Source organism: Anthonomus grandis, chromosome 2 (assembly GCF_022605725.1).
Source record: "Anthonomus grandis grandis chromosome 2, icAntGran1.3, whole genome shotgun sequence".
NCBI classification, from domain to species: Eukaryota; Metazoa; Arthropoda; class Insecta; order Coleoptera; family Curculionidae; genus Anthonomus; species Anthonomus grandis.
The window spans coordinates 17,606,419-17,714,826 of record NC_065547.1 but is presented as its reverse complement, the minus strand read 5'-3'; the positions used below and the strand labels follow the sequence as shown (position 1 = coordinate 17,714,826).

Genomic DNA, 108,408 nt, shown 5'->3' with positions numbered 1-108,408 from the left:
TTTATTTTATATGTTTATAAAATGATTACTAAAAATTATAGATTTTTACCTCAAATAAATTTTAAATTTTCGTACAGTGCGTTTTGATACATAATTTTTTCGTCAGGTTTATCCGCTATTTAGCTAGCTATACTAGCTATACGTCAATAGAGTAATATCGCTAACGGAAACAAAAACTCATTGGAATAGTAAAATCAGTAAAATACCAAAGGATGAACGTGGAAAACGAGGACCTTCCCTTCTAGTCAACAAAAAATTCAAGAGGAATATTACTGATTGCGGGAACCGAGAACATACAAATAAAGGTGAACGTTGACATTTATGGAAATAGAATCACATTACTTGGAGTATACGCACTATAGGAGAATGAATCTGTAGCAGCAAAAAATGCGGTTTTTTTTTTGAAAATCTTGATGATGCGTTGTCCATGATAGGAAGCACGAAGAAATCAGAAAAAGCTGTAAATGATAAAGGGGAACGATTAATCGACATAAGGAATTGAGAATAATAAATGTTTTCTTCAAACAGAAAATTATACATGAATATACAGGGTGTCTCACGACGAATAGACGCGATCGATATTTCGGAAACTAATTTTTCAAAAATTTTGAAAATTTGGCAACATGGCACTGTCAAGGGGGGCTACACAACTAAAATATTTTGACAGTTGTGACGTTTCCGGTTATACCGGAAGTAGGTGTCAACTTCGTTATTTTAAATGGAACACCCTGTATATTTTTACTTTTTTGGCTTTTACGTGAAATTCTAAGTATATTTTGTGTATAATGTCCTATACCTAAGTGTAACCGTTTTTGACATATTTTTAATTTCATGTGAAAAACTATGTTTATAAGCCCTAACATAATTACCGATTACTCCCTTTTAGTAGCCTTTATTTATTGGTTAGTTTTGGTTTTATTTTAGAGGAAGGACCACTTTAAAAGACTATTTTAAAATTTGGCTAAAAAAAAGATACAGGGTGGTCAAAAACTAGCATTAAAAATTAAAATGAAAAAATCATTAAAAGTCAATTTTTTTAAATGGAAACCCCCTATTTTTATAATTTTTTCATAAAGATAATTAAAAATAAGGTTAACTTTGTATAAGGTTATCTAGTCCAAAAATTGATAGTTTCCGAAATATTGGCAGTTTAAATTTGGCCTAATATTAAAAGCCGTATAATAACACGGCTCAAGGATTGTTGATTAGTTGGGCATGACGGTTGTCATAGTAACCGCTAGAAGCGGCAGTAAGATAATGGATTATAACAGAAATGTACACTTTTTAATTAAATTACACTTTTAGGAAGAAAACTTAAATAGCAAGTAACTTATAAATTTAATGCATATAATCCATTGTCTTACTGCCGCTTCTAGCGGTTACTATGACAACCGTCATGCCCAACTAATCAACAATCCTTGAGCCGTGTTATTATACGGCTTTTAATATTAGGCCAAATTTAAACTGCCAATATTTCGGAAACTATCAATTTTTGGACTAGATAACCTTATACAAAGTTAACCTTATTTTTAATTATCTTTATGAAAAAATTATAAAAATAGGGGGTTTCCATTTAAAAAAATTGACTTTTAATGATTTTTTCATTTTAATTTTTAATGCTAGTTTTTGACCACCCTGTATCTTTTTTTTAGCCAAATTTTAAAATAGTCTTTTAAAGTGGTCCTTCCTCTAAAATAAAACCAAAACTAACCAATAAATAAAGGCTACTAAAAGGGAGTAATCGGTAATTATGTTAGGGCTTATAAACATAGTTTTTCACATGAAATTAAAAATATGTCAAAAACGGTTACACTTAGGTATAGGACATTATACACAAAATATACTTAGAATTTCACGTAAAAGCCAAAAAAGTAAAAATATACAGGGTGTTCCATTTAAAATAACGAAGTTGACACCTACTTCCGGTATAACCGGAAACGTCACAACTGTCAAAATATTTTAGTTGTGTAGCCCCCATCGACTGTGCCATGTTGCCAAATTTTCAAAATTTTTGAAAAATTAGTTTCCGAAATATCGATCGCGTCTATTCGTCGTGAGACACCCTGTATATATGAATATATATAGATTATGTAATTATGAGGCAGTCAGCACACCTACAATTAAACATTAGAGTTCAAGAAAAGCCATATGTGGGACGGACCATTATTTGGTATGTACTAACATGTATTCCATGATGGACGACTACTACTATAAAAAAACACCCAGTGTGAAATCGAAAATAAATCTATGAATTACCCGAAATTGGACAGTCTCCCAGATGACAGCAGCGAGTAGTTTATACATAAAACGCCTAGATGACTACTTGAACTTCTCTAAGAATACGTCTTTTAAAGAAATATACAATAGCATAATACAAAGCAATTTTAAATCTGTGTAGGAAGCATTAGGCATTAAAGAACAACAGCAAAAAAGCACTAAATTATGATGGTTCGATGTGCGATTAAGTCGAAGAACTAATAAACGCAAAAGCTATACGTAAAGTGGTTAAATACAAAATCTACAGAAGACAAAGAAGCATATAACAGGCTAAACAAAAAATACGAAAAAAATGAATCACCTAAAACATAAGGAGAACAAGTGCAAATAGATAAGTAAAAATGGTGGTATTAACAAACTAAGAAATACAAAATCGTGCGAACCAACACGAGTGCACCCGAAATTATTAAAAAATGCCGGAAAGAAAATGAAAACATCTACTAGCACAAATCTTCTAACAAATGTCTGAATGGACAGGAAGTTCCTAGCCAATGGAAAGTTGTATACATATCCTCCGTCTACAAAAAAATGCAACCAATCCTACTACTGTCATAATTATAGGGGGATATCAGTCACAAGTACAATAAACAGATTGAGAAATCCAATGGAAGCAGAATTTATAGAAGAAGAATGATAATGGATGTAGAGCTAAAAGACCGTGTATACGGACAATGTGTTGTAATTCTAAAGTATATAGCAAATGATAAGGAATCAGCAGTTAACTTAGAAATACATATTTTATGCATTGATCTCTCAAAAGCCTATATAATATACCTACTAAAAATCACTTCCAATAATAATATTCTCATAAATGCTATAATGCATAAACCTACGAAGATACGATATATACGATATATATATCGTATTATTCTATTAATATATATATATATATATATATATATTAATAGAATAAATAGAATAAAACATTTTAATAGAAGAAATAATATATAATTTTTTTTGTAGGTTTGCTTGTACAATGGAAATTCGTTATAAGTATACTTACTAGTACATTTAATTATGACAGTCTACCATGAGGCCACATCTTACTACATTACATTTTATTTGATTTTTATAGTTTTTAAAAATGTTTAATTTAAACCGAAGCAGAGCTAAACGGATAGGTCTATTGTTGGCGAAATGAGACATGGAACGCTATAAAAAGTTTAAAAATTATCATGGCATACCAGAAGTTATATATCCCCTTATAACTACCTACATTGTTATTACCAGACGCTTAGCTAGGTTTAAATTAAACTCAGTAAAAAAAACCCAGTTTTGGTTTATAAAAATAGTTTTCTGTATGAAACAATCACTTAATTAGAATATAAAAGTGTCAGCTAATCGGTCTGCAAACATTAGAAAGCTGAAGAAATAATGCATCAATTTATTTTCTGTTTAAATTGTCTAATGGTGAAATTCACATCTCGTAGTCTTAAAAATAAGATTTTTTATTGGTACAGCAGTGTGAAGTTAACGAAAGGTTTGGGATCCATCCCCAAAGTATAAATTAGCACGGCCAATAAAAATTGAGAAATTTATAGGCACTTAGCGCCTATATTTCAATATTAGCAAATTTTAATTTAGTTCGAAAAAAAAGGGTTAATTACCATAGAATATTATTTTAAACTCAAGACATAAATCTGAAACTTTTGACATACGAAATTGAAAAAAATTCAAATAGAAAATTTGTAGAGGCGCTTGGTCTCTTATCAAAAATGAGAGCCTAGTTTTCGGTGAATCCACTTTTATAATTGTCAATATTTTAATCAAACAATCGTAGACCACGGCAAATACAAGGAGCATACACAAAAAAAATACTAATATAAATACGGAAAGATATTTAAAAAATTACATAAGAAAATCATTTATCATATACACTGAAAAATCATCCAAAAAGAAAAAGTCTGTTTCAACTAATTTAATTCAATACGTAGTAATGGCCACTATAGGTCAGGCTGTAATGTAAGTGAAGATATTGCTACATGTATGTACAGGAACAAGTCTTAATGAAATATAACAATTCTGGATGGTTATTTTCGCATGCTTAACAGTATTGTCAATCATATGAAAACACGATTTTCTGAAATGAGTCAAAAACTCGCTATCGCAATAGATAAATTTTTGGAATGGATCCATTAAGGAATGAAACTTTTATAGAACAATTCGAAAATTTTTAAATATTGACAAATATACCCCACTCGCGGAGATGCGGATAATTAAAAACTGCATGGAGGGTAATGTCAGTGAACTGATAAGTTTTTAAACTTAAAATCTATTGTGACGAAAGGCATTTCTTAGCACATCCAGATTTCTTCAAATAGCACTGATACTTCCCATTAGATCGAATACTTACGAAAGATCTTTTTTGAAATCATCGATTTCAATAATGCGAAGGATTAAAACGTAGTTAGGAAATCGAATAATCCAAGATATAGGTTTAGTAACCTTTTACTTCTTAATATTAATAGTGATCTTGCCAAAAATATTGAATATGAAAAATAAAAAAAATTTAAAGCAAAGGAACAGAAAATTAGCACTATTTTAATATACCTGTGTTTAATTACGTGAGGTGCTTGTCTCGTGTATTTTCATTTTTGTAATCCATTTTCATTTCGGTTGCACAATGCATCATTTTATATTTTCTATGTCTTTCGGGCAAAAATTTAAATTGATATTTAAAAGAAGGCATGTTCTATATGCTGTTATTTCCACTTTTCTACAAAATGTACTGCTGCTGCAGCAACCTCAAATTTCCAGAGCCAATGGGGAACAGGAGTACCTACCTATATATATCCCATATTAATGATTATGAATTACTACTGTAGGTACTACTCTGTTTCTTGGTGTGGGCGTTTTTTTTGTTAGTATCTTCACATGTTAATGTTTATAAGCTGCAAATAAATAAATAAATGTATTATTGCTATAGAAATTAGCAAAAAATATGGCTCAAGCAAAATCTTTGAATTAGATTGAACTTTATAATAAAATGCTGGGTCAAGACTTAATGGCTTTCATGGTTATATAGGATGACTTGTCACATAACTCGTCCCTTCTAAAATTGAACTTCATAGGCTAAAGTGAAAGTTGAACATCTTCAACATTGGCAAGTTCTGGATTGGTCTACCTTCTTCAACATCTAGTATAAAGAAACTTCTTGTAGCAGAAATGACTAGTTACAATTATTAATAATAAATATATAAATATTGACCATAAAGTAGGGCTTCCAATTATTGATTGTTGTTCGATTAAATGAAGGGGCGGATTTACAAAATTTGATGCTTTACTTTTAAAAATTTCTTTGTCCATACCTCTTGTTCGCTCAGCACGTTTAGCCATACGATCACGATCTTTCAAAACATTGAACAAAAGTGAACTCCTCTTGGGAAAGATCCTGGTAAGAATTCAGTTCTCTTTCTAAATGTTCATAACTCTGTTCAAAACATCTTCTGAAGTTGAAGAACATCTCTTTTAGCAGTTGCTTACTTACTACGATATATTTTTTTTTTAATTCATTAGTTTGAGATTGACATCAATTCTTAGACTTTTAATCTATTTTCCAAATTCCAAACGTTGCCTTTGACGTTTCTCATTTTCTGGTTTTTGTCTAGTTTTTGATTCTTATTTTCTATCAGAGATAATTCTTCTTTCTTATAAAATTATTTATTAATTAAAACCTCCTTTTGAATAATAACCCTTTCTTGTTAAAATGCTTGGACCGAACTACACAATTTTAAATTTTGTTATTAGACTTCGTGATACTGGGCTATTAAATGAACAACGAGGAGTCCACGCTGTATGAGCTGCTCAACCTGAAATGTTACAAATTGAGGAAGACATTTAAATATTCGAAGAAGACCTAACTAGTACATACTAGAGCAGGTCTAGTACTAGTTGGGCAGAGTATGGGTACTATAGCACGTCAAGTTGAAGGTTTTCATAGTAAAGTGTGGGCGATAATACGACACGAACAGGTATTATCCTTATATATAGGTAACAACGGGTATAAGCGTTACAACCTGAAGATCATCCTAGAAGAGTAGAGTTTTACCAGTGGTTTTTGGGACAAACAGTTCTGCGGAAATGAAAATTTTACGAAAATATTTTTTTTTGTACAGACGAGGCCTGGGTTTTGGGCAGTATAAAACCCGCATGCTGTAAAAAGATCTAATTTTCACCATAGATTTTCATTAAATGTTTAGACTCTCATGGTAAATGGCATGCTTATTGAACCACCTCGACTACCCGGTGAAATTTATTTAGATTTTCTTTGACACAATCCGCCACAATTATTAGAAGATGTGCCTCTAAACAAGAGACAATATTGTTCCTACATGATGGGGCTTCACTAAATTTTAAACGAAAATTTCATGAATATCTAAAGTTTTTGAATAGATGGATAGGGCGCAATGGACCCATTTTTTGGCGTCCTCGCTCCCCAGATTTAATGCCTCGCGATTTTTTTCTATGGGGTTCCTTTAAAGATTTGATGTGTCATTTTATTTCCGAAGTTTCGAAAACGGTAACCATTTATTTTAATGAAGATTTTAAAAAAATAATTTTCAGTAATGGGAAGTAACTTTTTGTCGAGTTCTATGAGATGTTAAGACGATTAGTGAATCAACTTTGAAAACTCTCTGTATATCTAGAAATATATGCATTTTCCATACCAAAACATAAATGTCTCTGCGCACAATTTCGAAATGAATACAACTGCGTTTGTAGGCAATATTCACAGGATTATTAGAACAAGTTTGTATTTGACAGTAACGATTCGCTGTGGAAGAATCATCCAGCCGGTTTATCGAACAAGTAGAAGTAGTAACATTATACAGGGTGTTTCAGAACTATGGGATCAAACTTCTGGGGGTTGTTCAGTGCAACAGAAGAATCCATTTGAGTATAGGAACCTATGTCCGGAAATGCGTCACTACGCCACTACGGCCCTAAGACGCGTTAAAATGAATAAAAAAACATTAATTACCTAAATAGGATCTGCTGCATTTATTTTTACCTTTTGTACATGATACCATAACAACAATTGTTTAAAATCAACGCTTATCAATGTCAATTCTCAATGTCAAGTTTAAAAATTTTATAGCTTACAATTTTTAAATATTTATTGCTAATGGAAAACTTGACCAATCAAGAATTGGCGGATATGCATTTGGCATTCGGAGCAACAAACCGCAATGCACGAGCAGCACCGCGGTTGTATCATGAACGTTATCCTGAACGACAGTATCCTGGATACAAAAAGTTTATTGCGGTTCACAGGCGGCTCGCTGAGACAGGCATGTTTAAGGCCAAGATGCATGATACTGGTGTTGCTCGAACCGTAAGAACGGTCGAATTTGAAGAAGAGGTGCTTCAGCGAGTTGCCTATGAAACATCAAATAGCACACGTGACGTCTCTAAGAATATGAATACGAGTAACGCTTCTGTCTGGCGGGTACTACACGAGCAACAACTCCATCCTTACCACTTCCAGAAAGTTCAAGGTATGACTGCAGCCGATTATCATCGTAGAGTTCAATTTTGTCGATGGCTTCTGGATCACATCATTGCACAACCAAATTTTTTACGATATGTTTTGTGGACCGATGAAACCTCTTTCACAAGAGACGGTATTTTTAATAGTATGAATAGCCATGTTTGGGATGAAGAAAATCCGTATGCAATTTTTCCAAGAAAACATCAGAATCGTTGGTCTGTCAACGTATGGGCAGGCATTGTTGATGATTATTTAATTGGGTCATACCTTCTACTGGAACGGTTAACAAGTCCTATTTATCTGCGTTTCTTGGAGGAGAACTCCTTGAAAATGTTCCACTAAACGTTAGACAGCAAATGTGGTTTCAGCATGATGGAACGCCGGCTCAGTTTGCTGTACAAGTACGCGAGTATTTGGCTCAGCGGTTTGGGCACCGTTGGATTGCCCGAGGTGGAGCAGTTTCTTGGCCTCCTAGGTCACCCGATTTAACATCGCTCGATTTTTTCTTGTGGGGACATGTAAAGTCTTTAGTCTACGAAACTCCAGTAGAATCAGAGCTAGATTAATTGGACGAATAACAGCAGCATTTGAAATCATTCAAAACGAGGATCAAATTTTTAGTGTAGTCCGCCGAAATCATGTGCGGCGTTTAAATCTGTGTATTGAGGTTGGAGGAAGACATTTTGAACAATTGTTGTGATGGTATCATATACAAAAGGTAAAAATATATGCATCAGATCTTATTTAGGTAATTAATATTTTTTCTAAATTTAAACGCGTCTTAGGGCTGTAGTGGCGTTTGACACATTTCCGGACATGGGTTCCTATACTCAAATGGATTCTACTGTTGCACTGAACAACCCCTAGAAGTTTGATCCCATAGTTCTGAAACACCCTGTATATAACAAGTATAAGAAGAAACACCGCCCATTTTCTTCACTATTCAATTTGGATGTGCATTTTTGGTGAAATGTAGATGAAAAATAGACTTATTACTTACACTTTTCATTGTGGATGAATCATCAGCAGTGTAGTGTACATTTAAAGGGAATTGTTCTAATTCGCCTTAAGGTGGTACATTCCCTGAACGATCTGTGCTTTCAAGACATTTTGAATTTTAACCTACTTTGGATTTCTGGTATCTTTTTTAACACGTTGACTGCCATGTGTATATATATTATACACAGCGTGTGTGTCACTGGCGCCATGTGTATAAAATATATACATAGTTCTATTGATGACGGCAGGCCGCGTGTATACGATTTACGCACACATTACGTGTATTTCTTATGGGTTCTCTATTTGTCCGGCGTAGGACTAACATATAATGTGATTGGCGTGACAATATTTTTCTATTTTTTGAAAATATAGCTGTTTTAAATTTTGCATTGCAAAAAAGTGCCCAATAATGCGGGTCTAAGTTGGATAGGATTTTCTTTGTTTTTTAGTAAGAAAATACCGCATTTTAGGTTGGGAAATGAAACATAAAGTAAATTGGAAAATGTTTTATTAAAAAAAAATAGAAGGTGATGACTAAAAATTACTTCTAAACTAATGGAAAAATACACCAAATATTTAAAACATTATGGAAAAAATGGCATAATTGATAAAAATATGGAAAACCCCTTTATTACTTTAATTTGGCTTTATGAATTACAAAAAAACATTCAACACATATTGGTGGTTTACATGGACAGGCATATGTATACATTTTAGCGGTTGTGTATAGTATTTACACACACGGGGCAGATTGATAAAAATAATACTGCGCCGCGTGTATACATATTATACATTCTTCTAAACAAGGTCAAATACAAAAAAAAGTGTCTCTTGCTACTATATTTGGATCTAAAATCTACTTATTAGAAAACAAAATTAATAAAACACTCCCGGCGCACCTGACCCTGACCGTAAAGTTCTGATATACGTCCGGCAGTCAACGTGTTAAGTTTTTAATTCGTGACATGTGCGGTAAATATCGATACTAAACCACATGCCTAGTAAGGCCCTATTAAGGAATTATTAAGATTCTAAATACGATTATTTAACTTTGTGATTTGAAAGTAAAAAGGAAATCTTTTATCACTAGTTAATAAAATGAAATTAACAAAAATAAACTTTGACCAATCTATTAATAAAATCACATTTTAGCTCCTCCTATGAATAAAAAGCAAAAAATTAAAAAAAAAATCTATTTAAAAAATAATTATGTATTGTGGTTAACTCTCCAGGGATTCCTGATTAAGAAATAAATTCAATCAAGATTTTGTAAAAAAACGAAATTCAAATATTAGCGGTTCTTTGTTAGACAGAGACGGAAATGTTGTTTACGTGAAAACGACGCACCGCGATTGGCCGACGGCTTTTGGCGCGCTACGACAGCGACTCGGTGGAACGCTTCGGAAGCTACCGGTCAAAGCCAACTAGTGTGTTCGTAAGGTGAGTCGATTTTATTTATCTGAAATTATTTTTTATAAATTCACTCGATTTTTTCACGAATCGCTCTAAAATACCATAAAATATTAGTTTTTCCGTTTGAATTTATTGAATAAGCGGCACGCTCCTACACAAACCCGTTCGGGAGTAATTAATTTCCGAAAAGAATTTTATTCGATTAAATACTGGCATGGCTGCCTCCGTGTTCGAAGCAAGAAGCCAAGCTGTTACGGTTCGGAATTTCGAAAATTAATTTCTCTGATATTACGTGTGGGATTTAGGTAATTTCCTTACGAAATTTTAGTTAATTTTTAGTTTTATTTGATTTTTCAATGTTTTCCCGGCGAAGGGCTTCAATTTACTTGGAAAAAATTTGGGTGTTGCCAGGCATTTTAATATTGTATTATTTTTGAGTATGGCGCGCGCGGTATTTTCGAATGACGCCAATGTGACTTATAAACAAATTGATATACATATATATTTTTTTAATGCTCGTCTTGATATTGCACATTTAATTGCCTGTTTACTGTATAAGTCTATATTGACCTTTATTATTTGACAAACTGTTAAATGCATTATTAATAAATAATTATATTATTTAATTAAATTTTTTCTAAATAATACATATCGCTTAATATTCAAGCAAAATTTCAGGCGAAAATGTCTTTGTCTGGCATAGGGTCCGTTATTATTATCAAGCCGCCAAGCGTCATGTCATGTGCCGTATTGATTTTCTATTTTGAGAAAATGATACAGAGAGAGATGAAAACTTTGGAAAATGGGCGTCGCGATTGCAAAATGGCCGTCATCCGTTTCTTCTCGTTTAACTTTCATTATTATAGGTACTTTATGAGGCTTTTTATAGTTATAATTTATTGATTAATTTTTTTATTTTACTGTTTTAGTTTATTACCCCACATAGTACCTAGTGGATATGTTATCTCATAAAAGCCATTATAGGTTAGATTACAATATGGTTATTGATTTGCTTGTTTATGTTTGTGTGCATAACAGGTTTTATCGTGCAATTGTTGGCGAGTTCTTTTTATGTTATTAATGTGATTTTTGCTGATTCCATGAATTCTTTTACTGACTCTCAATGCGAAGACGATTATTTGTCGTAAAATTTAGAAAGCGGATCGCGAAAACTCTTTTTTATAAAATCTGAGACCGGGATTGTATCCTTGACTCTACTCATTTCTTCAATTTTATTTTATCTTTTGTTATAAGATGTTTAATAAAAATATAATTTCTATTATGTACATGTTACATAGTTACTAATTTAAATGACTATAGGCTATAGGTACATATACCCAAACTGTGCATGGTCCATCAGGTATGGCAAAAATAGATTTTTATGTTTGTATATTTGATTGCACCTTCGCGTATATTTACCTTAAGTAAACTCATATTGTGATATGTAAATATTTTCATATTTTATATATGTTTTCTAAGAACTTTCAACAATACTTTACTTTGCAACAAAAAATTTTCAAAGTGCCATTTTTAAGGGTTTCATGAATAATAAGTGTTACAAAACAAGGCTTCACGCGAATAACACCATTTGTGTATATCTTTGAATTTTATCATGGTCTTCATGATATTAAATGTTTGTATTTACTAGGTAGATAACGGTTAATGAAAATTAATGTGTTTGCAGTCCATTTATTATATTAGCCTTAGTGGTCACCCTATTTTAAGAATACTCATTTGCATTCATTGTCTGTATCAGGTTCATCTTGTTGGATTACTAAATAAATAAAAAAATTACATTGTCATTTACATGTTCAAACCATCACTATTGAGTGCCAACCTGAAACCAAGTTTTTTGGAATAATCATTGACTCTGATCTGAACTTTACATCCCACCTATTACTTCTTTAAAAAAAATATTCATCCTATTGCTTTGCAGTTTGAATGGTGGCCATTGTACTTGGATGTTCCTTATTAGATTATTTTATTTTGCCCTGATCAAGCCTCAATAAAGATATGGGATCTGCTTTTGGGGAATGTCCGTACTATATACCTTATTGGAATTTACTATTGAAAAATTTAAACTCTAATTGGTTCTCATAATACTAACTACAATACTAGATGTTTCAGATTTAATGCTTCCAATTTGTCTCACAGCATTTGTCAAATATATAATTAACAAAAGCATTAAGATCTATAATCATTTGCAGTTATATTTGACAAGATTTACCTGTTTAGAAGAAAGATAAACCGGTTTTTAGTTGATAAGGCCTATTATAGCATAAATGAATACAATGATATTCTAGTTCCCTATTTTATTTTCTCTTATTTCTTTTAGTATTTTTATTATCCTATCTTAAATTTTCACAATAAATCTGACAACAAACTTTATTGTGTTTAAATTATATATTTGTTAAAACTTTTTGATTGTCTTACTTTTAAATTAATTTATTTGCAATACTCCTCAATGGATCCATTGATTCTATTTTTATCTTAATATTTGTTTCTAGGTACATACCATATGCTACTTACAGGCTGCTACAAAATTCGGTGCAAATATTTTAAGAGTGTATTGTTGGAGTTAAAATAAGACTTTTTTCCTATAAACATGTGTCTTAAAATGCATCTTCTCAAAGCTACAGCTCACGCAAATTGCTTGAGGAAAATCGATTATTTGTAACATTGACTACAGTTGAAATTTTCTGTTCCAAAAATGGTGTAAACCCAATTTTAGGAAAGCAATCAGGGAGGCTTACCCTTATGATGGCCCATATCTTATGTTTGCAATAAGAAATTTGAAAATGTAGAACAGCATCTAATTAGCCATGAAAAAATCTAAAATTATTGTTTTTTGCATTTTTGGATAAAATTAACTTGATTTGACAAAAAAATAAGTCACAGTGCACTTCGTATTTTCTAATTTAATAGATTAAGCGGGTATAATGATGCTTTTGTATATCAGCGATATCTCAAAAACGCTTAATTATATGGAAAAAAAGGCAAGAGACAAGAAATTTATATTTTTTCATGGCTAACTAGATGGTGTTGTTAGATTTTTAAATTTCTTATAGGCAACATAAGATACGGCCATAAGCTCTTCTAAATCCTGTCCTAAAACTGGATTTACACCATTTTTGGGACTGCACATAAAAAGAGCACCCAAAAAACCGGAACATGCAAATTTTCAGAAGAATTGATGCATAATTTCTAGTTACAATTCCAAATAATCGATTTTTTTCAAGCAATTTGTATGAGCTGTAGCTCTGAGGGTCTGCATTTTAGGACACATGTTTATAGGAAAGAAACGTCTTATTTTAACTCCAAAAATATTTGCGCCGAATTTTGTAACACCCTGTATAAGTAACGTAAAATATTTTATAATATACTATGCTTTATCCACAAGGTGTAATATCTCTTGAAAATAAAGCTTATTTTAACTTTGACATTAAGTTTTTCATTTTCAGCTTTAAAGAGAAATAAATACATAACATGTCTGACGACGGAGCCGCTGTACCAGCCAAGAGAGGACGCAAGGCCGCAGCAGAAAAAGTCGAGAAGGCAGAACCAAAAAAGAGAACTAAGAAGGTATTATAATATAATTGAAAATATTGATCAACAAGATAATTTCATTTTCTTTCAGGAGGTAGCCAAGGAAGAGGATGAAGGTGCGTCTCCGGCGAAAAGAGGACGTGGAAGGCCAAAGGGAACGATAAAGAAGAAGGCAGCACCTGCCAAGAAACCAGCGGGAAAGACCACAGGTAAACTTAATAAGTATGTGCTGTGCTTGGCATGATTTTTTAAAATTTCGTTAATTATAGGACGACGAGGTAGACCAAAGGCTGAAAAGGAAGAACCCAAATCGTCGGAAGAAGACGGCGAAGAGAATGATGACGACGGTGAAGGTGAAGACGATTAAACTAATAATGTCAACAAATCCAATATTTTTTTTATTAAGAAAAAAACTATGAGCGTTAGTTAATAAGTTTGTTTTCCTTACGTAATTGACTGAAATCGTGTGGAAATGTCTACACATTTTTCAGCACCTTTTGAAGTGTAGAAAATGTTTTAATTTCAGTTTTAAAATAGATGGGTCATCGTAAAAGGAGCAAAACCCTCACAATAAATACGGTTCAAAACTGTTTTATTATGATCTACATCTTTTAAAACGTCACATAATTTAGAATTAAGTTTGTTATAATAATAGAAAGACTTACGTAAAGTTTCATATTATATAAAAAAAAAAGATAATTTCCTGTGTTCTGTGGTTAGTCTCGAAACTTTAGGTTCATTTGGTAATAAATAAGTTCTTATCTAAATCACGTGTTTCTCTGACTAACCCTCGAATAGGCACTTGACGCCTCGGATTCAGAGGTGGTTTAAACTAATCTCGAACGAATGGCGCTATCTGGTACGTACTGGCAATCTACCCACTGCAAAAACTCACCATCCTACAAGAGCTGTAAAAAACAAACCTTTGGTGGTTGGTAATACATGGTGCCACAGTCGCATTCTGACAGTCTGAGAGTGAAGACATAAGACGATTTAAAAGTTTTTTCAAATCGAACAAACGGAGTAATGGAGGCAGACTTCCAAACAGTGAAGAAAATAAAAAGAAAAGACATAAATAGAGACGCAGACATGGATACATCGGAGAACACAGACCACTATCTCAGCGAAGATGAAGAAAAAATTAGAAGAAAAACAAGAGCAGGGTAAGCCCGAGAGAAAATTTCAAATAACTACCAATTCAGAACCTAAACATACATCCAAAACTCATCATTCAAATGACAAAACCCCCCAAGTAGTGCGCGAGAGTGCTCAAAAAATATCAATAATAGAGATTACAAAGAAAAATATTTAAAACAAAAACAAATCACCACAGAACTTGAAAAAGAAATCATTAGTTTAAAAAAAGTAAATATTGTATTAAACAATAAAATTGAAATCCTCGATAAAACTATCAATGAAAAAATCAAAATTATGGAATCTTTTAATGAAAAAGTAGACAGTATAATAAAAATTAAAGAAGATCTTGAAAAAAAAACACTAAAATTGAAAAAGAAAATAAATACGTTATCCAAAAACTTAATAAACCAACAAAAAATAATAATGAAGATCTTAATATAAAAAAAAGAAGACTCTCAGTGGATGTGTCCTTGCGTTCCTCAGGCTCAAAAGAGAGTGAGGCAATGCAGGTAAACGACACTGAGGAATCTCTCGAAAAAGAAAACATAGAAATAAGTAACCTCATAAACAAAAAACAAACAATTACAAGCCAAATGGCAAGGCCTTCCACTCCCTTAAATAAAGAACAATTTCCCAGTCTTGCAAATATAAATAAAAATCCATTAGAATCATCTCGTAAAAACCTATCTCTTATGCATAATATAGGAAATAAAGAAAACCCCAATAATAAAGACAAAATACCTAAAGTAGTACTCAGAGACTCAACAAACTGGGTCGCAAAATACCAATTGATTTGTGAAAACAAAATAAACCTCTCAGAGGTGAAAAAAGATAAATTGAGGTTAGCTTTATTTCCCCAAACAATCACAGACCATAAAAACCTGACTAAGCTCTTTAAACAAAAAAATATTGAATACCATTCCTTCTTCCTGGAAGAAGAAAGAAAACTTAATTTAATAATCAGAGGTTTTAATAAGAACTTCAAACTTGAAGATACCAACAAGATTTGGAAGAAAGGGGCTTCTTCCCGGAAGAAATGTTCTGGTTTAAAGCAGGTCCATTTAGAAGACCAACAGACTTGATCAGGTTTTTACTCCCTAAATCACAAAGTCACATATACGAAATAAATGAAATTCTAAACATAAAAATTAAAATAGAAAACTTAGACAATAATAAATATAAAATAAACAAAGATGAAATCAACATTGGACAATGCTACCGGTGCCAAGAATTTGGTCATTCTATGACAAATTGTAACGCGCAACCGAGATGCCACAAATGCCTTGACAATGCCCAGCTGAGTGTTGCAACTGTAAAGGTAATCACCCAGCAAACTGGTCAAAATGCCCCAAAAACCCGAACTTCATAATTAAAAATAAAAACACAAACAACAAAACATTTGCTCAAGCTACAAACACAAATAAAAACAACACGAATCTCCAATCTTTAAACCAAAACAAAAATATAAATCTTCTTCAAGTCTATGGACGAAAATGAAATAAACAAAAAACTTGACACTATCTCAAAGATAATTACTGAAAAAACAAACCAAAACCCCATACTAAAAGCTTTCCTAACAACAAGCTTATAAACAACAAAAAACCAAAAAAAAAAAAAAACATGAATGAATCCGTAACAATCCTATCCTGGAATGCAAACTCGCTGTACCCAAAAAGACAAAAGTTTGCAGAATTTATTAACGAAAAAAATATAGACATAATATTAGTACAAGAAACCTTTCTAAGAACTCACACAATCCTCAAAGTAGCAAACTATATAATATATAGAAATGACTGACCTAACAATATAGGAGGGGGAACTGCAATCCTCATAAAAAAATCAATTAAACACCAACTTCACTCTCAAGCAAATACTAAACCAATAATTGAAAACACTGCAATAAAAGTAAACGTAGGAGATAAAGAAATCTTGATTTACTCAATTTATAAACCCCCAAAAGAAAATCTAAACAACAAAACACTCAGATCCCTATTTAAATCAGATATCCCCACCCTAGCAGCAGGGGACTGGAACTCTAAAAGCCAAACCTGGGGATGCAAAGCAAATAATAAAGCTGGAGGAATCCTGGAAGACTATGCACTAAACAACAACTTACAAATAATAGCCCCAAAAGAACCTATCCACTATCACTACAAACTTTCAGATATCCTATATATAGCAGTAACTAAAAACTTTAAAGAAAACATAGCCATAGAAAACTGCGAATCCCTATCATCCTCAGACCACTCCCCTGTCCTTATCACAATCTCATCCCTGTTCTCAGAAAAAAATGAATTTTCCAAACCAAATGAATGAAATGAAAAACCAAAACAGTCACAAACTGGAATCTATTTAAAAACATACTAAAAAACCAAATCCCCATCCCAAAACCCAAATCAACCACAGAAATTGAAGAAAAAGTCAAACTATTAACAGAAAATATAAACAATGCTTTCGACAAATGCACAATAAAAATCCTAATCCAAAAATCCCACTACATGAAATTCCAACCCAATATAAAAGAACTCATAAAAAAAAAGAAATAAATACATGAAAAAAGCAAAACAAACCCTAGGCCCAGATTTTAAAGAATTGGCAAAAAATCTATCCAAAACAATACAAAACGAAATTTACGAATTCAGAAATGAATACTGGAACGAATTCCTCCAAAATCTCAACGAAGACGATGAATACAAAAAAAAATTCTGGAAAACATCCAAAGTGCTAAGAGGAAACATTAAAACAACGATCCCACCCATACTAAAAGAAGATAATACCCTCAGCTTTTCAAACACAGAAAAAATAGACACTTTCAATAAATCGCTAAATAAAATGCTCGAAAACAATCAATTTATTAAAGAGGTCCAAAATGCATACAATATAATAGACACAATCCCACTAAACACACTAAAAAAAACGGAAAAAATAACACTAAACGAAATCAAAGACATAATAAACCCACAAACAGAAAAGCTCCCGGATATGATAAAATAACAAATAAAATGCTTAAAGAACTCCCAGACAATACACTTTTAGATATAAAAATCATATTAAATAAATGCCTCGAAACGTGCTATTTCCCAGACATATGGAAAAAAGCAATAGTGACAGTTCTCCCCAAACCAAATAAAAACAAAAAATTCCCGGAAAACTGGAGACCTATAAGCTTACTACCAACCCTAGGAAAGCTATATGAAAAAACAATCCTCAGTAGACTTCTGACAGAGATTTCAGAAAGAGATATAATACCCGAAGAACAGTGCGGATTCATGAAAGGCCTATCAACTGAACACCAATTAGCCAGAGTACATCAATACACCATAGATGCCATGAATCGCGCCAGAACCACAGCCATGATTACACTAGATATAGAAAAAGCCTTTGACAGAGTATGGCACATGGAACTAATATATAAAATGATAAACCTTAGAATGTCTGCTGGATGGATAAAACTGATAAAAAGCTTTCTGGCAAATAGGTATTTTACTACCAAAATAGACAACAAAATAGGAGAATTCACCCAAATAAAAGCAGGAGTACCCCAAGGCGCCCCATTATCACCAATCATTTTCAATATCTATCAAGCAGACATCCCTAAAAACAATCCTCACTCCGAAATAGCTCTCTACGCAGATGACACATACATCTTCTCTTCTGGAAATAATTATAAAATAATCACAAAAAACCTACAATCCCACCTTGACAAAATAGTAAACTGGGCACAAAAATGGAAAATAAAAATAAACCCTAACAAGACAGAGGCCATCCTAATATCACGAAAAAGAAATAAAGACATCACAAATATAAAAATAAACAACATCCCAATCCCATGGAAAACAGAAATAAAATATCTAGGTCTATATTTTGACAGGCTTGGACGCTTTAACAACCACATTAAAAAAAATTAATGAATGCCAAGGCATTGTCCAAATGTTAAAACTTTTCCTTAATTATAAAAGCAAACTAAACTTAAAAAATAAAGTTCTATTATATAAACAAATAATAAGACCTAAACTACTGTATGGGTCTGCAGTATACAAAAATGCTACAGAAACCTCATTAAAAAGACTACAAATATTCTAAAATAAAATATTAAGACTTATGACTGGAGCTAAAAAATATATCAGAGTGGAAGACCTACATGCAGATCTAAAAATTGAAACAATCAAAGATTTCATAAATAAAAAACACATTAAATTCAAAGAAAAATTAGAAAACATCGAAAACAATAACATTAAAACTATGTTAACAAAAATAAGGAAAACTGGTCCTTATAAAAACATACTTGATTAGAGCACATCGCGCACTCTTGGGGGATAGAGTCTAGTCCAAACTCTATCAACACCCCACACCCACCATTCTCTCCCCATCCTAAAAATTAAAAAAAAAATCCTCCCCATTCAACCCTACTCTCGGCATCAAGATGCCAACAATATTGAAATAAAAAACATTGGCCTAAATCTCCCCGCATTTAAAAAAAAATGCCGCATTAAAGCAGCTAGGGCAAACCAGCTATGCTGCAAAATTGAAGTTAGAACAAAATACATGGTGCCACATCTACACCCTTTTCTTAATTACAAACGAAATAAAACAAAATACAAATAAATGTGTATTTTAATTTAAAAATCAACTTTAAGATATTTACATAAAATTTGAAACACTTCGAAATTTTTTATGTTTGCAGTACTGCCACTAATAGTGCTCTAAATTTGGAAACACTAAACAAAAACGGCGTAAAATTCCTTGGATCACAAAAACAATAAATAATGAATTGTTATAGTAAAGAATTATTAATTTATTTAAGAATATTTAGACCCTAATCCAGTACATAGCAGAGCGGATCCTGTTGTAGTCCGGTAAGTTTTCCACTGGACCCACAGCTGCTACAGCTGGACACCTGCAGATACATAATTAATTAGCAACATTTATACAAATTATGTAAAAAACATTACCTGTCGTACAAATATTTGTACATAACATCCCTGACATTTCTGGCAGTAATGCTGTTTATTCTGTGTGTAAGTTCATGAGGAGGCAACCTCCTTCCATAGCACAATAGTTGACGACCTAAAAAAGAAGTTTGGGCATTGAAAATTAGAAATTTCAAACCTTTGTTAATAATCAAATTTTCTTAGCCAATCTTGACAAGTGAAACAATCAATTAAATTAAATACAGCCAAAAAGTTTTAATTATAAGAACAAATTAGTTTATGTGAGGAAACATACCAATGTCTTCACACACAGCAGTAGATGTGTCTAATTGCAAAAGTGTGTTGGCAGTCAAGAGAGACTTGGCCCTTTCAACTTCCCCCTCGGTAACGCTGATACAAAGTCTCATAAATTCTTCCTGAATATTAAAGACCATATCATCGATTTTCAGGGGGTCAGAGACAAAGTAGATACCCCACAGTCCAGTGTCCTAAAAATATATGGATATGCAAAAAATATTATGTAGGTAATACTAAAAAAAAAAAAAAAAAAAATTACAGAATCATATTATCCAAAGATAAAAACAATTGATTAAAATTAAAGTGGCGACGTTAAAGTGCCAAATATGCAAAATGCATGTTTGCCAACCAAAATAATCTATGGGCCAATGCCGTGCTACGTGAACTAAATCCAATTTCATCTCCTTATGCTTTAAAGGGCTGTTCAAAGGTGGCGATCCCTGTATTTCCACTTGCTGAGTCCGCATCTAGCTGATCCAAGACCCATATCGCCATTTTCTATACTTAAATTGCCGTAGCGATTTAAGTATTTAATATACCAGTGCGTTGTTTAAGTTGTCTGTGTTCGCCCATATTATTTAGATATAGAATTATGAATTCAAGTGGTTCTACGGGTGAAATCATGAAACCTAAATCTTCAAGAATTATACAACGTGAGGCTAGACTTAGTGGAAAGTCTTTTAACTACTGAAAAGAGCAAACAGGCTAAACTATCCAAACAGATACCTAGCAGTCAGGTAAATAATAACTTAATTTTGATGAATATTATTCTCTATCCAGATGTTAGATTACATTTACAATATTGTCTTTGTTTTCAGGTGAAATGTCATTACAAACAGCCAATGTTTACATATAATACATTGGCTGTAAGGAAATTACTGGCATGAAGGTTAAACTTTTTGAATCATATCACAAGCTGGGACTTAATAAACAAGGGAGTTAACCTGATGGCCCTTGGTTCCTATAATATCAGTCATCTAAAAGCAGGAAGCAACGCACTATTGGTTTTACAGTACCGTGGACAAGGAAAATGAAAGAAAGTATGTAAAAAAACGTTTATGGAGATATTTGCGATTAAAAGAAGGTAATACGACTTTTAAAGATAAACGTGGTGGTTTAAAAACATTTAAGTATACGTTTTTGAGAGAAACCTGATAAAAACCATATAAATGAAAAATCTAAGGTGAGGTATTTAAGCAGTGATTTAAACCTGAACAGGCTATTCCAAGCTTATAAAGAAAAGTATCCTGAGAGCAACGTTACATATACCGTTTATTGCAGTGCAGTGTTTTCTTAAAAGATTTCCCAAAGTTGACCTTTAAGAGGCCCAGCGTAGACACATGTAAAACTTGCCATTCAATTTACCTTAGAACTAAAAGCAGAAAAACCACTAAAGAAAAGAAAGCAAAAATCGACTTAGAATTGCATTACAAAAAGGTTGAAAAGGGGTTTTAGGCCATTCAGAATCATACTATACATAGCACAACCAGAAAGTGAAACGTACACCTCTACCATAGACTTGCAGAAAGTGTTCTCACTCCCTAAACTAATCCATAGCAGTATGTACTACAGTCATAAACTATCATGTTACAACCTGGGAATTCATATCACTGATACTTTTTTTTGTTCATTTGGAGTGAACTGTGCTGGACAGCTAAAAAACAGGAAGTTCTTGTTTTCATACATTTACCTGGTCTCTTTGGGAATCCTTGACATTATTCATCACAAGTTTCTAATCTCTGGTCACAATTTCAAAAATGCAGTGGAAGAAAAAAACAGTGGAAGATTTAAAACAGTGATAGTAGCAGCAAGACCTTCTAGACCCTACAAGGTTTTGGATATGGGTGACCTGAAGTTTTTTGATCTCGACACAGCATCAGCAAAATATATTGTACCTTCAAAGCTTCGTATTACCCATGCTACATGGCTGCGAATGACAAGATCCTGGTGTAGTGTTATATCAACAAAATTTTAACGAACTAATGGGCTGGGAAAAATGCCATGTGCTTAAGAAGGGAATCACTGTCGAAAATATCAAGTCTACTGAACTCACTTGCTTAACGAGTGTACATCCTAAGGGATGTATTAATGAAAATAAGAAAAAAGATATACCCGCCATGATGGATTTTATTGATAAAAATAACAGGAACTTTTTCGAAGGTATTCTATATGCCTATTGAAATTACTCTATGGACTTCTTGACTTACTCTATGGATCTTTTCCAAAATTATTTGAGTTTAGAGTCTTTTACTGTTCAATTTGTTTATTGAAATTCACGAATTTAACCAATTGCATGTTTCCTGACATTTGTAATGTTGAACAAATAAATGTTTGCTTTACTATCTAAAGTTGTAGAGTTTTTAACACTTTTCCATAAAAAATATTTTTGGCACTTAGATCATTTAGCTTTTCCACTCTACAATTGTAAGGTTCATCTCCAATTAATTTCCTTTCAAAACTTTCAGGCTTAGCGGAGTAGGAATGAAACATTATTAGTTTAATGCGACGTTTTGTCGGTTTAATTAGGCACTGAAAAAAAGATGTGAAGTTACATAACAAAATAGGGAGTCCTTTTTTTAAATAAACAAAAATTACAGCTTTTGTTCAAATATAGATATAAAAAAGCCACAACACAGTTAAAAGAATTAATAACTTAACAATAAAAAATATCGAATTGTTAAAATAAAATTAAGCTTTTTTGTCACAGATATTATATCTGTTAACAAAGCAACCAAAATTTAAAAAGTCATTTGTTGAAGAAAATAAAAAATCAAATATTAACAGTTGTAATAAAATGGATCAAACATTCCCATTTATATGTTTGTCACACAGTCTGAAATTGAAAGAAATATCCAAATAAAAACATGCACTATAGACTTTACAAGATGCTACGCATAAAACTCGCCAAGGTTATGTAGGCCTTCTCTATCAAATACATTTTGAGACTATGTCTAAAGCCATTAAGTGATGCAATCTTTTGGTTATTGCATGGCAGTTAATTGAATACCTCAATACCTGTATAAAATACAGGTAAGTGCAGATATAAATGATAGCCATCTTTTGCAATATAAAGAGCGACTGGATAAGATAATTGCTGGGATTCCTCTAAAAACAAACACCGTAGCGGAGATTCGACGAGGGCAAAATACACAGTCCTACCTATATGTGAACCAAGAACCAAACTCCCTCCTCCTTACAGCGTTACAATCCTCCTCAATTGTAACGCTAACGGCAAGGCAGCCACCTGATATTTTACTGGAAATAGCAAATACAAGATTGTTAAACTTAAGGCTGTCATCAATGATAACCCCAAGAAATTTACTGCTAGTGCTCAGAAATGTTGTTTCTACCAATGGGCACTTCCCCAACCCTACTTCCAAACGTCAGGGGTTTAATATTGAAGTTTACTGACAGACGATGTCATGAAGTCAAACCAGTTCCGTATTCTCTCTAGGTCGATCAATAGGGTCAGACGCAAGGATTTACAATTTGGGTCATGCCAAAGAACGGTGCTGTCATCGTCAAATAATTTAATTTTCCCCTGAATTCCCAGATTTGTAAGATCATTAACATACAGGAAAAAAAGAATAGGACCCAAGATTATCTCATCACTTTCTGACGACTCAGGGCCAACGAAAATAAAGATCGAAAGTTAGAGGGATCATTAAGATCACCATCTTCAAGAATAAGAACCAATTTGGCAGTTGATGTGCCCATTGTCCATGAGACACTGATCGAATCAGCAATAGAACAGAGAGCAAGTAAAATCTTGACCGGAATCTCATTCTCACATTGTAACATGTCAATGTTACGTTAGAATAATTTAATATATCTCAATATTCCATTTTACTCATAAAATGCCGAAACTTAAAAATCGTCAGTAGCATTCACTTCCTTAGAGTATGCATAGATGGCATTGGGTACAGGCTATTTAACAAACTATTTAACAATATCTACGCTTAGTGTTTAAAGTCTTTCCTTCTATTGTTAAGATAATTATGTATTTTGTTATTTAGGTAAGATTTGATTTATCATTTATATTAATTTTATATTATGTATTGGCCGAATTATATGACCCTACGATCATGTAATTTTGTAGATATTTTATTCTCCTCTATTTACAGGAACTTTGGAATCCTATGCCATTGGCGTTACTTTATGTTAATTTTTGTTAACAATATAATTTGTAATTTTGTAGGAACTAAATTCAGCTTTTGTCTCTTTAACTTCGCAGAATACGGGTTGCCTATGCTTCAGAATGGCTGTCTGAACATTTCACTATACGTTTATATTTCATGTCAGTGATGCTCATTGCCTGTAACCCTATCGGTCGGCATGACATTGACGGATTGCGGCCAGGTAGTCAGATCAGATGGAATTACTATATTTTTAAAAAACTGTTTTCACAACAATGTAGATTCGCTCTTTAATTTCAAGAATCACAGTGACAATTATGACAGGTATTTGACTCTCTGGAAGCGTCACGCTTAGGTAGGAGGCTTCCGGACAAACCTTCATACTATTTATATTAATTTTTTTTTAATTTACTTATACTGTCACTTTTTCAGTTCCGGTGTATCTACATGTGGGTTCCTTTGTTAAAAAAACTACGTCTAGCTTTCTTTCTGATCTGAACAGTCGACCGTTAAGTTCTCTGAAGCCATATTTTGTGCCGGCCTATATTTTTCAGCTTCTCTCTTAAAATAAAAAAAAGGTCATCCACAGGCCACGTGAGTACCACGGATATCACTAAAAATTAAATCCTTTAGTTGTTTTTTAAATTTGATTTAATCTTTCTTAAAATTTCGATATGTGTAATGTCAGACATTTATTGGTTCTGAAGAATGAGGTAATTTGCATTTTGTTTCGGCTTATCTGCTGCGGTATTTAATCTTCTTTATTCGTGCTCTATTCAATCAGCCATTTGTTTGTATGCTGCTTATTAATATGTACTGAACTACTGAAGCTGACTTTGAGTTACCTAGAGGTGCAAAGGACGCAATCGAGTGATACCAAGTAGATTCCAAACCACCTGAAAAAGGTACCAAAAAATTGTAATATCTTTTATGTTGAGCAAGCTTATTTATCCCACTGTCTCTACACACGCGGGTATGTTGGGAAGTTAGAGTTAGTTAAGAGAGCCACACACAGTTCACCTTGTGAATCGTGAGGCGCACTTTTACATGGTGTTAAATGCAAACTAATAAAAAAGAAAGAGACTTCTCCCTATTTTGTTATGCAAGTTCATATCTTTATTTCGCCGCTTCGTATAAAAATCACTAATGAAACGAATGAAAACTAATAGTGTTTCATTCCCATTCCTAAGTTCCGACGAACTCTAACGCTTTACAAATATAAAAACGATCCCTTGATAGTTTTTTTACCTTATAGCAAGTATTGAAGCTTTGGTATGAGTGACACAAATCTTCTTCGGCACTTACTCTTGCCAAGTTGGTAGCATTCTGTTTTGCAGAAGCCTGGGACCTAAAATATTAAATAAAAAAGCTAGTAAAATAATTTTTGCTAAATTATATTTTACCTGTCCCAAGCCCCTAAAAGCGTAGAGGCAACCATTAAAGTCAAAGTGTCTGGATCAGCCCATCCGGCACCTTCAACAGCAAGAGCTACATGAGCCAAAGGTAAAGTGTCATCACGGACACGAATTTCTGAGCCGGTGAAACGGCATGGAGTGAGTTTTGGGACTTCCCCTGTGTAGGTATTGTCTGCAAATAAATAATACATTTGCAATAAATCTGCTTATTAAAGTCTTCACAACTAATTTTTTTACTAGTTTAACTATAATAGTGTAGTCTTTTTATTCTTACTTGAAAGAGCTAAATATTAAGCGACCGCAGAAAATATATTTAACTCTGCCGCCGTCAGAGGCGTGCCGTGCTGTTGTTATAAAGCGGCTGGATAATATAATAAGAACATTTTAAAATTTTCAATTCAGTTTTTTTGTTACAAGTGTTACTAGTAAAAATTAACTTTAAATGCTCTAATCTGATTAAATTTTTATCAGTTATAGGTCTGTTTTTGGTTTAACAGATTTAGAATTGATACTATTAAAATGTATTGTTGTTAACCTTACAAGGGTTATGGTTTTAACGCTATACAATATTTTAGATTAAGAATCCAAATAATCAGGTATTTTTAAAATAGAGATCATTTTCCAGATATGAGGTTTAATTTAAAATACAATGTGGTTTAAAAATTCACCTATTATATTATATAAAAACACTTACATAGTATTAACTACAACACACGTATTTTGTCCAATTTTCCCATAGATCACTTTCGAATTATGTAATAGCTTGATGTATGTTGCCAGTAGCTACCGCACTCAATGTTGTTGAAGTGTTGAACTATTGAAGCTGTTTGCCTCAAACTAATTCAATCGGATTAAAGAGACAATAATATGGAGGCAATATTAAAACCGTATGTCAATTTTTTCAGTTATAACCTTTAATTATTTTTTAAAACTTCTTTTTTAATGGGATTTTGCAGGAACAGGAATATTCTTAATTTTTATAAAAGTTATGAGATCTTGTCTTTTGAGTATTTGGTATTTGATTTTAACTTCTTGAATGGCAAGATGCATTATACATAACACTTTATTGAGTTTGCAGGAAAGCTGATTAGAGAACCATTTTTCAAATTATGCCGCAGTTACAGTGAAATGCAGGAAATAGATAATGAAATTGAATGAGTGAATATAAAGTAAGAAAAATTGGATTTAATAATGGATAAGGCTTCTAAATTGGACTGGGGGACTGGAATGGCAATTACTCAATTCATCACACACGATTAATCAAGTATTTGGGTTGAATCCAGAAAGTCACTTCTCACACCGGAGTCCGTTCTCGTTCCTTTTCCCCACTCAAAATGGGCTTCCCAAATCTATCACTTATGGGCATGCTCGATGCGAAAAAAGACGATCTGTGCGTATATTTAAAAGAAATTATACTTATATATTATTTTGAATATAGATATGTGCTGAAATGAATATTTATGATAAGGTTGAAATGCATTTATTTTCAATGTTCTACCTATTCAATAGTCTCCAATCATTTACCAAGAAAAAATAAAATAAAATAAAGATTTCTAAACATACAGTATTGACAAAAAGTAAAGCAACTTAAAAAAATATATTTTTCTCTTCTCACTACCTTATATTTAACTTTAATAACTATTAAAAAATATTTTATTTTTATTTATTTAATCAATTAATCAATCAATTACATATTAATTTATAATTATTATGAGATGTAATATGCTTATAATATGCATACAATGGCCATAATGTGTCTGTATGTATGCACATTCAGCTCATCAATAATTACATCATAATGAACTTCAACCTAACACTAATAATAGTAACATATACCTACTTAAATAATATTATCAAATTCAGAAATATTAAATTGACTAAATACTAGTTAGTTATAATTTAATGGAAGTTAATGGCACGCTTGATGGAATTTATGTTATCTTTAATCCATGACTACAATTTTTTCTTTACAGTATATTATTTTTTGTTTTTAAATTGTTCCGGCAACATATTTAATAATTTGGGAATTAGTATACAGTGCATTTTTTTCATCTCGGGTCATAGGGTTTTACGTGTAATATTTTCAACCCCAAGTTAGTACCTGTTCTATTTAATCGATAGGATTGAAACTTGGAACAAGTAAGGTTTAAGTTAACAGACTTTAGAAAATCCCATTATTTTGCAAAAAAATTTGCGAGAGACCTATTTATAATACGTTTTTCTGATGAAAAAGTTTGCTTTTTCTGCACCTCGTAACCTTCATTACCTTTACACTTCAAAGCAGGTAGACAAATATCTGACAGTGACACAAAATAATTTTTAAATTGCTCCATTGAAATTGTTCAAAAACTCTTGTCTTAAAAATGTCGATTTACACTACGGAGGAACGTATTGAGATGGTTTCAAACTACATTAGAGGAATGTCGGCGCAAGAAGTGGTAGATAATTTTGCCGTGTCTTATCCTAACCGTCCCGTCCGGTCTAGATCAACTGTACAACGGTTTCATGAAAAATTTATTACGATTGGATGCATCGCCAGTTCTCACTTAAAACGAAAAAGAACCGAAACTGTAGTAGACGAAGAATTTAAAATGGAGGTATGCTTGGCCGTTGAAGAAAATCCAACAAATAGTCTTACTCAGTTTGCTGAAGTTACCGGAAAAAGTAGGAGTAGTTGCTATAAGGCAATCAGAAAAGAAAAATACAAATGTTTTAAAGTTAGAAATGTTCAAGAACTCTTGACCTAATGATTATTTTCTTAGAATGCAGTTTGGGAACAGTGGATGGAACGAATTAACAACGACCCCACAATTAAAAACAAAATACTATTTTCAGACGAAAGTACTTTCTGTACAAATGGATAATTGTACAAATGGAAATGAATAATTGGACCATTTTTCATAGAGGGTAGCCTGAATACTGCAAAATATTTAGAATTACTTCAGGTGCAGGTCATTCCCGCATTAGGAAACGCTGTTCAAAATGGCAGGATAATTTTTCAACATGATGGAGCCCCCGCCCATAGTGCAGCGACTGTTACCGAGTTTTTGAATGCCACGTTCCCAGGACGCTGGATTGGACGTTTTGGGTCATCTAAATGGCCGGCGCGAAGCCCCGATCTTTCGCCTTTAGATAACTTTTATTGGGGCTATCTATCATCAAAAGTGTTTGATATTGTTAGAGGCAGACCCAACAATATCGAAGAACTTCGTAATAGAATTATCGAGGCTTCGCGTACCATTACTCCCCGGCAGCTCCTAAATGTTAAAAGACATTTCTACAACTGTCTGGGCTTTTGTTTGGCTCAAATTGGAGGTCACTTTGAACAATTTATTTGAAAGGTTTTATTTGTTTATTGTTGATTTTTGAAAATATATTTTTGAGGAAATAGATAGAGAAAGAATAGATTTTGAGGAAAATATTTTGTGTCACTATATATTTAAGGGGGTGATTCCTGGGCCCATTTTAAGAAAAAAAGTTCCTATGAACATATGTACCTCAACGTCTTAACGTTTGACATACACGGTGTTTCAATTAAAATCAGTTTTTTAATAATAACTTACAATATTGTAGGTTTTCGCTTAAAATAATAAAAACAATTTTACTTCCCTAAAAATCTGATGCGGTGTGAAAATGTTTGTTCGTCGATTGCAAGCAAATTAAGGGATCAGATTTATTACAAGAAGTATGAAAAGTTCAAAAAATTGAATAATTTAAGAAATAGTCATGTTTTTAACACGTTTAAAAAGTAAATGGGAGTAAAAAAGTGCCGTAACGCGTCTTTATTTAACGCAAATAAAGTCGCAGAGTCGCCTATGCATGTTTCTTATTGCTCGTTGCTATGGCCAACGGTGAACTATGATTTTAAATTTCAAATTGTTAAAAACCATCACAGTGCGTCATTCATTTGATTTTTAACTATTTATTGAAGTTATTTCGTTTCCACGCTATTTTTCTGAATAGCCAGTTATGGCAAATTAGATAATTTGCCATTATACCCTTGAGGCAGCAATGCATTTCGTACATTTCGTAACTGTCAGAACCCCGTGACATTGAGAACGCGGTGCTGCAAATAATCGAAGAATACCTTGAAACAAGTACGAGGAAGATCGCTAGAACTCTGCATATCTGACATCAAATTGTTTGGCGCATTTTGGTTGAGTTTTTTTTATACCCATACCATATTTTAAAAGTACAGGCAATTCTTTCCGGAGATTTTCCGCAGCGAATGACTTCAGTGGTATCCCCAGAATATTATACTAAATCCGCAGTTTGAGTCACAGATTTTGCTCACAGACGAAGCAAATTTTTCTCGGAACGCTATTCAAAATTATGACAACAATCATTTTTGGGAAGAAGAAAACCCCCATGCCATAACGGAAACCCATTATCAACACCAATTTCCGGTTAATGTTTGGGCAGGAATTATTGGTGATTACCTAATAGGCCTTTTTATGGGGGCACCTTAAAACTGTAGTTTATAAAACTCCCGTAAATACTCTAGAAGATTTAAGAGACCGAATAGTTGCCTCGTGTGAAACTATACGAAATACGCCGGGTATATTTGAACGTGTGCGTAATTTAATGCGTAGATGAGCGGAAGGATGCCTACTTAGTGAATGTGGCCATTTTCAACAATTTTTGTAATCAGTGTAATTAAGATAAAATACATTTGAGCCGTTTATTTAAGCTTAGTTTCATAAAATTAGGTAGGTATTTCTAAACTAATTGCCAATTGATATTAATCATACTCAATAGCTGAAAAAAGAAAAAAAACATTTAATGGTATTCAACACCAACAACTTTTTAAGACAACAGCTATTGCCATCATCGATGTTTATGTGTAAAAACGTAATTTATTCATGCATAACTAGATAAAGAAAATTTTGACATTTAAAATCACAGCTCGGTGCCCATAGCAGCGAGCAATAAGAAACATGCATGGGCGACTTTATTTGCGTTAAATAAAGACGCGTTACTTTTTTACGCGGCATTTTTTACTCCTATTTACTTTTTAAACGCGTTAAAAACATGAGTATTCCCTAAATAATTTAAACGATTTAAACTTTTCATACTTCTTGTAATAAATCTGATCCCTTACTTTGCTTGCAATCGACGAACATTTTCACATCACATCAAATTTTTAGGAAAGTAAAATTGTTTTTATTTTTTTAAGCGGAAACCGGACGAAAAAAAAACAAGAGATCAAATTTGCTAAAAAGTGATTGAGGATTTTAAAAATAATTTCTATTTTAAGAAAAAACAGTGGCGTAGTATATTTTTCACTAAAAATATTCAATAGAAGACCTGTAGGGACGCCAATGGCAGGGAAAATATTTTTTCTACGACTATTACGAAATAATTGTAAACTCAGGATATTGAAAATAGAGCCGAAGAAAGAGAGAACAGAGATATTAATATTCTACTGATTGTAGAGGAAAACAAGATGGTTAGTACGAGGGTTCTTGGCAACAGGTAAATAAACATCATACAACGGTATTTCGCACTTTAAAAAAACACAAATACTATTCGTATAAATTCGAAAAACATCAAGAGCTGCAGGAAGAGGATGAAGAGCGAAAAATGGCATTTGGTTTTAAAATGATGAAAAGAGCAAATAATGATAAGAATTTTTTAAGAAATATTTGTTTTACCGATCAATGTACATTTACCCTCAACAATAAACCAAACGTTCAGAAACAGCCGGTATTGGAGCCAAGTAAATGAACATCGCTTTGTTCACACTAGGACACAATATCCCCAAAAAACAAATGTATTCGTGGGAATTAACGCACACCCTATCATTGGACCCTTTTTTATGGACTATAACCTAACAGCTGAAACCTTAATGAAATTGGACTTATTTCAAAATTAAATTGGACCTGCCTTGGAAGAAGTTGTTCAGGAAGATCAAATGATCTGGTACCAAATGGATGGTTGCCCAGCCCATAATGCCCGTATGGTTAGAGAGTGCTTGGAAAATGCTTTTAACGGCAATATTATTGGTCCACGGTACCGGATACTTTGGCCAGCCAGGTCACCTGATCTTCAACCGAATGACTTCCTTTTGTGGGGTCATTTAAAAAGTGTCATTTATAAAAGTGTAAAATTTGAGAATCTAAACCAGTTACAAAACGCTATTTCGTTAGAATGTAATAAAAATTTCCCAATATCAACTTAGCAACGTTAGAAATGAATTTTATGATCTGTTAGGATATTGTCTAGCTGTTAATGGGGGGTTGTTTGAACATTTGATTAATTGATGTTTTTATGTAATTCTCTATAATTTTTAAAAGTTATTGTATTTTATTTTATTTTTCTACACTTAGTAAAATATTAAGAGTTCTGTTCTCTCTTTTTTCGGATCAATTTTCGATCTTCTGAGTTAAACATTTACAATTATTTATTGCAATGTCTTTGGACTCGAATTTTCTAACAATAGGTTTAATGGTTGAAATGGACCAGATAGGCTTGACGGGAAAATAAATTAAAAATATTTCAGATACTGCTATTGATTTAATTAAATTCTAAGTATGATAAAATTATTTTTTTAATAATCGATAATAATAATTGTTATTGGGTTAACTTCATAGTTATATTAAACAAAAGTTTTGATAAAAAAGTAATGTTAACGTGTCTTACTTTGAACGTATAGTTGTGAGATTTATAAAACGAAAAAAAAAATTTCTTGTATTCGGCCTTACGTCAAATTTGACAAAGCCTTATAACAAATTGTTTGCTGGTGGCTGGTGTATAATAAAATAAAATTTTCTAATAAAATCAAAAAACTAATACTTTGTTAACTTTCCGTTATTTTTATTAAATTCCAAACAACGGTTCCGCATTGAAGATACCAGCCTCTGGATAATGTGGGGATCCATAGTTTTCCATGCCAATTATAAAGCTTCATAAACTTCTTCTACATTTGAATAGGGTTTTGCTCTTATCAATATTTCCCATAAATTTTCTATAGGATTTACTACTTTTACTATGATTACTATTTTTTTTTTGCCTAAACCAAGCCTTCAGTATTTGGAGGAATCTTTGGGATCGTTATCTTGCTGAAAATAACAGATCGACGACGCGACTTTTAATTTCTTTCGGTATTGCTTTTCCTGTAGGCATTGCGAATAAACTATTTACTGCCGGGTTTTAAAATAATTATTCTGGTTGTTATAGTAAGAAAAAAAACTTTTTTTTTATTAAATTTTATTTTATTTTTTGTTACTTATATTTTTATTTAGGTACAAGGTGGATTTAGACAATTCAGTGAGAGATTTAAAGTGGACTGTATTTTTGTGATTAAAATTAAATGTGGAAATGTCGAAAAAACAGCCTTTAAACATTTTTACCTTACCTTAAGGTGTCTGTATTCGGCTTCAGCAGGCCTGCTCTGAACTTCTTGAGTCTTCTAATTCGGGTTTAATCACTAAAAGTGGTTGCGGGTTTGATAAGTAGATCACGATATGTGATGCGGTAAGATTAAGACAACAGTTGCGGAAATAAACGTAAAGATCACGACACTGGAATCAATGCGCGATGCGTAAAAGTGCTAACAAGGAAGTCAAGTTCTCTCTGGTCTCCGTTCAGCCCAAACCAAAGGAATTTAGAAATGTAAAGGCTATCGTACACGGGCAGATTTGTTGTTAAGACTTTGTTAATTTGGTTCGGTAGATTGAATTTGGAGAGAAAAACAAATAAATATTATAAAAAGAAAAAAAAACAAATTATTTGGACGTTCACAAACTAAATGTGGACCATATTCGATTTTATTCTAATCTGCCAGCATATTTGTAATACATATAACATAAAAGTTGCTTTACTTTTTGCCAGGTCAAAAAATGTTTTTTTATCTGTTGAAATATGTCCGCATTTTATCTGCATTGTTTGCATTCCTGGGAAGGTACAGTGGTCATTTATATTTAATTATAGTCAAATTTAAATATAAGATAATAGTAAGAGAGCAAATGATTTTTTTGAAAGTTGCTTTACTTTTGGCCAATACTGTTATCTTAATGGTAATCAGCCGAAGATTGAGAAATATTTTTAGAAGCCAAAAGTAACGCATTTTTAACAAATCCTTCTGTACTGCTGGCATGAAGTATAATGACTTGTTTGCCTCTTGATCATGGCACCTTCAATTCATGGAATTATTAACTCAACAGTATTTATCTACGTCATCAAACAAAGTTTCTTCTAAATATATTATATAAGCCACGTCCATATAAGCCACGATATAAGTTAATCCTAGCCACTGTTTTAAGATAATCTAAATATTAAAATATTAGGTTTCTCTTTGCAAATCCGCCGCGGCATAGTATGCTGCCGGTGTACCGCGATCTGAAGATAATTCTAAGCAAAAAAGTAGGTTTAAAAATAGCCTGGTCTATATTTTCGTCGGCACGCTTTCATCGTTTTTATTGTTTTTCAAGTGAGAATAAAACGACTATAACACTCATATCAAACAATAAATTGCACACAATTAAATTACTTACTTAGTCCTCCCAAGTTGCACTCAGCTAATTTAACCAGATCCTCATGTGCTACACCGCCAGCTCCGGCAACAACAATCCTGCTTGCCTTGTAGTGATTGTCCAAATAGTTTCTCAAGTCAAGGTTGTTAATTGAACGAATATTGGCAGTAGGTCCTAAATAAATTTGGTAAGAAAAACTATTAACTTTATAACTTGAATTTACCAAGAATTGTGTTGGCCAAAGGCGTTCCTTGGTAAGCAATAGCATGTAAATGGTCAAATACGACCTCTTGTAAATTGGATTCAACTTCTTGCATTTCTCTTAAGATAACTCCCCTTTCTCTTTCAATTTCTGCCTCACCCAGTTTGGCATTTTGGACAATGTCAGCCAAGATTTCAATGGCCTGGAAGAAATAATGGGTATAGGGTGTTGCACAGTAAATTAAGAGTTATTATTTACCTTTGGTACATCCTTGGATAAGCATTTGGAATAGTAAACAGTTTGCTCTCTGCTAGTGTAAGCATTAAGCTGTGCCCCAAGGTCTTCAATTTCAAGTTCAAGTTGGCTTTGAGTCCTTTTGTTTGTTCCCTAATTTTATAAAAATATTTCAGTTTTTGAAGATAATGATTTATTCTGTTCAGCTTCTAAAATAACTACCATTTTAATATAAAATAAGCATAGATATATTAAGAAAGACATGTGTCCCGATCATCAACAGAGTTAAAATTGGCTCTAATCCTTAAGGAGGCATTGCTCACCTGTTCTGTTCGTTTCATTTATATTTTTGATTGCTTTAAAAGTAGTAAATATTTAGGTTTCGCAGATGATTACAAATTTTTTAGAATAGACAGCATAGAGGCCCTAATATTTTACCAGGAAGATCTTGATAGATTAAATGAGTAATAGGAAAACACACTTAAATTAAATATATCTAAATATGTCAATCAGTTTGACGAACATATTAATACAGTTACAGTAAAATCATCTAAAGATACTAGGCTGAGAGTAAAGGATGAGTTAAGAGCTGCATGAGTTTTTCTGTATACAGGGTGTTCAGTTGATCATGTTACAAACTTCTAGAGTAAATAGAAAATGTAAAAAAAGAAAAGTTCATATGAACATGGGTCTGGAAATGCTTCCTCAGGGAGCTAGAGCTGTTTGAAGATAACCTTTAAAAAGTAGTTTTCATTTATAGCTTTGAAACTACTTTAGCTACTGCAGACAATTTTACAACATAAATTATTGTTAGTACATTTATTCTTTTGGACCTACTAAACAAAAATAATTTTAACCAGGGGCGTTGTATATTTGGTAAATTTAAAGTTTTGACACATAAAGTGAATAGGACTCTGGTACAGAATGTTGGACCTGGCTGTGTCCAAGTTAAAAGCTGGACACTGTCTAGATCCTGGACGTGGTATATCAAAGCAAATCCTTTGCAAAGGGATGGGCAGTCAATTTTATGGTTAAGTAAATTAAACAAGAATTTCACCGAATGCATTTCTCTCCTCCTCGCAAGTGACCGTTCAGTATATCTAGAGGGCAGGAAGTTATGGTCAAAACCACTTGGAGGATAGACTCCATCATCCTTAAATGCCAAATATTTAAGGAATCGCCGTTGGACTGATTCTAATAGGTCAATGTGCTGGTTGTAAATGGGAGACGAAATGAAGGAGCTGTAGTCCAGCCTGGATCTAATAAATGCATACTCTAATAATAAATCCCAGCATGCGAGTAGCTCTAGAAACAGTATCTTCGATGTGAGGAATAAAAGAACATTTTTGGTCAAAGGTGACTCCAAGAACCTTAAAACAGGTAGACCTTGCAAAGACTCTCCATTAACTGAGTAATTAAAGACAACTGGACTTTTGATTCGAAAGTAGCTTTTAAGGTTAAGCCTGTTCAAAGTGCACCAATGGTGTACAGTATTAATGTTCTCTTGCAGTTGACCACAATCTGCTATAGAGTTAATCCTATGCAAAAACTTTAGGTCATCAGCATATGCTAACTGAGAGCAATTGAGGGTGGAGATGAAGTCATTAGCGAAAACGTTAAAGAGAAGGGGGCCCAAGTTAAAGCCCTGAGGAACTCCAGAGGTGGGTGAAAACCAAGCAGAACTAAAGCCGTCGACCACTACAAACTGAGAGCGGTCAACTAAGGTGTTAAGGAGCTTTATCAAGCGATCGGAGAATCCAAACGGTCCAAGTGGTCAATCTGGTCAAAAGCCTTTTGAAAGGCTGTGTAGATAACATCGATTTGACCTCTATCATTAAGTGCTTCACACACAAACTGAGAAAAGAATGCTAGGTTTGTAGACAAGAAGCTCAGGAGCCACAATGCACTTTTGCTCTTTTGCGTGCGCATACGTAGTACGTACACGAACCTAACCTCAGTTTGTCTTTTGTGTATTGCGGTTGTCTAATGTTAATTGTTTACGTTTCGTTTATGTATATTAATTATTCGTTTTTGCAAGTGATACAAAGATTAAAGTATTAAAGTGGAATAACGTGTTTAGAATGGAGACTAAAACATTTTGCAATGTTTGCAATAAACATTATTCCAAAAGTTCTAATTTGCGAGCTCATGTAAAAAAAATTCATCCTAGTAAGTAGAAATGTTTCGTTAATTTTATTTCTATTTAATGTTACTTGGAAGTCAGTTTCAGGCGAGGCGGTTCAACGTTCAAATTTACTAAAGTTTATTTTAACCTATACATTCTGAGTTATTACTGATGTAAAGAAGAAACACAAATTAACATTACATATCATAAATCGGGACTCATTTTTTAACTTCTTCACTAGCAATGATTACTTTGTAGTTATTTGATTATTTTACATCACTAGTCTGGTATACAGGGTGTTGATATTGTGACAAAATTCAGGAAAGTGTTCTTTGGACAAAAATAAGAAAAAAAGTTCCTATACACATCGGTCCTAAACAAAAAAAATAAAATAAATTAATTTACATTAAATTATAGCGATCCGTCAAAGTAGAAAAATGTTTTTTAATTTTTTGTGCGAAAACCGTGCATCTAACGGACAAAGTCCAAGGGATCAAAAATGTTGCAAATAAAACGGGGAATTTAAAAATATTTTTTTAATACAAGAAAAACCAGTGGCGTACCATTTTTCTTTATAAAAGTATTCAGCAAAAAACCCGCACACACGCCACTGGAGTACATAAAAATGTTAAAAGTATGTTGGTAAATGGCTCTGGATACACAGACCCTGCATACCAATCTTTGGACAAATATCTACATATCTACAGGAGTATTTAAGTTATCGAAAAAAAATTATTTTTTTGTTAAAACTTTACCACCCTGTAGCTCAAAATCTAAAAGTCTAAAAATCTAATACTTTAATCTTTGTATTACTTACTTGCAAAAACGAATAATTAATATACATAAGCGAAACGTAAACAATTAACATTAAATAACCGCAATACACAAAAGACAAACTGAGGTTAGGTTCGTGTACGTACTACGTATGCGTAAAATATACAAAAGAGCAAAAGTGCATTGTGGCTCCTGAGCTTCTTGTGGTTTGTAGTACATGATCGACCAGAAACGAATGCATGTTGATCATTGGCCAGCATGGACTTATCAACAAATTAGCCCTTAATACAGTTGAATCGAAATACATAGCATTTTGTCTTACTGATGTCAACAGACCTAATTTCAACTTTTTACAGCTGATAAGAACAGGATTTAAAATAAATGAAGTTAACTACATTAATTACTTAGGTGTCATAGTTGATAAAAACTTGAAATTGACTAATGTTGATAATTTGGTTGTTAAAGTGAGAAGGCTAGTTTTCAGTTTTTATGAATTATGTAAGTTTATGAACAAAAAACTACTTATATCCATCTATAAAGCTTTAGTTGAGCCTATTTTAAAGTACACTATTATTGTGTGAGTGTAGTGTGGTCTGTACATAAACTGGCTCAAACCTCTGAATATAGAACAAAATTATATTATAAAAAGTCATATTTCAGAAGGAAAAATGATTTCCTACCGCACAGCTTTATGATGAATGTATACTTAACATATAAATGCTATACTTTTATAACATATGTCTTTTTCTGTACAATAACAAAAACTTACAAACAAAAATTGATCATATATACCAAACTAGGCAAGTATCCAACCAAAAGAATTTGATTGTTCCTTTTTATAGAAAGTATGGTAAACTAAAGATTTCTTACAATCTTAGCTCCTAAAATATACAATTCTTTGCCAATTGACATGAAAAATATCATTACAAATGATGCATTTGCCAAAAGATTTAAGCATCTCAACCACAGCAACAGCAACTATAAAACATACCTTGAACTAATGTAATTCTCAGTCTCTATGCTTTTGAATAATTTCTCATAATCTGCCATATCTGTTTATTTTTAGTAAATATATGCAGTTTGTAAATTAATGATTTTACTCTATTGTATCATAAGAAACTAATTTAACCTTCTTTGACTTTTGCACACACAGATTGTTTGTAATCTAGGTGCAATAACTTAAGTAACTTTAATTGTTAAATGTTATTTGATTTATTTGTTTGATTATTTGATTGAAAAATCAATTGTCTGGCCTTAGCTTAATTTATAATTATAGGATCATGATAAATACAAATGAAACAAAACTTTATATCTTTAATTTGACTCTTAATCTGTAAATGTATAATAAAATCTGTGTTTAAAAATGTGCCTATTGATTTCTAATAAATTATATAGGTTAAACTAGATTTAAATTATTCCTTAGTTAATATAAGTATTTGTTATTATAAGTTTAATGTACTGCATGTCTCTTTTAATGTTTTAACTTGACAATATTAATATTAGAATTGATTTAATACTTTAATGTTGAATGTGATAAATTTATAATAGTTATTAATTATTATTTTTCAATCTATTTGATATTATTTCTATGTTTATTTGTTAATGCTTACAGTGACAAAAACACTTATATAGGTCAATTTTCACTAAATTAAATTTAAGCATCCTTTAGGAAATAAAAATTAAGATAATTATTAATATGTCATATAATAAAACAATAAAATACAAGGACATTGCAGTAATAGGCATACACAGGCTGATGCTATAGCAGTTTAAATAATAAATGAAAATTAAATTTTTAAAAGAATAACACTAATTAAAATTAGATACAAAAAATATAACAACAATAAATAAAATAGTTTTCAATTGTAATGAGCCATTATAGAATGCTTTATTGGGTAAAAGAGACTTGCTGTTTCTTTTAAATAGCTCAAAAGGTAGAGCTCTTATAGCTTCAGGCAAGCGATTATAGAACTGTACTGCCTGACACCTAGGACCATCTCTGCATCTCTCCAAGTGCCATAACTCTGAACTGAATGAGTCTGGTATTGGAAAGTATGGTTATTAATTATGTATGTGAGATGGCTGTGACATAAGGAATACTAAGCCTGCTTAAGTGATGGTGGGCAAACACAGTTTGCCAGACCTCATAACAAAAATATACTGCTTCCCAATTTTGTGATGCAAGAATCAGCATGAGCATTCCATCTAACCTCTGGCTCTAAGAAGATGCCAAGAAATTTAGCATTTTCACCAATGCCCTCCAGATCCCTAACATGATAAGAAAAGGACATTTTCTGAGTTTTGGAAGAAATTAGAAAAAGCACCCAATGCCCAATTGCCTCTCCTCCAAATCAACCCCACTCACATGGACTCTGACAATTAACAAAGTAATATTACTTAATATTACTTTGATAATTGTAATCTATTAATGGGATTTTCCTATCAAAAAAATAAATTCTCCAATTCTCTTTTCCTAGATATAATAAATTAATTTTGAGACCTCCTGACCTAGCATCCCAATTCCAAGAGATTCAAAACTTTATAAAAATTGTGCTATAAGCTCATGAGGTTATGATATGCATATTAGTTTATGTTATGTAAATTTTTTTCATCAATTTATTTATTTTCATATTTAGTATATTTCTCACTACAACACACACACATACCTTAAAAGCCATATGTTCCATGAAATGGGCAACTCCATTATTTTTGGCATTTTCATATCTGCTGCCAGCATCAATCCAAATACCAACTGTGGCCGTTTGAGAGCCCCAGTCCTCTGTTGCAACCCTTATCCCTAATAAATATGAAGATTTAGTATTAACATTTCTGATTTAACTTAAGACTCAACATTGAAATAAATAATTTCTTAATGCTAAAGTTGCCCGACTTTGAGGGTCTCTTGAAAGTTAATGTAATGAAAGGTGTCACTCTGTAATTAGCTAAATAACTTACCATTGCTGAGGGTGGTAACTTTAGTTGGTGGTACATTTAAAGACACTTGTCTAGATTCCGCAGCGGCGACGCCAGAAGCTTGCCTTAATGCCTAAAAAACATTTTCCTCTTAAATTTTCATTTTTGAACTTTTGCCTGATTTGGGGGTTAGATAAAATATTACGTAATTTAGTTGTGACCGAGAATAAAGTGTGTGATTGAATTTGGCTTAATTAGATTTAACGGCACGTGAATTAACTAGCTCCCGATTAATTTGGGATAATTACCTTAGTTAAATTGCTATTTTTTGTTAATTTTGCTGCGGACTTAGACAATTTTAGGATAGACGCCATTTTTCTTTTCCGGACTGGCTAGCAATGACAAATGACAGGAATTACAATTTACATGGAAATGTCAACAGTTGTCAAGTAAAGAGATGGGATTACATATCGATTTTTCCAATAAATCGAACGTTCCCTTATTTAACTCCCTTTAAAAAAAGAGGTATCGGAACTTATAGATTTCAAAAAAGATTTATTTTTTCCTAGTCAACACTTGTTCCTTTTGCCACGTTGCCAGATTGATTATAAATCCATTTGTTGAATGTTGACAGACTTCATTCTGAAGCAGCGTTGCCGACCTGACGATTTTCCGTCAGATCTGGCGGAATGAAATATTGAGAAAACGGGAAAAAATATTTTTTCGGCTGACGAATTATTTAACGGAATTACAAATTATTTCATAGAATAGTTAAATAGTCAAAAGTGATGTGCGAGCGGATTTTTTAGATAACATCTCTTGGATCTAACAGTTTTTTGTTGTAGTTTGTCGTGTTGTAATTGTAAAAAATCCCTAAAGTACAATATAAGCAAAAATTTAAAAGTAAGTGGCTTTAAGATAAGCTGTTTAAAGACTGGCTTAATCGCAAAGAGGACAGTTCTGGAAAAATTTAGACAAGACCAAATCTTGTGAAGCAGATACACTACTTTTTATTGCTGAACACTGTAGTGTATTAACTGTAGATCACTTAAGTGGATTTCTGAACAAAGTAAATGATAGTTCTGACGCAATAAAAAATATGCATTTACATCGAACAAAATGTCCGAGTATTATAAAAAATATTTTAAGTGCGCACTTTATGCATGACTTAAGACAAGATATTGGGTCTGGAAGATTTAGTCTTCTACTTGATGAATCCACAGATATTAGCATTGAAAAATACCTTGGTATAGTCATAATATATTATAGCACAATGTTGAAAAAAATGACCACTACATTTTTAAAGTTTGCTCCATTCATTAAATGTACAGCTGTTGGTATTGTTAGTGCGGTAAAAGATAGTTTAAACGAATATGGTTTGGATTATAAAAAAATAATTGGCCTAGGAATCCATAACGTGTGCAAAACAAGTGTTATGACAGGTGTTAATAATGGGGTATATGTCATTCTCACATAAGGATATTTCCAAATTAGTTCTGGTTCGTGTGTCTGCCATTCAATTCAGCTCGCTGTCTCACATGCTTCAGAAGGTACCCTTCCTTAATTTCTGAATGCTATAATTGGTTCTCTCAATCATCAACTCGGCAGGGTGAATATAAGGAATTATATCGGACAATTAATGAAAGTCACGACCCACTTAAAATTGTAAGAGCTTTTCAAACTCGATGGCTGTCAATATATTCAGCGGTAGACAGAGTTCTTAAGCAATGGCTTCAGCTTACAACATACTTTGAGGTTAACCGACAAAACTGTAAAGATGACCTTTTATACAAAATGTTTCAAGATTTGCAAAGGGTAAATAAATTATTTGAAGCAAAAAATGCTGATCCCTGTAAATTATTTACGGATTTAACGACGCTCATTGGTTTTCCAGTATCCAAAATAGAACTGCCATGTCCCAACATTGATCGTCTTAGTATACATGTGGAGGATTATATGGATACAAAGGTATACCTGGGATTTGGATTTGAATCTAAAAGTTCGAAAATGAGAGAAGCCAAACTTAGAGAACAGGCTGAACATGGTCTTCGGGCTCGATGTATTGATTTCGTAATTAAATTGATTCATTAACTTCGCTAAGGTAAATTACTTTTGTCTTTGTTGTACTCAATATTCCATACAATGATTTTTTTAGGTTACCGGACAATATCGAAGTTTTGCAAAGAACGTCTTTACTGTTGTGCAAAAAATGTTTTAAGGATCCACAAAGAATCTTTGGCCCCATTATTGTTTCATCAAAAATATACGGGAGATGAAATCACATTAATTTAAACCCAATGGAGAGCAATTAACTTCACCAAATGAAGCGATATTAATGATACGGTAAAATTTTGGTTAGAAGTTAGGGAATATGAAGACGCGACAGGTACTAATCCCTTCAAAGAGCGATAGGATATTTAAGTCGAAAGAATATTTAGTGTAATGAATGAAGTAAAATAAAAAATTCGGAACAAAATGAAACAAGATATGGTTAATGCAGTCTTAAATACCGGGTGGTGCGTCGCCGAGCGGAACATAGGAAAACCCATGTAAATTTTAAGGGAGTCAATTATTGGCATCCCTGTACATTTTATAGAAAAAATGTAAGATAAATTTTTGAAGAGACCAATCTGGCAAAGTTTCAAAAAATTTTAATAAGCGAATCTTGAATTATTCAATTAAATGTAATTGCAAAATTAGCAAATTTTCGGTTCAGGTAAAACCAAACGGGCACCAGTAAAATGAATATTGTCACTGACGTGAGGAAAAGTGTCAATAAATCAGAGACAGTCGATATTTGAAAACAAGGATGAATTATTCAATCGACGAAAAAATAGTATTAATTGAGTGGCATTATGCGGGAAATAGTTTTAGAGCAGTATTATTTCCCCACCAAGCCTATTCGGTCCATTTCAACTATTAAACGTATTGTCAATAACTTCGAGTCCAAAGGTACCGTAATAAATAATTGTAAATGTTCAACTCAGAATATCGAAAATAGCGCCGAAGAAAGAGAGAACAGAGATCTTAATATTCTACTGAATGTGGAGGAAAACAAGATGGTTAGTACGAGGGTTCTTGGGCAGAGGTAAATAAACATCATACAACGGTATTGCGCACTTTAAAAAAACACAAATATTATTCGTATAAATTCGAAAAACATCAAGAGCTGCAGGAAGGAGATGAAGAGCTAAGAATGGCATTTTGTTTTGAAATGATGGAAAGAACAAATAATGATAGAATTTTTTTAAGCTATATTAGTTTTACCGATGTACATTTACCCTCAACAATGAACCAAATGTTCAGAATTGCCGGTATTGGAGCCAAGAAAATGAACATCGCTTTGTTCATACTCGGACACAATATCCCCAAAAAACAAATGTATTCGTGGGAATTATCGGATACCATATCATTGGACCCTTTTTTATGGACTATAACCGAAAAACTAAAACCTATTTGGACTTATTTAAAAATCAAATTGGACCCGCATTGGAAGAAGTTGTTCAGGAAGATCAAATGATCTGGTACCAAATGGATGGTTGGCCGGCCCATAATGCCCGTATGGTTAGAGAGTGCTTGGAAAATGCTTTTAACGGCAATATTATTGGTCCACGGTACCGGATACTTTGGCCAGCCAGGTCACCTGATCTTTTACCGAATGACTTCTTTTTGTGGAGTCATTTAAAAAGTGCCATTTATAAAAGTGTAAAATTTGATAATCAAAACCAGTTACAAAACGCTATTTCGTTAGAATGTAATAAAATTTCCCAATATCAACTTAGTAACGTTAGAAATGAATTTTATGATCGGTTAGGATATTGTTTAGCTGTTAATGGGGGGATGTTTGAACATTTGATTAATTGATGTTTTTATGTAATTCTCTATTATTTTTAAAAAAGTTATTGTATTTTATTTTTCGACACTTAGTAAAATATTAAGAGTTCTGTTCTCTCTTTTTTCGGATCTATTTTCGATCTTCTGAGTTAAACATTTACAATTATTTATTGCAATGTCTTTGGACTCGAATTTACTAACAATAGGTTTAATGGTTAAAATGAACCAGATAGGCTTAGTGGGAAAATAAATTGAAAATATTTCAGATACTGCTATTGGTTTAATTAAATTCTAAGTATGATAAAATTATTTTTTTAATAATCGATAATAATAATTGTTATTGGTTTAACTTCATTGTTATATTAAATAAAAGCTTAGAGAAAAAAGTAATGTTAACGTGTCTTACTTTGAATGTATGGTTGTGAGATTGATAAAACGAAAAACAAAACATTTCTTGTATTCGGCTGTACGTCAGATTTGACAAAGCCTTATAACAAATTGTTTGCTGGTGGCTGGTGTCTGGTTTTACCTGAACCGAAAATTTGGAAATTTTGCAATTACATTTAGTTGAATATGTTCCGCTCGGCGACGCACCACCCGGTATACGGTCAGGAAGAAAGCGACACGAGAAAACATGCTATTGATACAATCTCCCAGACAAAGTATTAAATATGGTATGAACAATGCAAGCGTATAACAATAAGCAAAACCATAGACTTCAGCCTCAACCTCTGCTGGGTCATCTACGATGTCCCTTAACGAGAGCAACGGAAAGCGACGACGAGTTAAATGTAGATGTTTATGAAGCTTCAATTTTGTTAAAATCAATTAAAATAAAGCGACTAATTTCTTTCTGTATACTTTTTTTCTAAACGGATGTCGGGAAAAAAATTTAGCGGATTTTTGACGGAACTTTGCAATATTTCTAGCGGAATTAAAAAATTAAACTTGGCAACACTGCTCAGAAGCTAACCACACCTCTATATTTGTGTTCTGTGACACCTCTCCTCAAACCCATTTTTGTTTACATTCAAAAATCGGTTATTTGTGAAATTTTTATTATTAAACAAAAATCCATTAGATTTTAGCCAGAAAACTAGAAATGGCAGGAAACAGATCAATTACAGGCACCCCTAGTGTTTATTCCCACGTAACTACAAGGAGCAGTGCAAATTTGAGGAGTGCCAAGAGTTTAAAATCTTTAAAAATTCCTTGGTATCGAAAACCCTTGGTACAAGATGCTATATTCCTGGATGTACAGAGAGCTTCTATGATTGTTGCTATTTTTTCATTGGTAAGATAATTAGTACTATAGAACAGCTTTGGCATCATGAATAAGTCATCAGAATCATCATCGTTTAAAATTATTTGTAATAAACTTTTACTAGAGTAGTTTTGGTTCCATATTTCATAATTCTGGTTTTGAATTAGTTAACATCTGTAGAGTTCCAAGAATCCAATCCTATTTCTAAATATTCCCTCGTTCCTTTTGATCATATGGAATCAACTTATGGAAATTCCCCTTAAACCTTAAAAAATATAATATATTTTATGTAACTAGTAGTATTATTGTGTAATAGCAATATTGGATATAGTAAAGATCTAGTTTAGCAATTTTCCTGAAAATTGCATGTAAAATCATGGAACAAATGTGTATAAATCCAACTTAACCCACCCCAACTATAAAAGCATCAGAAAATCATTTTTCAAGAATTTATTTTACTTTATAAAATTACTCATTACCATAAAATGACATTATAGGAAAGTTTCCTCACATCTTGGAAAACTAGACCCTAATTTCCCATAATTTTAAGTGAGGTTGAACAAGAGTTGTGTTTATAATTTCAGTTTCAATGTTCAATTCAATTCAGTTTAATGATGTCAATATACAAAATACTGATATAAGTCTAATTGGGTAAAATATAAAATACACAGCTCTACTTAACTTTATATTTGATATGATAATAATTAAGATGAATAGACCTAAAATATTATAGTAAAAGAAGAAATATTTATACTTAACAGTGGGAAATACATATTTTTATTTAACCTTATCTATAAAATAGCATCATTTAAAAAAAACTAAATCATAAGACACACAAAAGAAGTTCTTTGATTTTTATTTTAAACGTAGGTATAGGCAGATGTTAAATTATTAGGGATAATTTGTTAAAGAAACATATAGTAAGCCATTATGGGATATCTGCATCACTTCAGTCTATGAAAATTTGGGGAATGTTCTCTCTAAAGTATGTGTTGATATTGTAAATATCTTGTGAATATAAATATAACTCAAAAAATTGTGCATGTTGCATTTTACATAAATAAGGTGTGCATAAATATACAGACCAGGTAATGTTAATGTTTTTAAATCTACAAAGACCTGTCTGCAGTCCACTCTGTATGGCAAACCTGCTACAATACAGCCATTCTCTGCAGCCTGAAAATGTTCTTTTGCTCCTCCACTATGGCCCAAAGCAAGAATGGCATAGGAAATATAAGAATGACATAAAGAAAAATTAAAAACAGCTATGTTTTTAAATGAGTGAAAACATAGGATTAAAGTCCATAAAGAAAAAGTTTAAAGTTTGACATGATAGTAGTAGATCATTGATGTATATCGAAAATAATAAAGGGTCCATAACAGCCACTCCTATGTGCAAACACCCTCTTCCGAGTCAATATTGGCAAATCTCACCCTCTGACAGCAGTTTGAGTTAGTTTTTGCAGTTTTTTATTTATTTATTTATTAACGGAATCCATTTACATTGAAATTATATAATAAATTACATCTAAGCTTGTGAAAAATATCACTACATATCCATTTTCTCTTTTTACTATTTATAAAAGATCTTACCAAATTACTGTCTTGTCAGTGTTTTACTGTTTGCAGATGATATAAAATTGTTCACAAAAATAGATACTGAAGAGGATTGTGAATTCCTTCAGCTAAATCTTAATAAAGTTGAGAATAGGTGCAATGTCAATATTTAAATGTTAATAAATGCTCTATTCTCTCATTTTCTAGAACAAACAAAAGAACAAAATCTTGTGTACACCCATCCTAAAAACTAAAAAATTCCAAATTGACTTTGAATTTCAAATTTCAAACAAACATAACATCTAAAACATTTTACTATAAAATGTACACACATTACCAAAATTAATTATAACAAAACAGATTGAAAAAATTTAAAAAAAAAGCATCTTTTAGATAAATTTGATTAAAAAATAAGTAAAGCTGTCAATAAAACAGAATTTAGAGGAATTAAATTAAAATATTTAATAGGAAACAAAACTAAAACACTAAAATGATGTCAGAGCACAGGTCAAAAGGTATCATTAAAAAAATCTTCAAGGCTATAATATGCCCTGGATAATAAAAGTGATTTTAATTTCTTTTTGAATTTCTTAACTTCTAAAATTTGTCTGATACATAGAGGAAAATGGTTGTAAATTTTTTTGCTAAGGTATATAAGTGAGTTCTTGGTGAGGGAGGATGTAGGGATTGGTAAGGGAAAATCATTAACCTGGCGAGTCATATGACCAGTGTTAGAGGGAGGTTTAGGACATTTATGAATAAGAGTAGCTGTCTCTAAGATAAAAAGAGAAAAAAGAGTTAGGATTTTTTGAGATATAAAGAGAGGTTTACAAGAATCTCTTAACCCAGCGGAACATAGGTATCTAACTGCCTTTTTTTTAATCACAAAAATTATGTTTAATAATCCCTTGTTGCTTAAACCCCAAAAAGGCAAGCCATAACGAAGATGGGACTCAATAAGAGAAAAGTACACTGAATGTGCAACTACCCCTCCCAGCTCATGCCCCGCCATTCTTACTGCAAAGCATCCAGAGGTTAATTTTGATGCAAGATTTAGGATATGATCTTTGAAGCGAAGGCGACCATCAATGGTAATACCAAGGAACTTATAACTTTCTTTGTATTGCAAGGGGGAGTTTTCACTAAACATAAGGCTCTGAACGTCACACTTAAGTCCCATAATAAAGGTTTTGCCCACATTAAATACAAGCCTGTTTGCAGCACACCACTCCGAAAAAATCTTAAGATCCTTAAAAACCTGGGCTCTAACATTATCAGAATCTCTATGATTCCATAAAGTGGTGGTATCATCAGCAAACTGAATCACTTTGCCCTGCAGTTTTAATGAACCCAAATCATTTACATAGAGCAAAAATAATAGTGGCCCTAACACTGAACCCTGAGGTACTCCAGTTTTAAGGGATCTGAAATCTGATAAACATCCAGATACTGTAACTCTTTGAGTATGATTAGACAGATAGGATTCCAGCCATTGTAATGCCACACCTCTAAAGCCATACTTATTAAGCTTAGACAGCAGTATTCCATGAACGCCGAAAACAGCGTCATGAGTCCCTTTTCCCGTTTGAAATCCAAACTGATTTGCAGATAAAATGCAATTATGTTGCAAAAAAGACAACATTCTAATTTTTGCAAGTTTTTCAACTATCTTGGAGAGGGTAGATAATATAGAAATTGGACGGAAATTATAAGGCTCACTCAAATCTCCACCCTTATAAAGAGGGATAACCATTGCTTCTTTCAAACATGCTGGAAAGATGCCATTATGAAAGGAATTGTTTATGGCAGAAGCTAAGGCACTCAATGCTGAGTCAGGCAAAAAGAGTAGTAATTTTGATGATATTCCATCAGCTCCAGCTAATTTATGGTTTTTTAAGCTTTTAATTGCATCTACGTCAGTAAGGCTAGCAGGATAAAAGAAAAAAGAATTTTGAACTGACACTTGTTGAATATAATGCAAAGGATCAATATTAGTATTCACATCCTTGAGCAATAAATGAGGAATATTACAGTAATAATCATTTAAACTATTTGGTCTTACTTCTGGTTCTGAAACTTTCTTGTGAGAATGCCTGAAGTCATTTATAATTGACCAACATTCTCTCTGCCTATTTGAGGACACATTCAAGAGGTCACTATAATATTTAACCTTTGCTTTTTTTATCGTCTTTCTGTATAGACTACGATATTTCTGATGATAAAGAATAATATTTGCATTAGTTGTATACTTGCACAACTTAGCCAAAAAACGGACGTTTTTAGCTGAAGTTCTGAGGCCTGCTGTGACCCATGGTTTTCTATTTTTCATTTTAAGCCTCTTTTTTTTTAGGAAAACACTGATTGATTTTGTCACATAGCACATGAAATAACAAAGTAAACGGGTCAGGAGCCATTTCAACTGCATTCCAATTAACCAAAGCTGTAGTAGAAGAAAAAGCATTGAAATTTGCTATGCTGAAAAGTGAAAATTCTTCCTATATAATGAGATGAAGGAAATACAGTGTTGCATGGAATCCTAGCGAGAATGGTCAGAAATACCAGATGAGAGTACTCTACATGACACATCATTTAAATTTGTACACAAATAATCAATAGTAGTTGCAGATGAGGATGTTATATGTGTGGGTGAAAGAACATGCATCTTTAAGTCATAAGATTCCAATATACTTAAAAGGGATGGTTGATATGATAGCAAGCTTACATCAGTGAAGTTAATATTAAAGTCATCAGCCAATATAACTATGGAGTGTCGCCGACAAAAAATTGATATAGGAATATAATCAGATATTAAGAAACATTCATTAGGCTTTAACCAGTGCTCAGTTAGTAATACAATATCAGGAAAATCACATGAATCAAGTAAAAGATCAAGCTAGTCCATTTTATTTCTTAGAGACTGTATATTTAAAATAAAACTACTGAAACTTTTCGCATTCTTATTTTCAATGTTATTCATAGAGTATGAGTGAGCTTCATCTTCTGTGTATTTATCTATAAAAAAGAATCCCTATCACAGTCAGTATCTAGAAATCCAGGTTGATTACTTGGTTTTATTGTGGACCACACATTTTTTGATGAAATGCTACTTTTGAAATGTTTTAAAATATGGGTATACAGTAATGATGCCAAATCTGATCCAAAGTTGCTGGCATGATTAGACTCTAAAATTCTATTTAGATTAATATTATTTGCATGAAATATTCTATAGAGCGCCTTATTGCTATTATAAATTACATTATGGTTTGGATACATGTAAGGGCTTGTCATCACTAAACTATTGCTATGTAAATGTATAAAAATTTTTAAAATATCGAATGATGAGCAAATACCAGTTAACATTAAAATCAACGTATCATTTTCTGTAAATTCCTTAACCATAGATGATGCAGTATAAATCAGTTCATTGTTTGTACTTCCTGGCTTCAGGAAACATTGGACTTTGTAGTTAGCTTCAAACTTCAGACGCAATTTCTTCAGGAACACTCTACTAACCAAATCATCAAATAATGTTGTGTTAACCAAAGTGGATGAGGCAAAAGATCTGGGAATTACTTATGATGCAAAAAGGTGTCTTTCTGGCAAGAGGTTTGGATAGTCAATTATACTTAAATAAATTTAATATTAAACCCTTAGCAAAAAGAAGAGAAATTTTTTCCATAAGATTCTTATATAACCTATGAATATAGCAAGATTGACTGTTGTGACCACATTTTTTGCTGGATTAAATTTTCGGGTACCAAGAATAAACTCCAGGCATTTTAGATTATTTTATGTAAATCCTGCTAGGACTTATATTAATATTAATTTACATAAACGGTGCAATATTTTTGTTGACAGTTTAAGATCCATTATAGGAAGTATAAAGTAGATAGGTGATGACTCTTTTTAGTATGTATATAGATAGTCTGTTTAAGTGCATAGAATGATAAGCATTTTTATTTTCCATTTTTAGACATATTTTGTTATTTTCTTTTTTCTTTCCTGCTCTGCATATGCTGAAGTACCAACTTCAACATATTTTTATTATTTTCTTTTTTTTCTTCAAATCAAATTCTTTCCTGTAATTGGGTAACAAAGCAGTTGGAAATAAATGCCCCCTTTTTTTTCTTTATAAAAACTCCATATTAATCACTTAAACTTACAGTAAGCAATAAATGCATCCTTTTTATCAGTTAAAAAAAATGCCGAAGTAGCCAATAAAAATCCATAATTTAGAACAATTAAAACAAGTATCCAAACTAATTAAAATCAATACAAATTCAAAATTGCATAAACCATAAAAGTTGCAACACTACAAATCATTTAGACAAGTTGTAAGGTGGGTAGTACAAAATGTTCTTTAAAACTCTTTTAAAGTTTGTAAGCTTAGAGTTAAAAAAACTGTTTATTTTTACTATTCTTATCAAGGATATACTCTTAAAGACATTTAAATTACATTTACTTAATTTAGAAATGAAAATCTCATTGGTCCTCAGGCTGTTGTTACTTAATAAATAAATAATACTATTTATTATATTTTTATTTCTTTAATCACGCCTTCAGTGAGTCCATTTGGAAGAACCTATATAGGTTCTGTAAATAATGAATGTATAAATGTCAACTTCTCTTTTAAATCCACTTGAAAATTCGCTATTTCGCCATCGGAATATTGTTTCGGATAAAGTTGCACACATTTAGGTTGTTGAAAATTGTTTAGTTGTTAGAAAGTTGCTAAACTAGACCTTTACCATAAATATTCCCTAATACCTTTAAGGTATTAGGGAATATATGGATTACATTTTAAGGTGAAATCTTCCATTAAATGCCTAAAAGAACATACAGTATTGGATATATTTATAGCAATATTAATGAAATTAAAAAAAAAATTGCATTGAAGTATTTTAACCAATACCCTACAAAAGCATTAGCATTTTTTAAATATCTCCTAGTTTAGCTTTTTTTAATAAGAAAACAATTAAAACTTTAAGCACAATTAAGCCTTTTTTTACAGGTGTTATCAATCTTCACAATTATAACAGCAATTTTTGATCTATACTGTTATGCTATGGCTGCCCCTGGTAGCACACACTATGGATACTACATTATATCATATGAGTTTGTTTATGTTGGGTCAAGACATGGTAAGTAAATGAAATCACCAAAGAACAAATTACACAAATATATTTAAATTTTTAGTAAGAAATGCCTTGGTAATGTTTGCTGTGTTCTCTGCCCTCTTATCAGTTGGGGTGTTCATAACCAGTATAATGCTTATCATGTCTCTAAGGAAGGTGAGTTAAAATAGAAAGTTTTGTTGGCCCAAAATTACTAAATTAATGTTTCAGGAATATGAGAAGAAAATGCTGCCTTGGCTCTATGTGTTTGCTGTTTTCACGATATTTAGGTTTTTAGCATTCTTATTCTTTTCCATAGTAAACGATATGATATTTGCTTATAATGTGCTTATGTGTTTGATGTGGGCATTGTTTCTCATATGCTCTCTTTATGGTTGGGTGTTGGTGTATTCTTTATACATTGAACTCTCTGACTTGACTAAGTTGGAAGACTTGGCACATTTAAGGGTAAGTTAAGATCAGTTTAATTATAATTATGACTGAAGTTTTTTTTTTCAATTTATTATTAATTAAGGAATTACAAAGGTGTATGTACAACATGTTTTAGTCTATGCATGTTTTAGCCTAGTTTTATAAATAAAATGTATCGCATTTAGGCTGCAGATTTCTATCATTAAATCATCATATTTTTATCATGTCTTGCTTATTATAGCCATTTGGAGGTTTTCATTTGGGTAAGAGGATCATTTTTAGTGTGGTGTGTGAATAATTCATTTGCTTTTGAAATTACATTTATAAAATATATTTATTTCAATGAGTTTTTAGAGCATAAAGCTTTTATATTTTCACCTGTGTGACTTAGTGGCATTTTGAAATAAAATAACAAAGCATATATATACCAATGGTAATGGGTGCTTACAATGCTTAAAAATTGTATTTCTCAAGCTATGCGACATTAGTTCCAAATCAACATTATTATTAAAGCAGTTTTGATTATCTTTTTGATTCATATGACAAACTTAACCAGATGGGCACCATGCAATCTCTGAATGCGTCAACAGTCCCGTCTCTAGCGGGCTCCCGGCCTACAACGCCCCACAGCACAGTCTCGACAATGCCAGTAGGTTCAGTGTAACTACTACTAAGTCAACCGTAACACCCTCTACAGCTCCTTTAGTCACCGGAGATGACCCTGCTATTCCAAGTAGTATCAGTAAATATACCATGTCTAGTTTGAGCGAAGCTCAACATTCACTGGAGTCTCAGGCTACCACCTCTGAGGTGGAGAGCAGTTTGGGAGGTGGAGAAAGGACCAAATATTGAGACTAGAAATAGTACAATTTTGGTGTCTTTGCTCCCTTACCTTAAACTTAGACCTAATAACAGATAGATCTAAAAATTGATGTTTTTTGGGTAATACTTATTAGAATGTACATAATTGTTGTTTTATTAAGTGTTTGTACTGTCTTGTGTGCCTTTACTGTGTGTAACATTGATTCTTATGCATCAAGTGCACTTTTAGGTATTAAGGAAACTTAGGTTAGAGAACAATTACCATTACTAGTAGTAAAATAAGAGTTGAGAATCTATTTTTATTTCTCGAATATTTTAAAGAGTTTTTTTTTTAACTAGAAGTTTTATTTTATGTTTAAGTAGTTTCTAAAATTGTAATATTGTTGGATTCAGTATGATTCTCATCAAATGTTTATGCTTAGATTAAAAGAAACTTAATTCGCAACTGAGCCGTCCAAACTCGTTTATTAGTATTTAATGTTTTTATGAAATATACCACTTTATGTATTATATGTATATTTTTTTCGTCATATATGATAATACTATTTTTCTAAAGCACAGAAATATAATGTTTCTTATGCAATTATTTACATGTGTTGTTTAAAAAATGTAGCAAACAAACTTTAACAACCTGTAGAATGAAAACAAGGCATATTTTGATCAGCACGTTTTGCTGAACAACTTTTCTTACAGTTGCAGGTGTCTCCCACTGATGTATGAAAATTTAAAACAAAAATACAAATATTGAATGTATCTTCCTAACTAACTTGACTGCACTGTTTATCTTGAGAAATGCTTAAAGAATGTTTTTATTTCTAAAGCTTGCTACAGCCTTCTTACAGTTCTTTGTGGATAGATTGTGATCCTCTTTTTTTAATCAAAAATACATTTCTTGCTTTAATTATACTAATACGGTAATAATAAATGACAAAGTTGAAGCTCACTTCCTAGCTTAACCATATAACCCAAATTAAAGTAATTACAAAAGATTTTCAAAATACTGGCGGCAAAAATAAGGGGATATAGTAATTTTTTTAATTATAAACAGCTAAAAATTTTTAAAACTATTATGGTTATCTCATATCATTTTCTAAATTAAAAAAAAACAAACTTAATTAAAAATAGCAAAACGTATATTCCAGAAATTAATTATATGATTCAAAGTTAAAAAAACATGCTGAAACATGAAAACAATAATCATGTTTCTGACTTCCCTAAACCTCCAGAACTTCATTAATGCGTCTTGGCATACTAAGAACCAAATTTTCAAACTGATCTTCAGACAAGTTTTCCCACAATTGGGGCAGTATTCTTACTGAGTCCTGTCAGTAGGCTGGGGTTGATGGTTATCAAAAGCATATCCCAGGCATGCTCAATTGGGTTTAGATCTGGGGAAAGTGGTGGTATCCTAAGATGCAAAATGCCCAAATCTTAAAGCGTATTTCGAACTTCTAGAGTGCGATACGAGGATGCATTATCATCCAAAAAAACAAAATTTTCCCTGGCTGAAAACTTTCCTTGCCTTATCGCCCTTATCGATTCGACGATATCACTTATGATATAAAGCATTCCTGTCATATTGTTTTTGCATATATAGAGGGGGTATACCGGGTGTCCCATTTCGGGTACTTTTGCAGAATATCTCCTTTATTCTTAGAGATAGAGTTGCGGTTTTCGCGACACTGTTACTTTTTGGTAAAACTAAAGATGCCAAAATGTTCATAGCCCTCTTAGTTTTTAAGATAAAGGGCATTTTTGAAAACTTTGCATTTTGGGAAACTCCTCGAAAACAACATTTGTTAGTAAAAATTTGCTCAATATTGTTAATTAATTATTATAATTAATTAACAAACATTGTTAATTACTCAATTTGCTCTTTCTTGTGCCCACTCCAAACGCTGTGCTTTGTGTCTTCGTGTAAGGGATGCCACGACGAAATGCTCTTTGACCAAATAAACCATTCTCGTGCAGACGATTTCTCACTGTTTTAGATAAATTGGGATATGTGATGTTCAAAAGCTATTGGGTTTCTTCTTATGCTGGGGGTTATGTAATGATCTTGTTGATATATAGTGCACCTTCTACGACCTTGTCCTTGCCTCCTCAAGACTGTTTCTGTTTCTCTAGAACGATTCCACAACCTGCTTATAACACTTCGTGATATTCTGAACTCAAGAGCAACATCAACTTGTCGTAACCTCGCTTAAATCATTCCAACTGCTCTGTTGGCATGGTAAAAAGCAACTCTTTACGACTGCACTGACTCAAATAAGGGATTTCTGAAAATGAAGTCAAAACCAACAATCTATTTATCTATAATCAATTTATCACTACCTGGTTAAACACTAGAGAGAGTAAATTCTTTACAAAATTTAGGAGTTAAAATTATTGAAAATATTTGTAATTGGGCATTTATACTTCTTGGTTTCATAATTTGGGTTTTAAAAGTTTTTAATCATATTTTTACATTAATAGGCAGGTTAAGAATACCTGTTGAAGATATAAATTATTAAGAATTGTCATTATTATTACATATCCCCAAACTAGAAGTCTGGAGAAAAAATCTTGGCATATGTCTTGTATAAAATATTATGTGGTTTAATTAATGTTCCTGCAAGAATCACAAGAAAAGTTGCCTCATTTCATGTTTCATATCATACAAATTATGGATTTTTTAGTTCTTTACCTACTAGACAGTGCATCTCCCCCTTGCAAAACAAAGAAAGCTGTAAGTTCCTTGGTATTACCATTGATGGTCGACTTCGCTTCGAAGATCATATCCTAAATCTTGCATCAAAATTATCCTCTGGATGCTTTGCAGTAAGAATGGCGGGGCATGAGCTGGGAGGGGTAGTTGCACGTTCAGTGTACTTTTCTCTTATTGAGTCCCACCTTCGTTATGGCTTGCCTTTTTGGGGTTTAAGCAACAAGGGATTATTAAACATAATTTTTGTGATTCAAAAAAAGGCAGTTAGATACCTATGTTCCGCTGGGTTAAGAGATTCTTGTAAACCTCTCTTTATATCTCAAAAAATCCTAACTCTTTTTTCTCTTTTTATCTTAGAAACAGCTACTCTTATTCATAAATGTCCTAAACCTCCCTCTAACACTGGTCATATGACTCGCCAGGTTAACGATTTTCCCTTACCAATCCCTACATCCTCCCTCACGAAGAACTTACTTATATACCTCAGCAAAAAAATTTACAACCATGTTCCTCTATGTATCAGACAAATTTTAGAAGTTAAGAGATTCAAAAAGGAATTAAAATCACTTTTATTATCCAGGGCATATTATAGCCTTGACGATTTTTTTAATGATACCTTTTAACCTGTGCTCTGACATCATTTTAGTGTTTTAGTTTTGTTTCCTGTTAAATAATGTAATTTACTTCTTCTAAATTCTGTTTTATTGACAGCTTTACTTATTTTTTAATGAAATTTATCAAAAAGATGCTTTTTTTTCTCAATCTGTTTTGTTATGATTAATTTTGGTAATGTGTGTAAATTTTATGGTAAAGTGTTTTAGAAGTTATGTTTGTTTGAAATTTAAAGTGAATTTGGAATTTTTTAGTTTTTAGGATGCTTGTACACAAGATTTTGTTGTCTTACGTAATATAGCACATTTTCTTTCTTTCTTTCTTCTTGCCGTAAAGTAGTGGATAAACCCTCTATGAACCCTCGTCTAACTAACCAATGATTTGGAAAAATATCTAGATAATTGCGAACGGGTAAAGCATAGTGTGGCGGGGCTCCATCTTGCTGAAAAAAAAGATCACGTTGGTACATGTCGGGGTTCTTCAAAGTTATCAGAGCGGGGATAAGATCAGTTTGAAGAAAGTCCAATTACCTCTCACCAGTGAGAGTGTCATCAAAAAGTAAGGTCCTAAAACTCTTCCTTCCACTATACCGCACCACACATTGACTTTTTGAGGGTGTTGTGTATGACATTCTGTGAAGCAATGAGGGTTTTCGGTCGCCCAGTATCAATAATTCTGTCTGTTCACATGGCCGTTTAGAATAAACGTTGCTTCGTCAGAAAATATTATCTGTTCTACGAAATTATTGTTATCATTACATAATTGCTGCATTTGCTCACAAAATTAATTGCGGCGATCAAAATCATCTTCCGATAGCTCTTGACGTAAGAATATTTTATAGGGGTAGAACTTTGCTTTTCCAATAGTTTTTGCATAGTAGATTGTGATAAATTAACATTAGCAGCCGTGCCTGTAATCGTGGGTTATCTTTGGGATTATCTTGGACCATTAACAGAACATTAAGCTCATCTTCAGTTATTGAACCGCGAACATGCCCGAATTCACGAAACTTTGCTTCAACTCTGCTTACCACAGTTTGGCTAATAGGTGACTGATCAGGATGAGTTCCATTAAACAACTGAACCACCTTCTTTTGAGTATGAGAAACATCTCCAAAACCAATCATGCACAAGATTTCGATTCTTTCACTTTTGGTTCATTTTCTCATATTTCATACCACAACAGTAGGTAGTAAAGTGTAGTTACTAATAAAATGCAGGATGATATTGCTTTCGCCTCTAAAAAAGAATAAACATCACTTGCAAATGTAAAAATACTTCAAATAGTTGCACCAAAATACATTCACTTTTTGACACTGACAACAACAACTAAAAAACCAAAATACCAACATTTAATTTATATAGGTATTTCTTTAATTTTGCATTTTATCATCATTTTTTGTTCAAAATTGTCTAAAGTTTAAAAGAATAGTTCAATGAATACAGTTTAAATTAAATCTTAATAATTATAATAAATTATTGAGTACAAGGAACTTTGGTTTTTATAAAATAAAGCACTTATTGACTCAATATGTGCAATTTATTAACAATTGGAATATTATTAAATTAATATACAGAGAAAAAATACAAACAAAACTTACATACTATTAACCAGCCTCTTCATACTCCAAAATATCAAAAAACTGCCCAACTTTGACTGCAACTCCTTTGTCTGATTTGATTTCATTTGGCAATGCTTCCACTTCTAATGGTAATGTTGGATATTCAGGATCATAAATGAATTCCTGTGAACTAACCAGCTTTTCAACTTCTTCTCCTAATAATAGCTTTTTCCTGTCCAGGAGCTGCGTCACAGCTACGTCTGCTTTCTCTACCAACTCTGTTTGTTCCCTAATTCTTCCCTGGATGTTGTCCAACGTTTGATCCAGTGTCTTTAAGATTGAATAACTATTTGGGTGAGCTTTTCTAGTTAGTAAATATTCCCCTGTGTGCACTATTGTTGCTGGCATATATAAACGTTTACAAACTGGTATCAGTGCTGAATGCTCAGGTTGACTGCTAAGACTTTTTATGTTTTCATAGGTATCTTCTAAGGATTTTAATTTTTCTCGTATTTCTTGATGGAGAGACTCGTTTTTTGCAATGTCATTGTCTAATAGTGTTAAAAATTCAGTTCTTTTACTTACGATATCATAAATTTGTTGATTCATATTAAAGTTATTACTTATTACAACTTTTGAAAGAAGTTTGAATTAGTTTGTTTTTTTTTTCTAGTTGAGGTTAAGTTTGTGTTTACATGGGTCATGGATTTTCATTTTTTAGGATCAGGAAGTTAAAATTGTCCTATGTTAGGTTTGTGCTGTAGGTTCTAGATGTCGCATTATAACGACGCGCTCTAAAGTTACATTTAATATTTACTTTAAAACTGCTTTTATCACTATTTTATAAATATATGCCAATTAATAAAACATAAACTTTTTTCCTAAAGTTTTCCTTATATAATTTTTCTTTTCTTTAAAAAATTGTTAACACAGATGCTTAGTAACCCAGTGCTGTCATCTCTGTATTATTGGTAATACAAACTGATAAACGTCAACGTCATTTCCAGCAAAGCGAGGTTAGGTTGCATGTTTTGAAATTTCTAGAAGGGAATATTTAGATCTTCTTTCACCCCATTTTAAAGCTTAGATTCAGATCTTGGGCTTATTACCTTTAAAACTGTCTCTAAATCCTGTTAACAATGTCCAAACCTACGGGCTACGACTCACATAGCGAAGGACCCGGTTTTGTTGGCATCAGGTTTTGTCAAGAATGGTAAAGAGCACATTATTTTCTTTAAATATCCAATAAAACCTTTAAACTTATCTTTTAGCAACAATATGTTGTACCCCAAAGAAGATAAAGACAATAAAATTCTACTCTATGCCTGTAGAAATTGTGACTATAAGCAACATGCCGACTCCAAATGTATTTATGTAAACAAAATTATGCACGAAATTGAGTAAGTATTCATTTCCCAAATATATTTATTCATGTTTTTAAAACTTACTTATATTTATATAGTGAATTGACACACATTGTACCTGATGTCATATCTGATCCAACTCTGCCAAGAACTGAAGATCATCACTGTCCAGTGTGTCAACACAGGTTAATAAGTTAATAGAAATATTGTGAATGGTTTTTAGAGTAACTTTGATTGTAGGGAGGCAGTGTTTTTCCAAGCACAAACCAGAAGAGCTGAAGAAGAAATGAGATTGTATTATGTGTGCACAAATCCGCACTGTGCCCATAGATGGACAGAGTGAATCTAGTTTCTTTTCATTAATTTATTGATTATTGTGAATTGATGTCTTTATATTTTACCATGGATATAGGAGTGCAACATTTTTGTATTGGTATTTAAATAAATTTTTTGAGGAAGTAAATTAAACCATTGTTTTCCATACAAGTTAAAATAAAACTTAAATAAATATTCCTAATAATCTTTATTCATAAATAAATTGAGCATATCATAACATAAATCTGAGCAACAATTAAGCTTATTTACTAATTATATCATTATTGATTTTATTCTGTTTTGTTGTAATATTTTGGACAATAAGGTTCAGGCAATCCAGGCTGGAAGTTGATGTGATTCCTGAAGATAATTCAAAACCTGTAAAAAATAATCCAATGAATGAACAAGCAACAAGTATTTGTTTAATATATTACAAATATTTACAAAAAAAGAAAGACGCCATACTCTAAAAACCAAATGACCCACTTGGGGATACTGAATACCACACACCTAACTTCCAACTGTTACTTTACATTCTGACTTTATCGCTATTTAATATTACCATATCATATATAGAGGGGCAATAAAGTCTATTTTCAGACGAGAGAAGACGCTCCGTTGGAATCAATAAAAAGTATTTTATTTCCAATAAAACAACTTATGTTGTGACAGTTAAGAAACGAAATATGTATTGGCTTTATCCAGGAATAAAACCTATGGCATATTATATAACACATATTTTGTGCTCATTTTACATAAAAGTTGTCTAAAATTAATGCAACATAAAATCTTAAAAGCGGCCATCACACCTCGTTTGATCTGACTTATGCAGGCATTACAACAAGGAAGGACAAACAAATTAATACTAATTTTCCGGAGTGTTATTTTCGGTTCTGTGTAGTCGTTTTGCTGTCTCCGTACGCATTTTATTATCACATTTCGAGAGTAAGTTTACGATTTAAGGGTTGGAAACTGACGAAAATCTCGTTTCTTAACTTACTTTATGAGCCCTTGTTTCTAACTGAAAGACTTGTCATTTTTATTTTATGATTTATATGGTAAATGTTTATGGCCGGAGAACCACATTTTCGAGAAATTATCAGCAGTTACTCGAAATTGGATTTGGGCTTGCTATTAATCTCGACACAGGCCAATTTAAGCTCGAGTCTGTTGCAACGGCGGCTTTAACTACCAGCGAACTAATTAAAAGTAACTGTGATAAAACACTCGCCTCTGAGCTTTATATTTTGTGGAAACTTGTTCCAATTTGATTTTAGGTGGGCTTAGTGCGGTTGTGTACATACTTTTGTAGTTCAAAAATATTTGGCGAAGTTTTTAATTATATTCTAGGTGTTAAAGAAGAAATAATCGAGCAAATAGTTTTCGTGTATAACTCTTTTTATTTAATGACAAATATGTTTATATTATTTGTTGAGTGTGGTATTTTCTACCCATGCACAACAAAATTGCTTAACGTATTACTTTCGAGTTATACAAGGTGTTAATAAAGCGTACAGACAAACTTAGCATAAAATCCTTGGTAAAATGAAAGAAAAAATTTTCATATGAACATAGGTTCGTAATGGCCGTTTTCAAGCTAGAGCATATCATCACAAAAAGAAATTATATATTTTATTGATGTTCTATATTTTCTTTTGTCGTTTCTTTTCATAAATACAAGATATTACTATTTTTATCTAATTTCATGCGGAGCCTCAGCAACTTGTTAAATATGGAAAATCATAGGTTATACCAACTGTTCAATAAATACGTATTTCCTGGACATACTTAGAACGTTACTTACATTTCTATAGTGCTCGTGCTTGAAAATAAAGCTGTTTTGACCCATGTTCATTGAATTGTACATTTCGTCTTTAAATTGACCAGAGATTAAATGGTTAAAGTTTGCCTACATATTTTATTAACGCCGTGTATAGGTATATAGAGAGAAATTGTGTTATCAAAGCAAATTAGGGCATAATTTTAAGTTATTGCCATCCTGGTTAATTAATCAGTGTTTTCGGAATAAGCGGAAAGCTTCTGTATTTATGAATTGCGTCCATGTAGCTTTTCAAGCAAGACAAGATATTCCTTGCATACTCATAGAACATTTATAGTATATATAATGATGAATATAAAACCAATATGTCTCCTCTAGATTTAAATATTGTTAAGAAAAATTGATTGAGCTCAAAGATGTATCATCGCTACCTATGAGTATTTCAATAGTATCTACTTTAAGTCATGTCAGGTCCTTCAGACGTTGGGAATTACTTGAGCAAGCCTTTTTCAATTCTGCGCCAATAGGAATGGTTCCTCTGCGCTGCGTGTACCGGTCCATTCGTGGATGTTCCTCAGCTTCTTCCATCACGATCAGTTGTAGGATTCTGTATCGCGCTCCTCTAAAGACATGTCCAAGATATGAGATTAAACTCTCTTAAGTAGCATACATTGCGTCGGCCCCATTTCATTTTTTGGAATGTTGTTGAGTAACTGATATTCTTGTTGTACACCTTATGAAAAAATTTATATTGTGACTCCAATTTTTAAATCTAAGGACAAGGCAAGCAACAAAAAATAAGTGATTACCCCCCCCCCATTAGTGTTATACATTATATTTGAAAGATTTTTGAAAAGCGTGTTAAAGAGAGACTGATAATTTTTTTACAATAAACAATATTATGTCGAAAAAGCAATATGGACTTTTAAGGTATTCTGAGACTCCCGATGCGCTGGTTAAACCTGCTAAGCAATATTAACTAATTAATAGTTACTAATAACTTATCCGGAAACTTATTCTATATACGTATTCGAGAGCAAAGGTATTTGACACGATCTCCCATGCCCAGCTCTTGGATTCGATATACTACTGTTTCGGAATGTCATTAGAGTTATTAAGGGCTCTTTGTGTTAGATGTCTTTAAAAACTATCTAGATAAAAGAAAACAGTATACAAAAGTTGGAGACGTAATTATAGTGACTCTCTAAATTTGAGAATAGGATTACCACAGGGAACAGTATTGGGACCAATTGAACAAATGCGAGAGCAATTGAGACAAAGAAATTGTGAGAAGGAAAACAATAATAGGACTATCAAAAATAAAGGATTGGCTAAACAGTTTTAAATTGAAAATTAATATACGAAAAACAAATGATATATATAGTTTTTCTCCAAAGCTTACCTCCCACATTTTCATTACATACCTACATATACAAAAATTTAACGATACAATTAAAGAGTCTCCTTACACTAAATATCTTGGCATTATTATTGATAAGCACTTAAAGTTAAAATGATAACTTAACTGCCACTACAATTTTTTAAGTTATTTGGGGGTGGCTTACACCCCTTCATCCCCTGAAGAAACGTGTGTCTCTGAGATATATCGTGTATTTTATTATCTTTTATTTATACACCAAGTTTGAAGGTGTAACAAAATTATTACTAATTACTACAATTTTTTAAACTATTTGGGGGTGGCTTACATCCCTTCATCCCCTGAAAAAACGTGTGTCTCTGAGATATATCGTGTATTCTATTATCTTTTATTTATACACCAAGTTTGAAGGTGTAACAAAATTATTACTAATTACTACAATTTTTTAAGTTATTTGGGGGTGGCTTACACCCCTTCATCCCCTGAAGAAACGTGTGTCTCTGAGATATATCGTGTATTTTATTATCTTTTATTTATACACCAAGTTTGAAGGTGTAACAAAATTATTACTAATTACTACAATTTTTTAAGTTATTTGGGGGTGGCTTACACCCCTTCATCCCCTGAAGAAACGTGTGTCTCTGAGATATATCGTGTATTTTATTATCTTTTATTTATACACCAAGTTTGAAGGTGTAACAAAATTATTACTAATTACTACAATTTTTTAAACTATTTGGGGGTGGCTTACATCCCTTCATCCCCTGAAAAAACGTGTGTCTCTGAGATATATCGTGTATTCTATTATCTTTTATTTATACACCAAGTTTGAAGGTGTAACAAAATTATTACTAATTACTACAATTTTTTAAGTTATTTGGGGGTGGCTTACACCCCTTCATCCCCTGAAGAAACGTGTGTCTCTGAGATATATCGTGTATTTTATTATCTTTTATTTATACACCAAGTTTGAAGGTGTAACAAAATTATTACTAATTACTACAATTTTTTAAGTTATTTGGGGGTGGCTTACACCCCTTTATCCCCTGAAAAAACGTGTGTCTCTGAGATATATGGTGTATTTTATTATCTTTTATTTATACACCAAGTTTGAAGGTGTAACAAAATTATTACTAATTACTACGATTTTTTAAACTATTTGGGGGTGGCTTACACCCCTTCATCCCCTGAAAAAACGTGTGTCTCTGAGATATATCGTGTATTTTATTATCTTTTATTTATTCACCAAGTTTGAAGGTGTAACAAAATTATTACTAATTACTACAATTTTTTAAACTATTTGGGGGTGGCTTACACCCCTTCATCCCCTGAAAAAACGTGTGTCTCTGAGATATATCATGTATTTTATTATCTTTTATTTATACACCAAGTTTGAAGGTGTAACAAAATTATTACTAATTACTACAATTTTTTAAGTTATTTGGGGGTGGCTTACACCCCTTCATCCCCTGAAAAAACGTGTGTCTCTGAGATATATCGTGTATTTTATTATCTTTTATTTATACACCAAGTTTGAAGGTGTAAACAAAATTTTTAACAATTACTGTGATTTTTTTAAGTTATTTATTTTTTAACAAACATTTATCTTTTATACCAAATCTACACTTTTTTTGTCTATATGTAATTATAGTCTTTCTCTTAACTTTATTTTAAATGTTTAAAATCAGATTTAATCCTTAAATATGCAAAAAAATAGATTGCGTGCAGAACTTATCTGGGCGACTGTAAAAATTTGATTTTCGTTTCTGATTCTGTTGCTACAGTTTGACCATCGGATCTGTGTCTACGAAAAGAATGCGGGCGAAATTTTGAAGCGTTGTCACGTCTTATTGCAAAAATGAAATAGTATTGAATGAAAAGTAAATATAATGGTAAAATTAAGCTATTTAATCATAAAAAAGATAATAAATAATGTAATGCAGTTTAAACCATATTTTTTAGTTCTATTTGCTAATGTTTTGCATATTATAAAATCCAATATTGACTAACATTTATCCGAAATTCCTAATAAAACTTACAAAGCCGGCAACGTCGTGCTTTCGCGGAAGCATCTCGCTGTTTGGGGACAGGTGATTGGTTGATGACATCGCGGCCATTAATTTATTATTTTTATGCAGCTCTCTGTCTTTCTCTATCTTATTGGATCGCATCCTACCAGGTTTTGTGTAATTTTCGGAATAATATCGATTTCTTGCGGATTCAGTGGCGGCGGCGTATGTTAATACTTTTGAGCTATTAAACTGTTTTTATTGCTGTATTTTTAGGTACCTACTTAATTTCTGACCTATGACTTTTGACTAGTGTAGCATAGTTTAGTTTATTTGCTATTATTGTTGTTGCTGTTTTGTTGTTGTTTTGTGTTATTTGTTTCTTTGTTGTTAAAGTTCATAATTTTTAACAGTTTTTGTGTTATTTACGTTAAAATGAATAACTTTATTCATAGCCAGGTAAGGGAAGTGATTGCGAATGTTTATAGGTAAGTAAAATGATAATAAGAGAATTATAAAGCCTAAGCACAGTTATGAAAAAAAAAACATTAAAATAAAATCATAATTTATGCGACACTAATTTCAAAAATTATGTACCTAATGTTGTAATAAATAAAAATCATATTCAATGAAATAAAACCAAGCTCGATTGCTTTACAAACAAAAAAGATTTAAAGTTAATGTTGGTTATTTTGAATATAAAATGTCTATAAATATAAGTAATATGAATTGGAACGACGACTAAAAAAAATCGAATATCAGGATTATATACTTCTTGTACAAATTCTTAGGGTTTGCAATGAAGAAGCTACTAATAACTTCGTTAATCTACCAGTAAAGCGCAAACTTGAAAGAGTATCTCAATATACTGGCGTAAGCATTTCAATGGTGAAAAAAATTCACAAAGAAGATGAAGAAAGAATGCGGACGGACCCCAACAAAATGCTTTCTAGTCCCGGCAAAAAAAGACCGCGAATGACGAAGGTGGAACAAGACGACAACTTTCATTTTCAAATAGTTAAACAAAAAGTTAAACAAAAAGTTAAATAAATCGAATTTATATGGGTTTAAAGTTGTGCCTACTAGCAAAAAGCTGTTGCAAAAATTGCCAGAAGAAAAAAAATTTCCAAAAATAACATCTTTAAGGTATAAATACCTAAGAGAAATAAAAAAACACCGAGCCGAGGTCGCAATATTGCCTATTTAGATGAAACTTGGATAGACAATGACCTAACGTTTAAAAAATGCTGGCAGAGTGAGACTGTTACTAGAGTGGTTAGCAATATATCTTCAACAGGTACAAATTGATTATACTTATTTAAATAATAATTTAAATTATACATATTATGTAGTAAATTCAATGTTTAAACAGCATAATTGGGATTATCTGCCGTGCTCTTTCCCTCGCGATATCCAGGCATCGAGTACGGCACTCTTATTTTTAGTGAATAAACTAAGTAGGTGTATTACAAATTTTGTGTTTTCTTTACTTTACTTTTATCTCAAACTTCCCTAATCTTGTCTGTAATTTTTTTATTACATATTTACAAATAAAATATTTTAGAAGACCTTAATTTCCAAATTAATATCTTACCTACAAATACCTATTTTAAAATTAAAACCAAACCATATTTTTTAATATTTAATACATTCAAATCTGTGTAATCGGTTTATAAAATTTCGCACGTCACTGGCCATTTCATGAATGAAATGAGGCGGGTCTAGTCTACAACCACGTTCCCCGCACCGATACCGCTTAGCTACAGATTGGTTGGGCAGACTTTAACTTCCATGACGTGATTTCGTTCTGTATAATTGTGCTACAGCACAACTTGATGTAATAGATGATATTGATTATTGAGAGATTGATTTGGGCAAGGCATCAAATTTGATTTTGCTGGATTGTTCGAAGGCCTAGCTTTCATAAAGTAAACCATAAACTGCTATGCTTTAAAATACACTTGGTTTTTCTACATGAGCTATTGAACATAGTGGGGAATATTTAAAAAACCGGACTCAATATGTAACAACAAATACATATTATTGCTTTCTATCAGTTTGAATTCATGATGTTTGGTGTTATTTTTTAGTTTTTGAGGTTGACTAATGTCGGCAACAAACAGGTTATGGTAAATCCAACATCTGCTCCATGATACGTGGGAACCCTGTTTACACAGTTCCTAAATCTTTTCGTAATTAATATATAATCAATCTGGTTTCTTATAATGTGTGCTGGTTTATTGCCTGGATCTGTATACTATCTGAATAATAAACGATTACTTTTCTTATTGATATAAAGTATAAATATACTTGAATGGCCATCCTAATATTCCGAAGCCCTGTGTTATGGATATAAAAAAAGATGTCTTAAGGTCGTTCTTGTGCTGTTTGCTGCGTTCTTGTGCTGTTGCTGTGACCCCCTTTCTTATATAGAACAGATGATATTTATAATATAAATCGGAATAATATGGTTTCAATATAATAAACATACGATTATAGCCTCTAATTCCCACTTAGCGCCTCATAAAGTTGGCAACGGCTCAACATGTAAAACCTATAATAAAATCAAAAATTAAATAAATATCCAAATTGAAATTGGGTTTGACATGCGACAAGATCGCGTAACGTTCGCGGCCGCAACTTACACAAAGTCGTCCCGCTTTTATTTATAACCATTAAAACAGGGATTTCGCTGTGTTTTGATATCGTTTATTTTCGGAGATGCGACATTTATTTCGCCTTTTGCACCAGACGAAAGAAATAAGAAATAAAATATATAAATGCACCCGGTTGTACCGCGCGTACCAAAATAAACGCGAAGACCCCTTATGGATCATTTGGTGCATGCGCTACTATAATGAATTGCTTTATGGTATTTTTGGTTTGCCGTGCAATTAATGATCGTTTTCTTTCCTTCAGTTTTGAGTAAGAATATATGTATGTATAACAATAATCTCCTCGTAGATTAAGAGACTCCGGTTTGCCCGAAATCAAACATTGAATATTTTCTACATTTGACAATCAACGCACTCTCATAAACATAAAGAGAGTCTCAGATTGCTTAAGTTTAATTTCATTTAATAACATCTTTGTTTTTCTAGATACTTAGTGATCATCGTAACAAGTAAAGCATCCTAACTCAAACACTCACTAGTTATGGTTTGGTAATGTCGATTTTGTATCTTCATAATTTGCTAATAGTTGCTTTTATATGTTTTCCATTAATTGCTCTCTTGTATCAATTGTATTTTCGTAAACAATTTATTTCATGTATCCCAGTTGCAAAAATCTAATGGGTTAAAGTCTGTACTTTGAACGGGCCACTGATATCAATACAAAAGTCAGTCTGTAGGTCTGTTTCTATTTCTCTGCGCTTTTTCATTCCTTTGGTATGATCCGTTTTGTTTTTGACCTTGAACTTCTTACATACTTCGTTCTTATTTTCTTTTAGGTGTTTGAGAAAGTGATCTTTTTTGTACTATTCTGAAGTTGTTTGAATGAAATGTTTCACTTCTTTATTTGCCGACTTGATCATCTTGATTTTCTTCAGTGGCATTCTCTTTTCATTTTCATTTAGGTTGTTTTCCATAAGGTTTTTTGTAGCAATTTTTCTTATTAACCTTTTCCTCATTTATAAGATTTTTGGGCTGTTTTTGTTTTAATCTATTTTGGTCCTGTTGTTCTAGACATGACAGGGTTATTCTTTTTCTGTTTCAATATCATCTTCCATCACATCTGGTTTGGGCTCTATCTTCTGCTTCTTCCACATTTAATGTAGTCTTAATTTTTTTTGAACATTACATGATTTTTCGGTATCCGTCTCCTGTCCATTTAATTCTTTCTTGTTTGTCCTTTTCCTTTGCTCCTGTTCAGGTCAGATTTGTTTCTTTTATGGTTAAATAACAGTCTTCTAATGTTTGTTTTCATGCGTCGAAATATAGGTCTTATGCATAAAGGGTGCTCCTACGCATTTTGCTAGACCGATGAGAGAGTATCTTAATGCTAATTAATCTTAAACGGATATGAAGTCGAAGACCTTGGCCCGCAGGAAGTCCGAACTTTACCCATTAGATTTTTGCATAATGGATGCAAAAAAATCAATTGTCTACGAAAATACGATAAACATAAGAGAGCAATTGAAGGTAAATATATTAACTTCTACTGAGTCGAAATGAGCAATTATTTTTTAAAATTGAACGATTTTTCAGTAAAATAATTTTAAAATGTATTGAGACAAATGAAGGTCATATCGAACAATTACTGGCAAATAAATATTCATAATTTTTATGTTTAATTTATCTTTTATATGTTATCATTGTAATTTTTTTTGAAGGCATTAAAAAGTTTGAATGTAAATATCTCGAAAAGGGTGGATAGTAGCAACATTTTTGAAGCATACCCTTTTTGAGCAAAACTATTTGCACAATGCATATTTGAAATAAAAAATTAAGTTTTGCGAACTTTAAAAAAGTTACGGAATTAAAAAAAAATCAAAATGTTGTCGGTGGCACCCTATGACCTATTTAAAAAATAATTTAATTTAATTTTAAATGCCATATAAAGAAAAATATATTCCAAATTTCGTTAAAAATAATTTAACCTAACCTACTTTTTTTAAAAGGAATCTGATGTTAAATCATTTATCATTATTTATGGGACACTTTACCATTATTTTTAGTTTGAACGCACCACTCCATACTAATATACCGTACGTTAAGTGTGGTTCTATAAGAGACGTATGTACATACATACATAAAGTTTTAAGATAATTGATCAAAATATTTTTTTAGTTCTTTAAACTTTTTATTAAAAGGTTCAACTTATTTGTTACAACAGGCACATGATTTATCCATTTAAGGTTATGATTCCATAATTTTCAAAGATATCCTTCAAAATAGTGCGAAAAACGGTGTCGAATGCCTTGGCAAAATCCAGAAATATAAATATACATTTGTTACCCTCATTTATACTTGAGTCAATAATTTATGCTGATCCTGATTTGTAAACTGGTTTGAACGCAGCTTTTTTTAAGACTTTTGGGAAATGGCCAATTTATAGAATTGTTCATTATCTTTTAATATTTCACTTCGAAAGTTGTCAAGGCCTGGTGACTTTTCATTCTTCAAAGTACCTGTTGTCTTTAATGTCTTCAAAAAAAACAGATCAAAATATTCAGAATAACAATTTTTTTAGCGCAATTTGAGTTTAAATCGTTCATAAACAAATTCACACGACCTAGATCTAGTACTTGCCTTCATTATTTATTTTTTAAAGGTTAAAATACATTACTAGATAATTTCAAATCATTTGTTTTTCAAAATGATATTACTGATACCACCGAGTAGCTAAACACTACCCAGTAGCACTATTTGTTCATTTTACTCAATTTTTTAATGAAATACAACCAGTTCAAATTAAAAGCTTCATAAATTATAATAACCTTAAGAATGATTTGCGGCTAGCAACTTGCGATAAAGCTTATGCTACAAATGCTGGAAGTACAAGTATGAACATTTATTATTAAAAGCCCGAATAAATAATAGTAAGAAACAATATTTTCAAATGCAAATAAACCAACATTCTATCTCAAAATCAAAACCTTGAAACTGCATAGATAAAATTTGTAACAAAACTAAATCAAAAACTGAAATATGCCAAATCAAAACTACAAGTGATAATGTATACACTGAGAAACAGAGTATTTCAAATTATTTCAATAACTTCTATAGCGACCTAGGTAAAAATCTATAATCTTTTAGTGAAAAAAAATTAAAAACTCGCCAATTTATAAGAACGATATTCAATAACATTTTATGATTTTAAGACACGTGTCAATATTTGTCAGTAAAGTCAATAGAACTATGATAAATCTTAAAACAATATTTAAAAAAGAATGACAAATTTCTTTACTAAATTTAATGCATTGTCAGACTTAATAGTAGAGTAAAGTAATTTGGTTTCAGGAAAAAAAGATCTACGCAGAATGCAATTAAACTGTTAACATCACAAATATCTGATGCACTAGATAATAGTGAAGTTTGTTTATGCCTGTTTGAGGATCTTTCAAAAGCATTAGATACTGTCTGTCGTGGGACACTCTACAAACTACACAGCTGTGGACTCCGAGGTAAAATTTTCGATTTGCTTAAAAGCTACCTTACAAATAGAACGCAGAATATTGACATTAATGGAGCCATTAGCAGTGAAAGAGATGCTAGGTTTAGCGTACCAACCAGGGAACTGTGTAACTATGTTAACGGCATTTTTACTCTGTAACGAGTCAAGTTTTGGAAAATTATAACAACTTAAATTGAAAAAGACTTTGTGGAGCTAAAAAACTGGTTTCAACATGATAAATTAAATATATAAAAAACTAAGCATATGTGTTTTGCAACTTACAGAAATTCTCTTCAAAGGTTTGGCAACATTAAATTGGGGATTGTGAAATACCCAAAGCAATATCTTTTAAATATCTCGGTATTAAAATTGACATTTGTTTAAATGGGACCTTCATGTCATCAATTCAGACTTCTCTCAGAATTTATACCTTCGAGATCGAGACTTTTCGACTACCGAACATCTAAAAATTGTATATATATGTCTCTTGTACAAAGTCATTTAGTTTATGGTATTTTGAAATGGGAAAGCGTTTCTGAAACACATATGCAAAAATTAAAATCAATTCAAAAATTGTTTTTAAAAATAATGTTTGGCAGACACGGAATCTATCCCACTAATAACATCTTTTCTGAAAGTAAGATATTAGATTTGCGTCAACTCTATTGCATAGAAATCCTTAAATGTAGAAAATAAGAAAGAGTTAAATATGAACCAAAATTCATCTACTAGACAAAACAACTTGGTATATCCAACCACGACTCATAAATCTCATGGTCAAATGTCAAAGGAGCGTAAAATATTATGCTCCAAGATTGTATAACATATTCCCAAGTAATAATTTTGAAATATCAACATACAATACTGTTGTAGATTTTACTGATTTTATTGAATTATATTATTTTATATATCACCCTCTTTCATTTGTTGAAAACAGGAATATTTTTTTTTTGTTACAAAGAAATTAATATTTTTATTTTTTTAAATTTTTTCTCCCATTTTTACCATTTCTTTACCAATTTAAATAAATATTTTCTAGAATAAATCAGATCCATTTAAGTTTCTATCTCAAATCAGATTTGTAATAAGTAATAAACGCCTGTTCAACTACTTGTACTTGTTGCGATATTTTTTACATGCTTTGGCATAATTTAAATTGCCAGGATATTTTTTTATTTTTCTATAAAGTTCATATTTGGTTTGCATAGACTTTGCCTACATTGGGCATCCAAAGGTTTTTTTTTTAACTTTTTATATTTTTTGTTGTACAAATTTGTTTATGATGTTGTAGGCAACCTATAAAATGTTCAGTGGTATTGTCGAGGTTTACCCTATTTTTTTTATCTAGGTTTTATTTTTTATCAATGTTAATAGAAGGTTGTTTATCTAAACTGGCGAACGAAGAAATTTCTAATTAATTTTTTTAGTAAGGATTATTGCTTTAAGGCTACTTGTACTAATTGCAGTTCTTACAAAAATGTGATCGAGAGGAAGCAACTTATATATAAAAAAAAAACATTTTTATAATGGTACCCCGTGCGTCACTTTATATTAGGCCTATTCGGGATTCATGAAAGCGGATGCAATAAAAATCAAAGTTCCGCCCCTCTAATATTTTGACTTCTCTTTCCTCATCCACTTTAAAAACGGATTTAAAGAGGTGCACACATTTTTAAAAGCAAAAGTGCCGCGCTTTCTCAAGTGGCCTGTCACCGACTATTTAGCAGCCCCATAATAAAATTAAAATAGTCTGAATAAAGCTTTTGGGGGCTTATATGACAACAAGAGTTCTCGAAGTCAAAATCAATTTACTGTCTTAGCCTAGTGATTAGTTAGACTGAACAATAACAAAATTACAAATTCCACACGATGGGGAGAGGAAAACATCTGGAAGCGACATTATTTTATCTCTCTCGTTGAATTGACGTCCTCACGACCAGAAATTTAAGCTCCGAGCCCTTCGAGAGGCCGATTAATATGGCGATCGTGAGACTTTACTAAAACCCTGGCTTAAGTCTTTCCGCTGTTTGTTTTCAAAACATGCTTCGCTTCTTAAATAATACTTTAGAGATCTTCTTGGATCGATTTTTTCAAAATATTTGGTGAGTCTGATAGAGACAATTTTCAATATTAAATGAAATGAGAGTGATTAACTTTAAAACTGGTAATATACCACATATTTTTTTTTAATCATATGAGCTATCTGGCAACTTTATTGATTACAGAACATTGATGAAAGTTAATGATGATGAAAGTTAATGAGCCAATTTTTATTCACTATTACCATTAATTGAATATTTGAGTATTCAAACCAAACCAAATATTCAATCAACGCACTACCCTATCGTAACAATGTTTTGCATACTTAATTCTATAGGCGGTGGCACATTGATTCTTTTGAGAGATGATCTTCGCACAAAGTTTCGATTTAAAGAGTAATATACTTCTTTAATATGCTTTTTTAAAGCATAAAAAGTATTCTTCAATCAATTACTCAATAAATGGAAATTCAAACCGTTCATCATTTACTATAAAAATGACAATACCAACAACTGTATCATTTACCACATTAAGAAGATATTTAACTGTTGCTTAGAAAGACTATATCTTATAATTTATTTAGGATAAGAATTAATGTTAGAAAAAACTTACTACAGCACTGATGAATACTTTCTAGATAAATTTTAGCCTATCTTATTATTTGATTATCGTATAAGTTTAGTTTTATGTTAACTTTTTTTTACTGGAGATGTGGATGTAATTAAGTGCATTAAGAAATTTGTTTGGTACCCAGAAAGCCAAAGTATTATAGACATGTGAAATAATTTCACCCGAAGATAATTTAAATTGTTTCAAAAAAAAGTCCTTCGTATAACAAAAACGTTTCGGTTCGTTCGGTTATGTCAGCACACATATTAACTTTTTAGCGATACTAAGTACGCACTTCCCGCATCCAATGTGGATTTTCATCGGTCCAGTACCTGCAATTTTGGCTGTGTAAAATGCCCTAAAGTATAAACGTAACTTCATCCGAAAACCCAATGTCATTTAATAAGTTTTGTTTTTGGTTTAGTTTTGCCATGATTGTTTCACAAAATTCGATCCTCCTGCCAAAATCATCTTCCAAAAGTTCTAAGTGAATCTTATAAAGACGGCATTTATTTTGTTTTAAAATCACTTTAACCGATGATTGTGCCAATTTCTGGAGCAGTTTTTGCAATGAACTGGTGAAATTTTCAATGAAACATGGTAAAACTTCCAAACTTGAGGAGTTTGGCCTACCAAATCTAGTCCTTTCTTTAATGCTGCCAGTTTCATCGAAGCTCTACTATTTTCTGAGCAGTTGATAAAGTGATTGGATTTCGATTTGGAAATAAATCATTTGGAATAAATTAGACCTCGTCGTATGGTCTAACACGATCTCCATAACCCCTTAACCTTATTAATGTAATTTTTTCGCTTTCATTTAATTGAGCCAGTTTGGACAATATTGAACTTAGCGAAGACGTTAAATCTATTAATCAAAGGCAAAGTATTCCACCTGCACCTGTGACTCAAAAAAAGTACCGAGAATTACATAATTTAGATTTTAAAGCCTAGTAAACTTTTTAAAAATTTTGATTTTCAATTGTTGATATATCGAAAACAGTTTAAGTTTGTTATGCATGAAATGTGTTTGGAATTTATTATAGAATCCAAAAATGCCTAATAAATGGAATGTTCTATTTAAAATAATTAAGCTGACAGCTGCCCAGGCTTCTTGCATGCGCACCCTGTATATTTATTAAAAATCTGAAAATATGCAAAAAATAAAAAATAATTGATGTGTCCGAGCGTTTTTCAAGCAGGTAATTCGTTTACCTGTAAACGGTATTTTTCCAGACTTTTTGGACACACTGTATAGTATTATGTAAGGTATTATATTATAACCTTACTTTAGAATTAGGTTTTCATGTTTCAATATTGTTTTGATTAAAATTTTGAGTTTTATATAGTATTTAGTTTAAACAAAAAATTATAGTTTTAATTTGTTGTACAAAATAGTTTGTTCGTTATTCCTATTAGTGTACACTGAACTATTACTTAGTCATTTAAATATATACATTTTAATCAGGTTAGTAGCAAATATAATTTGCACATTTAGGGAAAATAACTAATTGAATGAGGTACTAGTACCTAATATAATCTAAATAAATGACTATCTATACTCTATTTCAGAAGTGTGTAGAGCAATAAAACCTCATTAGGTATGCAAAAGTGGTACCTGGTGATCCACCAATATTTTATGCCACTACCTTAGTTGGGTATTAGTTTCAATGTAAAATTCTTTCTTTTCGTTGATTACAGGTAGTGCCACCCGGTTTTGGGTCAATTTATGAGTTTTGCCCATTGTTACCCACTGATAAACATTGAAAACGGTTCGCCAAAGGCGTGCAACTGGGACTTGTTTTTTACCTTATAATTAATGTACTTAAATGCTATTTTATTTTAGAAAGTTACTTTTGTTTAAATGGAATAATATATTTTTTTCACAAATTTATTGAACATAATATGTAGAGTAAAACAGTTGAAAATGTTACTTTTGGATCTGGCATTTTTTGAACAGTGTATAACAATCTTAAATTATAATAGATTTTAGTCTTCTTCGTCATCTGACGAACTGTCATCACCTCTTGACATTATAATTAAAGGATCGACTGTCTGATCGATGAGGTTGTCAAGATCCCACATTTTGTCCTCTTGCTTAATTACATGCTGGACTGCTTTTCGCCAATTCTCTGGTGTCGCTTCCGTAATGGCTTGATCAAACAGTCGCTTAACATCTTTCATTTTAAAAGTCGTGTCTTGTCTTGCTACAAATCCTTTTACCTGCGCCCATATCAGTTCTATAGGATTTAGTTCGCAATGATATGGCAGTAAGCGCAGTACAGTTATATTATATTTTCCGGCTATACCTTCCACGGCGTATTTCATGAAACGAGTTTTGTGTAAGTTTGCTATTGCCAGCAGTTCTTTTTTTAATCAAATTTGCTTCAAACGCAATACCTTTTGCAGTCAGCCAATCGATAATTTCTTGCTTTCTCCAACTTGAAGTTGGCGTCTTCTCTATTCGCCGTGAATGATAGCTTGCGTTATCCATAACCACCACCGAATTAGCCGGAAGAAATTTTATCATTTCACCAAAATAGTCCTCGAAAACGTCTGAGTTCATGTCTTCATGGTAATCTCCTGTACGAGTCGACTCAAAGGTTAGCAGACCTTCTTTTAAAAATCCCTCTTCGCTTCCAATATGTGTGATTATAAGTGTTTTTCCTTTTCCCGAAGGTACTTTAATACCCGTAGACAGGCCTTCTATGAAAGCTTGGCGAGTACTGGTTATATTTTTGTCTTGCCACATTTTTTGGACTATAAAACCTTCGTTAATCCACGTCTCATCAAGATAAAAAACTTTCTTTTGCTCCCTGCGGTACTGCTTGATACTTCTCAAGTATTGTCGTCTCCAACAAACAATTTCGTCGCTCTCCAGTAAAAGTGCTTTGCGGTTATGCTTTTCCCAGGCAAAATCCATATTTTTTAAAGTTTTCCATAAAAGTTTTCTACTTATCAACGGAATACTGTCATCTCGGCCACGCTCCATTAAAATTTTGTCTAGGGTGGGTATTTCCTTTTTAAAATAAAAAGAGTGAACTTTTCTTCGAATTATACATTTAGCATTTTCATCAAGGACTTTTGTAGGTCGTCCTGGCTTTTGCTTAGGAGATTCCACTTGACCTGCTACTTTTTTTTCCCGCAACAATTTGAAAATGGTGGACTTTCCAATTCCACTCATTCGAGAACATTTTTCAACAATTTCTTGCACAGTAAAACTAGGGTAATCGTGTTTTATGCAATCATGTACATTTAAAATATTAACTTTTTCACTCAGCGATAGTGGAGAATTTTTAGTACATCTTTTCGTTGGACTGAATACCTCCATTTTTTAAATATTGGGATAATAATATTGTGATTACACTACAGCGTAGAAATAAATTAGACCTCGTCGTATGGTCTAACACGATCTCCATAACCCCTTAACCTTATTAATGTAATTTTTTCGCTTTCATTTAATTGAGCCAGTTTGGACAATATTGAACTTAGCGAAGACGTTAAATCTATTAATCAAAGGCAAAGTATTCCACCTGCACCTGTGACTCAAAAAAAGTACCGAGAATTACATAATTTAGATTTTAAAGCCTAGTAAACTTTTTAAAAATTTTGATTTTCAATTGTTGATATATCGAAAACAGTTTAAGTTTGTTATGCATGAAATGTGTTTGGAATTTATTATAGAATCCAAAAATGCCTAATAAATGGAATGTTCTATTTAAAATAATTAAGCTGACAGCTGCCCAGGCTTCTTGCATGCGCACCCTGTATATTTATTAAAAATCTGAAAATATGCAAAAAATAAAAAATAATTGATGTGTCCGAGCGTTTTTCAAGCAGGTAATTCGTTTACCTGTAAACGGTATTTTTCCAGACTTTTTGGACACACTGTATAGTATTATGTAAGGTATTATATTATAACCTTACTTTAGAATTAGGTTTTCATGTTTCAATATTGTTTTGATTAAAATTTTGAGTTTTATATAGTATTTAGTTTAAACAAAAAATTATAGTTTTAATTTGTTGTACAAAATAGTTTGTTCGTTATTCCTATTAGTGTACACTGAACTATTACTTAGTCATTTAAATATATACATTTTAATCAGGTTAGTAGCAAATATAATTTGCACATTTAGGGAAAATAACCAATTGAATGAGGTACTAGTACCTAATATAATCTAAATAAATGACTATCTATACTCTATTTCAGAAGTGTGTAGAGCAATAAAACCTCATTAGGTATGCAAAAGTGGTACCTGGTGATCCACCAATATTTTATGCCACTACCTTAGTTGGGTATTAGTTTCAATGTAAAATTCTTTCTTTTCGTTGATTACAGGTAGTGCCACCCGGTTTTGGGTCAATTTATGAGTTTTGCCCATTGTTACCCACTGATAAACATTGAAAACGGTTCGCCAAAGGCGTGCAACTGGGACTTGTTTTTTACCTTATAATTAATGTACTTAAATGCTATTTTATTTTAGAAAGTTACTTTTGTTTAAATGGAATAATATATTTTTTTCACAAATTTATTGAACATAATATGTAGAGTAAAACAGTTGAAAATGTTACTTTTGGATCTGGCATTTTTTGAACAGTGTATAACAATCTTAAATTATAATAGATTTTAGTCTTCTTCGTCATCTGACGAACTGTCATCACCTCTTGACATTATAATTAAAGGATCGACTGTCTGATCGATGAGGTTGTCAAGATCCCACATTTTGTCCTCTTGCTTAATTACATGCTGGACTGCTTTTCGCCAATTCTCTGGTGTCGCTTCCGTAATGGCTTGATCAAACAGTCGCTTAACATCTTTCATTTTAAAAGTCGTGTCTTGTCTTGCTACAAATCCTTTTACCTGCGCCCATATCAGTTCTATAGGATTTAGTTCGCAATGATATGGCAGTAAGCGCAGTACAGTTATATTATATTTTCCGGCTATACCTTCCACGGCGTATTTCATGAAACGAGTTTTGTGTAAGTTTGCTATTGCCAGCAGTTCTTTTTTTAATCAAATTTGCTTCAAACGCAATACCTTTTGCAGTCAGCCAATCGATAATTTCTTGCTTTCTCCAACTTGAAGTTGGCGTCTTCTCTATTCGCCGTGAATGATAGCTTGCGTTATCCATAACCACCACCGAATTAGCCGGAAGAAATTTTATCATTTCACCAAAATAGTCCTCGAAAACGTCTGAGTTCATGTCTTCATGGTAATCTCCTGTACGAGTCGACTCAAAGGTTAGCAGACCTTCTTTTAAAAATCCCTCTTCGCTTCCAATATGTGTGATTATAAGTGTTTTTCCTTTTCCCGAAGGTACTTTAATACCCGTAGACAGGCCTTCTATGAAAGCTTGGCGAGCACTGGTTATATTTTTGTCTTGCCACATTTTTTGGACTATAAAACCTTCGTTAATCCACGTCTCATCAAGATAAAAAACTTTCTTTTGCTCCCTGCGGTACTGCTTGATACTTCTCAAGTATTGTCGTCTCCAACAAACAATTTCGTCGCTCTCCAGTAAAAGTGCTTTGCGGTTATGCTTTTCCCAGGCAAAATCCATATTTTTTAAAGTTTTCCATAAAAGTTTTCTACTTATCAACGGAATACTGTCATCTCGGCCACGCTCCATTAAAATTTTGTCTAGGGTGGGTATTTCCTTTTTAAAATAAAAAGAGTGAACTTTTCTTCGAATTATACATTTAGCATTTTCATCAAGGACTTTTGTAGGTCGTCCTGGCTTTTGCTTGGGAGATTCCACTTGACCTGCTACTTTTTTTTCCCGCAACAATTTGAAAATGGTGGACTTTCCAATTCCACTCATTCGAGAACATTTTTCAACAATTTCTTGCACAGTAAAACTAGGGTAATCGTGTTTTATGCAATCATGTACATTTAAAATATTAACTTTTTCACTCAGCGATAGTGGAGAATTTTTAGTACATCTTTTCGTTGGACTGAATACCTCCATTTTTTAAATATTGGGATAATAATATTGTGATTACACTACAGCGTAGCAATGACTACTAACGTTTAAAATATGATTCAAAAGTATTTATAGTCTGTATATATTACCTGACCCCATTTTTGCATGTTACAAAGCGTTAAAAGATAGGTACCTATACAAAAGGATTAAAAGTATTTATTTAGTATTTAATCTCTTTCAAAATAAAGGAATTTAATCCGTGAAAATTATATTCATAAATATTATAAGTACCTGCGCCTATGAACTACCACGAAATGTAGCCAAACAGAACGGAATTCCCCAGTTTATTGCTCTATACACTTCTGAAATAGAGTATAACTAATTAAATGATCATTATTATCATATTATCATATTGTCCTCACAGGTCCAACAACGAACAAACTTAAAGTTTTTCACAGTATCAAAATTTGTATTCGCTGGTGGACCTTGGGAGTTTTTTCATAATTCTTTTACATTACTAAAGTGAGGCTCTTGGGGAAAATGTTTTTTTTGCTCTTTTTTTTTAACAAATTATTGTTTCTCTTGTGAATATTTTCATGAAAAATTGGAATATTCTTAGCACTTCTTTTCCAATAATTTTATATGAGAATGATTCCTATACCTTAAAAATTCTCTCCGAGTTAGAGGCAATTTTGTCCTCCAACGTCCAATAATCGTCAAATTTTCAAAAACAGTTGTTTTTGAAACGCAAATTGTAGCGCCAAGATTTTTATTTACTAGTGGATATTTTCGGACATAACTTGGGAACCACTATGAATATTTTCATAATTCTACATTCTAATTTTAGACTACTATAGTGAAGTTCCTGAGGATTACTTTAAGGATAAAAACGCCACTTTGGGTTAAGGATTGTGGTATTTAAGGCAGTTTTGGTTAGGGCATGTTTTTTGATAATTTTTATTTCTTTTTATGAATATTTTTAAGTAAAATGGGAATAGTCTTAAGAGGGTTTTGGTAAAAAAAAGTCTTTTGTACGAAATAATTTCATATCAAAACAATTCCTGTACCTCAAAAACTCTGCCAGTTAAAGACAATTCTGTTCTCTAAGGTACAACCTACAACCATCAAATTTGAAGTTTTTAAAATCCAAAATTCCTCATCAAAATTTGCATTAATTACCTGGCATAATTGGGAATAACTTGGAAATCATTTAAAATATTTCCATTTTTATTTTACACCACTTGAAATTTCCTTAGGGACAAATCTTACTTCCAAAAAATCACTCAATCAACTGCCTGGAAAAAATCAAAGAATGCACGTTAATTAATAAATTTATTTCAGTTTTCAGGCATTTAAAGTAAATTCGAGGCATTCGATACATTTGGCTCTGCCCTTAATAAGGTCAATTCGACTTTTTCTAGATGTTTGGATAACCTCAAAGAACGTACTTGAAACGCCTGGAAAAGGGACAAATATTTAAATGCATGGAATATCCAAACAAATTACTTTAAGTACCTCGGGAAAAAATATAGAAAACGTACATATTAGAGATTTCTATTGACATCTCTTACCTAAAAACCCAAAGTTACAAACATCTTTCTGTTTCAACTTCAAATACTGACCCAGCAATGGAAAATTTAGAGACCGTACATGTACGGATGAAAAGACGCCACCCTACTTATCTCCCTCTTTGTGGTGGTGTTGGTGATCGGCGCGGCACCCGTTTTTCCATAATACTACATCAAGAAACCCAAACAAAACACAGAAGAAGAAACAAATGCTAATGTGGTCAAAAGAAACCCAGTTACTAATGGTAAAAACGATAATAATGATAATGATGTTGAACAGGATACCGAAATGAAACCCCTTTCAAGAACGAGGTGGTGAAGAAATATTTAATTGTAATTGGCTAACAAAAACGTTCATCGAATTACATTGTAGTCTGCTTGATTTATTTAAGAACATAATGCGACTTTGCCGATACGTAATTAAAATTCCTAAAAAGTGTCAATTATTTAAAATCTCTCAAAAACAAAGAAGGTATTTTTTTGATAAGATCTCTTAGGTCGTTGACAACCAAGCCGCCTTTAAAGTTCCAACAAGAATAGAACCAATAAATGTCTAATCAAAAAGCCATTTCTTACATACTATTAGGCTCACGGTTTAAAAAGCATTATAGTCCCCCCAAAACATCTTCATTTATTGCTACCTCACTTCTTTTTAATATAAGGCAGATTTTAAGACGATCCGATTTCCACGACCATTTAAAGCATAAATGTCAGTTTATAGAGGCAAGGTAAACCAAATAGCCCTCGATTATCCGCAATAAGAAAGAGAATAAAACCACTTCGGGAGCGTAATCGAAAATCTTACCGGAGCGGTAAATCCACCGTGCCTCCCTCCCGCGCGTTTCCGACAGACGGACGGACGAGGTGGAACGTCGAGAAAATAAATGGCCTGGAATAAATCACGGAGTTGTCGTTGTTGGAACTTCTCCGGATTTGTATACGACAGTTTCGGTGGCGAAACTCGAACGTGGCGAATTGGTTATTTAAGGGATGTGGACCGGTAAAAAGTTGCATATGGTTGTTGTTTATGTGTTTGCTTTCGTGAAAAGGGTGAAAAAATTCATGTATATAGCACACATATAGGCCTAAGTTCTGCGCAAGTAGCGTTGGGCGTTTAAGAATTTCACTTATTATATTTAACTTGCCGCGTGATTGCACTGAAAAAAGCTTAATTCAAACAAACAGAATATTTAAAAAATGACAGCTGACAGTTTAGACAGTTGACTTTAATAGTCGCCATGCGCTTCACTGAACATCAAGATGACACAGCCTTGTAAGGATAAGTAATCTTTCGTAACCTTAGGCAGCGTCCATGACGGAGAATTTCTCTTCATATACCAAAAATATATTAAAAACCATTAAGTCACTAAGTTTTGGTTGAGTTGAGTATTGAAACTGTTTAAACTCATTTCCATAGAAGTTTTTAAATAAAAATTATTAGCCTAAGACGGACTTATGTCAACTTTGACAGTTAAAGTGCTGACCGTGACAGTTTTGACGTCCATCTTGAATTGCCACATCAAATTGTAGTTTTCACAGAAGTGTTTGGTGACCTTTTTTATGCGGTTTACTACAAGGGTTATTAAAAAAAATAGGATATAACATGTAAAAGATTATTTAAATTAATAAATTTTCTATAGCAAAGGGCGTAGAAAATAATAAATTCATTCTGCCTGGAAAAAAGTCAACGGTAATTATTTACATATTTTGGAATCTTTTTTAGTGTATTGCTGCCTGACTAATAAACCCAAACGGTTACGTTTTTACAATTGGGCTATATTATTATCATCCTCCTAGAATCACGTGCTGATCTAACTGGATCTCATCCTAGATTTTCATGAAAAATTGAAAAAGCTCTTTAATAGTTCCATTCCCATTCTAAAAATTAAAAATAAACCAAAAAAATCCCCTTGTTATATCCTGGTTCACCAAGAGTCCTAAACTGCAAAAATGTACGATCTCTCCACTTGATTAGGAAATTACTGCATGCCATCGTTTACGGTATTTCTCGACATACCGTTTTATATATCGTCGATTGATAAGGGTCTCACAGCGGGTATATTACATCAGACACATAAATGACTCTTCCAATAGGGCCAGGGAATATTGGAGGATTACCAACGACATCCAGCAAAATAACACTTACCTTACAAATTCAGAAATCCCTCCTTATGACCTAAATTCATATTTTTGCATTATCGCCGAGAGCCTTCAGCATCACTCAAGCCCATCAGTTAATTCAATAAGCCTTCTTTCTGGCACCCCAAGCGAAAACTCGGCTGTCTTTTTTCCTACCAACAAAGATGAGGTTAAAAAAGGACCATGCACTATTAAAATCAAAAACTCCTATTGCGAGGATGGCTTCGCGTGTGGGATTTTCTTCAGTTTGTCAGACACTGTACTAAATGTACCAGATGAAGCAATTAACACTTCTTTGATAATAGGAACTTTGCTGACATGTCTAAAATGAGCAAAGCTGATTCATAAGGCTAAGAGTCTTGATGATCGATCAAATTTTGGATCCATCTAAATAAATGCATATTATTTATATCATAGCAAATGCTTTTAAGCCTCTCAAGACTTATTAAGAAGCTAGTGAAGGCTCGCTTAATCTCTTTTCTAACTTGAAATGACGCCCTGATTTGAATTTAGTTTGGCTTGTAGGAAAACTCAAAAACAATTTATGCCATTTATAATTTTCTCAGTGAGCTTTGTTTCCAGATAAATGGGGGTTGCAATCCGCAGCTGTTTTATCTGTAACCTCTAAAAAGCTTTTGACTACGTTAACCATACAAGATCTTGCTTTGGAAGCTTTCGCATTATAACATAAGAGGAATATTGTTGTCAAGATTTTGTTGTTGGTTCTGCTTCTGATCGTCGACATCAGTTTTTTGGGTTCTAACCGCTCAGATTATGGAGAGAAGTTGTGAAGTATTTCTCAGGGGTCCGTGATTGGGCCTATAGTGTTTCTCCTTTATATCAATGACCTCGCAAGCCTGGGCATACCGGGAAAATTTACCTTATTTGCCGATGATACCACGATTTTCTGGCATTTTTCTGATAGTGAGTTGTTTCTTAAAACTTTAACTACAGACTAAACAACGGTTCGACTCAAAATTTCTTTCTCTTAATACGTAGAAGTCTAAAGTTTTGTGCCTTGAAGGAACACTGAAAGATGTCACCGTTCTGGTTCACAAGTTGCACAATAAACTGCAGGAAGATTTCTTGGGATCATCATTGACGGCAACCTAAAGTTTGATGCTCACTTTATGGAGCTTGCCCGGAGGCTGTCATCTGGATCTTATGCAGCTAGACTGATATGTGCAGAACTTGGGTCTGAGGCCAGTGTACTATGCTTCCATAGAATCACGGCTTCGTTATGGCATCTCTTTTTAGGGTAATGCAAGTGGTTACTTGCTACAATTTCTTTTTATGATACAAAAACGCACCTTAAGATATATATGTTAAGTTTGAACTGCGTGAGTCTTGTAGGGCTTTGTTTAGACAACAAAAAATCCTCACGCTATCTTAGAAACATCTTGACTTATTTATAAAAATCGTACCAATTTTATTGTTCAATTTTCAAGATGTGGAAATCGAATTCAGACCAATTTGCACTTGTAGATACAAGCCAATTCCTACAACAAAACTTATTAAAAGGTCAACAATCTTTGAAGGGCTTAAGATCTATAACGCCCTCCCCCTGTCTTAAAAGAACTACCATCACTAAACCTTTTAAAATTTCCGTTATGTTGTTACTTCTCATGTTCATTTATATTCATTTTTATTATTGTCCTATTGTATTGTTATTTAATTAAAATTAACTTATTTTTGACAACGTAATTAACTTAGCTATTAGCAGTTTAGAATTTAATTGTTTATTTTATTTGATCTACATGCTTTTGTATCTTTTGTTGTATTTTGTGTAGTACTTTATTTCTCTTTGATTTGTTAATAAGATTTTATGCGTTGTAAAATAATGAAGCGATATTTTACTTTAACACCACTTATTGTCAAAGGTAAGATGTTGTGATGTAGAAAATAATTTTAATTGCCTAGAAGAAGAGCACATATTTTTTAGTTTTGACAAATAAACATTTATTGAGACTATCAAAATAATATAAAAAAATTATCAATTTTACTCCAGCCTTATTTTAACATAGTAGGCCCTAAATAAATGCCGCCTCTATCTTCACAATGATATTTTAAAAAGAATCTAAACTAAAACGAAAAGCAATTTTAGTGCCACGATGTTTGGAAATGAGATGTCACACAATGACCGTAATTAATGGTGTTTTTCGATTTTAAATTTCGTGAAGGATCCATAAAACAAAAAAAAAATCCGATTCACGATGAGTGCTCTCTGATGGAGTGGGTTTTAAATCTTTACTGTAAGACATCCTGTAAAAAGACATAAATCCTCGTTGGTCAACTTTTAACATAAGTAATTAGTCATAATATCCAACCTGTGTTGACATACAACACGAAACGATACAGGGCAATCCCATTAGAAGTTTGATCCTAATGGCACATCTGGCACATTCATAGTACTTTGGGCCAAAGAGATCGAGCCTCCTTTACTTGATTTATGACTGGCATCATATTTCGGTCGGATGCAAGTTATAATTAATATAATATTCACAGAAGATTATATGTTGTACGTTATTCCTACATCTATTCATTATGCAGGCAGAAAATTTTTTATTATCACTTTTTTCACAAAAACTTATCATCTATTTATTATCATCTATGGAGAAGTGTAAAGATTGGGGAATTGAAGATTAACCATTGTTAAAAATAATGGCGCTAATATTCTTTTCCTGGCTTATTATAGCTGTTTATAGTCCTTCCGAAAGTTAAAATTTGTAAATGGTTAAATGGAGGCAATTCGCCAGTACAATGTAGGGATTTGTTTTTAAGTAAATTTGAAAATAGACCGATTCCTTTCAAAAAAACCTTAATAAATGTGGTTTCGAATTTTAAGACGTCCTTTTGTCTACAATATTATCATAAATGCCACACTAAAACCTTCTATCGAAAGGGTTTAGGAGCAAGAACGATTGAAGATAGAGATAGTTTCAAGAAGTGGATTCAACACAATCAAGTAGAAGTGTTGAAGAAGAACTGGGTAAGGACTATAAATCTGTTAAACCAGTATTCGTAAAAAACATGGGTACAAAATCTTTCAAATATTAATATAAAACGCCAAGAATTTTTATTAGAATAATGTTTAAATTTTCTTTATGCAATACACAGCATAATAAACATTTTGAAATTTCGATTATAAGTGGGTTGTACACTGATGGATGTAAAGCCTACAACAGAAAAATTATTTAGAAATTAGATTTTAAAATTATTTAGCCTGAATTTTCACGTAATATTTTGAGAAATTTTATTGTAATTAATGCAGTTATCAAGAAAGACAAGCGGTTACTAACGTCGTACTGAAAAACAGCGACGAAGCAGGCGAGCAGCAGAGCGTACGAAAAACATGCCTCTTACTACCTATATATGCGTAATGATCGATTTCCCAACCTGTATATCATCTCATTCGAGGGCGAATATAGTCACTATATAGTGCTTTCATTTCAAAACGATCCACTCTTAATAACTTTCTTAAAAAAAAAAAAAAACACGTCAAATTAGATATATTTATTTATTTATTTTTTTTTTAAGAAAGTTATTAAAGGTGGATTGTTTTGAAATGAAAGCACTGTATACATTTCATTATATTTTATTCCTACTTCCCATTTGTACAAAAAATTGCTTACCATTATGTGGAGAATACTTCGGTTCACTTAATTGCTGTAGTCTATCGCACAAGTACTGTGTCGTAGATGAATTCTGTAAAAAAAAACATATTAAAATTATTTGGAAAATATTACATCCACGTCCTAATGAAAAGTCTTAAAATTAACTCTTGTAGCGAACAAGCCAAAACTACAATCTCTTTGTTTATTTATTAGTTGAAAAAATATTTAAATGTTATAGGATATATAAGTATACATATTTGATTTATGTTAGTACTATGAAAATTAGAAGTAAATATCTAATATATTTAAAAAACATTCTTTTTAACTGCCTGGAAGAAATTCTTGAAAGCCAAAGCCATACTCTTTGATAAAATCACACACCTCAAGTCAGGCGATTGAAGATATTTTATACTAACAAATACTATTTAAGTTAGCCTGGTAATAAAATAAATGAAACCATACATCATGCATTTATGATGTTCGGTCTCTCAGTCGATGCAGCCTAATGGGCTAAAATCCTCTACTTTGAGTATCCCCGGTATACCACAAGGATCTATTATTGGTTCACTTTTATTTACCCTATATTATATGTCTCAGCGTCTATTAAATACTAATCAGTTCATCTATGTGCTGATGATACTCAAATTTATTTCTCATTTCCTCATGACAATCTCTTGGAAGCTAGCGATAGGTTGTCTTACAACCTCAACTCACTCACAAATACCTTAAGCGACCACTGCTTAAGTTTAAACCTAAGTAAATATACGCTCCGTCTTTTTGGTAGGATGCAGTCTAGGGGCACCTTCGAACATAACTCTTCTTGATCTTTGTTCTTCTCATATTTGTGAGTATATTACCCATATTATTAATGAATGTCTAAGAACCAACTATTTTTGTAAATATTGGAAGAAAGCTGTCTTCCGAAAATAAGTAACCCTACAGACTTTTACAGACAGCAATTATGTCTAAGATTTTAGTGCCATATAAATAATCTGGATTTCAAGGTAGCTATAGCTACGACCGCAATGGCAGATGTTGTCGATGATATTTTTCGTGCACCTTGGTATTACTATTACTAAGACGTATTACTAAGACGTTTAATATACTTAATTACGAATAATATAGCATTGCTACATTACATAGGATTTTGAAATGATCGGTCCTCAATAGCAGATCAATGCCCATGCCGCCGCAAAAAATTGCCTATTTTAATATTTTAGTATTAAAACAGTAGCGTAGTATTAAGTTATATCGTGACTTAAAAAGACATAATATATTTAGATGAAATAAATATGCTTTGATACGCATGACCTAGTTAAATGCGGCTGGGTTGATAATTCCACGAATTGTGTTATAAATGCGCCATGCTCAAGAATCAAACGAATGATTATACTTCATGGCGGCAGTACAGAAGCATTTGTTAAAAATGCGTTACTTCTGTCTTCTAAAAATATTTCTCAGCCTTCGGCCGATTACCGTGAAGATATGATTAAGGCATTATTTAAAAAAGGGTTCTCTAATCAGCTTTTACCAAAGATTCCTCCAAAACCAAAAAAATTTTGTGGATACTGTATATTGCCATATAAATTTATGATCTCATAAATTTAATTAAAATTAAGAAAATTCCTGTTCCTAACCAAATTCCATTTCAAAAGGAGTTGTTAAATATAATTAAAGTTTATAACTTACAAAATGAATATATTATTGACAATATTGCTAAAAGTAATGGACACGCTGTTTTAAGATTGCCTCCATATTATTGTGTCTTTAATCCTTAGCAACAACTTTGTTTAAGTTCAACATGTGCACAGGAGCAAGGAGGGTGTTTTGTTGACCAACATATTCATCGATTCTCTGTGGTCAAGTTTACACGCATTTTCAAAAGATAAAATTTTCAGCCATATATAAACACATATAATAATGTTAATTTAACTTATTGATGTTAGATTTTGAATTAAAATTAAAAATTACAAATAGATATATGTTATTATAAGCGAAAAATAACATCCTCAAATGAAAAAAAAAATTACAACTGTCTTGTTCCTAAAACCGCTTCTAAAAAATTTGAAATGGCAACACTGCAGGCAAAAGCTGATGTCATCTTGACAAACGGCTTCGTGTTTACATTCAGCATTTGTGAAGCTCTGTTTTTTCCTTTATTTTTTGGTTAAAAAAGACTCATTTGGGTGTTTTTGTGAACTGTTACGATAGTAAAAACTTGTGCTGTTTGTGCCGTATTATAGGAAAAAGGTGATTTAAGCCGATTTTTTTCACAAGTAAATTACCGTGTTTCACCGGTATTGTCATAACATCGTATCAAAAGCCAACCGTCGTCATAACTGTAGAATAATAAACACTTATTAATAAATCTGTAATAATTATAAAATATTTAATTTTCCTAATAATGCATTTTATTGGATAAGTACCTTTACTCTAATGAAGTACGTTAAAAAACGCATAAAGAGTTCATAAACGGTAATACTGTTTATAATTTAAAGCATAATCTATTATTAATTAATATTATTTATCTCGTAAATATTTTTTGACGACGTCACTGGTAAAGATTACTTGTGTCGGTGGAATCAACAATGCGAGTATCTTATCATATTTTATGAAAAATAATGCTTTATATTTTATTAAAGAGGAATAGTATTATTTTACGCCTGTCAAAATAAGTGACAAATTTTTATGATATTATAAAGTGTGTTTTTTTGCCATTTCTACATAAGGATTTGGCTGATAATCATTTCATCAGAGGTGTTGCAAGCAAACAAAGCCCATAGTTCCACGGCAATGCTAATTCTAGCCTTTCAATGTTCTAAGCTCCAATCCGATTGAATTAGTTAAAATTATAAAAACAGCTTCGAAAGTGTAACACTTCAGCAACCTCTAGTGCGGTAGCTATTGGCAACATACGCCAAGCTATTCGAACGTGATGTATGGAAAAATTGTGTAGAATACGTAATTAAAGCAGAAAGCGAATATACGGTTTTACCATCCATACCCCAAATAATAATTTGGCCTGACGGTAATGGTTCTTGTTCTGAAAAGAGTCTTTTAGGATACTTAATATTGGTAAGTATATATATGTAAATCTTTTATAATAATATAATAGGTGAATCTTTAAACCACATTGTATTTTAATTGAAACTTCATATCCGGAGAATGATCTTTATCTTAAAAATACCTGATTATTTGGATGGCTAACCTAAAATATTGTATAACGTTAAAACCATAACCCATGTACTATCGTGCCGAAAAAAACTGGGACAGCAAAATCTCGTAAATCTCTTGGTCTATTAGAATAATTTATTTTGATGTTGTCAAAGTTAATGTAATTTTTGTGACAGTCGTGTCAACAAAATCGTTTTTTCAAAATGCCTGCATTATCTCCTCAAGAAAAAGTAAATATACACTCGTCTTATGGATGGGGTTCCTATAAGAAGAGTCGCAGAAAAATTGGGCATTAGTAAAAATACCGTTTCCTTAGCTAAGGCAAAATTTGCAGAACATGGAGCTATTGTAAGATATCCAGGTTCTGGTCGACCAACAATTTCAAACGAGATCCGCGCAAAATCCGCGTTTACAGGCCTTCTAATACCAGATATGATGAAAGATATACACATAAGACTAATCAAAGTGGACGTTTTAATATAAACGTTTGGGACTGGATTAGTTTTAGAGGACCACGCGTTTGTCAAATAGTGCAAGGAAGGCTTAATGCCTTAGGATATTGTAATATCCTGAACAATGTTATGATGCCATCGGTTGATGTAGTCTATGGACTTTTAGATTTTATCTTCCAACATGATAATGCTCCTATAGATACAGCTCGTATAGTTCAAAACTATCTAGATGAAAGACGAATTCAAGTTTTACCGTGGCCCTCGATATCAACCCAATTGAAAACGTTTGGGGTAAAATAGCAAAATATATGTATAAAGATAACTTTAGGTTAACAAGATAACTTTAGGTCTAGAAATAAGAATGAATTACGCCTAAAGATAGATGACGCATGGGACCAAATAACCGAAGAATATGCCAGAAACTTAATTTTAAGTATGCCACGAGGATTGCAAGCTGTAATTGATAACGACGGTGCGCTTACAAAGTATTAATAATTTTTTATTCCATATTATCAATAAAGAAATATTAGTTAGTTTTGGTTTATTTATAAAATGTGTTCCAAATAAAAATAAATATCGAAAAATAAAAAAATTTTGTATCAATATTATTATTTAAATATGGAATTATTTAGAGTCCAAAAATTCATAATGCGTAAATATGCATACCATATCCCAAGAATGCGATTTACTATAATAGACTAGGAGATAATTCCCTACCTAAATTTTAATGTCCCAGTTTTTTTTTCGGCACGATGGTACAAGCCTTACAACAATACATTATAATAATATTAATTCTAAATCTGTTAAACCAAAAAACAGATCTAGAATTGATAAAAATTTCATCAGATCAAAGCAATCAAAGTTAATTTTGTTAGTAAAATTATTATAAAAAAATTAATTGAAAATATTAACATTTTTTTATTATATTATCCAGCCGCTTTATTTTAATAATTTAATTTAACAACGGCACGGCACGCCCCTGACGGCGGCAGAGTTCAATACATTTTTTATAGAGCTTAATATTTCACTCCTTCAAGTAAGAATAAAAGGACTATATACTAATTAGGTTTATAAAGTCTCTAAACTTCGGTGGCTAATTCCATATACATTGCATTTTTTTCTTGGTTTGAACATTAGAGTCGTTAGGTATTGATATATGAGATAGGTAATTTGTTTAATTTTAAAATTAATTAGAAAACGATGTCTGGTCTATAATTTGTCGTGGCGATTCGAGATGGGCGCTAAAAGTAACATACCGAGGAAAGGTCAAAAGTGTTCAGCTACTTGAAGTGATAATGACCAATATATAATTTGTAAATCGTTAAATATGTTATGGTAAAGTATGGAAGGCTAGTTCCTATTTATTGTGAAAACTCAATATATACGGAAATCCATCACTCGCAAAACGTTTGCTGACAGTAAACAAGTCGAATATTAACGACGAAATGGCAAGAAAAAAAACTAAAAAAAAGCCATATTTACGAGGCAATTTGTTGTTTTGGCCGTTATTTAACGGTTTTACTAAATATTCATCGGTGTCGGTGACGTGTCCTGTCAGCGATCCATGCCGCCTCGTGTAACCGGCAATTTTCTCCAGACCGTTAATTATTTCGTGAATCAACGCGGGCCGCTTAATTTTCCAAGCCCGCTTGGATCCGAGTAGTAAACAAGGAAATATCTTTGTCATCCAGAAACCTGGATGTACGCGAAATTGTTTGAGAGAAGGTTTTATAGGTGGGCTTGCACGCTTTGTCGGTTTATGGAAATTTCTCGGGTAAGAATTGAAATTTGCATAAGTATGCACTTTGGATCATATTCTGGTGCAAAAAAATTTAAATTCACATGAATTTTTAATCTTTTGTGCTGTTATAAATGATTTTGTTAAATTTCTGTTGTATATTTTAGTTAATTTTATTATTTCAGTCAGTGAGCCACCATTTCACTTTAACATATTGTAACGGAATTCCAGAATACACTCATTTTTTCGAACTCATTTACTCCAGTAATATTCTTTTATGTCCGGAACACACTCTTTGTATTGACAACGCCAAAATTTCTACCTGACTCGCGTTGACTATCGTTTAATTGTTTCCAAGTGGTGTTAGGTAAACAACGAAACTACTTAAAATATAACGCGGTCGCTTTTAAAGACTCATGGAAAAATATGAAAATGCCTAGAAGTTTCTACATTGTGCTTGCCGATGAGATCTTTTTAAGAGAATACTGACACTCAAAGCAAGCAATTTTTTTTTTATTCCATGCAATTAAAAAAGCACTTCTTAGACCTCATTTTAATTAATTAAACAACAATCTCTGAATCTGGTCATTTAAAACTATAAGGTGATAACCAAAAATTGGTTAAGAAAAATAATATTTCAATTGACTGAATAAGTAATTATTTATTGTCTTGATTGTCTGGAAAAAAACGACTATCCAAAATTAACTCAATTGCCTGGAAGTGATTTTACTTTTCGTCGAGGCAGTTCAAATATTCATATCCATCTGTCTACTTGACGTATATTTTAATCGACGTTCTTTGAGTATGGTTGCTTGAAACCATTAGGTTTGAACCAAAATTAGAGAAATAGTATGGAAGCAAATTGTAATGGAGGGTGACGAAAAAAGTACAAAAGGAAGCTTAGAAATGACCAAAAGTATTTTTTATAAACGGATACTCTTGGAAAATCTTAGAAACCACATGTCACAAATCACACGTGATAAAATGCAATATGTTATTCATAGTCAGTTCTTAGTTCCAGCAATCTAAAAAAAACTTTGGGTCTGGAATCTTTTCCGGCTTGGCATAATTAATTTTTTTTATTTAAAATATGAATTCTGCAAACAGGTTTTAAAATTTTATTTTGCTACTTGTACTTAAGTTGAAATATGAAAATATTTTAACTTGAAGTAGCAAAATAAAATCAAGTAGCAATTAAAAATAAGTAGCATGAATTATAAATGTCATGGTTATTGTCAGGGTTGATGTTCTTGTCAGTTACTTTGATAAAAATTTAAACTCACACGCTTAGTAACGTTATGTATTCCTTTATTGCGTTCTTATTACGTTAGTGTTAAGTTTAGTCAAGGAGACTAAAGGTATATATCCAGTCTCCTTGTTTTCAGTGTTTATTATTTAGTTATCATTTTAATTTAAAGTGCCTAAACATAATCTTTTTTCTCAGAAACAAGTGTAAGGCGTATGGCTGGAAGAACTGTAATTAATAAGTCATCAGTATTAAGAAATTTTTAATCGCGAACATCTTTATCCATATCATTTTATTCCTACAAAATACTTTGGATGCAGGTTTTCCAGCAAAACGAGATTTCGCTTGCTATATCCAGGTTCAACAAAATCAAGATCAATCTTTATAAATAAAATTATGTGTACGGATAAAGCGATTTTTACCCGAAGGTGGATTTTTAATATTCGAAACAAGCATTCATGGGATATTGCAAATTCAAATCTCATGACTGAAAGACACTTTCAACTTACATTTAAAATACATATTTGGTGTGTCCTTTTTTTGAAACCACAAACAATCTCTAAATCTAAATGGACAAACCAAGCTTAAGTCGAAGATTTTGTCCCGCACGAAGTGCAGACTTTAACTCAATAGATTTTTGCATATGGGGCTCCATGAAATCAATTGTTTACGAAAATACGATAGACAGAAGAGAGCAATTAAAAACTCAAAATGCTGAAGAGTCATTTAGAAATGAGCCATATTTCTTTCTTTCTCTTAACATTTTTTCTTAAGATTCGATCTTTCAGTAATGTAATTTTAAAATGGATCGAGACAAATGGAGCTTATGTTGAACATGTATATTCAGCAATTTAAATAGTTCATGAATGTGATTTTGTAAGGTGCATTAAAAACTTTAAATGTTTAAAGAGCGAATCGTATCGAGATTTTTGAAGTACATCTTTTTTTAAGCAAAAAGGTTTGCCCAATGCATATTTTACATAAAAAATTAAATTATGCATAAAGTCCAAAAAAATAACGGAAAAAAAATAAAAATGTGCTAGTGAAGACATAATTAAAAGAAAGATTAACTTTAAGATGTTGTTAAAAACGAAGTATAAATTTTAAATTTATGGCCAAAATTAAAAAAAAAATACATAAAACTACAAAAACTTACTAAAAAATACAAAAGTATATTACCTTGTATCTTGGTTGTTTTTGACTGTCGGATTAAGAAAATGTAACTTAGCCTCATTGTTTTTTCAAGTAACCTGCTGTTAAATTATTCATCGTTATTTAGGAAACACTCTATAATAATCTTAAAATACCTGGAATCAAATAAAAAATTACTGCTAATCTTGAAAGCTTATCAAGTGAATAACTTGAAGGAATAAAAAGTAACTATAAGATCGAAATGATTCCAGCTATGTGAAAAGAAACTGCCCTAAAGAAATAATAAATACCTGATAGAATAGCTACCTCTAAGTTGCCAAATTTCAAATACTTTCTTATACTTTTCCTATAATCCATTTATGCATTTCGTGGAGGACCACCATATTGACATATATTAAGGGTAAAGGTCTTCTAGTCCATCTTCGACTAAGTGTCGGAATGCTTCCTGGGGCTCTCCAATAAATACATTGTGTCTTAGAGTGCAATAGTAAATAAGTGCAACATTGCCTTGGCTCTATTCCAAGCAGACAACCTCAGAGAGCGGACTGGATTAATATCAAGTACCAGCAGAAATTAAATTCCGCAACTCTAGATTTATATGAGTATTAATAGCCGGAAAATTTATGCCGGCATGTCGCCGATTTCTTGTTTCCTTGCTTGTTATTTCTATTTGTAGGTATATCTTATAATACGTGCGGTTCCGTGCAGATGGCTGTGACGGTGGACAAAAAAATGGCTTCGTCGCATCCATTATCCCCTGGAGAATTTGGAACTTAATAAATTTTACGATTTTCTCGAAATATCTTTGATAAAACTTTTTCTTTTTAACTAACGGTCCTCGGACGTAAAGGGAATAAGATCGTAACTGGGCAAGAAATAACTACACCTTGGGGAATACTGAAAGAACATGACGACTGTAGGAAAGTTCCATTGGATTTTCAGTAAAATGCAATTTCCTTCTTTAAATTTGGTTGTTTTGATTTTATATATATCGGACTTTGTGTTCTTCTTTAAAAAGTTGCAATGATTGAACTTAATACATGAAAAGTTTTTTTTAAAATGACCTTTGTAAGAAAACCTTTGATTAAATTAACATAACGTCACGTGATTAAATACATGACATTTGCCTGCCAAAATTAGACTCTTCCCACAATTTGACGTGGCAAATCAAGATGGTTGCTAAAAATTACATACCAGGAGAAAGTCAGTTATTTAATGGGCAGCATAAATTTTTTTAATAACTCCTTGTATGCACTAATTTCGAGCAATTATTTCTTAATTTAGTCATCTTGATATAATTCGCTGCATATATAAAACTAACAATTTATATTCACTTTATGCAGTGAAAATTTGTAATTTATAAACTCTGAAAATTTTTTAAATATAGCGTGAGAATGAACAAAAATGGGGGGTGCAGAGGCTTATTATTACTACGAAAGGACGGGGCAAATAATAAAGTTCTCGCAGCATTTTACTCGGCGAAACAATAAAACTAATCTGTGAGGTTTAGAGCTTTTTTCAGAGCTGAAGAATAATTTTAAAAGTTTTTATTGCGACTCAGGTTTGTCACTTTGATTCTAAAAGGTATATAGCTGACACTGGATGCGTCTTATGTGGTGTAGGTATAGATAACAACTCTATAATAAATTCAGTTAATTTTTTATTATACACGTAGCAAACAATGTTTTATATAAAATTATTCTTTATTGGGCTCCCTAAAATTAACACATGGAGAGCATGTGTACTGCGGTGGTACTACATATTAAGTTCAATATGTCAAGATTTGTAATTAATTCCAGTGTGGCATCATCAGGCAAATTATTGCCTGATAATGTTTTTTAACCTCCTGCTGACAGAGGTTTTAAAAAACTTACGTTTAAAGACATTAGGATTACATTTTTTTTTTGAGAAATGTACATGGCCATGTGTAGATTTATACAGGCTAGTTCAAAAAAAAATGTACGCCCATTTTCAGCTTTATTTTCTTCATTAAAAATATGAAAATTAATTGCATATTTAAAGAAAACATAGTTTTGGCATCCAATAATCTTAGGGTAAAAGTGGTAATATACTTACAAAAACCTTAATAAATTTCTTGTTTGGAATATAAGAAATCCAAAAAATGAGATTCCAACGAGGATAAACAAATTAAAAAATTAGTATTGGCATTCAATAGTACAAAGATTTAAGAGGTAAGACAAAAGTTAAAATAATTTTGTATAGTTTGTATCCATTATCCCCTACATTATTATAGTAGTTGTATAGTTTTTACTAAATTTATTAATTTAATTGATTTATTTCAATTTATTAATTACAAAAATCAAATGAAATATAAGTACAGACATTTACATAATAATAACTGGCAACTATAAAGAATAACTATAAGTGCAACAATATGAACAATTATAAATAATTAATGATTTGGAAATGAACAAAAAAAGTTATAGCAAAAATAAAAAACCACAAAATGATAAAAATGTAAAACTACTATTGATGTTGGCATTGAATGGTACATTTTCTAAAACACCAGGGAGAAATAAAAAAAATCATTTAATGTTTTATAAAATGTGAGTTAATCCGAACGGGAGGACTCTTCTAAAGACAATCAATATTAAATATAGCCTTTATTATTTTATAAATAATATGAAAATTCTGATAAATGTCAATGCCAGCCTTGAAAGCGAGGAAATGAAGAAACGTTTTTTGAATGTCTTTAACTGTTTCCACGTGGTTAGAATAAAAAGGCAAATGCGAAGGCTAGAACGAAAATTGAACAGTAAAGCATCTTGAATCAAATGACAGACAAGTTACCAGAGTACGAAGATTACGCATACTTCAGTCTCAATCTTATTATAATGAGGCGCAAATGTCAATTTATTACCTAGTAACACACCCAAGGCTCTAACGGTAGTAAGAAATTCAAGAACTAGACCATTTATTGACAACCACTAATCTCAGAGAATGACCAAATGAAATGCTTAAGCATTTATGATATTTTTAATATCAAGCTCCAAACATTCTTATTGAATGAATGAATGCTCCATTATTTATTGAATGAATAACATAGGTTCTGAGCTACACCGAAAAAGACCTGAATTTATTCAGAAATGATATTATTTAATACGCGCTAATTGAATACAATTCGACAAAAAATCCACCCAATCAGTTTAATCTGTCCAAATCAGTAAAATCAGTCACACGCAACATCTGAATGAGATGTCCATGTTTTTCTCTGTCAAACGCCTTCGAGAAGTAAGTGTAAATACGTGTGTTGGTCGTGCATTTTTTAAACACCTTGTATAGTTCGAAGAATTCATCCATTTTCCCATATATGCTGGTCTTACGTTTTTATAAAAGGCAAAAACACAAAATCTACAGCATCACAGAAACATTTAATAAAAAGAAAAAGGTTATATGTTTCGCCCGACCAGAGCATCATCAGACCATAACATACACAAAACACCTAACAGATATGTTATATATTATATGTTATAAAACCTTGTATATATTTTATACGTACTTACCACGTATTCACTCCTAGTAATACCACTTCCAGTATGCCTGTCGGTGCTGCCCTTTGATCCTTGCAAAATCTCCTCTAAATATTCAATATATTCAATAGCACTCCTCAATATTTCAACTTTCGGTAATCTTTGGCCCGGATTGTTACAGGTTCGTCTCTTCAGTAACTCGAACGCTTCGTTCACCTAAAAATTATTGCCCTTTTGAAAATAGCTACGTATTACAATAAGAATAAATGTAAATTGGCAAAGCCGGTTGTTTTGACTTTGCTTAATTACGATTATTTCTCATAAAATGTGTCACATTTACACAGAGAGAGAGGCTTAATTATGAAAAATATGCGCAGATTACTCGCTAATGAGATGCAGTCGGATGGGTTGCCAATGGAATTTCTTTTTTATTGTCTGTTATTGCGATTATAAAGTACATGCGTCTTATTTGTATAAAAAATTAAATATTTTAGAAAAAAAAATTTAAGGTAATTTGCAGGTGGTCCTCAACGGTTTTAAAGAAAAATGGATTTTTTAATTCCATGTTTTTACTGTTAATTTTGCCAGTGGTAATAATATTGAATTTCTTAAATTTTTTTGGATTTCTTACACCAACTTAAAATCGAGAAATGATTTCGGACTTCAAACCTTAATTTCTCATAAGACAATGTGTTTAACAAAGAGTGTTTTACAAGTCAGTCTTTAGTGGTTTAGTCTCAGTCACAATAGGATCGAATAATGGAAACTTTATTTAGATTCTGGAAAAATAATTTGAAAAAGTAAAAAATAAGATTTCATTCATTTCAATTTATTTGAAGTTCATGAAATCCTTGATACTGAAAATATTTTTAACTTCCAACACGGGTCCGAATATATTAAAACATATTAAATTTTTGATGTTTATGTTTATTTTTTTAATGTATTTTTTATGTTATAATTAGAGAATTTTCCAAAATAAATAATTTTACTCCAAACCTACTATAAATAATAAATTATTATTACATTTTATTATCATATAAATTAGTTATGTTTTCATTTTTGATTCAAATTTTAATTAATAACTCGTTGCCCGTATATTTTTCGACTTCTGGTTACATAGAAAAATAAAATATTGACATTTTCTCATAAAGTCAAAAAAATTGTTTTATTTGGTTCTTAAGCCGTCGTCTTATACAAATTTTGCAAACAAAAAACTTTTATGCTTTACATAAAAAAACTATATTTTCCTATCCGAGTAAGAGATAATATTCGGGAAATATTCGACGAATTTAAGAATATTCTAGTAGTCGTCAAACTGTATATTGAAATACTAAAAAATTGTCTGAAAGCTGAAATTTTTTGTAAGTTGATTATATAGATGTTACACGAACTAAATCTGAAGATTCGTCATCCAAGGAGTGGGGCTTTTTTTAGGGAATGTTTGTGGGTTGATCTAAGATTGGTTTTATACCATTGGACTTACAGCTTTAATTTACTTACAATTATATTTAAAATTTTCAGAAAAATGAGCTGCATTTTGTTTCACGGGGTCGTAGTGGTGAATTTAAGGGGTGAAAAAAGGGGATAAACCTTCGAAAAAACAGTTTTTATTCTATAACTTGTCAGGAAAAAATTCATACAATTTTCGTTGAAATAGCAAAGTTGTAGCTCTTGAAAAGATGCGTGGACCATACCATACTTATTAAGATGTAGTGGTGTAGGGACTGCTGATCTTCGTATCATTTTAAACTAATATTAAAATCAAACTGCCAAAGTAAGAATTAAAAATAATTCAAATGTTTCAATGTTGAAAAATAGTATGACAGGGGTGTCACCTTGTCACCTCTACTCGAAGGAAATATTTAAAAAATCACTGGACGACTCAAAGATGGCGTTATTATTATCATATATCATTATGGCGAGTAGGTGCAGATAAGATGTTTTAAATATATGAAATGTAACTACAATTTAAATTTCATACAGTACCTAATATGTTTACTGCAGCGTCATCATCAGCTGATTGAAGATGAATATTGAAATACATGAAATGCCTTTAAACTCAGACAGATTCTCCACTCACAATTGTTTTACAGTAAGTTCAATCAAAAGCGAGCAACCATGATAGAGCAAGAAATAAATCCGAAGACTCTGAAAAAGCGCCAAATGCTCTACCTTTAGATAGTGCAGAAATAAGTAAGCGTTGTTTATATTCACGATTATTCCAGTACATTCATGATCCTTGTTTTCACCGATGTGAGTGCAGGTACTTCTGAACCTATTAATTTTAATGTCGAAGTTTCATTGTGATTTCAAATGCAAAAATCTTATGGAATTCTTATTTCATAAAATGTTATTCGCTGCATCTCATAAATGAAATTGGCTTTTGCGTGAATGTGAATGACATGAAATTCTTTATTTTTGATCGATCATTTGCTGCAGCTAGGAAAAGAGAATGGTCTTCTCTGAGAAGTTCAGTTCAAACATAACATGTAATTCTCATTCAATAGTAAATTTGTTGCCGCGGCTGAAGACTAAGAATGACTTTCTACCGGTGTTATCTTAAAAACATTACATTGGTTCTTTTATAATCAAACTATTGCTGCAGGTATCAAGAAATTAATCATTCATTGCTGCTTTTTAGTAATATATTTAATATTAATTATATATTTAATATTTTATATTTTTATACGGCGAAGAATTATCTGTTGAGTAATAATATAATACTTGACGCGTATTTTGAAGAGCTTTTTTGAGACTCTGATATTTGGATATACTTTTACAAAAATGTTGCCTGATTAATAAGTCAAAAAAACTCTTTATTGAAATGCGTTCCCCACTTTTCCATATTATCATTTTTGAGATACAAGTGACAAAAATATAGTTTATAATTTATATATTTAAAAAAAATAACAAGCTTCATTTCACATATTTAAAAAAAATTTGCTGAACCTATTCATTTGAAGTTTTGAGAGAGAAAAAAATTTTTTTGAGTCTGAAATTCTCTACTTCTATAGGCGTTATCGATCACCAGACGCTTTTCAAAAGCTACAACTTTACCATTTGAACGAAAATTGCATAGAATTTCTTTTATTTCTTTCCTAAGTTTATCCCATTTTTCACCCATTAAATCTACCCCTACGACTTTGAGCCCGAGAAGTAAAATTCAGCTTCGATTATTCAGAAAATTTTAAACATAAGATCAAAGCTGTAGGTCTTACAGTATGACAGCAATACACGACATACACCAATCATCCCCCAAGAAAGGACCCACTCCTAGGATGACGAAAATTCAAATTTAATATTATAAACTGACAAAAAATTAACCTCCGATCAAATTTTTCCTTTATGATATTTTCCCTCTACACTTTGACTGTACTATAGTACTATTAAATTACGATTTTAATTATAATTTGATAATATCTAAAAATATATTGAACCATAATTTTAATTTATTTAAGATTAGCGAAAGATGTTTGACAAATAAGAATCCAATATTTCAAGTACTTATGTACTTAGCAGGGCATCTAGCTATAAGGTCTGATGCTTTATTGGCGAAACATGTAACCTTCGTGACATATAAAGAGATGTTTTGAGACTGAGACTTATTTTTTCTCTTGTTACGTAGGTCTCTTTGAGATAATGGACGAGTTCTTTCAATGTCATAATTGCCATTTATGTCCAATAGTAGTTAAAAACGGAGAAGGTACTGAAGAATATCACCTTCTTTATCGGGACCATTATATAGAAAATTTTTGTCAATTATTATAAAAATTGTTCTTACTTTTCGTAATCGTCTTCTTTCACGTAAGGTGGCAGCTTTCCGTCGATCGATGGCAACTGATTTCTTTTTACACGCTTTGCATGCCCACGTAAGGCATTTTCTTGGACCATTTATGGAACATCCTATGAAACGACATTTATGAAACACTAGAACGTTTAATATTGAAATTTGTCTTATAGTTTACCTGCATTTTGTGGTTCCAACACGTGATTTAGTTCTTTTTCATCGTCGCTTTCTATTGAGCTTTCTGCGCTTACGTAGCCTGTATCACCTGAAGAGGATCTGGAATTAGACGTATATATGTATAGGTATACAATTGATGAAAATACTAATTTTTGCTTTTGAATAAGAACCAAAAAAAATAAAAAATCTTTAAAGTGAATAAAGGATATTCACCACAAAACTTGAAGTTTTTCAAAAACCACGTAGTGTCAAGTAATAATATGAACATTACAATACTAATAAAGTATTTTTTTTAAATATTTATTAAGCTTTTTATACAAATGAAACTAAAGTTTTTACGATATCAGACTTTAAAATCTCTCTTTTCCAGTAAAGTCGCTTTATTGCAGAGCTCTAACCTCGAGAAAGATTGGATACTTATTGCCCATCGACTAAATAAATACTTAATTATTTTAGAATTATTCCATTAAAAACTTTTTTAGGCCCTGAAAAGGATTGGAATAAATAATGCAGATATTAGACTTTAGAGACTATAGAGACTCCCTTATCGATTGAAGTTATCATAGAATTAAAGTCACCTCAGGATAAATTACGATTTCTCAGAAACTACTCATCATACACTAATTAAAGAAACACCAGAGAGAGAGAGACTTTTCTCTAAAAACTTAATGGTGCCTTCAAAAGAATTGAAATAAGCACTTCCTTAACTAGGTCAACTCACCCGGCATTCTTATTATCATCATCACTAACACTTTCTTTCTTAGGAACATCATCACTAACACACTTCTTCCCAACACTTACTTCTCTATCGTACCGTCCACAATTCCCATCTAACCTGTCACTTTTATAATTGCAATTAGGCCGGTATTGCTGATAAAAGTTATGAAAATAGTTCATTTTCGTATATATACTTGCGATATAACGTCACCCAGTATCGATATAGTACCGGTATAGTCAAAAACGCCACTAATACTAATATCCAGCGAGTATATTGTGTATTATTAAAGGAGTATATGTCCCGAGGATGCATCCCGTTTCTATCCTGCTCTGACTTATGTGAGAGGGCGGAGCCCGGGGCGAAAAGTGGGACGGGCGAAGCTTAGCAATGCAACGTGTTTATGGAGTAAACTTGACTTAAGTGCGTTTGTAGGCTCGAATGGGATAACGACAAGGATTTTTTGGGGATGAGATGGGATTTTTGTATACATTTTTGAAATAGTCACATCGGTATTTGTATCTAACGAAATCATCAAAAGCAGCTTTATAAATTAATCCGGCTCGAAGGACCAATTAGGGACTTTTACTTTAATCATTGAAGAGAGTATTAGTTGTGATGTAATCGGTAAGCACATGACGTCATGCATCCAAATTCAACTGGAAAAATTTGGATGTGTCATGAGGTCTACCTCGACCATGTGATTACGGTAAAACTCTGACAGAATATCATTTCACGTGAGTGAAAATATTCTACGAAAAACTTATTGCGACGTTGCCAATATGTCTATAATTGTCGAAGTTTCAACTACTTCTTATATTATTAAAGGCTCTCAGGAGCTATTAAAGAGCCCCCAAAGATTAAATTTATTAATTTGGTCTATATTTAATCCAGTTTTATGACGCTCTTAACTAAAAATTTACATGATCAGGCGCACCGCGACAAACTATTAAAATTGATGGGTTTTGAGCAGGTGAAGTTAAAAGCGGTCTTAAATCTTTGTAAACACGTGCTTAAAAGAGACATCAAGAAGCTCTTAAAAGTTTAGGATGTTGGCTAATATAGCGCGGATACAGATAAAAGAAAAATGCCGCGTATATTGTTAAATGCAGGGGAATTATTGAGTTTTTTTATTAAACTTGTTCAGGGTTTTTTGGAATTTTAAAATATGAAAATAACGACCCCACACATCTATTAGCAAGAAAGGCAGATTCGCTCAAAGGTTGTGAAAAAAAAATCAATTACTGTACAATTACTGTAAACTACAACTACAACACTACAATGCCTGTAAAAAAATACAGATTTCTTAAACATTGTTTTGGAATTTTAAAACTTACTTGATTAAGCAGATTAATGCAGTCGATTTTATTATGTAAGTAATAGCTTATGTAAAAATAATATGGCAATAAATTTTCTCCAATCATCCAAGCCAACCATATTGAATCTATTTAACAGAAGATCCTGAGAAGTTTCTCTTAGTGGATATAGTTCATCCTGTGTAAATGACCAAATACTTAACAGACTTCCTTTGTTTACTTCCTTGACACCACTCATTCCGTAAGTCTAACTGACCCTCTAGTTATTTTGTTGACATTCAGAAACAGTAGAAACCCGACAAGAGATTTTTAGACCGTCAGCAAACAGTAACTTCTAGCATTTAAGGCATCCTAGAGAACAACATATTTTCTAGATTTAAATCCTTCTACTTTAACAAATTGATGTCTTTCAAGAAGGTAAGATCCAAGAAGCTTTAATAATTTTTTCTGAAAATCATAACTTTCCCAACTTTTGTAATAAAACATATAGGTCAATCCGATTAAAGGCCTTTTGAAAATCGGTATAAATTACATCGACTTGTTTTTTTGATAATCAATTTTCAAAGAGTGAAGCATATGAACTGAGAGATTCATCCCAAATTAGCATCGCTTATTCTATATAAACCCATATAGGACAATAGCCATAATAGATATTTTCCTTTCTAGTCAAAAAGTACTTTTTGTTTGTTCCTTTATAATAAACACCAGAACTGGTGATATAATACTGACAATATGAAGCCCCGCCCACAATTTGACGTTGACATCCAAGATAAATTAAGCCTCACTGAGTGAAAATTGTCAAGCCGGGACGTGGGGAAATCATTTCAATTATGCATTCAATCAATCTATTATTCACCCCCACAGACTCTATTTCCTATGGGATGTATGGAAGCACAGGCTGTTCATCTAAGCAACTGGCAGATGGAAATACAGAATTTGCAGAGCAGATTCGATGGATGTACAGCGACTGAGCGTGTGGCGAAGTGGGGCAAGTTGATATGATGTGGGTTAACGTGTCAGATTCTACAGAAGGTGTCGATACTTTCCCGGAAAAATACGATTTCTGTAAACCAGCGTGTTGATGTGCAGTCAACACCATCCTGATAAGTCATTACAAATTCTTCTGTTTCGGATTGTCTAAAGTCTTGAAGACTTTAGGAGGGCGAAAGTGAATTTAAGGGAAATTATTGTATGGCGCGTGGGCCTGAAGAACACATAGAGCATCGGCTTACGCCAATGTCATGTTTTTTTTCCATAAATTCGTCAGCTTCAGCCCATATTCCGTATTCTAGCTCTCACCCAACCACAGCCTGGTGAATTTTCGGTGGAGCCAAGTCTCGAAGTCCACAAATACCTGCCGCTCCGTAGAGAAATTCGGCAGCTCCTGCAGATTCGTGAATGTTAACGAGCTTCATTAACGCATCCTCACTGCACAAGTCATTGTCTTTTCTCAATTCCATTCCGTTGCAGAAAATGTGAAGGCTTCATCCAGGAGAGATTTCAGCGCCTTGGCTGAAGAAGCATAAAGTTCGAGATCATCCGCATATAGTAAATGGGTGACCTTGGCATAACGTCTCCCTGAGAGTCCGCCTGTCGTTTCGAGCGAGTCGCCGTACACTACTGATTCTCATTATATTTGAGTGGATCTTGAGATACCTCAGCAATTCAACAATAAGTGTGTTCTTTAACACATGCAAGTGTGTTAAAGAACACACTTATTGTAAGTGCAACTCGTCTTTCTGCTACCATCTGTTCGACAATGGTATCTGACAATGCGATTGAACCTCTTCAATCGTACCAGATTATTATTATTATTATTATTATTAATAATAATATTATAAAATTAATTTCCCGTTTTATGTGAATAAAAATACACACTGATAAATGTTAGTATAAATAATTATTAAAGAGTGCTCACTGGCATAAAATAGAGAGAGAAAAGAAAAAAAACAATAGTTTAAACTATAAGAAAAAATTCCTACAAATAAAAACTATATATATACAATTAAAAATTATATATAAATATATGTATATAAATCATTTATGACACTAGATTATTGCCTAAGGTCAGAAATCAAATTTGTCTTACAGAGCAATAAAAAAATCTATATCACATTTTAGTATGATTTTATTATTCTCACACATCATTCTATTTACAGGAAAACTACTTGAAGTTAAAAATTATTTTATGTATATTTATTTTAGAAACTATTAAAGATATATTGTTAATTAAAGAACATTTTTTATGCTTTAAATTATAAACAAATTTAAAAATAAATAGTACGTCAATACTTAATCTAATCAGATTAAATTCGATCAGCATACTTTCATATGAGATCATAGGTATTGTGAGCTCTTAGGTAATAGATATCTTAAAAATCTCTTTTGTACTTTTTCAATCATATCGATATGTATGTACCATTGTCTGTGGTGACCAACTGAAAGAAATTTTAAATGTGGTCGAACCCAATTTATAGCATTATAATTGAGTTTATTGTTTTTAAGTTTTTAGTGTTTCTAATTATAAAACCAAGAATTACAAGAACTCGTCCATTATCTCAAAGAGGCCTACGTAACTAGAGAAAAAAATTGAAAACTTCAAGTCTCAGTCTCAAAATGTCTTTTTAATTAATCAGGTGACATGTTTCGCTAATAAAGCATCATCAGACCTTATAGCTAGATGACCTGCTATGTCTTTTAGCAGATTGAAACTTTTTTGCTATTTTAACTTCTTAATTCTTCGTTGAATTCGTATAAATTTAGACGCAGACTGTGAACAACCGAAATTCTCCTATTTAGCAACCAGCCCATGGTCAACTTTGTCGAAAGCCTTTTCGCAGTCTGTAATGATCACATTCAACTGTTCCTGTTGTTCAATCTTATTTTCAATTGCCTCTGACAGAAGATTAAAATTGATCACAATCCAGACTTCTATCAAGAAACCGCGTTGCTGTGGGGCAAATTTATTTATAAAGGTGTTCAAGATATCTTGGTAAATAATTTTCTCAAAAATTTTTTCAAGAGATTTTAGAACACTAATTAGTCGATAACCGTTAACTAAAAATGCATCTCTTAATTTGAATATTGGAGTTACTATCGCAAACTTCAATATTTCAGTAAATGCATTGGTCTTCAAATAGATTATAATAATAATTTCTTTAATTTTTGGCTATTTAGAAAAATAAAAAATATCATTCTTTAATAGAATCATTACTATTATTTATATGTATTACTATAAAAAAGTTTATATGTTATGATAAACCAAACAAAACCACGTCCTTGGATCAATTGATATACGTTACGTATTTCTTTTACGTATAAGTTTAAAATTGTCTGTGATAAGCAAGCTCTTCCCCCAATTTGACGTCATGGTCTTCTGATGACTTGGTTGCTGTACATGAGGTCTTCTCTTTGGTTTTTGATTTCTACATGAAGTTTTTTCTTTTTTCCATGTAAATATTTTTCCAAACTTCTTTGAATTTGTGATGGTATTTTCCTCGCATCTTTAATCAGTCTCAAAGGTCTTAGGTGAGGAAATTATTTCCGTTAACATATGAGGAATATATTGATTACGCAAACGGTATCTCAGTGGACTATTTTGCTTAAGCCAGATTTATTGGCTGTCTTTTTTTCCATTAGAGTGAATTTTTTAAAATCGAAACCATCGGTGAGGGACAAATAACTTCAGGTTTGAGGGGTGCATATGCAATTTTAATAACTTCTTCTTCCCTTTATAACTTTTTATTTAACATACATTTTTTACTCACCATATTCTTGGCTACTTTGCAATCAAATTATTTTTTTCCCCTTCAACTTATTCTCCAGCAACCGTTGCTTGCAGAAATATAGGGTGGTCAAAAAAAGAGTATACTTTACTCTCATTAGGGAACAATTCACAAGTGGCGTCAACTCGACAATATTTCAGACCAGAACTCGTTGTTAGATGTCACCTTGCTACCTGAATCACGTTGCACCTGTTGCTTTTATTTTTAGTCATATATATTTAGGATTTATCTAAATAGTGTTCAACATTAAAAAA

The 108,408-nt window shown here is 32.1% G+C and overlaps 5 protein-coding genes and 1 long non-coding RNA gene across 8 annotated transcripts; 4 read left to right on the top strand and 2 right to left on the bottom strand.

Moving 5' to 3' along the window:
* Window positions 1–10,160: 10,160 nt before the first annotated feature.
* On the top strand, window positions 10,161–14,493 carry LOC126733563 (histone H1.C8/H1.M1-like). 2 transcript variants are annotated; one of them, XM_050436904.1, is made up of 4 exons: window positions 10,161–10,207; window positions 13,642–13,762; window positions 13,818–13,935; window positions 13,996–14,493. In XM_050436904.1, the coding sequence occupies exons 2-4, from the start codon at window positions 13,667–13,669 to the stop codon at window positions 14,091–14,093; spliced, it is 312 nt and encodes a 103-aa protein (XP_050292861.1). In that variant the 5' UTR covers window positions 10,161–10,207; window positions 13,642–13,666; the 3' UTR covers window positions 14,094–14,493. The 2 variants fall into 2 exon arrangements, with proteins under 2 accessions (XP_050292861.1, XP_050292862.1); XM_050436905.1 differs by lacking the exon at window positions 10,161–10,207 and adding an exon at window positions 10,333–10,485.
* Window positions 14,494–19,459: 4,966 nt separating this feature from the next.
* Window positions 19,460–40,837, bottom strand: LOC126750335 (mitochondrial-processing peptidase subunit beta). Its single transcript, XM_050459910.1, has 11 exons — window positions 40,673–40,837; window positions 40,407–40,497; window positions 40,118–40,248; window positions 34,577–34,705; window positions 34,340–34,520; window positions 34,138–34,290; window positions 25,631–25,814; window positions 25,476–25,575; window positions 20,090–20,282; window positions 19,816–19,930; window positions 19,460–19,760 (listed from the first exon to the last, which is right to left on the bottom strand). The coding sequence occupies exons 1-11, from the start codon at window positions 40,736–40,738 to the stop codon at window positions 19,673–19,675; spliced, it is 1,431 nt and encodes a 476-aa protein (XP_050315867.1). The 5' UTR covers window positions 40,739–40,837; the 3' UTR covers window positions 19,460–19,672.
* Window positions 40,838–41,506: 669 nt separating this feature from the next.
* LOC126733438 (uncharacterized) lies at window positions 41,507–42,881 on the top strand. Its single transcript, XR_007659711.1, has 3 exons — window positions 41,507–42,179; window positions 42,259–42,465; window positions 42,520–42,881. It is a non-coding gene; the product is annotated as an uncharacterized LOC126733438 (long non-coding RNA).
* Window positions 42,882–45,163: 2,282 nt separating this feature from the next.
* On the top strand, window positions 45,164–53,897 carry LOC126748517 (uncharacterized). 2 transcript variants are annotated; one of them, XM_050457811.1, is made up of 5 exons: window positions 45,164–45,492; window positions 52,031–52,160; window positions 52,216–52,310; window positions 52,365–52,423; window positions 53,122–53,897. In XM_050457811.1, the coding sequence occupies exons 1-5, from the start codon at window positions 45,301–45,303 to the stop codon at window positions 53,141–53,143; spliced, it is 498 nt and encodes a 165-aa protein (XP_050313768.1). In that variant the 5' UTR covers window positions 45,164–45,300; the 3' UTR covers window positions 53,144–53,897. The 2 variants fall into 2 exon arrangements, with proteins under 2 accessions (XP_050313768.1, XP_050313758.1); XM_050457801.1 differs by having other exon boundaries at window positions 45,174–45,492; window positions 52,365–52,601.
* Window positions 53,898–59,260: 5,363 nt separating this feature from the next.
* LOC126748523 (DNA-directed RNA polymerase II subunit RPB9) lies at window positions 59,261–60,099 on the top strand. Its single transcript, XM_050457813.1, has 4 exons — window positions 59,261–59,480; window positions 59,539–59,667; window positions 59,730–59,816; window positions 59,872–60,099. Exons 1-4 carry the CDS (start codon window positions 59,407–59,409, stop codon window positions 59,972–59,974), a joined length of 393 nt encoding a protein of 130 aa, XP_050313770.1. The 5' UTR covers window positions 59,261–59,406; the 3' UTR covers window positions 59,975–60,099.
* A 40-nt stretch (window positions 60,100–60,139) lies between these two features.
* LOC126748508 (transcription factor SUM-1) lies at window positions 60,140–103,350 on the bottom strand. The gene is made up of 6 exons (XM_050457787.1): window positions 103,060–103,350; window positions 102,340–102,437; window positions 102,156–102,277; window positions 98,408–98,590; window positions 87,140–87,212; window positions 60,140–60,324 (listed from the first exon to the last, which is right to left on the bottom strand). The coding sequence occupies exons 1-6, from the start codon at window positions 103,233–103,235 to the stop codon at window positions 60,209–60,211; spliced, it is 768 nt and encodes a 255-aa protein (XP_050313744.1). The 5' UTR covers window positions 103,236–103,350; the 3' UTR covers window positions 60,140–60,208.
* Between the last annotated feature and the right edge of the window lie 5,058 nt (window positions 103,351–108,408).

Excerpts from the sequence above, each read along its gene's own strand:
- LOC126733563 (XM_050436904.1), top strand. The coding sequence starts at position 13,667 with ATGTCTGACGACGGAGCCGCTGTACCAGCCAAGAGAGGACGCAAGGCC. Across the intron at positions 13,763-13,817 it reads CAAAAAAGAGAACTAAGAAG|GAGGTAGCCAAGGAAGAGGA; the intron begins GTATTATAATAT and ends ATTTTCTTTCAG. Across the intron at positions 13,936-13,995 it reads ACCAGCGGGAAAGACCACAG|GACGACGAGGTAGACCAAAG; the intron begins GTAAACTTAATA and ends CGTTAATTATAG.
- LOC126748523 (XM_050457813.1), top strand. The coding sequence starts at position 59,407 with ATGTCCAAACCTACGGGCTACGACTCACATAGCGAAGGACCCGGTTTT. Across the intron at positions 59,481-59,538 it reads ATCAGGTTTTGTCAAGAATG|CAACAATATGTTGTACCCCA; the intron begins GTAAAGAGCACA and ends CTTATCTTTTAG. Across the intron at positions 59,668-59,729 it reads AAAATTATGCACGAAATTGA|TGAATTGACACACATTGTAC; the intron begins GTAAGTATTCAT and ends ATATTTATATAG.
- LOC126748508 (XM_050457787.1), bottom strand. The coding sequence starts at position 103,235 with ATGAACTATTTTCATAACTTTTATCAGCAATACCGGCCTAATTGCAAT. Across the intron at positions 102,438-103,059 it reads GATGATAATAAGAATGCCGG|ATCCTCTTCAGGTGATACAG; the intron begins GTGAGTTGACCT and ends GTCTAATTCCAG. Across the intron at positions 98,591-102,155 it reads AAAGAAGACGATTACGAAAA|GTGAACGAAGCGTTCGAGTT; the intron begins GTAAGAACAATT and ends AATAATTTTTAG.
- LOC126748517 (XM_050457801.1), top strand. The coding sequence starts at position 45,301 with ATGGCAGGAAACAGATCAATTACAGGCACCCCTAGTGTTTATTCCCAC. Across the intron at positions 52,161-52,215 it reads TTATGTTGGGTCAAGACATG|TAAGAAATGCCTTGGTAATG; the intron begins GTAAGTAAATGA and ends TTAAATTTTTAG. Across the intron at positions 52,311-52,364 it reads TTATCATGTCTCTAAGGAAG|GAATATGAGAAGAAAATGCT; the intron begins GTGAGTTAAAAT and ends TTAATGTTTCAG.
- LOC126750335 (XM_050459910.1), bottom strand. The coding sequence starts at position 40,738 with ATGGCGTCTATCCTAAAATTGTCTAAGTCCGCAGCAAAATTAACAAAA. Across the intron at positions 34,706-40,117 it reads TGGAACATATGGCTTTTAAG|GGAACAAACAAAAGGACTCA; the intron begins GTATGTGTGTGT and ends TTATAAAATTAG. Across the intron at positions 34,291-34,339 it reads TTTGGCCAACACAATTCTTG|GACCTACTGCCAATATTCGT; the intron begins GTAAATTCAAGT and ends AAATTTATTTAG.